The sequence below is a fragment of the Myotis myotis genome, unplaced genomic scaffold (genome assembly GCF_014108235.1).
Source record: "Myotis myotis isolate mMyoMyo1 unplaced genomic scaffold, mMyoMyo1.p scaffold_m19_p_3, whole genome shotgun sequence".
NCBI classification, from domain to species: domain Eukaryota; kingdom Metazoa; phylum Chordata; class Mammalia; order Chiroptera; family Vespertilionidae; genus Myotis; species Myotis myotis.
Window position 1 is genome coordinate 127,646,820 of NW_023416335.1, and position 121,896 is coordinate 127,768,715.

A 121,896-nucleotide genomic window follows, 5' to 3' on the forward strand; every position below is an offset into this window, starting at 1 on the left:
CCAGCTGCCTCCTGCACACTCCCCACTGGGGATGTGCCCGCAACCAAGGTACATGCCCTTGACCGGAATCGAACCCAGGACCCTTCTGTCTGCAGGCCGCCGCTCTATCCACTGAGCCAAACCTTTTAGGGCTAGTTTCAACAACTCTAGAAGACCATCTCAACTTTTCTTTATATACAATGAGGTTATTAACATTTTAACCCTTCCCTTTATTTTGCTATAATGTCATCTCCTGTCAGATAAACCTTTATTTGGTGCTGAAATGCTCAAGTCTACACTGTCTTAAACATTAACTATGCTTTCTGTGCATTGCCTATAAATTGATTTAAAAATGTGAAAATTTAAAAAAAAAAAACAGTTTGGAGTATAGTGAGTATATAAATATTGTTTATTCCTGAGTTGCAATAAGAAACAGATCCTCCTTCTCTGTATCCATTCCTAAGCAGATATTGAACCATAGCTGATTAACCAGTGAACACATGCCCACCTTCTTTCCACTATTGCCCACAGAGATGTTGAAATCCGCCGTCCACAGTTGACCTCCTCCTCCATTCTCTTTGCTGAAATAGATTTCATCCTTTTAAAAATTCTGCACAATCAAGTCCATGTGAGACAAATATGTTTAGATGACATCTTCTCTGTCCATTGCTAACCCATTAAAGATTTACTATTAGATAGCTGTTTGACATACTATACCTGGAGTATGTACATGAGTCCTAGGAAGCAAGTGTTAGAAGCAGGGAGGACAAGTGTGTGGTACAGTATCAAGAAGTGGGGAGTTGTCCTAACCGGTTTGGCTCAGTGGATAGAGTGTTGGCCTGCAGACTGAAGGGTCCCAGGTTCAATTCCGATCAAGGGCATGTACCTTGGTTGCGTGCACATCCCCAGTAGGGCGTGTGCAGGAGGCAGCTGATCGATGTTTCTCTCTCACCGATGTTTCTAACTCTCTATTCTTCTCCTTTCCTCTCTGTAAAAAGTCAATACAATATATTTAAAAATATTAAAAAAAAAAAGAAGTGGGGAGTTGTATTGGTAAATATATTGCTATGAGTTATGTCTTATATTTTGCTGCCCATGAATTCTTCTACGAGTTTTATGGTTTCCCATCTTATATTTAAGCCATTTTGAGTTTATTTTTTCTGTATGGTGTAAGTTTAATTTTTTTGCATGCATCTGTCCAATTTTCCCAACACAGCTTATTAAAGAGACTGTTTTGACTCCAATTGTATGCTCTTGCCTCCTTTGTCAAATATTAATTGTGCATAATGGCGTGGATCAATTTATGGGGTCTCGGTTCTGTTCCATTGGTCTATATATCTGTTCTTGTGCCAGTACCAGGCAGTTTTGAGAACAGTGGCTTTGTAGCATAACTTGATATCTGGTATTGTGATTCCTCCAACTTTGTTCCTCTTTCTCAGGATTTCTGAGGCTATTCAGGGTCTTTTTTTTATTTCTTATAAATTTTTGGAGGGTTTGCTCTATGTCTGTGAAATATGCCATTGGTATTTTCATAAATATATTTTTATAAATATATTTTTATTGATTTCAGAAAGAAGCAGAAAGGGGGAGATAATGATTAGAGAGAATTATTGACTGGCTATCTCCTGTACACCCTAATGAAGATCAGGCCCACAACTCAGGCATGGACCCTGTGCTAGAATCAAACCTGGGACCCTTCAGTACACAGGCCAACACTCTATCGACTGAGCCAAACCAGCTAGAGCAGTGGTTCTCAACCTTCCTAATACCATGACCCTTTAATACAGTTCCTCATGTTCTGGTGACCCCAATTTTATTGTTACAAATTGAACATAATTAAAGCATAGTGATTAATCACAAAAACAATATGTAATTATATATGTGTATTCCGTTGGTCTTAGGTGATCCCTGTGAAAGGGTCGTTCAACCCCCAAAGGGGTTGCAACCCACAGGTTGAGAACCGTTGAGCTAGAGTGTTGTTGGTATTTTAATGGGGATTGCATTGAATCTATAGATTGTTTTGGGTAGTGGGACAATGAAAACTAAGTATAAAATAAACAAATGGGACTACATCAAAATAAAAAGCTTCTGCACAGCAAAAGAATCCATCAACAAAACAACAAAAGAGCTCACTGCATGGAAGAACATATTTGCCAATATTACATCTGATAAGGGTTTAATCTGCAAATTTTATAGGGAACTCATAGAATTTAACAAAACAGGAGGTAAACAATCCAATCAAAAAAATGGGCAAAGGATCTAAATAGACACTTTTTGAAAGCGGCCATACCAAAGGCCAAGAGACATATGAAAAAATGCTCAAAGTCACTAATCATCCAAGAGATGCAAATGAAATGACAATGAGGTACCACCTCACACCTGTCAGAATGGCTATCATCAACAAATCAACAAACAACAAGTGCTGCCGAGGATGTGGAGAAAAAGGAACCCTTCTGCACTGCTGGTGGGAATGCAGACTGGTGCAGCCACTGTGGAAGACAGTATGGCGTTTCCTCAAAAAATTAAAAATGGAACTTCCATTTAATCTAGTAATCCTACTTCTAGGAGTATATCCCAAAAAATCAAAACACCATCAGAAAGGACATATGCACCCTTCTGTTCATAGCAGCACAATTCACCATAGCTAAGATTTGGAAACAGCCTAAGTACCATCAGCAAATGAGTGGATGAGAAAACTGTGGTACATCTACACAATGGAATACTACGCTGTGGTAAAAAAAGGAAGAATTCTTACCATTTGTAACAGCGTGGATAGACCTGGGGTGCATTGTGCTAAGCAAAATAAGGAGAAAGATAAATATCACATGATCGCACTCATATATAGAATCTAATGAACAACATAAACTGATGAACAAAAATAGATCCAGAGACATAGAAGCATCCAATAGACTGCCAAACCTCAGAGGGACAGCAGAGGAGGGCTGGAGGTGGGGGCTACGAGATCAACCAAAGGACTTCTATGCATGCATATAAGCATAGCCAATGGACACAGACAGTAGGAGGGTAAGGGCCTGTGCTGGGGAGAGGGAGAAAGCTGGGAGAGATCAATGAGGGGGAAAGGAGACACATATTATACTTTCAACAATAAGAAATAATTTTAAAAAATATTTAAATAAATAAATAAATATTCTTTGGGGAACAAAAGAGTAGGAGTTAAAGGTGTAGGTGCATGGAGTAAAGTTGAAAAGGAGCTACAGCAGAAGGGAAGGGAATTGCACATGGTCCCCTGGGTCACTTGACTGAGGTGACTAAATCTGAGTGACCTTTGACTGCATTTCAGCTTGCAAGTATAGAGATAGATACCGATCTCACTTTGGGTGTCCTGCAGTTAATATTATTATTTATGTGCTTAGTAAAATCACTTTGTTCCATTTGGTCTATGTAAACAACTTTACTCACTAATAGTAATACACTTTCACTTGGTGGGATTTCACTTCCCTCAATTACAAGTTTCTGTTCTTCAGCTAAATATTAAAATTACTGTGTAGTTTTCTCCTCTTTTTCCTTCAAATATATGGAACCCCAAACAACTTACATTTGATCATCACTCTTTCCAAATGTATTGTTAAATGTGCTTCTCTTTTTACAATATTATCATCTATACAGTTCTACTAGAAGCCCAGTGCACGAAATTCATGCACGGGGGTGGGGGTGTCCCTCAGCCTGGCCTGCACCCTCTCAAAATCTGGGACTCCTCTGGAGATGTCCGACTGCCAGTTTAGGTTTGATCCCACAAATCAGGCCTAAACTGGCAGTCAGACATCCCTCTCACAATCTGGGACTGCTGGCCCCTAACTACTTGCCTGCTTGCCTAATCTCCCCTAACCACTCTGCCTTCCTGCCTGATCACCCCTAACCCCCCTGCCTGCCTGCCTGCCTGATAGCCCATAACTGCCTCTGCCTTCCTGATCGCCCCTAAGCACTTTTTGCCTGTCTGATCACTCCTAACCACCTCTGCCTGCCTGATCGCCCCTAACCACTTGCTGGGGGGCGGCCGGCTGGGGTGAGGGGCCATGGTCATTCTGGTCTCTGGTCGTTCTGGTTGTTCCGCTGTTTCAGTCTCTGGGCTTTTATTATATAGGATGATTGGCAGGTGTAGTTTGTTTTTCAGGGTTGCCATAACAACACCACAAACTGGGTAGCTCAGACAACAAAAATTTATTTTCTCACAGTCGTGGAAGCTAGAAGTCTAAACCCAGGGTGTTGGCAGGTTTGGTTTCTCCTGAGGCCCTTCTCTTTGGCTTGCAGATGGCTGTCTTCTCTCTGTGTCTCGTGTGGCCCTTCCTCTGTGCACACAAAACCCTGGTTTCCCTCAGCGAGTTCAAGTTTCTTCTTCTTATACACACCAGTCAGTTAGATAAGGATTTATCCTTTTAAAAAACCCAATTTTAATTTAATCACCCCTTGGAAGATTCTGAGGTACTGGGGATTAGGGCTATACAATCCATAATAGTAGACATCTGAAAATTTAGTGTTTTCTTTTCTTAACTTTTAAAGTATTTTATTTAGTAACTAGTAAAGGTAAACAATAATAGATTATGTGAGTATTTCCCCCACATCTTACCATTGCTATTTAGTAATACACACAGACATAGATGCTAGATGCTTTTAGTGCTTAGAGGCAAATCTGATGGCAGTGCTGTAGCGCTAAGATTGATCCAATTGGTTCATAAAAAGTTGAAATGCAAGACAGCCCAGAAAAAGCAAAACACACCAATCACTACTAAATTCAACCCTTTGTTATTAGCCCTTCAAAATAACCCAACTTCAAATAAACATAGATGGTTTCTGACAGAAATAAAACTAGTGAAGCATTGTCTAAAACCAGTTCATTGCCTGGAAAATGAGAGTTTTCACTCTCAGAATCTAAGCAAATAAAATTTACAAAGATTGAATGCTCAATGTAAATTATCAGCAATACTAAATGGCCAAATAGTTCAAGAATTTCTCAGCTCTCTGACAGAATCATTTGGTCCTCAGTAATAATTCCAAATGTTTGTGGAAAGATCTCAACAGAATAACATGAGGATTGCCACATCAAAGCTTCTGCATTTATAAAAGAAACAGCTGTGACTAAGGAGCCTGGAGGCAATGAATTAATATTCCAAGTTATCTTTCTGAAATTGAGCTATGAATTTAAACATTTCACAAGGAAATCCCACACCCAATTGAAATTATCTTTACAGATGCCATATAATTGTATACCATTGCACTCTGCAATTAAATCCCACATAATTAGTTCAGGAACTTTATGTCAAAAGCATGTTATAATTCTACTAAACTTAAATTGCGTACAGTGGTAAATGAGAATAAATGTTCCAAAACGAACATTTAGCATGTACACACACACACACACACACACACACACACACACACACACATCACACACCAGAATCAAGCTAATGCAAAATCTGGAAATAATTATATCATCTCTTTATTGGCAAACCCAAAGGAAAAGTTCACAAGAAAACTAGTTTTACATTTAATTTCTCATGTTTCATGCACACACACACACAAATAAATGATGGCAAAAAAATATGGTTTCTATGTATCTTGTGTTGTAATCACAAGATTGCTTAGTCTACGAACATATTGTAAAAATGGCCAAATATTTTTCCTGTACCTATTTTACTAAATTGTAAGTATTCTGATTCCAGATAGTACATGTTACACAATATCATTTATTAAAAGCTGTGTGATTATAAGCACATAACACATTTTTGCAAAAAAGTAACTGCCTTAGAGCTCCTTTCTTTTTTGTTCTTTCATCCCCCGCCCCCTGCTTTTTTTTTTTTTTTTAACTAGGGGTGATGGTATAAATTTCTGGTAATGTAACATTTAATAGTATCATTGAAAAGCAACAAAGATCCAGACACTGCTAATATTCTTTTCTAAGTGAAAATTAGCCTTTACTTATGCTATATACTTGCTTTAGGGAAGTCTAAAGTCTATACAATAGAGCAGTAAAAATTTAAAACAACAACAACAAATAGCTAACATGCCAGCAGCAGCAAAGAAACTCATCAGTCTAATTTGAGTAGAAAATGATGAGTCACCTGGCCGGCATGACTCAGTGGTTGTGTATAGACCTATGAACCAGGAGGTCACGGTCCGATTTTGGTCAGGGTAGATGCCCCGGTTATGGGCTTGACCCCTAGTGTGGGGCTTGCAGGAGGCAGCTGATCGATGATTCTCTCTCATCATTGATGTTTCTATCTCTTTCTCCATCTCTCTTCATCTCTGAAATCAATAAAATATCTTTTAAAAAAGAAAAGGAGAGAATGTGTCAAAAAATGTTATGCTATGCCTATGATATATATATATATATATATATATATATATATATATATATATATATATATATATATATAATCAGAAACTAGAATTAGAAGTCCTACCAGAGTCCTAGGTCCTGGTAGAAAAAGTTTCTTGTAATCAAGGGCAACCTAGTCATCTAGGTTATGGCTGATATTAAGAAGAAAAATACATCCTATATGCCCAGTGACCATAATGGCATAATGACCAGAACAACCGCTCGACCAGTCGCTATGAGGTGCATTGACCACCTCTCAGTCCCTCCCCCCCAGACTGCAGGCTTTAATTGCAGGATGGCGAATGGGGAACCAGGGTGGCTGATGGCGGGGCAGGGCAGGACTGGGGACTGGTGAGTGGAGGGAATGGCTGAGCTCTTGGCCTCTCTCTCCGGCCCGCAGGCTCCAATCGCAGGATGGTGAACAGGGAACCACGGGGAACCAGGGTGGGTGGCGGCGGGGCATAAGATGGCCCTGATCACAGGCTAGGCCTAGGGACCCTAACCGCACAGGATTTCATGCACTGGGCCTCTAGTGTAATAATAAAAGAGGCTGCTATTTTTAAGCAGTAAAGGTAAATTGATAAATATATACAGTGGGGCCTTGACTTACGAGTGTCCCGACTAACGAGTTTTTTGAGATACAAGCCATCTCTCAGCCGATTTTTTGCTTTGAGTTTCGAGCTAAAATTTGGGTTATGAGCCAGCTTCAGATACCCCACTGCTAGTTGGCGCCGCTGTCACAGTGAACGCCACAACATCAGCTCAGCATCACTTGTCTCACTCGTTCACTTTTGATTTGACATACGAGTAATTTGAGTTATGAGCTCCATCAGGGAACGAATTAAACTCATAAGTCAAGGCCCCACTGTATTGATAATATTATGAGTACACAATAGCTGTACATATTAAGCAGTATATAATGGTAGAAATTTCAACTACACAAACAAATCAGAGATGTTGTCTCCCAGTCTGGAGAGCAGAGAAAAGAGATTACAAAACCCGCTAAGGCAAAGTTCAGACCCATTTCTATTTCTGGTTTCTTCCAGCCACAGGGAGCATGCTCTCACATCCTGGACTTGAGGGCAAGTAAATAACAGATTCTATTTGTCAATCACACCAATGACTTCTTGTATGAATTCAGCAATTACAGCAAGTCTATAATTTTTTCATTTTGTTAAATGAGATTAATAAAAGTTACTATAGCAGAAATGGTTGGCTGGATATGCCAAAAGCCATTGCCAAGTCCCCTTTTCTATTTACCACTTCTCTGGAGACTGGAAAGGATAAACACTTCCCAATTCTCCCTTTGTCCTCATTCACTTTATCCATAAATCAGATTCTGAGAGAAGGATTTGGCTGGAACCAGGAGAAAAAGGGAAATAATTTAGTGGGAAGGGAGGCAGGAAAGTCAATAAAGGATGTGTTCATGAGCAATTACCAAGGTGGGCAACCTGGGATCAAGCACTCAGGGCACTCCAAGACCATGGAGAAGACATCTTGAAATTATCAATGAGGGGTAAGAAAACTGGGGTTTTAAATAATTACTCCCCTTCTTACCAATTCAATTTTTATCACAGTGAAATGGGCAATTAAGCCTGATTGCATCATGAGTAACTGGAGATGCAGGGGTAGTTTTAAGAAGTCATGTGAAAAATATGTCCTTATATGAGTATTGCAAATTTGCTGGAGCACAGAATTTGATCAGAAGATCTGGGTTTTATCTCATCCTGGCTTTGCTGTTGGCTGATAACAAAATGAAATAGTCTCTCATCCTGGGCCTGAGAGTTTTGTCACTTGGGAAATGATGAACTTGATATTGATGAAACCGTTTTTCTAGCTCTATTTCTAAGAAATTTTGGTTAAGTACACTTTGTTATATTTACAAAAACTTTGACCTTTTTTTGTTAAGACCTAAAAATGTTCAATGATAATTTATGATTTTTCATTAAATAGAAAATAGAATGCCTTTCTTTTCTTTTTTAAAATATACTTATTGATTTTAGAGAGGAAGGGAGAGGGAGATAGAAACATCAATGATGAGAGAGAATCATTGATTGGTTGCCTCCTGCACACCCCCCTACTGGGGACTGAGCCCGCAATCCAGGCATGTGCCCTTGGCCGGAATCGAACTTGGCACCCTTCAGTCCACAGGCTGATACTCTATCCATTGAGCCAAACCAGCCAGGGCAATAGAATGCCTTTCTAATGTTGAAAGTCACCTATAAGGTGAGTAAATTCACATGGCTGAAACAAAACTTTTCCACGGGAGAAGTCAAATGATTTGTTAAGATAATTGGGCAGAGCTCACACAAATATTCATGCTAGTCCATGTAGTGTAAGCAATATTACCTCAAGGCTTGAAAACAAGTTAGTCAGTGTTCAATTTTGAATTTTAAAGAGAATGACACCATGTGTAAGTAATAAAGCTAGAATCCCAAACAAACCAAACCCTCAAAAAAATCCTTATGATTTAAATTGTTCTCCAAACTACCATATTATTAATGCCAGATGTTAATCATGAAAAACAAGATAAAGAACTTATACAGCAAGACATTTCCATTTTAAACAGTAGGACATTAACTTAGGAAAATAAGGAGTCAGTGTAAGTCTGGTTAGCCAATAAGCCTTCTGTAATATATTAAAACATTTTTCCATGAACCACAGTTTATATAGTCAAAATCTTTTCTATAGATGAAATGCATAATTTTTGGATAAAAGACTTAGCAACCATGTGATAAAAGCACAAAAAAGTTACATCTTAAGAGATTTCTGTGAGCTTTTTCTATTTTTGCATTTTATTTTTCTACATGGAGATTACTATCTCATCTATGATTTGTAGCTATATCTTCAAATCCTGCTTTTTTTCTTATAATCCAAGCACACATTTCATAGCTATTTCACATCTTTACCTGGTTTGTGGTTTACCAGCACAAACTTAGTATGCCCACACTTTCCATACAAGTTTTCCTCTTGTAACGTCCCTTTCATTCAATAACACATTCCTTTATTCAGTAATTTCTTCATTCATCATTTCTTCACTCAACAAACATCTAAATGCTTAACGGGAGGTAGATAAATTGGTAGGAGCTAAGGCAGATACAAAGAACAATATAGTGACTGCTCTTAAGGGGCTGGCAGGAGATTATCATAGAGTCCAATGCACGAAATTCGTGGAAATTCGTGCAAGGGTAGGCCTTCCTTCCCCCAGCTGCCGGCACTGGCTTCCCTCTGGCACCCGGGACCTGGGCTTCTCTCACAGCCCGGCTTCATCTGGAAGGTCATCTTTAAGGATGTCCGGAAGGGCATCTGATCTAATTCACATATTACACTTTTATTATTATAGATGGTAGTTAAAATAAAATGGAACAAGGCAATAATTGCTATCAATAAAGCCAGGAGACTTCTTTTTTAAAAAAATATATTTTATTGATTTTTTACAGAGAGGAAGGGAAAGGGATAGAGAGTTAGAAACATCAGTGAGAGAGAAACATCGATCAGCTGCCTTCTGGACACCTCCTACTTGCCCACAACCAAGGTACATGCCCTTGACTGGAATCGAACCTGGGACCTTTCAGTCCTCAGGCCGACGCTCTAGCCACTGAGCCAAACCGGTCAGGGCCAGAACACTTCTTTACTCTGCAAATTCCCAAGAAGTTGCCTCAGACAGAATCACTTGACATGAATCTTGAATGTTGAGTAAAGCTTTCCAGGCTACCAAGAAAGGTGGTGGTACAGCATAAGCCAAGTTAAAGCGGTGGGGGAAGTGAAAAGTGTAGCATGTCTAACCTCTACATTCATATTTTGAAGAGTTCAGTTCCATTTATCCACATCCTTTGAGCTTGAGGAGACATATTGCTGCAAGAGGTGTCTGAGATTTCACTGCTTTTGTTTTCATCTAGGATTGTTACGGTTTTACCACTATTCAACATAAATCGGTATTTCTAGTCATAGCAATCAGACAACAAGAAGAAATAAAAAGCATCTAAATTGTAAAAGAAGAAATAAAACTGTCATTATTCATAAATGACATAATACTGTACATGGAAAACCCTAAAGACTCTACTAACAATATTCTAGACTCTACTAACAATATTATTATTATTATTATTATTATTATTATTATTAATATAAAGTTCCTAGGAATAAATTTAACCAAGAAGGTAAAAGACCTGCACTTGGAAAATTATAAGACACTGAAGAAATAAACTGAGGAAGATACAAATAAGTGGAAGTATATACCATGTTCAGGGAGTGGAAGAATTATCATTAAAATGTCTCTACTACCCAAAGCAATCTATAGATTCAACACATTCCTATTAAGAGCTATATTTTATAGATCTAGAAAAAATATTCCAAACATTTATATGGAACCACAAAAGGCCCTGAATAGCCTCAGCAATCTTGGAAAAGAACAAACTTGGAGGTATCACAATACCTGATACCAAACTATACTACAAATACATTGTAATAAAAACATCCTGGCACTTGCATAAAAACAGGCATATTAATCAATGGAACCGAACAGAGAGCCCAAATATAAACCCACACATTTATGGCCAATTAATGTTTGACAAAGGAGGCAAGAACATACAATGAAGCAAAGATAGTCTCTTCAATGAACGTTGTTGGGAAAATTGGACAGGTACATGCAAAAAAAAAAAATGAAACTAGACCACCAACTTACATCATACACAAGAATAAACTCAAAATGGATGACTGTTTTTTTTTCTCTTGCCTGTGGGTCACAATTTCAGTTTATTCTCATTCTCTACTAATTTTTTTTTCATCTCATAGTAAATAGAGTGTATGATGCATTGTAGAGACTGGATTGTGTGATCATTTTCTGAACATTATTAGTTTTTATTCCAGTAGGCAATTACATTGGCTTGACTCAAACTCAAAATTCTGGCTCCCTGACCTGAAGCCACCTGTGAAACTGTCTTCTGTCTGTTGCTTTCTCATTGAAAATTCTGTTTCCCCTCCTCACGTGCTGTTCAGTGGTTAGCAAATGATTTGGGGCTCTCCCTCCTCTAATTTCTTCTTTAGGGGATCTCCTTCCTTACTCTCCTCAACCCAGGAAAATGCCAGCTTATCTACTAACTTGAGAGTCCCTCCGGTGAACACTTTATGTCTACTTTGTCACTCTCCGTGCGATCAGATATTTTGTCCTGTGGTTATAATTTTTACCGGTATGAGAGCTGGTCATATATAAGCTACTCTACAATTACAGGGATAAGAGTTTGTGAGGAAGTTTATTAATAATAGGTTACATTTTTAAATATATATTGGACATACAGTTTCTTTCTCTTTTTCCTTTTTTGATCATCTTTGGTAATTTATATTTTGTAAGAACTTGATTATTTCATATTCCTTTGTGAAAAATATTGGCAGAAATCCTGGTTTTTATGTATCATATTAATCAGTGATATATCACAGAGTCTGATGCCTGCTCTTACTGTGAGCTCTGAGTTGTGAATTATGTAATGTTACCTTATAATACTATAAATTTGATTTATATTTTTTCATTTGTTATCTGAAAGCCTGCGACTAATGGGTGTGTATTAAATACATGTCAATATAAATTAAATTGCTATGATTCAGAATTTTTACATTAAAATTTCAATTTATTTTAGCCAGCAAATGAAATCTTTCAGATGAAAGTGACAATTTCCTTATTTCAAATGTTTCATTAACCATAACCAATCTATAATAATGAAGGAAAACTATGAAAAGTTTGACTATTTCATTTAAAAGCTTAAAATAATTTGCCTTAATTTAGTCCTTTGTGGATGCAAATAAAGCAGATTTATTCTAGTTATTACCAAATAGTGTCTTTTTCTATAAAGGCTTAGTGGATATAAGGAAGTATGACTCGGGAATGAGACCAGGTCTGAGGAATAATAGAAACCATGGCACATCTAGTATCACAAAGGCTGGCTCTAGATTCTAAACAGCTCTAGGTGATTCAGGAGTGACCAGCCTATAACGCATTTTTACAAACCTCCAAACATCTGCTTTTTATTCCTTTCCCAAGCCAATCTGTTTCCTCAGAATGTTCTCCCTCATAATTTTAGTTCTCTTGTGATTTCTCCTGCTTTTCTCTGACTTATGCATGGCCTCTGCTTCTTTTAAGTTTCAGATGTCTTTGCCTATGCATACGTTTTCTCTATATTTAGCGGGATACTTTTAATTACAATTAATAAAAATCCAAAGGAAGTTATCATTAATATAAAACATAATATATTGGTGTATAAAACTTAAAAGTAAAAGTTCATCATTGAATTCAGCAGTGGTTGATTCAAGTGCTCATATAATGTTGCTCTCTCTTTCTGTCTATATATGTTTATATTTAGCTCAGATTAGATTGCTCCATGGGCCATATTGGCACTCTCAGTCCTAGAGTTACATGGTATCATCTTAGTGACCCAGTTGACAGAGAATGTATATTGCAATAGCTCTAACATAATACCCATAAGGATTGACTTTAATTTCATAGTGTATATTACATGTCCATTTCCAAACCAATCGTTCTGTCGTGGCCATGACAGTGGAGGCAGGAACAGCGTCAGCACCTTCTGAACCATGTCTAACAGTTTTCTGTTAATTAAGATTATTATATTCCTAGAAGAAATGTTGAAAGCATTATCGGCCGTAAAGAAAAAAAGAGGCTGGTGTCAGTTCCTAATTCAGATTTGTGACAATGATTATGTCACCATTCAGATCAGTATCCACTGGGCACTCTCATACTCTGGCATGGATAAACTTTTCTTGGGAGCAGTATTCAGGCATAGTCTAGTCATAGGCGCTTCTAAAGTTATAGGTATCTCACTGTACAAAACTAGGTGTACAGGGCAATCCTATGAAAAGAACTCAGAGTAGAATTATTTTTTCCCTTAGAAGTATCTGTGGGCTTAGTAGATATCATAATTGTCATATTTAGTTAAATAATTAATATTTCAGATGAAAGTCAGTTGGTTACATTTCTTTTATAAATTCCAAAATTTATCATGATTCTCTTTTAATTTCCATCTAATATGGCATAAATCTATGCCTTCACTATTACTACAATGACAAATATAAAATATTGGCATTTTTGTAAATACACTGTCATAGGCTGTGTTCAAGTAAGTTTGATGTTTAGGTGGATTAGACAGGCAAAAGAGAGTTGTAACCACAAATTGTCTCTTAAGAAGAAACTATTAGAAGCCTTGGATTGACTATGACTCATTCCATAAAATTAAACAATTCCAGAGGTTAAAGTATTTTTTTAATTTATTGATTTTTATAGAGAGAGGAAGGGAGAGAGAAACATTGATTTGTTGTTCCACTTATCTAGTAATTTTTTGGTGTATTCTTGTATGTGCCCTGACCAGAGATCAAACCTGCAACCTTTGCTCATCCAGGCAATGCTCCAACCAACTGAGCTACCTGGCCAGGGCTGGTTAAATTTTTATTGAAGCCAAAAATAATGTTTATGCAAAAATGGGCATTTAGACATAGAAAAAGGTAAAACAAATTTCATCCAGAACAGTGTCTATATTATTATTTTTACTAAATCCTAGTGTGTGCATAAATTCTGAATATCCTTATAATAATATTTTAGTGTTCAATGCAAAATGTGTCAAGAAAAAAATGCATAGAAAAACTAAATAAAGTGAAAAAACACCATATATAATTATCTAGTTTTAATATAAAATGGAATACCAACTGGGCACAACTATGCTTCATATATTTAGGTATTTTCAATAAAAGAAGTGAGGCACAGCCCAAACCAGTTTGGCTCAGTGGATAGAGCATTGGCCTGGGGACTGAAGGGTCCCAGGTTCGATTCCAGTCAAGGGCATGTACCTTGGTTGCAGGCACATCCCCAGTAGGGTGTGTGCAGAAGGCAGCTGAATCGATGTTTCTCTTTCATCGATGTTTCTAACTCTCTATCCCTCTCCCTTCCTCTCTGTAAAAAATCAATAAAATATATTTTTTAAAAAGTGAGGCATATACAATTTAAATACCAAGTTAATAAAAAGAAATATTTTGTTCTGAAAATAAAGCACAGAACAGGATGAATGTTTTTTCCTGTCTCTCGATCTAGGAAGAAATTTAACTTTAAAATATAAATTTTAAATTAAGTATTCAATAACACTAAAGATTTCTCAGTAAAAATAAATGGAAATTCTCTTTTCTCAGCTAAAAATTCCTCATGCATTCCTTATAATAAGAGATAATGGTTAGACTCATCTATTTTCTATAGTAAACACTTTTGTAAACACGATTTTCCATAAAGTTGATGAATAATTCACTCTACTTCTCAATCCAACTGCACATGTTTGAAATATCCCACAAACCTTACTTCCGTTGACAAATAGCAACAGAAGAATCAAACCATTATTACAAAGTTTCCCCACAGTGTTTTTAACTTTGCTGTATTCATTACAAGTCTTTTAAAGCAACAATAGTAGTGCCAAATTCATCATTTGGTTTCTTAGGTATAATACTTGTGAAGTACTCATCTAGGCTTCCACAGGTGATAAATAAGAAGTGATTCTAGGCTAGACCGCATTCTTCTGAGTCCACAGGTAGGCCAGTGGCCACTGCGGTATTGGAGTTCTCAAATGTAACATTTGTGGTTTTCAGCTAAACCATGATCTTCTACTTCATGTCATTTTATGAGACTCTCTGCTAATTTCACAATCTAAGGAATATGAGATCTTACAACGTGACTCATGAATGTCTATGCATATAAACATTTATATTTATATTCATGTTGATACTTGGAAATATAAGGTGTCTCAAAAATGTATACACAGATTTTGAATAATTATAAAGATAGTATTTATTAAAAGACACTTCATTTTAAAATTGAACTATCAGTTGTTAAAGTGTGTACACATTTTTTCGGCACACCTTGTATCTATACTAATAAAAGAATAATATGCTAATTAGACTGGGAGACCTTCCAGGATGCCTTCTGGGCATCCTTCCAGACAAAGCCATGGTGGTGGGGCCAAGGCAGAGGCAGTTAGGGGCGATCAGGTTGGCGGGGCGGGGGGGTAGTTGCGGGCAAGCAGGCTGGCAGGGGGGACAATTGGGGGTGATCAGGCTGGCAGGAAGGGGAGTTAGGGGTGATCAAGCTGGAAGTTGGGGGCAGTTGGGGGTGATCAGGCCAGCATGCAGAGTGGTTAGGGGTCATCAGGCAGGCAGGCAGGTGAAAGGTTAGGAGCCAGAGGGATGTCTGACTGCCAGTTTAGGCCTGATCCCACCAGCAGTCGAACAACCCCCGAGGGGTCCCAGATTGGAGAGGATGCAGGCTGGGCTGAGGGACATCCTTCCACCGCCCTCCCGCCCCCCGTGCACGAATTTCGTGCACCAGGCCACTAGTATGTATATAAACATATATACTCAAAATTTCAAATAAACAAATTTTACTTCAAAATTTTGTAAATGTAAAGAAAATTAATAAAAAAATAAACTGTTACATGCCAGTATACTTGTGTAGTGTTTAGAATCTATTCTGTGCTCTAGACTTTCTTAATCTACTCTTTCTTTTGGATTCAAAGTTAACAAATTTTGTGCACAGGGCCTCTAGTGATTTTATAAACAGTTTAAAAACAAGGGCAATAGATTTTATTTTAGTTAGGACTGAAAGATCAAAATAAACACTGCCAATGAGTAGGTTGGGGGACTGTTTTATACCCTGAACTCCAATATTCCAGATCTGTATGCTGTCCTGTTATTATAATTTGCAAAAATATTAACCACACAGTAATTCATGTTTTCAAGTTTTTGTAACTTCAGTGATGTGTTAGAGAACAGTGATTCTTGGTTTGAAGAATTTGTTGTATCCATTATTAAAATCTCAATGTATTTCCCTCCAGCCTTGTGTGTATATATATATGCACAAGTACATGTGTGTATGTACATACATGCATAAAGAATGGGATATAGATACACACAGAGCAAAGAATTGGCATTATATTCTGCTGTCTTCCATCAACCTCTCCAGAGTTGATGTTTATCATATTTCTTATTTTTATTACCTAGTACCTACGAGTAACTGGCATCTCAGAACTGAATAAAGACTTCTTGAATGAGGAAGGGTGTGCTCTTATGAGATACTAGAGGCCTGGTGCATGGGATTCATGCACTGCGGGAGGGAGGGGGGGCAGGGGACCTGTGGGGATGGGCCTGCTGTGGGAGCTTCATTCATCCTGGTCAGGACTAGTCAACCGGTCATTCTGGTCGTTCTGCCATTCGGTCCCTGGGCTTTTATTATATAGGATTAAATAGAATAAAAGTTAGGAAAATGAACAATAATCTCAACTGAGTGGCTAGAGTATTGCTTCACATAACCAAGTGTTCAGGATAAGATGAGTTTGGAAAACACGTTTTGGCTACATTCATGATGTTTTACTTAATTCTAAGTTCAAGAAAGTCTTTGTTTTGTTGCACATAACAACATTGTAAGGAGATTTTTAAATAGCAACTATATAAAATCATGGAGTGTAAACATTTTTTTAAAAAATTCAGACCTAGTGCATTAAGTAGAAATATAAATTCTGTAGTCCTTTAAATGGAAAAGTTTCCTGGTTGTCAAACAGATCTTCTGTCTTTTCTCTTGTACAGAGAAGCCTTTCTGATTTTCTGAGATATTTGCTTGATGTTTTAAATTATAATAAAAAGACTAAATAGAATTAAATCTCTAGGTTTGGTGTCCATAATACACAATATACCATATAGTTGTTTTCACAAATAGTTCATTAATTATTAACAAACTTACTAAAATTCCAGTTTAGCTCTCTTTCTTATGTATATTTGTTTTCCTTTTAATTATTTAATTATTTGTTAATGATTTTGGCAATTATATATTTTAAAAACTCAAGTCTAAAAAATGACTTCAACTGGAGACACTTACTTGACAAGGAGAGGAAAACTTAGCAGTAACTTACAAAAACTGTATTGAATGCTGTCTTGAGCAGCAAACTCCAGAAGAGAAGTGAGGCATAGAAAGAGTGAAAATTGGATGCTGCTTTGGGATCAGTATCAAACTTAGAGCAAAAAGCCTATTCACGTACACCAGCTGTGAAAGCCACGATGAAAAACACATCATCTTGTAAACAAGAACATGAATTAACTTATTCAATTCAGAACAAGTGATTTAACCAAGTTAGACAACGTAAAGTAACTGCAGCCAAAAGACGACTAGATATTAATTGTAACAGAGTCAACAAACATTAGAATTAGAAAACTTGAGAGCAAATCATTAAGACTGCTGGCATTTATATGCACATGTAGACTATAAAATTAAAAGCCAGAAAATATTCTGTGTTAATACCACAGGTGCACTGTGTGATAAAGTTTCTACTCTGATAAAACCCTCTTTTGATTTCAAATATCTTCCTTTAGCAAAATATTTGTTAAAGGAGACAGAATTTCTCCTGTGTGTGGTTTATCCCTGAAGATGAATGCAGGAACTCATTCATAATTAGAAATAGCAACTGTAGCACTGGTAGTACCCATAATAGGAGTTACCATTTTAAAATGGTCTTTTCCTAATCTAGTATGATATTGCATATTTAATCTGGGTTCTCACTAAAACAGAATTCCACAAAGGCATATGCCCCAAGTACATGCTTGGGATATAGGAGGTACATTAAAAAAAATGGTCAAATTGGCAAGTCAATAAATATGTTAACCTTTTGTATTGGTGTGAAATAAAAAGACTATATATTATTTTCTTAGAACAGTTTTAGATTTATAGAAAAATTGAGCAGATAGTACAGTTATTTCCATATTACCCTCTCCCCTCCTTGGACATATTTTATTTTTTAATATCTTGCATTAGTGTGGAATGTTTATTATAATTAATAACTAATATTAATATACTATTGTTCATTAAAGTCTGTACTTTAGATTTATTACTTTTGTTGTTCATTTTATGTGTTTTGACTAAGTGCATAATGACTTGTATCTATCACTATAGTGTCAGGTGGTTTCTTTGTCCTGAATATCCCTATGCTTAACCTATTTACCTTTACCAACCAATTTAAACACCAGGTAACTACTGATCTTTTTTACTGTCTCTATAGTTTTGTCTTTTCTCAAATGTCATATGGTTGGAATCAGATAATGTGTAGACTCTTAAGATTGTCTTCTTTCATTTAGCAACTGATATTCAATTTTTCTCCAAGTCTTTTTGTGGCTTGATAGCTCAGCTTTTTTAAAATATATGAATAATGATCCATTGTATTAATATACCTCTGTATGTTGATCAGTTCATCATTGAAGGATATCTTGATTGCTCCCAGGTTTTGGCAATTATGAATAAAACTGCTATAGAATATTCCCAACTCCTCCTTCTCCTTCCTTCTAGTATTGCTGTCATTCATTTTATTTGCCCATGTGCTATATTGTACTGTATTAGGTAATGTGAATACCTAATACATTGTTGCTGTCATTATTTTGAACAAATCATTGTCTATTAAATAAAGTAAGAGTAAGAGAAATAAAGATTATATTTTATCTTCATTTATACCTTCTCTTATGCTTTTTCTTTCTTCATGTAGATTCAGGTTTCAGACTATATATATATATATATATATATATATATATATATATATATATCCTTCTCTCCAAAAAATTCTTTTACCGTATCTGAAAGATAGATCTACTGGTGGCGAATTTTGCAAATTTCTCTAGTTTGTCTGAAAAAGTCTTTATTTCTCCTTCATCCTAACAGATACCTTCAATGGATACATAATTCTAATACAATATTTTAAATATCTCACTCTACCTTCTTGTTGCTTGTATGGTTTCTGACAAGAATTTCAATGTAATTCTTATTTTTGTTCCTCTAAAGCAGTGGTTCTCAACCTTCTGGCCTTTTAAATGCAGTTTCTCATGTTGTGACCCAACCATAAAATTATTTTCGTTGCTACTTCATAACTGTAATGTTGGTACTGTTATGAATCGTAATGTAAATATCTGATATGCAGGATGGTCTTAGGCGACCCCTGTGAAAGGGTCGTTCAACCGCCAAAGGGGTCGCGACCCATAGATTGAGAACCGCTGCTTTAAAGGGACGTTTCAACCATTATATAGGAATTATTTTAAGAATTTGTCTTTGTCTTTGCTTTTCTGCAGTTTTTATATGATATGTCTAAGAGATTTTTTTTGGTATCTAACTTGCTTGGTGTTCTCTAATTTTCCTGGATGTGTAAGTTGTTATCTGTCAGTGATTTTGGGGAAATTCTGTAATTATTACTTCAAACATTCTGTTTCTTTCCATCTTCTCCTTCAAGTGTTTCCATTACATATATAATGCAGCTCTTATAATTGCCCCACAATTCTTGAATATTCTGTTTCTTTAAACATTTTTTTACTCTGCATTTCACTTATGGAAGTTGCTATTGACATATCTTCTGGCTCATAGATTCATTTCATGGCTATGTCCGGCCTACTGATGAGTCCATCAAAAGCATTCTTCACTTCTATTACACTGTCTTCGATTTCAATAAAGTTATTTTGGTTCTTTCTTAGAATTTCTATATCTCTGCCTACATTGCTTATCTGTTCTAGTAAATTGTCTACCTTTTCCATTAGCGTACTTAACATAGGAATCATAATAGTTTTAAGTTCTCTATCTGATAATTCTAAAATGTGTCCTGAGTCATGTTCTGATGCTTGCTTTGTCTTTTCAGGCTGAGTTTATCTTGCCTTTTAGCATGCTTTCTAATTTTTTATTGAATTCTGGGCATCATGTATAGGGTAGAAGACACTAAGATGGTTGTTTTTTCTTTTTTTCTTTTTTTCTTTATTGATTAAGGTATTACATATGTGTCCTTATCCCCCCATTGCCCCCACAACCCCCACTCATGCCCTCACTCCCCCTGTTGTCTGTGTCCATTGGTTAGGCTTATATGCATGCATACAAGTCCTTTGGTTGATCTCTCCCCTATACCTCCACCCTCCCCTACCTTCCCTCTGAGGTTTGAAGGTAATTGTTTTTTTAGTGTGAGATTTTATGTTAATCTGCCTAGGAGTTGGGCTGGGTTTGATGTTTAACAAAGCTGTGCCAGAAAACCTTCAATTTTCTCTAGTTTCCTTGTTAAACTTTTTGTTTTGTGTTCTCTTTGGATTTCCCTAAAAACTCTTTCTTAAGTAGATTCTGTGTCTTTTAGCTCTCTCAGTTGTAATCTGTTGTTTGTGTATTGATGTCCTGTTGATGTGTTGCTAAAAGTGTTGGTGGAGGTAAACTATACTTCTATGATGAAATCTTAGATTTTTAGTAGACTGCAGTTTCTGGGATGTGATCTTCAGAAGCATTTATTAGTCTCACTCCCTTTTTTAAATCTCCCTTTTGTGAGACAAAAAAGCTAGAGGGGCCTGGAATTGTCTTTGTCTGACTGGCCTTTCTTTAGGTCAGTGAAGGCTCTGATACACCAGCTTCCCTTGGACAGCAGACTTTTGTTAATTTCCCTTTGGACATATTTTAAAATATTTATTAAAAATAGAAAATTGTCAAATTATGAAAATATGCAGAAAATAATAAAATTAACTAGAAAATATTTGTGCTGCAATTAAGAATAGCAATTCATCTGCAAGTAAATGTACCTTCCTCTCCAGGAAATACTGATAGAGCACTATAAAGGCCAAGTCATCACTTCTTGGTATTACCAATGTTCAAGGTCTAGAAAACATCTTATGAGCCTCCAGAGAGGAAAAGCAAGTGAGCTAAACAGTGGAAAATAATTGGGCCGGCTTCAGACTTTTCCACTGTAACTTCAGGGCCAGAAGACAATGAAGCAATGTCTCAATGTTCTTAAAAAAAAAAAAAAAAAAAAGGTAACCCAAGAATATCCTAACAAACTATTTGTCCTTAGAGTAAAAAGTTCATAGACATTTTCAAACATGCAAAGACTCAGGGAATATAACACACATGCAATTGCTGGGGGAGGATGGGTTTGAAAATGAATAGAGCCAAAAAATAGAGTTGTATCAAATTTGTACATTCAAACAATGAGGCAGATGTGGGACAAAATAATAGCTCATTAGTGTTAAATGCCATAGTGTGTATATATAAGGTCAAACATCAGTAACAATATTTTTGTGTAATCAGACAAAGAGAATGGCCTGAATCTAAATTTTTATGTTATAATTTCCATTCTGACACTTTTTTTTTGGTGTATAATCTCAGTATAATTATTAATATACTTCATAAGGTTGTTGTGAAGATTAAATGTGTGATGAAATCTAAGTTAAAGTGCAGGAGATATTAGAAACCCTTAAATATATTGCTAAATTAAACAGTGTACATTTAGATGAAAGAAAAATTTGCTAACCCTTACAAACTAAAAACATAACAAAATTGGAAAGTGGTAAGAAATGCAAATGTAAATAGTACATATAAATCAGAAATGTTTTAAATTGATTTGACTCAATGTCTTTCACAATTATTAATCTTTAATTGGATAATTTTTAAATAATATTTTTTGTGATGAAATATCTCTCACAAATTCCTTTACCTAAAGTTCAATTTTTCTGCTAGTAAATGTAAGTAGAGTTAAATATTTTTTATATTTTTTTGATTGATTTTTTACAGAGAGGGACAGAGACCCAGAAACATCGATGAGAAACATCGACCAGCTGCCTTCTGCACACCCCACACTGGGGATGTGCCCGCAACCAATGTACATGCCCCTGACTGGAATCAAACCCAAGACCCTTCAGTCCCCAGGCCAATGCTCTATCCACTGAGCCAAACCAGTCAGGGCTAGAGTTAAATATTTTAAATAAAATATATCACATTATCATATTTTATAATATTATTTAAATCGATCTCATCTCTTTTTTCATACATAGATATGCAATAATATTTGGGTCATAAGCATTTGGGGGATTATTTTTATTTTTCCTCAAAACAATTATAGTCTTTGAAATTTTATAAAGGTGAACAAGTATAATTTATATAAAAATAAAAAGTTTTCTAAAAGATGCAACATAGAAAGGTCATGTAAAAATCAATAATTCAGAGTCTAAATTATAATGATAAATAAGCATTAATCATGTCTATAATTATTATTTTAATTATAATTGACTAATCATGGATAATATGAAAATGATATAGAAAACATAGTGTATCATAAGCTATACTTGAAGCAGAAATTTAATAATTCTACCATAGTATGTTGTTTATCAATTATTTGTTGTTTTACATTAGATTCATTTGGAAGACAGCTAAGAATCAGAAACTTGGCAAAAGAAACTTTAGTTTAGCCAAACTAATTTTCAGAAAGCCATGCATTAACATCAAAGACTTCTACAATTAGTGATCATTCTCTATTCTTTTACTAGTGTCTCCTGGGAACCCCTCTCCACTACTTTTTCAGTCCATTCTGGGCATTAGGCCTAAGATCTAAGTCAGTGTATTAATTTATTCAACAAAGATTTATCAGATGCTTATTATGTGCTAAGGAATGAAAATGCATCCATAAACCAAACAGAGAAACCATATTTTCAAAGAGATAACATTTTAGTGAAGGAAATTAATGGACTAAAATTTTAGAAAGTGATGTCAGATAGTTACTAGTATAAGTATTATGAAGAAGCTGGTCCTCTTTTATGGAGTGGTCATGGAAAGAGTAAGTGAAGAGGTAACATTTGAGCAGAGCCTCAACTGAGGTCAGGATTCAGCCAAATAGACAATGAATTGTCCCAATTCCATTTTTCTTCTTTTGGTAATGAACGTGTGCTTTGATCAGAATGAACAACACAAAGGAAATATTCTCTTCGATTTCTAGAAGAAATAACTCCCCTCTAGATTTTAAAGTGAACAGATGTAAGATATGGAGCAAATGTAGCCACCTCGTCTTTGTAAAAGCCCATTGAGAATGGTGTCTCCTACAAGGAAGTTCTCTGGAAAGAGAGAAACATGTACTTTTTAGCTTCTTGGGCCAAATAACTCCCTTTTTTCTAAGTCAGTTTGATATTTGCTTTTTTGTACTTCTATCTGGCAGAAGTCCTGAATGGTATGAACTCTCAGATTCTCATCAAAGTCCATGCCATATATTTTGGTACAAGACACGAGAAAGACTTAGTAACAAATAAATGTAAAATTTTGTTGTAAGAGACCCACGTGCAATGGCTTGAAAACTGTCCCAGGAATGATTGGCAGTTAGCTAGAACAGAAAAAAATAATTAATTTAGCTGGCTGACCAAGTACCAGTTATTATAAATGTAAGCTATCCTATGTATCTTAGAATAGCCCAAGCAAATCATAATTTATTAAGTAATTATTACTTTGCTTGGCCTTATATAGTCAATCATTAATTTATTCATTCATTCAAAATATATTGCATGAACTGTGGGCCAAGGACTCTTTTAGGACACTAAAGATGCAACTTTGAATATGACCAGTAAAATTTATGCATCATGGATTTTATACTCATCCAGGAGAGACATATATAAGAAAATATAATAATAGATTATAGCAAATTCTATAAAAGAATATGGTGCGGCATTAGAGTGTAATAGGAAGAAAGAGGGTCTATGTTGCTAGGGAGGGATCAAGGGAAAGCCCCTTTGAGGTGGTATTTATGCAGATTTTAGATAGTTTAAAAAGTGAGCCAGCCATTCTAAAAAAGGGGGTGATAATATTAAGTATAACAGTTTGAAAAAACAATGCTTGGTGTGATTCAAAAGCAGAAAAGTCATGTGCATGACTGTAGCACAGTAACTGAAGGAGAGGTGATTGATCTAAGGTTGGAGAAGTAGGCAGGCTCTAGCTGATAGGGAACTTTCCAGGATATGGCTTGCATGTTTTAATTTTAAAGACAGATATGAAGTTTCTTGATGTTTTTAATGAAAACTTTTGAAGCTTTAGTATTCATAATTTAATGTCTGTAGTTTGAGAGTGAATAATAGAAGCATGAAAGAGGAAGCCAGGAGACCGAGTAGTATGCTTTTTTAGTATTTCAGGTGAAAGAGGATGGTGGAATGAGATATAGTTAAAGAACTCACTTCTACTGATAGATGGGATGGAGAAACAACATTAGGGAAATGGAAGAAATTTTCCATAATTTTAAGATATTGGGCTAGAGAAATGTGATACCACTTGATATAAAACAAGTGGTGAACAAAGTGTAGGATGGGGTCAAAGGGCATTATTTCAGGCATATTGTGATTTTCCAACTACATGCCCAGTGAGGATGTCAGTTTCTAAGTAGTTAATATCATTTAAGAGTCAGCAGTGCAGCGCGAACTCAGCCAGCTGGAGAGGTGAAGCTGGAAGACGGCTTCAGCTTTGACTTTGGCTTTGCCTCTCATGAGCTGAAGTCACCTACCTTCCCTGGACCTTAGTTTCCTCTTCCAAAAGTGAGGATCATAAGCAACGCCAGGCCCATAATGAGCATTCAAACTGTTAGTTATTAAAATTATTCTTGATTTTACTCTAAGTTTAGCATGGAAATAGTTGAGGTCACTGAATAAGAAAGGATACAGAAAGAAAATATTAGAATTAAAACCTGAGTCACTCCAGAATTTAGAGGCTGGGTAGAGGAAGAGAAGACCAACAAAAAAACATAGAGAAGACATAGCCAATGAGGCAGGGAAAAGATCACATTGAACCAAAGATAGCCTGCCAGTATAACAATTAAGACAAAGGCAGAAAATTACCTATTCATAGCCCAAATTGCAGTGGAATGACGAGCAAATGAGAACAGAAGAGGAAACAGTCAATGTACACCACTAATTTCGGAATTTTTTTCTGAAAAGGGGTATGTAGAAATAAGATAGTAAGATGATGAAAATGTGTGGTCCAAGAGCTATTATTTTTTAAAGATGAGGCATAATATCAAAAGTCAAAATTGGAGGATTTGTAGGCCTTCAGATACATTTTTGTGCTCTCACAGATTCTATGAAACCATCATCTTATTGACTTTCAGTTTATTTATGTTATATAGAATACTTGTGTGACCTTTTTCCAGAGCATATGTGTTTGCACATAGAGTTGACCTAATAGAGAGATACTGAGAGGGAGGACATTATTAAAGAACCACAGACCTTGAGAAGAGGAAAGGGAATGCGACTCTTGGCATCATTTGGGGAACTTAAACTTCTTGCATGGTCACAGAAGTGAAACAAAGAAGATGCATATAAGTGCAGGTGGATTTGATAGTGGAAAGTTAATTGAATGTTTCTCTGATGACTTCTACCATCACTCTAAAGACTTTCAGTGAGGAGAAGAAGAATATAGGAGGTTTAAAGACTGAAATGTTATAAAGTAGTCATCTTAGAGTGTTGAGAAGGGAATTGAACAAAGAACTATAGTAGATCTCTGGCTAGGGTTAAAACTGTTCTTTAAGAATTTAAAGTGACACCAGTCATCATTGTGTGTGGTTTCACTAGTAATACAAAGACTGCTCAGATGCAGAAGAGGAGTGAGTTGAAAGTTAAGTTCAACAAAAGTTGAGGTTTTTCTAGCCATGATAGAAGGAAACACAGAGCAGAAAATGCTTGAAAGGATGGTAATCATCTATCAAATTAAAAGTTAAGGAGGGATTTGAAGATAGGAGATTTAATGAATAATGAAAAATTGATGGAGTCTATACAATGAAGGTCTCATGAGATAAAAAGAAAAATTATAAGAATACCCAACTAGTAGGGTTGTTATTCTTGCTAATTACAAGCTAAAAGGTAAGACAATAATAGTGTGGGGTAGAAAGGTGGAAACTTTACATAAAAAAATTAAAGCAACTACCAGGTCAGCATGACAGATGGATCATGTGAATGGAGGCTGGCCTCATTGGAAATGATGACTGGGGTATAAGTAGAGGGTATGAGTGAGTCAAGAGTGAAAGTTTCCAACAACAAGAGTCAAGCAGTTGATGATAGGGAAGAGTTTGTAGATAATTAAGCCAAATGTGAGGAGTTTCAGAATGAATGAAGTTTTTGAAATAGTAAAGAGAAGAAATTATCCGGAAGAGACTATGTAGAGCAAAAGAAAAAGAAGTCCCTCCATCTATGAGTTATGTGAAGGAAGAAGAAAACGCAGCTACTACGTTAAAAGACTCAGTAGAATACCTTTGTCAGGAGACAGCCAGATTCTTGTAAAGGCAAACTTTCTGAAAGAAACTAAGGACAAAGGAGAGTTTACAGCTTGCAGAGGGAGATTAAAAGATTCTGGAGGAAGAAACTTGATAAAATAAGAAGGTACAGACCATATGGTGTATCATGGGTTCATGATGTATATGGGCAACATGGGAATTCTTCATGGGAACTGAGCTCATCATTTCAGGCAATAGTTTTAGTTCTTATAATGAGTTGGTTGGGCTCTCTATACCCTCCTGCAGCTCTTACAGGTGTGGGCTTTTGGGTCTGCAGACAAGGACAGACGGCAGTGAACTATCAGAGTGACTACTCTTTTCTGCTTACCACTGCTACAGAACAGAGAGAAGGCAATCATTAAGATAAGACTATTCTGTTTAAAATTAATTCTGTTTAGGCAAACAGGATGGCATTTAATTAATTTTGTAAAGAGTGATAGCCAAAAGGATTTATAAAAGGGTGGAATAAAGCCACAGGCCTAATTTACTAGATAATGCAACTAGTCTTAATAACTGATCCCCTGAGGGTATCCGATAACCAAGTTCACTATTTAAAAAATTATCATGAAACTAGAAGATATTTACCAGGGATAAGAAAGGCTGGAACTTGTAATTAATCCTTCCTTACTGTTCAATAGAGATTAGGTCCTCATGAGATTGTTACAAATTTGAGCTCCTACATTTCAAAATAGATTTTGAAATTTTGGAGAGGGTCCAAATAAAATAGAAAGAAATGAAGTTTAAAATTGCCCATTGTTATAAAGGAAGATGAAAGGCTTATTTACCTGAAAGAAAATTCAGGAATGATAATTTCTGCTTTCAATCCTATATTAAGATAAATAATTTGGTTATTAAGTTGTCACAACACAACTGCATTAGTAGAGAGTGTTCTGAAGCCTAAAGAAGATGTCACTTACATACCAACAATTCAAAGAACAGTGTGAAAGAGTTATTCCTGGATATAGTCTTACAGGTTCAGCCAGAACCCCCAGAAAGAAAGTGACTAGGTAGATCCACCTCGCTGACAATATGCAGAGCACTTGATTAAATAATGCAGGAAGAGAAAGAGATAGTGGGTATTTTCACAGATCTATATTCATCGATTTTTATTCTGAAGCATCTGAAAGAGCCTGAAAACTAGTGACAGGTAAACAGCTTTAGAATCTAAGAAACTGAGAGATACCACTGTCCCTTTACCTTCGCCAATAGCCCTCAGAGGGGCTCAGGAACATCTGGGAACTTGGCCTGATTTGGCTTTCTCTTTGTGTCACATGTAATTTAACATTCGAGCGTCAGTTTAAATGTTGTTGAGAGAATCAACAACATGTAAAACCACCTATTGCATAGTGGGTTCATTGCTGCTAAACACATCCGGCCAAGGAACTCAGATCCAGGCCCCTTTTCACAAATGTTCCTGAAAGTGGCCGCTGTATACCATGGTCAGAGGCCAGGAAGAGGTCCCCGCCTCCATGTGGCCTCCTCTTACACGCGGAGTCTTGGTAGACTTCATACTTCACCTACCACCACAGCTTCTCTTACAGATTACATTGGTCCAGAGAAAAGAATGCACACTGAGAACAGATCATTTGGCAGCAGGTGTGGGTGGTGGGGATAATGACTGGGAGTGTCCTGCATTGATGGGCAAAGAAGTTCGGGGGAAGAAGAGATGGGAGGGAAGCACAAAGGAGAGTGAGAGTTCTCTAGCAGTTTGTCCAGGACCAAACCTGCTTTCAAAATTTAATACAATATTCACTTCTGGTCCTAGAGGGGATTCCTGATACACAGGTGAGAACCAGACACCTAGATTTATGGAAAGCATACCCGAATAAAAAACTCAAGTTCCATTCTTCTCTAGAACGTTTGCAGTGTGAATGGAAGTGAAGAATAGAAATTTAATACATATATATTTTATCTTCACACCTGTAATTAAACTTAGTTTCACAAACCGTGTCAGGTTCCAAGAACCTAAAATAAATCTCATATTCTGAAAGAAAGTTTTTAATGTAATTTGATTAGCTTGGCTATGATAGATAAAAGGAAAGAAAAGGAGACTTTTCCCCAAAAAAACTCTCAGATCATATTTATGATTATTTCTGAATATTTTAAAAAATATATCCATGCAAAAGCTTCGTTGTTTCATTGCTCTCAAAGCATTCCAAGCAATCAAAATAATGTGGAACTATATTTTTATGTACCCAACTTTAAACAACTGTTACTGAATTTCAGTTAACATTAATAAAAACTGAAGAAAGCAATTTAAGACATGCAAGGTTTAGGAAAAGTATTTCTTATTGGAATATTTCTGAAATATGCATGTATAGTATCACTGCATACATTAACTATTTAATTGGTGAATTTTTTATAGATGAGATATGTCAAAACCAACTTTTTCCATTTAAGATGTTTAATGTGACATATTGGCAATTACAACTCCTTTAAGATAATTTCAAGAAGTTTACATACTGTGTAATTTGGATTCTACTGCTTCATTTGAGTGACTATAAAGGAGTTTGGGGTTTTTAAAGACTGAGAAGCATTTCTTAAGGTTAGCTTTTTCAAACAGAATATTGAGTGTTACAAATTCCACCTCCCACAGACCAGAATTCAAAACCATTGGTCAGGGGCAAATACCACTGGCTCTGTGTCCTCAGTCACTTCGTGCCATTTCGCCAACCAGGAGCCAAGGTAAGTGTTTACACTTGCTTTCTTCTTGGGTTAGAGAACCTTTTTCCTACTATCACAACCTTTAAAAAAATAATTCAACTTGCTTTAAAATCTCTTGGTGAACTTTGACTCAATGGATTGGGTGTAGGTTTTCTATATTTATATTTATAATATTCTTGGAAAAATCCAAAATTCTGAATTAGCTTAGGAATTAATAACATACAGCAAAATAGTTGATCTTGATAGTCATGACAGATGACAATAAAATTATAGCAGTTTCCAATACATTTCTTAAATGAAGTGCCCTGACATACCACATTCTTTGCCAGTATAGACAGGCACTATTGATCGTTATTGATTGAACTATTAAGCAAAAGAAGAAAATGATGAGATTTCAGATGTTTAAAAAACATAATAATTATACTAGAATTGTGCATTTATAATGTCTGAGTGATATATTTTAAAGTTTTATATAAGCATGCATTTTCAAAATATGAAATGGAGTGAAGTAGACAACAATTACAAAGTTTCAACAGAGACTATATTAAATACTGATAAAATTACTTGAAATAAGAAACATATTTTTAACTAAGCACAGATACATGTTCTTCATATTTCTAAGATTCACACTATTGCCTATTTGCTGGTAGCTTTAGGAGATATGCCAAATGCAGGTAAACTCTAATATATAGACATTTATAATCAAATGTAGAGTATAAAGTGAGAAAAGGGACCAGGAAGTGCATATTTCTTTGAACAATGCAAGTTGCCAGAAATGTACAAGGAAAAAAATTTTTTTTAGGTTGGAGTGGCCACTGTTAATGTTTCTCATCTGAATATAAGAGAATGGATCCTGGAAGATTTGCAAATCACTGTTTTATTAAGTAGGACTTTGTTAGTAATTGCATAAAACAGTTCCAAATCTGCAATCCTGCAAAGATCTCTTCAAAGGCAGGTAAAACAGAGGCTTAGTTTAGCCAGTTTGAATAAAAAAATTATTTGAAGAAAGCATAGAAGGGGATAAAAAGGAGCTCCTTGTACTGCTTCTGATTCTCAGAGGAATTTCATATCCTTCTGCCTAAACCTGCTTCATAAAGACTTTCTTTCAAATAACTGAAGGTCAGTGTGTCTGCCAGTGCATTCAGGTTTAAAAGTAATGTTTACCATGAATTCCCTTTTATACATGTGCATAGGTACAAACACCATAGATACTGTTTTAAAGTAAACCCAAGAAGTGTATCCAAAACACAAAGCCTTTAAAATTAGACATGTTTGATAAAAAAAAAAAGTTTTACAAATACTGTGCTTTCCCAATAAATAATCATTAGGTAACATTTTTGATAAGCCCAACTTAAATGGTTAAAATTAAAATGAGAATTGTTTAAATAAACTAAAATATATTTAAAGGAGTAGATATAGAACTAAATAATTAACATTATAAGATTTTGATTAAATTAACAAACATATTGTTATCATGAAATAAGAATTGTGCTTGTTAAAGAATTACAAAACAAAAGATTTCTTTAGTCCTGTATGCATACAAATCCTCCTTTAAGGGATCTTGCCAAATAGTGCCTTTTAGACATATATTCCTATTGATTCTGAGCTAATCCTTAGATACCTTTGATATTAAGAATTGAAATAAAACACTAAGGAGTAAAGAAAAATAACTCTCTGTTATGCTCCATTTAGTTAAGAATAAGTTTTGGAAAATATTGCATGGAATATTAATGCATGTACATATTAAATTATCTATATTTTAATAACACCCATAGCAAAAAGAAGTAAAAAGAAAAAAAGATCCTTATTATTTTGTCTGAAAAGACCCTAGGCTTGAATATACAAGAAACACTTATAAGTCCTACTTGTAGAACTAGCCAACTCTGTCTTGGTTTTCTCATGTGTAAAACAGTGTGACAGGTATATTGATCATCATCATCCTCGTCATCATCATTCCTACGTTCCAGAGTTGATGAAACAATCGTAATGCTTAGGTAATATAAAGACTTTTGGAAATAAGTATATTACAATCTTTTTGCATCCTGTTTGTACCATGTTTCTTTATAAAATAAAATCAATTTCACTGTATTTACAGTATCTACTGTAAAAATATGGATAAGTTTGCATCTTAATTTGAATATCTGGTATCAACAGCCATCAGAAAGCATACAAATTGTTGTGTTATGTTTATGAACTACCCATGTAAACAAAGCTACCAGCTTGAGTTCCTCAATGTTGACATTGATTTATCTATCATTCCTGTTTAATGCAAACTATTCATAAGTTATTATCAATTAAATATTTATGAATGTTAATATTTTATAATTAGGAGAGTTTGAAAAATGAAAGAATTAGCAAGACTTGTTCTGGGACTTTTCATCTTTGATGCTGCTGTGACTGCTCCAACTTTAGAGCCCATCAACTATGACTCAGAAACTTATGACGCCACCTTGGAAGACCTGGATGATTTATACAACTACGAAAACATACCTATTGGCCAAGCTGAGGTACTTCTAGAAGCACTGTATGAGGAATTATTGGGGATTGTTTTCTTCAAATAGATTTTTGTTTATTTATATATTGAGATGTTCTGTCTTAATAATTTCATATGAACTTTTTCTCCAGAACATGTTCAATGTTAGAGATTAACATTGAAATACTCTTTTGTTTTATTACAGTTCACTTTATTTCCTCTATATCTTCTCACAAAATTGGGCCAAAAAAAAAAAAAAAAAGAGTTATCAAGATAGAACAGAAAAAAAAAGTAAGGAAAAAAGCCATAGGCAGTTAGGAAATGTAAAAATAATACATATGCAATGATAAAGAACTTTGGGGTGTTTGCTATAAAGGAAAGAAAATGTTAGATTATAATAAATTGGGAAGTAAAAAGAATATAAAAGACAATAGTTTGGGACAAGACAGTATTCCAAGAGCAAATGTGCTTTCCTAAATGACTGATTATCTCTCAGCAGTAATGTAGGCATTGGCAAGGTTACAGCCCACATTTTACAAATCTGATATGATATTTTCTTAATTAAATGTTAGGCTTTTTACATAACTAAAGAATACAGATTAATTTTTCTGAGTCAGAAAACAAACAGACCTTTAAATGCTGGAGTGTAATTAATGTACTACACTGACAAAAACTAATTACATATAAATAAACCCAAAGGGAAATTACATCATCATTACAGAGTCATAACATATTTTGGGCAGTTGTTCAAGTGTAAATCTTTCTTACAGTAATGATTTAGAATAACTAAGAAAAATTAAATATTTAGATAAAAGCATATATTTATATTGTATGGAACTTAGATACATTTTTATTAAGATACTAGAGGCCTGGTGCATGAAATTCATGCATGTGGGAGGGGAGTGTCCATCAGTCCGGCCTACACCCTCTCCAATCTGAGATCCCTCTAGCGATCCAGGACCACTGGCTCCTAACTGCTTGCCTGCCTGCCTGATCACTCCTAACTGCCACTTGCCTGCCTCATGCCCCTAACTACTCCCCTGCTGGCCTGATCACCCCTAACTGCCTCTGCCTTGGCCCCCACCACTGTGGCTTTGTCCAGAAGGATGTCAGGAAGATGCCTGATCTAATTAGCATATTACCCTTTTATTAGTATAAACATTCTCATTATTATTTATGTTGACTTATGAAATACAAGAATCAGAATTTCACCATACAATAGCAATACAATAGTTTTCATGTCTTATCCCCTTACCCTATTTTTCTCTCCCTATCATTTTCTCTTTGGTCTTCTTCTTTTCTTTCTTTCTTTTTATTTTTTTGTACCACCCCTATCCTCTCTCTCTCACTTCTCCACTTTTCAGAAAAGTTTTAGGGTTAACAGTAGATCACTTTTCTTTTGCACATTGGACATGACTCTATTTTCTAAGTCTTTATTTTTTAAATTATGTTTTTATTGATTTCAAAGAGGAAGGGAGAGGGAGAGAGAGAGAAAAAAAATCAATGATGAGAAATAATCATCTATTGGCTGAGTCCTGCATGTCCCCTCCCAGGGATTGAGCTGCTACCTGGGCATATGCTCTGACCTGAAATCAACCTGTGATATCCTGGTCCATGAGTTGAAACTCAGTCACTGAGCCACAACTCCTGGGCTCTAAGTATTAATATTCACTGTCTCATTCCATTTTCTGTATGGCTTTGTTATGTTAAATAATTTTTTGTTGAGAATTTATGGTCATTAATAACCAATCTCACTGTCTGTGAACCCTCTATATCTCTAATTTAATGCATCAGTATAGAGTATAAGAAATTTTTCTAGTTCTTAATTATTCTACTTTGCTCATTTTTCCCATCTTGTATAAATAATAAAAATATACATATATCAGTGCACATCTGCAGCTGTCTAACCAATTAAATATTTCAATGTAAACTTATTTGTCATTTTTCCAAAAAAGTGTTTTTTATAAGACCAAAGAGCTTTGGTGAGTACCATAAGTGAATCCTCTATTCTAAGTAGAGCTGAAACCAAGTTACTTTAAACCAAGGCTGCTTTGGGCAAAATGTGGCATCAATGAGCTTTATCTGCAGACTTCTTTTAAGTCATTATTTGCTGTCAGGATGCACTTTGCAGCTCAGGTGGCCCTACATATCCTCTGAGATTCTGAAATTGTTCCTGCTACCAAATAAAATAAGCTAATAAATATATATATTAAATATGATTTAGTATACAACCTTTCCTCAGTAATCTTTTATTCTGAAATAACAACCTTCCTTCAAATACCAAAAATGTGACATCATATCCTTATACACCCCAGTCCTTACCTCTTGCAAGCATCCCTGATTTTCACACAGGCCTTGCTAAACTCAGAATTCTAGCAACTGAGGGCTCCAGAGAGCCATTAAGAATCCCTGTGGTTCATGATCTCACTCATTTGTGGATTATAGAGAACAACATAGACTGATGAAAAAGGACAGACCCAAAGACTGAGAAGCAGTGATCAGGCTATCAATCCCCAGAAGGAAAGTAGGGGAGGGCAGGGGTAAGGGGAAGAGATCAACCGAAGGACTTGTATACATGTATATAAGCCAAACCAATGGACATGGACAACGGGGGAATGGGAGCATGAGTTTGTGTGTGTGGGGGGGAGGTTGGGGGTTAATGGGGGGGATGAGGACACATTTGTAATACCTTAACTAATAATAATAATAAAAAAAAGAATCCCTGTGGTTGATCAAAATATATAATTATCCTTGATTTAACAATTATTTATGGTAAAGTCACATTAGAAAACCAATTTGTAGATAGATGATATATATAGATATACATATACATATACATGTGCTATGATAATATAACACATTTAAAGATATAAACTATACATCATTTTTTTAAATACAAGGTTTGTCCAATAACAAAAATCAATCAACCCATTCATCCACCGCTGTGGTAAAAAGCCCAAAAAATATGATAAATAAGATAACATGAGGAACAAAATTCCAAAGAACTTTAGCTTATATATTAACAAATTATTAATATACATTGCTTTACGAACAAACAAAGAACTGGTATATAATTCCTCATCAGGAGATATGAAATAAAGTCAATAGACCCAATTGTGTGAATGGATTCTAAACTATGGGTACTCATGACATTAACTTCTTGAATGTAGCCTTTGAAGTTCATACTCTGGTGACTCCTGGTACGATTATTTATCTCATCTTTAAAATTAAGGGCAGTTGTTCCCCATGTTCTTGATCCTATGTAACACTTTTTGAATAAACACTGGTAATATGCCCAAATGTGATACAGTTGATGGAAAAATTGATGGAAAATAAAGCACCTGGGAAATGGTGGGATCAGATTCTTCATACTTTGTCCTCAATGCCAAGACTATGGTTCTGCCTATTTTAGCCTAACATTAATTTTACCTGCAGAAAGGACAACTTATAATCTAAAACTGTAAATTTATGATACAACTGACCAAATGCTTCCAATGCCAGTTCCTTTCTTATAAATTCTGAGACTTGGCACCTTAGGCCAATAAAATAGACCTTTTGGTCCAGGCTTTAAATGATTAATCCTTAAGGCTTTTGACATATGTGATAAGCAGAATTCTACAATGGCCCTTAAATGGCCCTTCCCCCGGTGTATCCACACCCTCTATAATTTTTAACATCATGAATTTATTTTTATATCACTCTTGTAATTAGGTTATGATTATAATCTCCTTTAAAAAGGTGATTATCTCGTTCAGCCAGATCTAAACTCATGAGTCCTTTACGTCAGTGTCTTAAAGTTAAGGACAAAATTTGAAGCATGAGAGAAATTCAGTACAAGGGAAACTATTGCAGGCTTTAAAGATAAATGGGTCCTCATAGCAAGGAATGCAAAAGTCTCTAGATGCGGAGGGAAGCTGACAGCCAGCAAGCTTAGAGGGACCTCAGTCCTATAGATGCACGAAACCCTGAGCTCCACATGAAGTCACAGACCTGGCCACCACCTTAATTTTGACCTTCTGAAACCCTGAAGAGAGAATCCAGTCAGGCCAGCTCTGGATTTCTGACCCAGATAATTAAAAAATGGGTATAGTTTTAAGCTGCTCAGTTTGTAGAATTTATTATGCAGCAATAAAAAACTAATACAGATGTAATAATTAATTTATTCTGAAATCCAAATTTGAATTTACTGCTTTAAGGCTTGAGTTTGTGAGTCCAGTGGTTTATCTGGTCAATAAGCCAAACCATTCCTTCCTCCTCAGTTTTAGAATCTCAATAGAGCTTTATTGATTTTTATTAGTGGTAGTATATTCATTACCTCCTTAGAGGTTGGAAAAGGGTAATGAAAGTTTTCTGTTTTTGAAAATTATATGTAGTAATAGTATTTCAGACTGATGGCATGTGATTTCTGATTATCTAGAATATCTAGGACCCTCTGGATTCTATGTTAGGAACAGATTTTAAGCCCAGCAATTCTATCAAAATGCTCTACATTACCCAGTTAAGTACATTTATTAGTATAATATAAAACTGTTGCAATTTTTACTGAGATTTTGTCTTACATTAATGGTATAAATAAGATGAAGTTATAAGCCATAAGACCAAATATAGATTATTTTTTGCTTTCTGATAAATAATAATTAATCCTGATTGAGCTCTTATAATGTGTCAGATACTGTTCTAGGCATTTCACATGCATTATCTCCTTACCTTCTCACAACAAAACTATGAAGCACTATTATTATTTCCAAGAAAATATTTCTATTTCTTTATCTAAAGAAATAGAGACAAAGAGCAAGAAAGTAACTTGAATAAGATTGTATAGCTCTACAATCATAGTGATGTTATCTTCTCATATAAGAAAATAATCTTCAGGAGATTAATAGAGGATTGTATTACCTCCCTCCATTTTCTATCATTTTCCAAATTGTTATTTTGACTTGATATTGGTTTTAGTTTAATTGAATGTCAAGTGCTCTAACACTCCTAAAAGAGAAAGAAAAGCAGTCTTTTATGGATGAATACTGTGTACTAGATGTAACCTTTACTTCTAATAATTATTTAACTCACTATTATCTAATTACTATAAGAAACAATGGCTTACAACTCATTACTTCAAAGAATAATTGTGAGTAGCTATTCTCCAACATATATCTAAGTTATGGGCAATAATATAAATGTATATTATTTTATTATACTTACATATATAATAGCATATATATATAGCATAGGGCAAAAACAGGTTTACACTTGTTCATATGGAAAATAATACAACAATCCTATATAATAAAAGGCTAATATGCAAATTGACCAAATGGCAGAATGACCGGTCACTATGATGCCCACTAACCACCACGGGGCAGATGCTCAATGCAAGAGCTGCCTCCTGATGGTCAGTGTGCTCCCACAGGGGTAGCGCCGCTCAGCCAGAAGCTGGGCTTACAGCTTGTGAGCTCATTGAAGGTCAGTGTGCTCCCTGGGGGTAGCAGACCTAAGCCATCAGTCAGACATCCCCCAAGGGCTCCCGGACTGTGACAGGGTGCAGGCCAGGTTGAGGAACTCCCCCCTGAGTGCACAAATTTCGTTGCACCAGGCCTCTAGTTAATAAATAATGACACAAGAATAAATTCTGTTTCATGTACTCACAACTGTAAACCCACTTTTGCCCCACCCTGTATATATTACATATTTGGTGGTCTAGGATCCAAGGATAATTTTGTTATTAGCCTTAAGGAGTTCATCAGAAAACTATATAGTTTAAGATTTAGTGTTCTTTGAGTGGTTTAAATTGATATTGTGTTTTTGACCAAGGTAGGTAATTTGGCGAAATATTTCCATTTTCACGTATATTTTGGGGGTTATTTATTGTCCATGCCTCTTAAGTATAGAAAAAACATTATTCCTATTCATTAATAATTTATTTTACCCAGGAAAGTTCTCAGTGACTCTGCTGAAGGAATTGAACTTCCATTCCTGTAGTAAAATTTCCTTGGCTTCATTCAGACAATTGAACTATGCTCACCTATACTGCTCATCTATTCTATATTATTTTAGACTTCTACAATTACTTTTACTTAATTGTGTTCCTGAATCTTCAAGAAACATCAAGAATGTTATACTGCACCCCTAGCCAGTTTGGCTCAGTGGATAAAATTTCACCCTGCAGATGGAAGGGTCCCAGATTTGATTCTGGTCAAAGGCATGTACAGTGGGGCCTTGACTTACGAGTTTAATTTGTTCCATGATGGAACTTGTAACTCAAATTACTCCTATGTCAAATCATTAAAGTGAACGAGTGAGACACTTGATGCTGGTCTGATGTTGTGGCGTTCACTGTGACGTTCGCTGCACCAACTAGCAGTGGGGTATCTGAAGCTGGCTTGTAACACGAATTTTAGCTCGCAACTCAAAGCAAAAAGTCGGCTGAGAGACGGCTCGTATCTCGAAAAACTCGTTAGTCGGGACACTTGTAAGTCAAGGCCCCCCTGTACCTCAGTTACATGTTCCAAGCCCTGGTTGGGGGCATGTGGGAGGTAACCAATCAGTGTGTGTCTCTCACATGGGTGTTTCTCTCTGTCTTTCCCTCTCCCTTTTACTTTCTCTAAAAATCAATGGAAAAAATATTATTAGGTAGGATTTTAAAAAAGAGAAAGAGAGAGAATGTTATACTGCAGAGTGCATGGAGCACACCTGGTAGCATTTGCTGTAAGAGCGTGGAGGGCATGTCAATGACACCGCACAGTGCTCTTCATGAGGCTGTGGAGGACAAATTTCTCTCAGGCCTCAGTGTAAGAGGGGCTGCAACATTAAAGAATTTTTTGTTTTCTTTTCTGTGCTCTACATCTTGTAACTTAGTGTGATTGTCATTTTTCTCAGAGTCCTGGAGCTTAATTTTGGCCTAATTCTTCCCTGATTTCATATTACTTCCCCCCAACTTTCTTCTCCTGTGATCCTTATCTCCACATATACATTTCTGAAGTAGGTATGAAATGAGATAGGGTATGCATTCATAAATAAACACACATAGCTAATAAAACACAGTAATAGTTGACCAATATTAAATTTCTTGAGTGAGAAATGCATTCTTTTCTAAAACTCACAATTGATTTTAAAATTAAGGCCAATTTTTCTCTCTTAAGAGAGAGCAAGTAGATAGTTTAAAATCATCCTTATAAAGAAACCTTCTGTTGAAATAAATAAATTCAGCTTTAAAATATCATTTATCGATTAAGAGGTTATAGGCTTAATCAAAAAAATTAAAAGCAAATTTAGTAGTGTTGTAGGAATGAGAGAGAGCTCAGTGAAGGCAGCTGCATCAATTAACAACTGTGCATTGATTTATTTCATCTTGTCATCAAGATAATATAGTGCCATGCAAAATAATTTCATGATATATGTTGATGCCCCTGTAACACCAGAAATTACTTAAGTAGACTCAAATTAATTTTGGACCACTTATAGAAATCAATGTCTAGTTTAGATAATCTATACTAATAAAAGGGTAATATACTAATTAGACCAGACATCTTCCAGTCAATCTTCCAGACATCCTTCCGGACAAAGCCATGGTGGCAGGGCTGAGGCAGAGGCAGTTAGGGGCTATCAGGCCAGCAGGGGAGAGCAGTTAGGGGCATCAGGCAGGCAGGCATAGTGGTTAGGGGTGATCAGGAAGGCAGGCAGGTGAGCAGTTAGGAGCCAGTGGTCCTGGATTGCAAGAGGGATGTCCAACTGCTGGTTTAGGCCCAATCCCACAGGCATCAGGCCTAAACCGGCAGTTGGACACCCCCCGAGGGTTCCCGGATTGGAGAGGGTGCAGGCTGGGCTGAGGGACACCACCCTCCCCCATGAATTTTGTGCACTGAGCCTCTAGTGACATATAAAAAGGATCAAGGTAGTTGTGATACAAACCCGAGGACACCCACCCACCCAAAGAGCCAAGGAATAGTTCCTGTGACATCTGTTTCCTTCATTTAGTCCCTTTTGGAAATTCACCAGCAAGCTTGGGGACTGCACTTCAACAAAATTGTAAGTATTGTTAGGTTTTTAGATTTTCGTGTAAGACTCTAGCTATAATGTGGATAGCTGTGATTGGTGAGTTAGCTATCTGTGGCTACCAGTTACACCAAGACTCTAACAGCATTTTTACTTTCTGTACAATAAAGAAGTTTTGTAAATAAAATCTTAACATTTTGAAAAATAATAAAAATAAAAAGGATCTCCTTTTGAATAATTTACACAATATGTTTCAAAGCTTTAAACATGTGGTTTGCATATAATGCATCTCTTACTGGAAGAAGTAACTTGTTAAAGTTTTGCCCTAACCAGTTTGGCTCAGTGGATAGAGCTTTGGCCTGAGGACTGAAGGGTCCCAGGTTCGATTCTGGTCAAGGGCATGTACCTTGTTTGCAGGCACAACCCCAGTAGGGGGTGTGCAGGAGGCAGCTGATCAATGTTTCTCTTTCATCGATGTTTCTATCTCTCTATCCATCTCTCTTCCTCTCTGTAAAAAATTAATAAAAAATATATATTTTAAGGTTTTAATCAACCTGAATTAAATATGGTTTTTAGGATATGGTGAAAAAGAGCTAATTTTTCTCCTCATCCTTCTTCATGAAGAGGCTCTGGAGGAAGGGAGGGAAGAATTTTACTGATGAGCTTTCAATATGTTGTCTGATTGATTTTCCATATGCTTCTGTTAAAACCAGTGATAAACCATTTGATTTTTAGTTTAAGCTATTTGGAAAGCTTTAAAACAAAAAAGAGAACCTTAAAAAAAGTGAAGCACAAAAAAATATACGATTATGTAAGATCAGAAAAAAAGAAAAGAACACAGAATTTGCCAGTGACATGGTTGTGTTTGAAGTTGTATAACACAGTATTTATGAGGCTACAAACCTAAAGTAAATCTCATAACTATCCCTTAAAATAAGACATAATTATTATTATTACTGTTATTATTTTTATGAGCAACTGAGGATCAGAATTTTGCCCAAGGTTATTCAGCTAGTAAGTTTCAGAGCAAAATTTAAACCAGATTCTTTTAATGCCAGACCAGAGAGACTTTGGCACTGAACACCTTCATTATTTTTCTGTTTCTTCTCTTTAATCTTTAATTTTGTTAGCTGTGTCTCATATTGTGGTTTCTTTTCTTTGAAATTAAGTAATTTGATTATTAAGAATCAGAAAAACAAGAATTTTCTAGTGATTACAATGAACATAATATCTAAGCAACTCTCTTAGCTGTCAAAGTATTTAAGGGAGAGAGAGGTAAGAGGATCCTTCTGAACTGAAAGCTGCTTTGTCAGAAATATGGGGACTGAGCAATCTTTGCCAAACTCACTTCTTCCTCATCCATTTTCCAGATAAAATAAAAAATAAGATACAGCTTTCATCCACTGTTCACGGTCACATTCTTTTAGATAATTAATATGGACCACTTAAATCAATTTGAGCACTGTTCTTACGTTTAAAGCCAAATTCCATTGGACTTAACATATCTGCATGCTAGTGTGTGAAATCCAGAAGGACATTGTCCAGTAACCCAGGATGAACAGCTTGGAGCCCTTTGATATGTTTGGAAAACAATTGTTGACATAATGATGACAACAAGAATAGCTTCATGATTTGTTATCAACTGGTGGGACAATTTGGGAGAAAGATAACTTTTAAATTCTGTTTTGTTTAACAAAAATCTTAGTCTATGCTTGAGTAAAAATCCAGATAACATACTGGATTTAAAATGCTTTCAAGAGAGGAAGGGGGGTGGGGGAAGAGAGAGAGAGAGAGGGAGAGAGAGAGGCTTATAATTTAAATATTATCTGCTAAAGAACTGGACTTACTGGTTAGAAATTTACTGGCACAGTGGGGAACCTAAACTAAATAAATAAATAGGTAAGAACAATTTCTTTCCAGTCTGGTTTTGCCTGAGCATTTAAACCATGAATGCACATACAATTGCAAAGGTGGTGAAAGAAACCACTGGCTTTGGGTTTGCTCATGTATGCACCCATTCTATACTTGGGAGGCAGTTTTCCACAGTGTGTGACATGGGTTCTGGAGTCAGACTCCCTTTGTGTGAGGCCTAGGTCCGTCACAGCAACTGTGTGGCTTCAGGCAGTCATACAATCCTCCTGAGCCTCAGCTTCCTATCTATAAGATATCTAGTGAACATTAAATAAGAAACTTGTTCACTGTTTAACTTATAGCCTGGCACATAGCAGATATTTAATAAATGTTAGCTTTACCATAAGATCACTTGTTCAATCAACAGCCACTGAAGCTTATCCACTGGTACTCAGGAAAGTCTTCATGGAAGGGATAGGATTTGAGCTGAAATGAAGGCTAACTCCATTGGGCAACATTCACTTCAGATCCAATCACCAATCTTTTGCTGAGAGTCAGGAATGGGGGCAGGTAAATAAGACCAAGTTCCTCCTTGTCCCTCAGCACCTCCCAGTCTAGTCATCTTATAAATGCACAATTTCCATACAATAGGGGAAGTAAAAGTAAACAAGATCTTTAGTTACCTATTGGGACATAAGGTTTCTATGAGTTTCATTACAAAATACATATACATATGCTGAGGAAGTATGTCCTCAAATTTGTCATCAGTCACAGTCCTGACAGCAAATCTGAGATAATTTACTATGTCCATTTACTCATGAGTTTATCCACCACCTTTTTTGAACAATATTTAAGGCTACTTATAGAAATAAATGCTACAATGTGTACAAAAATAGATATATAAACATATAAAATAAATATAAATCTGAATAAATATAGATAATATATCTACAAACAATAATATTACATTGTATAAAATATATAATATAGAGTATATTGCATTATATTCTCCACAATATTAGATCTTATATTATTTATTATTAATTATTTCTTATACTAGATTATGGCATAAAAATATAAATTAAGAAAACGAGGCAAGTTAAAAATGAGAGTTGGGAACATACTGTAATATGAAACCAAGAGTCAGTAACATATCAATATGTGTACTATTAAAGTTTTTCTAAGAAATAAGTATTAGGTTTTAAGGGACCAGATACATGCTTAACTTCAGAATCAATTGAGAGACAGAAATGGAGCTCATGCAAATGAGTTCAAGTATCCCTTATATTACTGATAAAATCTAGACTGAATTGTATGACTTACGTCTGAAGCAACTATGAGATTCCTAATACAAAACTCCAGAAATAGACTAGGTCATTGGTCATAGAAAAGGTCACTCAATCACAGGCCCCAGAACAGTGCCTGCTTCAGTAGATGTTAGTGCATGCCTGGAGGAACAAAACGGAAAGCATGCTCTCAACAGGCAGGCAATTACCCGCAATGGGGAGGATGAACTAATTGCCTAGGCCTACTTCTTCCACTCGCCAATTACCCAGTCATTCTTCCTTCCCAGGAAGGGTGAGTAAAGGAGCCAACAGAGGATGCACCCACATCCCAGGAGGGTCTCCTTTCAAGCCATCAGGCTTAACCATGACATTCAATACAGCTCTCACCTTCAAGAGAGAAAATCAGCCTGTTTGTTGGACAGCCCTGCTCATACCTTTCTGAGACCTATCCCATGCCAACTATCAAGCTTACGTGTCCTCTGGCAGTTTGTAGGTTTTGATTCCTGAAGTCTCTGCTATGGACCTGACAGCATAAATGAGTTTACCTCAAAGACCTCTCAGTTCCTGAGATTAACCTTTCACTCTCAGTTCTTTGCTCTACCTCAAATTATATCAAGCCACATTATTTAGTAACAAAGCTTATGAGAAGTTCTGCAATGAAATTAAATGCTAAGTAACTATACTCCAATAATATAGTTCCATAAACATAATGATGACACAAATTTATATATAACTCCTTTACTTCCATGAAGTTTTTGAGGAAAGATAAGACTACAGATTAACATCACTTGCAAATTAAAGTCAAAACTTGTTCAAATCTAAAGAGATTGCAGTATGAATTCAGAATTGCTTGCCTTGTGATTTAAAAGTCCAAAGAATATGCAGTCCAAACACCACTTCCCCATTTGCTTTTGCTTCATCTCAGCTAGACAGAACCTTAGTGCCTGGATCAAGCTGGATTTTTTTTCAATAACTGCAGTCGGAGTGGACTTTTCCAGATACAAATGTACTTCCTTCAGGGGCACATACATTATTAGTTCATTGCAAAGTCTCCTATGACCTTGATATTTAAAGAGAATGAAGCATTCATTGCACACATATTATTTTCCAAATACTGACCCTAACCCCCATCAAATTTGAAGAACAAGTTAATTTGAATCTCTATAATAGTTATTCTTGGCAAAAGTAGAGCCCCCAAATCAGTACATAGTGCCGCCAGAGACCCAGGAAGAGACTTGGTGGAAACTGAGGCTAAAGCCTCATCCAGATGTTGGTCAGCTTATGTCCATTGTTTCTAGTCTGTAAACTGAGCTCAAACACAATTTGGAGAACTTTCCCATTAGGAGTTCAATTATGGCACTGTTTTACCATCATTAGAGGAGTTGTTCTCAAAGTGCGATACCTGAACTGGCAGCATCCACATCACCTGGGAGATGGTCAGGAATGCAAATTCTCAGATCCCACTCCAGACGAAATGAATCAGAAACTCTAGAGGAGGGCCCAGCATTCGGGGGATTTCACAAACCCTCTGCTCATTCTGATGCACTTAGGGTACAAGCAACATTGAATTAAGAAACCCCATGGCTTTCATCTCAGGGTAGCACTGGAGATACTCCGGTTTTCTAGCACCATTTTTAAACACACAGTGGCAGCAGGCCCAGTCACCACGTCTACTTGAAGCTTCCTCCTTTTTTTCTTTTCTTTTTTTCTGCATCCCCAAAACCTTTAAGTTCTAATTTTTCTGCAGCCCTGGGTTTCTGGCACCTGATGCAACATTGACTTTGACCAGGTGACAGGCTCTCTTAGGAGCAAGAATTTTCAGTGTTTGGGGGAGAGGGGGTCTTCAGCCTGGAAGCTCTGTGCCCCTCTGGCTTCTACCTTTGCTTCCTGCTATGGAATTCACAAAATTCACCTCCCAGGGGGTTTCTACGCTACCCCGTGGTATTTTTCAGCTGAAGAATCAACCTCAGCAGATTCCTGAACTGACACTAATGTTGATGTTTCTGAAGCCGGTGGCCCTTGGGATCTCAATGAAAAACAATCCTTCTACCATCTTCCCACCAAGACGTACCATTTCACAGCTCCAGGACTTAATGAGCATTTGTCTCTGACATCCTAGTCTGCAGAATAAGTTTCCCCTCTAGTGTGGTGGTTCTCAACCTTGGCCATGTATTTGAATCACTGCTAGAGTTTTTAAAAATCCTAATGCCTGGGCCACACCCAGACTATTGAACTCAGAATCTCTGGGGCTGGGTCCCAGTTTTACTGTTTGACTTCGCTCAGCTATTCTTTCAGTGTGAGTCATTTACTATTTTTGTTTAACCAGTTTAATATGCTTTTCTTTTAAAATATGTTTATTGTTGGTAGTGTAACAGATGTCCCCCATTTGTCCAGTCCCTACCCCTACTCCCAAGACTTCCCTACACCATGTCTGTGTTCTTGGGCTTTTCAATGTGGTCCATTTACTTCTCTAGTACTGTGTGCTGAATGAGTGCCTTCTCTTCTCTTTCTGGTCTGGACTTTTGTTTTTCTAACATAGTCCTCTAGATTTTGTCTTGTAGCATGTTTTATAGAGTCAGATTTAAAAAAATCCATAAATTATAAATTTTCCAAAAGTAACATTGTTCAAGGAAATTTTAGAAAATATTCATTTTTCTGAGTTATATAATCTCCTATTATACTAATTTCCAACCCAGGATTGGACTTGACCTTTCATTGTCCTGCCCAGCCCTTCTATAATATGCCTAATTTTCCCTGGATCTTTCCTAATTCCCCAGATTTCTTATTCTGACACTTCTAAGGCAAGTTATAGAGTTTGCTAGAAATGGAGAGGCTTACACTGTGTTTGTTAAGGTCCACACACACAAGCATTAAAATCATTAAAAAATTATTGCTTGGTAATGTCGCCAACCATTGGATGGTACAATATAAGGTACAGATAGGAGGTCCTAAGCAGTGGTCGGAAACTCATTAGTCAACAGAGCCAAATATCAACAGTACAACGATTGAAATTTCTTTTGAGAGACCAATTTTTTAATCTTAAACTATATAGGTAGGTACATTGTTATTAACTTAATTAGGGTACTCCTAAGGCTTAGGAAGAGCCACACTCAAGGGGCCAAAGAGCCGCATATGGCTCGCCAGCCGCTGCTTGCCGACCACGGTCCTAAAGGTTAATCACAGTGACGTTATGCTAACCTCACATTCAATGTGGTCTTTAAAGAGGTAAATGGTATATAAGCAAATGTACATTTTTCACATACAACACACATATGAGAATAACAAAGAAACTATATCTAAAAGATGTTGCAGCTAAGTCAAATATTTTTGTGTGTTCTCTTTTTTTGGAGTTATCAAAACTCTGATTAAAGACATACATATAAAAAAATAAAATAAAATCCAGGACAATTAGATAAAAATCCTCTACTATAACTATATGGAATCTAAAACATATATAGAATGGAGATTCAAGGGGATAAATTCCTTTTGGTATTGAAAGAAAAAAGGAAGATCATAGAGTCTAATAATCCTTCTCCTATTGGCAGAATGATTCCTATCATGCTAATGACTACAATAATAAATGATAGGCAACAAATTTGGATATTTTTTAAAGAATAGTTTATTGATTTTTAGCGAGAGAAGAAGGGAGAGGGAGAGAGAGAGAAACATCAATGTGAAAGTGCAACATCTATGGGCTGCCTCCTGCATCTCCCCTACTGGGGATCCAGCTCACAACCTTGCCATGTGCCTTCACCAGGAATTGAACCAGCAACCCTTTGGTGCACGGGACAATGCCTAATCAATAGAGCCACACTGGCCAGGGCAAATTTAGAGATTTTGATCCTTAGAAATCAGCCCTTCCTTTGCCTTATGCTAATATAGAGCTGATTTACCTAGAGTAATTTGCCCTGGCTCTATATCATCAACAATCTTTTGTTTGTAAATTTATTGTTGACATGAATACAGATGCCCCCCAATCCCCCTATCTTCTTTACCCACCTCACCCAGCCACCTCCCCTGCCCCCCAGCTATCACCACACTGTTGTCTGTGTCTATGGGTTAGGCATATATATTCTTTGGCTAATCTCTTCACCTTCTTTCACCCCGTCTGCCCACCCCCCTCCCCTCTGACATCTGTCAGCCTGTTCCATGTCTCTTGTTCCATTTGTGCATCAGTATTTTATGTTCATTAGATTCCATGTATAAATATGATCACATGGTAATTGTCTTTCTCTGTCTGGCATAATACCCTCCAGGCCTATCCATGCTGTTACAAAGGGCAAGAGTTCCTTCTTTTAGATTCCCAAGAGAGTGCAGAGACTATAGAGAATATGTCGGTGGCCATGAGAGGGTCCAGGTAGGCACTGTGGCTTAATACACTTTTTTCAATTTGTTTAAAATAATCTGCATCTGAGAGATCAAGTCAGGCTTCTAAAGTTGTAAAATTTTGCAAGGCTTTACCGCTGATACTGAGCAATAGAAAAAAATTTAATGCAATAATTATCTCTTTCAAAGGCAATTGGCTATAAGTTGGTCCTTCCTGGGATAACCTCTATAAATGCACATTTTTCTATGATAATATATACATCATCATCATCAGTGAATAGCAGTTTTTATGCAGAGAATTTCTGCATATTAAAAGGCATTGTTTATTACATTTTGTGACTCAATAAAGGCTGTGTTAGAAGGAACAATTTAGTTTGTGTTAGGATAAAAAAGATTAAAACTTTAAAAAAAGTAATACTTAATTACTCCATCGTAAAATAAAGAGCTAGAGGTTGGAAGGATCAAATTTTTTGTTATTCAGTCCAACTGCTTTGTTTCCATTACTGTGATTGACTCCCTCTCCCAATCCCATTCTCATGAGATTACTGATTTCAGCCTCCACTAAATTGTCCTTCTGGCATCCTTAGCTGGGGAACAAGGGCAGTAAGGGTAAAGGGAACATGAACTGACTTAGCTTTTAGATAATGTTGCTACAGCCTTTGCCAACGTTTCTCACCAATATTATTTGGGAAAATTCAGTTAGAACTAGATGGTACATTTGTGAAAATTGGATAGTGGAAACCTATTAAGTTTCTGGAGCCTAAGGGGATGATGATGAATGGAGTCCTGAATAAACTGGGATAAAACTGACGTGGAAAATCTTTCTGAGAACTAAGACTCTTTCTGGCAACAAAAAATAGAGAAAATAAATATGTGAAGAACAATGAAAAAGTGCTGAGGTTGCAGAAGAAACACAGACTAGAGAGGGAATGACTACATGAAACCTGCAGATTATCAGTTATTGTTACTTCTGCATTGAATTTTTTACCTAAACATTGCATTAAATACAATGAAGCATTACCATCTAAAGTTAAGAATTTATGAAGAATAACCATACATTAGGATATGTGTTTAAAAAAACTAAAGAAAAACCATTTATATATTTTTTATAAATCTATATATAATATTCTAGCAAGTCAATATCAAATGTTATGAACTTATACTATTTTGATTTAAGCAGAAAACCACAAATTGTGGTATTTGGTCTAAGATGTACTAGAGGCCCAATGCACAAAATTTGTGCAGGGGAGAGGGGGTCCCTCAGCCCGGCCTGCACCCTCTCGCAATCTGGGACCCCTTGGTCCTAACCACCCGCCTGCTCACTCCTTACCACTTGGCTCAACACTCCTTAGTGCTGTCGTGGAGGTGGGAGAGGCTCCTGCCACCGCCGTTGTGCTCGCCAGCCATGGACCTGGCTTCTGGCTGAGCCACGCTCCAGGTGTGGGAGCGCACTGGTCACCAGGGGGCAGCTCCTGTGTTGAGCGTCTGCCACTGGTGGTCAGTGTGCATCATAGAGACTGGTTGTTCTGGTCATTCTGCCATAACAGTGGCTGGGCTTTTATTATAAAGATAGATATATTAATTTTGACTTAATTTAATAAAATACTGGTATTTAAAAGTAAAGAAGTTTAAATATGGTGAATTTACTCAAATTTGGTGGTACAGTATTTCAGGAAGTACTATACTGAGAAACCAAGATAAAAGAACAATTGTTTGTAAAGGAGAAATCAGAAAGAATATGAGAGACCAAAAAAAAATCTATTTTTTGCTAATGTTAATGGCATGTGCTAGGTAAATACCTCCACTAAATAGTAAAAATTATTCTCTCAGTATAATTAGAAAATGGATAAGAAAACAAAATTTGAGAAGATCTATATTAGGGCAAATTACATGAGCAGCTGTAACAAACAACTCCAAAATCCCAATGGCTTAACACAATAAAAATTGACATCTTGCTGACAGGACTGTCCAGTGAGGGTCAATAGATTTACTATCCTCCCAGTGGTTATGCAGGAATTCAAACTTCTTTCATGCTACAACTTCACCATCTTCACTTTAGGACTGTAGGTTCACAGCGGTATCTTCTGTTGACAGACTGAGGGAAGGGAAAGTATACTTGCTCCTTTCTGGTTAGGACCATATGTGGCACATTACTTCCTCTCCTGTTCCATTGGCCAGAACTAACCACATGATCCAATCTAGACTCAAAGTGGAAAATGTGTTTTAGCTGAATCCCCAGGAGGAAAATGAAACAGTTTGGTGAATGCATGGAATTGTCTCACCCATCATGCTTTCACCAGGCTGAAGTTTCGTTCTGACATAATACTTATTTCTCACAAAAGTGAGAGAAAATGACAATAAATGCTGCTTAAATTATACAACCCACCTCCATTAATGTTATGTGATATTTTCATACTCGTCAATTTAAGGTAAGATTGGTTGACTGCCAGCTGCTCCCACAGGGCTACATGGCCCTGGTACAGTCTTCAGACTTCGGGTTCAGCAATTGAAGGTTCAGCCTACAGGTTCATCCATGATCAGCTATTATCAGATCAGACTGTAGGTTGATAAATGATATCTGGCAAAAACCCTATGAGGCTTAAAATATGAAAACATAGCCCATTAATGAGTTCATAATGTGAATCATCATTTCCCATTAATGATAATGCTCACTTTCCTTATCCAGAGCTTCTTTCTCAAAATAAAAAGCTAAATTATTCAGAAGAATTTTATTTGGCTGAGTAAAGAATCAAAATTAAGAAAGCGAAGCAGTCCTGTGGCTGGACTGATTAGATTCAAACTGTCATCTTCACTGCTTAGAAGCTGTGTGATCTCAGTCCTTCCACCTCTCATCTTCCACTTACAAATATACCAAATGTGCACAGTTATTGCACCTCTACACAGAGTTGTTCTGAGAGTGACATTAGAATCAAGGGAAAGAGCATACAGTTTTTCATATACAGTGAGTATTAAATCCATGACAATTATTATGTTCAGCTAACTCATAACAGCAAGTGAAATCTCTTTTCTCCATGTCAGATATGACCTCTTTAGTGAATATATTGTTTACGTTCAACAAATTTAATATATCTCTCTCACAATGTTAGCCACAACAACAAACTCTTTCCCTAAACTGAATTTTCATAGGCTGCCATCTTCTTCAATTTCCTTTTTTCTTTCTTTAGCTGCATTATCATCACTAAGAGTCAGGAGTTAAGAAGCTTGCCCAAGGGCTAGGGAGTAATGGTCTCTTCTCATTGTACATTTTAAAGATCAGTTTTGCATCATGAGAACAACCTAAAATTACTTTAATTTGGGGGTGGGGTGAGAGCCTTACTATGACTCTGTCCTTGACCCTGTTTCATATGCTAAAATCTGCATTTTTCCTGTTTTAATAAAAGCAATTATATCTTTATTTTTCAATGAATATCAATAAGTCAACTAGGTGTATATATGCTTTCACTTTCTTTTTCCTTAATGATTTGTCATGCTATCCTTATTCCCAAATTATATACAAGCAAAGAAAAGATTAATAAAAATTGTCCCACCTCTGCCTACATTGGCATGTTAAGTCAAAATTTTAGGAAGTGTAGCTGAGGTAAAGAGCATAGGAAAAATGATAAGGGGAACCTTAGTATCAGGACTAGCTGATCTCTTATAGTTAACAAGTATTCAGCAGGGTCATTACATTCTATAAATCTAGGGAGAACCAAACACAAAATGCCAAAGGAATTGTGCCTCTCAGAATTGTGCAATGGATTAGCTCTGACTCTAGGTACATAATTTCACCTTTCCCTCAAATGTAGACCACACCCAACCAATATCCTTGGATCAGCAAAAGATTCCAAAGCCGTTTCACCTAATGAAGTCAAAGCACATCTCCTTTAGTTTCCATTCACTACATGTTTGTACCTACAGTGAAGGCCCATTGGCAGACATGAAGATGTCTGAGCCATAACTAATCTCTTTTCATACCTGCTCTCTCATGCAAAGTTAAAATATTTTGTTACTCTGATATCCAAAGCACCCTTTAAAGCAGCGGTTCTCAACCTGTGAGTCGCGACCATCGGAAAACACATACAGCATATCAGTTATTTACATTACGATTCATGACAATAGAAAAATTACAGTTATGAAGTAGCAACAAAAATAATTTTATGGTTGGGGGTCACCACAACATGAGGAACTGTATTAAAGGGTTGAGGCATTAGGAAGGTTGAGAACCACTGCTTTAAAGTAACAAAAATTGTCACTGTTTACCTTTACTGATTCAGCCTACTAATCGCTAGACACATTGGGATAGGAGCTGGGAATGTAATTGTAAAATATAATATTTTATATATATATACTAGAGGCTTGGCGCATGAAATTCATGTGTGGGTAGGGTCCCTAGGCTTGGCTGGCAATCAGGGCCGATCTGTGGGGCGACTGGAGGAGCAATTGGGGGGGGGGGCAGCTGGCACCCACCTTGGCTGGACTGGCACCGCCTGCTTGCCGGCGCCATCCCCCATCACTGCTGCTGGTTGCCTCCCTCTGTGGGGCAATCAGCGGGGTGATGGGGCGGGTGGGCACTGGCATCCACTTTTGCTGGCCTGGGGCCTGTGGGCTGGGGGCAGCTCCTGCTTTGAGCATCTGCCCCCTGGTGGTCAGTATGCGTCATAGCGACCGGTCATTCCTGTTTGGTTGATTTGCATATTAGGCTTTTATTATATAGGATAATATATATATATATATATATATATATATATATATATATATATATATATATATTTACCCTGTATTCCCATATACAACATCAAAATCTATATCATTTATCTTTTGTTATGTAACAAAAGAAGAAAAATATGAAAAATAAAATGCCAATAAATATATATCAACAATTGAATCTAAAAGTCTAAATAAATGAACAAAGAATCAAATGAACAACATAAACTGATGAATAAAATAGAACCAGAGGCATGGAAACATGGAACAGAGTGACAAATCTTACAGGGAACAGGGAGGGGGTTGGAAAGAGATTAACCAAAGAATGTATATGCATACAGGCATGACCTATGGACATATATGGGAACCAAGTAGAAGGGGACAATGGGGGGAAGGGGGCTATCTGTAATACTCTCAACAATAAAGATTTATAATATTTTAAAAAGGGGGTTTTAAGCATGGGTTGACACTAATTTTGTCTTTTTCAGAGTTTATTCTCACTTCAGTGTGAATGTATACTGAAGGAAATCCCAACTTCCTGTAAGGGGATTGTTGCTGTATTCTCGGCAAGAGAGCATAGTAACATAGATTATGGTTGTGGTAATAGACAGAGAGAAAGAATGATATTGATTGAATGACAGGTAAAGTGTACAGTTGATCATAACTTAAGTGTAACACTCGGCATAGACTTACTTGATTAAATAATTATAAAGAGAGGCAATCCTTCCATCATTTACAAATTCAGTTTTTCCTTCACTGATCTTTTCCTTCATACATGAAGGTAGGAATTGAATCTGAGTAACTTGCATCCTCTCATAGCATTCTTTCCATCACACATATATTACATTTTTATTAAGTTTGCATTGGAAACTTAACTGCAGATTCAGTGCTAAAATAAAAAATATCAAAATACCCCCAAAATAAAATACATTAAGTTTTATTAATTCCAACACAAGGCCTAATGGTAGCATATGGTTTGTGATCATCTTAAACAGAAGTGATCAACATGATCAACAAAAAGTGTGTCCTGAAGGCTTTCCTTGGCAAACGAGGCAATCAGGAGGAAATGTGGCTGCTATTTCTGAACACTATTTTTTCATATTTTTACTCTGAAATGAAGGCAAATAAATTTAGTAAACTTAATGGTAACATTGTAGTTATATAAATCATTTAGGTGTGCTTTTTGATAATGAACAAATGGATTTGGTTAAAATTATTTTTAACCAAATGTTATTATCACTTAAAATGGTGCTAAGTACTTTTACAAGATGATTCTTCCATGGAAAACTCTGCTGATTGTGGGAGAATGAAAGTTTTAACTTTGCTGCAGTATTATTAACACCAATATAAATATTACTATAAAAATCCTTATTTCTCAGGGAGCAGAAACTTTGAGACACTTCAGGGTCATTTTAGTCCTCTTTACCCTAAGAAATATTGAGGTGCTGGCTTGCTTACATAGAGGCAAGGCTGTGCATGGTCCAGAGACAGAGGCAGGCCTAGGATGCTTCCTGGCACTATTATCTTTTCAGGCCAACATGGACCTCATTCGAGAGGCTATACCTCACTCGACCCATGTCACTCTCTGTGGACGAAGCATTTGTCATCTCTAGTATAGGTAGACTCTTTCGTGGACATGAAATGTACTCCTAAGTATAGTCTATCAGAACATAAATTATCTACAGATCTAAGAGATACAAGTACAGTAATGACTAAGCTCAAGGTCATATGTAGGAGTGACCCTTTATATTGTGTTTTTAAACTTTAGGGAAATATAATGAAAAAAATTAAAAAGTCAATTCAGTAGGAAGCAAATCAGGGTAAAATAGGAGGTATAAAAAGGAATGGAGGAAATCTAAGAAAAAAATGGATACTTATATCAGAGGTTCAGTTATAAATGTTTGCATTCGTGTGTTACCGATTGTAGCTTGAGAAAAAAAAAAGGCAGGGATGTATTCTGGCCATGTGTGTTTATTCCCAAATTTAAGGTTCTGCAGCATCAGCATAAAAGTCTGCTGCAGGGAGAGCTTTTTGTATTAATGCTGCATTTCTTTGCCTCACAACTGCATGTCACCTTATGAAAATTGGTGAGCGAGGAAACAAAGACAGAAGGGCTGAATCACTTCTCTGCAGCAGTGACAATAATGCTCTCCAGGCACAGTGCTTTGCGGTTACAGTTCTGCTATTTTGCTGAACCAAAAAGGCATTCCTTTTCTTTGCTCTTAAAAAGTTGTTCAACATTCCCACTTTAATAGCAAGTAAGCATGAACAGAACAGTCTCTGATAAACACAAAAGCTGTTTTGCCTCATGATAGTGGATGACAAGTGAGATCTTTACAGCTTCACATCAAATCAGTGGAAAAACAATTATCCATTAAAAATACGTGCAAACGTTTTTCCTATAAAGCCAAGGATTCAAGGCAACGAGTCTGGAATGTGTTTCTCCCCTTAGGCTGCCTCCATTCCATGAAACATCTGTCTCAATTTCCGTTCTTCCCGGAGCCTCCTTTGGTCTCTCTGCATACCCCTTCCTTCCGCGTCTGCCTCATTCTGACCCTGCAGATGGAGCCCGTATGTCTCTCTGCTTAAAGAAATGTACCCAGCCTTCTCAGTGGAGATTTATGGCCATTATATCCTCATGGATGGCTTCCTAATGCACCAAGTGCAGTGGAATTTGCTTTTGGTTTGATTTCATGCTCTAAATACATTAAAGTAAGCATTAATGCCGTCATTGATTCTTCTCACCAAGATCTCTAGGATTAAGCGTAGAGCTATGGATCAGATATATTCTGGACAAGCAAACTTTTTATATTGTATTCAATAAGTACTTGGTTGTATATTACGCCTTGAGGTATAACGATATATGACATAACTGAGAGGGTACCATCTCGTAAGCTTGGAGAGGCGGAGAAAGAGTGGAGCCACTGTAGCACAGTTTAGGACGGGCTGAAAGGAAGACTGCAGAAGCCCAGAGGGAGACATGCTTCAGAAATGTGCACTGACAAAAGAAAGTTTAGGTGATTGTTTTTTAAAAACTAATTTTCTTTTGTGAAGCAATATATTCAAATTTATCAAAAATAACATTGAATAAGTGTATCTTTAAAATGTTATTGTTGCCCTGGCCTGTGTATCTGGTTTCTGAGTGGTTGGAGCATGGACCCGCAAACTGAGGGGTCACGGGTTTGATTCCCAAACAAGGGAACGTACTGGGTTGCTGCTTCAGTACCCAGCCCTGGCCGAGGTAATTTCCTACCTTCCTCTCTCTCTCTCTCTCTCTCTCTCTCTCTCTCTCTCTCTCTCTCTCTAAAAAAATAAATAAATAAAATAAAACAATGGAAATAATATCCTCGGGTGAGGATTAACCAAAATAAGAATAAAAATAAAAGAAACTGTTAATTGTTATCTAAAATATTCATAAAGTATCTGCCCTAATTATGTCCGTATTTTACACAGGGAAGTATTATCTTGCATATCATTTTGACATTAAATATATTAGAAAGTAATTTCTGTGGTTTTTTTGTTTTTGTTTGTTAATGAAAGCAAATAAAGAAGGCTGGAAAGGATCAAGAGGCCATGTCAGCCTGCTAAAGAAAAAATCCGGGTTCTCCTGGGGATGCCATGGGGAAACTAGGCCCCTGTGGGTGAAGTTGGCATGTTGCCAAACAATTGTTTTGAACAAAATTCCTCCCCAAGGTCACAAGGTCATCAGGAAGGTAGACATTTATTAATACAAATGACATTGAGACAAGGAAAGGGAGTTGAGAGTAAGGGGTTATTCTAAATGCAAACAGTGGTCTTAGACGCAATAACATTACTTATAATATGCATGTAAGAAGAGAAAAGCAAGTTTAAACTAAACTACAATCCCTGAAAAATCATTTGAGTGTTTTTTTTATTATTTTTTTCAGTATAGCTTATTGATTTTTTACAGGGAGGAAGGGAGAGGGATAGAGAGTAGAAACATCAATGAGAGAGAAACATCAATCAGCTGCTTCCGGCACACTCCCCTCTGGGTATGTGCCCACAACTAAGGTACATGCCCTTGACCAGAATCAAACCTGGGACCCTTGAGTCTGCAGGCCAATGCTCTATCCAATGAGCCAAACCGGTTGCAGTGGTTCTCAACCTTCTGGCCCTTTAAATACAGTTCCTCATGTTGTGACCCAACCATAAAATTATTTTCATTGCTACTCCATAACTGTAATGTTGCTACTATTATGAATCATAATGTAAATATCTGATATGCAGGATGGTCTTAGGCGACCCCTGTGAAAGGGTTGTTCGACCGCCAAAGGGGTCATGACCCACAGGTTGAGAACCGCTGGGTTAGGGATATTTGAGTGTTTTTTAAATGCCTTCTGTTGCCAAAACTCTCAAAAAGGTCAATTTTGACATTCCCAAATATCATTGACAATGCTTGTTATTCAAAGTAATATTGAAAATATATAAGAAATGGCATATCATCATCAAATCATATAGTCTACACATATTGTATTTTAGTAGGAATAATACTTTTCAGTAAAATACAATTGGAAGAAATGTAAGTTGTTGTAAAGAAACAGAATATTTGAATCCAGGGACCAAGGATTAAAAGAACTGAAATATACATGACAATTTTTTCTTGGTTATTATCCTCAAGGGGAACAGAATTAGGGTGGCAGGGTGAAGGGGACTGTGCACACTTCTGGGTGAATCTGAATTTTGCACAATGATGCATTCTTGCAATGCTGTATTTAGTAAACAATATATTTAGGTTTTTTTAAACTTATAGAATTAAGAAATATATAAAAATGTTTAAAAGTGCAAGAACCATCCCCCCAAAAAGACATTGGGAACTATTACTAAGAAATAAGAAGCAAAACTAATTAAAAACAATGGCAGTAACGGGAACCACATGTGCTCTCCCAGGCAAGCAGGCCAGTCACAGTATTGAACTTCAGCACATGAGTGCCCTCTTGTGGCAAACATGAATATCTGAAATTTCTTTTACTGCCTCAGGGTAATTGAGATAGTGATCAAATTCTGTTCTTTTTCAGATTGAAATAGCAACAATGATGCCTTCAGGGAACAGAGAGCTCCTCACCCCGCCACCACAGCCAGAGGAGGCTGAAGAGGAAGAGGAGGAGGAGTCCACCCCCAGGCTGATTGACGGTTTTTCCCCACAGGAACCTGAATTCACCAGGGTTCTGGGTCCACACACTAGTGAAGGTCAGGTCCATTTGGTCATCCCTATAAATTGCCAAGCTCCAAGTCCACAGGGGACCCACATCACCCAAGGAGAAAGTTCTGCAATAGGCTAGGTTTGAAACAGGAGATTCACATGTATTTTGTATTCAAAGATAAAGTAGTTTGAATAATTTAGCTCAGGCATGATGAAAATTTTCAAATAACCAATGAAAATATTTGTCTAACATCATTACTCAAAACCTTTGTGGCAGATGGAATGCATTTTCAGAGCAAAGGATACCCTCTTAACAAGATCAGAATCTATGTCTGAGAGGTCAGGCCACGGCAGTTCAAGGTGATAAGGTTTTTTATGATAAATGAAATGATGATAGTAATAGCAATAATATTTACATTGGTTGAGCACAAAATATCTGTGGACCATAATGCTCAACACTTCACCTTATCTCATTTGTGTATTACAAACTCCCTGTGAAGGTGTCAGCATTAATCTTTTCATTATTACTGGGGCAACTAGCTTTAAAAGGATAGGAACTTGCCAGAGATCGCATAGCCATTAGTTTCACATGCTGGGTGAAACTAGTCTGTTCTGATTTTTATCTGTATAGTTCTTCTCCTAGGAAGTAGCAGAGAGAGGAAAGTGGTCCATTACCCTGAATTCCATCTTGTTTGGTTTAAAGGTGATCTAAACCAGAGCATTTTGTTAACAAAAAGGAATGCCTGGTGCTACATGTGATTCTATAATTTGTCTATTGTTGTTAGAATTTATCAGTGTCATTCTTGGGGTTATCAAGTGGACTCACTCTAAAATAGTTACACACACACACACACACACACACGATAGAGAATGAGAGAGAGAGAGAGAGAGAGAGAGAGAGAGAGAGAGAGAGAGAGAGAGAGAGAGAATGGCATAAGGGGAGGGGTATAGAAAAGTGAGTAGAATTTCCACTACAACGGTTTAGTTACTATTGAGTATCTTTGTACTCTAAGCTCTAAAGATACAAAACTTACCTTATAATGACTACTTTTTCACAGATACTTCTGTCTAGAACAGGGAGACAGACATGGAAACAAATTTAGAAGCTAGAAGGTGTTACTGGAGATGTGAGAAAAGTCTGTAAAGAATATACTAAGCAAGCAAAGAGAGAAGAGAGCATTCAAATCAGCTTTGCAACTGTCTGGATATACTATAATCTTGAGCAAGGCATTCAATGTTTGGTGGTTTTTTGGCTCAAATTTCTCATCTAGAAAGTGGGATAATAAATACTAAATCTTACTCATAGAGTTTTGTAAGGATTAAATGAATGAATGAATTTAGTACCTGGCCCATAGTAAACATAGTAAATGTTAATTCTCATTATTTTATTTTTGATAAAAGAGATTATCTTTTGTTCACTTTCAACACATTTTTCAGGGTACAATAAAGTATCATTAACTACAGGCAGATATCTGGAACTTACTCACTTTGCATAACCGAAACTTTATACGTATTGAACAACAAATATCCATCCCCCATCTCCCCGCCCCTGTAACCACCAATCTACCCGCTGATTCTCTGAGTTTTTAACTAAAAGTTGTCTTTGTGACATGCTGCCTAGATGACAGCCACTAAAGTGCTCTATGTGCATTGACGCTTTGAAGAGTCACAACAATGTCATGAAGTAGGTATTGATATTTCTGCTTTATAAGTAGGAAAACTAACATTCCAACATGCTATTAAAGTCCGATGTATGGAGGAGGTGCATACTGGTGCTGGGATGCAGACAGAGATCACCAAACTCTAAGTCTTTAAGAAATGCCTCATATTCTTTCCACATAGTTAGCCCTCTACAAACAGAACCAGGGAACACACACACAATTACAAGCAAATGTGGGTACCCAGCAGAAAGCCCTCAGAGCAGGGAATTTAAATAGCCCTAGAATATTACTCACTTTTAAGTAATTTCAGATTTTTCAAACGTTGATGGATCTGGCATCATTAGCTATAGTTAGGTATTTTAGCTGAGCCAGGAACAGCACAAAAGCACAATGCCCAATTTTTTAGTCAAAATTATGGCTCCATAGTGTCAGCTTTGAGATAATATTAAAAACAATCTATGACTTTTCAAAAAAATGTTGTCTCTAAAGTAATTGCAGTGTAATTTCAAGAGAAAAAGCATCACCAAAAATTCTAAATTTAAAATTAAATTCACATATTATAAATTCATCAAAGTTAAATAGTTTGGAAACATGCATAACATTAAATATAAAAATATCATATTTTAATTATTAATACAAATTTCTAAAAATAATATTCTGAAACCATATAAAGTGGCCTTGAGTTATAAATGGAAAAAGTAGAATTAAATTATTAACTGGTGTGAATATATAATTACTCTGAAAATTTATTGCTAGATTAGCATGACCATGAATATATAGAAGAATAAAATTCCTTTAAAAAATATAATAATTGAAAAATATTAATTTATATTGATTGGAGAAATCAGTATTAAATATTTTGCAGCTCCCTCTTGAATATTTTCTCTAGATTTCCATTCATAACATAGTTTTATTTCTAAAGTTCTTATTATAAATTACTAGAGGCCCGGTGCACAAAAATTCATGCACTCGGCAAGGTCACTCAGCCCAGGCTGCAGCCTCTCACAGTCCGGGACCCCTCGGAGGAGGTCCAACTGAGGCTTAGGCCCATGGGGAGTGGGCCTTGGCCATCAGTCAAACACCCTCAGCGCTGCCGAGGAGGCAGGAGAGGCTCCCACCACTGCTGTGCAGCTGTCAGCCTGGCTTGTGGCTGAGCAGAGCTCCCCTTGTAGGAGCGCACTGACCATAGCAGGCAGCTCCTGCGGTGAGCATCTTCCCCTTGGTGGTCAGTGAGCATCATAGCAACCAGTCATTCCTGGTTGCCCTTAGGGTCAGTTTGCATATTACCCTTTAATTATATAGGAGAGGCCCAGTGCATGAAAATTCATGCACTGGAGGGGGATCCCTCAGCCTGGCCTGCCCCCTCTCATAGTCTGAGAGTCCTCAGGAACAGGAGGCAACCCAGCGATCAGGGGAAGGCGATGCCCCATCACACCTCTGCTGCTGCCACTGCCAGCATCGTAAGCCTCGGCCAGCCCTGGTTACCTGAGCCTCGGGCCGGCCCTGGGTGGCTGAGGGACTGAGGGGACTGGGCGCCACCATCTTGTGGCTGTGGGTGCCACCATCTTTGAGGGCGGGGCAGTAAAATAGCATATTCCCTCCTTATTAGCTGTGGGTGCTGCCATCTTTGAGATGCCATGAGGGTCAATTAGCATATTCCCTCTATTAGATAGGAGGATTTTTTTCTATTTAATGATAGCAATACTACCCTAGTAAGTGCCTTACTAGTTCTTTTCTGTGAGGGGAGTTGCAATGCTTAGAATGTTTTATACAAATTGTAATAATTAAGCTAAATAGGAAAAAACATAATTAATATTTACCAAAACATTGATAACACCACTCAAATCACACACACGTAAAACGCAGGAAGGTCTTAAAAAGTTTACAGGTTGAAAATTATCAGGGGGAATGCATATAACAGCTCACTGTTGAGTATGGCATCAATAAAGTATGTAGGTTCTTTGAGTAAATGTTGTCCCAACTCTTCTGCAATCCAGTGCTCCCTAGAAATTCAGAATCAGAGGTAGCCAGAGGAAGACAAGTCAACAGTTGAGATAGTCACATAACTCATGGTATAATTCCCTTCATCTTATTGACTGTGTTGAGATTAAACAGCCAAAGTGTTTTTCTTTAGCCTCTGCTGATATTCTAAAATTTATAAAGAATATGAGAAACTTATCATTGCTTGAACAAAAATTCAAAAAGGGCTGAGCAGGAAGTATATTTGTACGAAAAGTATAGGGGATGATTAATTAAATATCTTAGTTGCATTACTAGCTCTTTTTTGTTTTTTGTTTGTTTGTTTGTTTGTTTTTTAAATATTTTATTGATTTCTTACAGAGAGGAAGGGAGAGGGACAGAGAGTTAGAAACATCGATGAGAGAGAAACATCGATCAGCTGCCTCCTGCACATCCCCTACTGGGGATGTGCCTGCAACCCAGGTACATGCCCTTGACCGGAATCGAACCTGGGACCCTTCAGTCCACAGGCCGACGCTCTATGCACTGAGCCAAATCTGTTAGGTCACATTACTAGTACTTGATCTTTGAACTAAGGCAACAAGGTGTCTCTGTGAGTGAGGGGTTTCCAAATAGGGGACTCTCAGTGCTAAAAACAGGAAAGTTTCGGCTAAATCAGATGAATTGATCACTAAGCAATCTCAAGGAAGTTCTTCCATCACATTCTTCTTCTGTAATTATCATGGCTGATTTCACTTTCTTCATTCATCTCACCTCTCACAACCCTTCCTTTCCTCCTCCCTTTACTACTCAAACTCTTTAGGAAGCTTAGTTTTCTACTTCACAAAGAAAATGCAATCTTCCACTCAGCAGCCCTTTGGTCTTTCTGTTTTCAGACATATAATTACCTACAACTACATCTCTCCTATTGCCACAGAGGAACCGTGTCCTCCGGCATGTGGCTTTGCATTCTTCCACTGGGCCTGTTGCCCTCTCAGGAACCTTATTTAACCTCTGCTCCTTTGGATTCTTGCAAACCTTCTAGCTTAGTCAATATCCCTCATTATACACAACACAAATAATCTTTTTTTAAAAGTAATCAACTTTTTTTCTTCCTTTTTCACAAATATCTCAATAACATTGTCTACTAGTATATTTGCTGTAACTGTTTCCTCACATTCAACTTTCTCCTTAGTTGACTGTAATCTGGCTCCCAGCCTCATCCACAGCCCTTGCTGAAGTCTCCTATAAACATCACAACTAACCCAAGAGACATTTCAACCCAAGAGATATTTTAATTTGCCTGGCATCTCAGCAGCCGTGATTGTTTTCCATTTCCTTTTCTTTCTGAGTGTGTGTGTGTGTGTGTGTGTGTGTGTGTGTGATAGATGGAGAAAAATAGATTAGTAAATTGATATATAATCTGGCCTAACAAATATCTTTTGGCTCTGTTGCCTTTTCTATCATGATTACCCTAGGAACCATCATCTTTTATCTAGACAACAACTCATCTCCACTCTGCCCACTGGCCCTCTTTCAGACTTCCACCACACCTTCAAGCAGAGTGATATATTAGCATGCAAATCTCACAGTGATTAGGATAAGGAACAAAATCTGTAACACAGCCTATCAGTTCTACACATTCGAATACTCTCTATGATATAGCAACATGGACCATCTTTCAGTTCCTCCAAACTGAAGGACCGGGGCACATGCTGCTTCCTTGGTCTGCGTATGCTTCCCTCACACAAACATAATTGACTCCTTCTCTTCTTGCAGATTTTAACTCAATTATCACCTTATCAGAGAACCACGATTCTCAAACTGGGTCAAATTTTTCTATTTTATGCTAATGTGATATTTCATAATATTTACCACAGTCATCATTTCATTTATTTGTGTGATTATCATTCTTCTTACATATCAGATCATAAAACAGAACTCTTTCTCTTTATGCTCACCACTGTTTCACTAGCTGGCATAGTGCCATTTACATAGAAAAGATAAAAAAATACATATGAGTGAATTAATAGTAGTGATTATTACCCTATATTTTTCTTGAAGCAGATTTTGTTTCAGTGGGGTGTTTAATTACTGAACCAATGACTTAACACAAATATTGTATGTGATGTTTTAAATTTATAAAAATGACAATATTAATGTTCACATTTGAATATAGCATTTCTAAATATAAAAGCAACAACTGTGCAGTGTCAATGCAATAATTTCATATTTTATAACATTACAAAAATATACTAATTATTGGGTCAGATTTAATTAGTATATTTGACTAGTATTCCATTTACAGAAAACTATATAAGAAAAGATGAAATCTATCAGAATTGTCTGCATGAGACTCTAATTTTGTTTAACAAACATTACTAGTCACATTGTTAGAAATTGCTTGTTACTTAATTTTAATTATATGCATCTCTCTTTTAGATTTTCCAACCTGCCTTCTGTGTACCTGTATAAGTACCACTGTATACTGTGATGACCATGAACTTGATGCTATTCCTCCACTGCCCAAGAACACTGCTTATTTCTATTCCCGCTTTAACAGAATTAAAAAGATCAACAGAAATGACTTTGCAAGCCTAAGTATGGATGATAGCACTAATGGCCTTCTTTTCTTTACAGAATTTCTTAAAATTTTTGCACTGTAAAATAGTGGTTCTAATATTTAATAGCTGAATATTAAATACTAGAGGCCCACTGCACAGATTTGTGCACCAGTGGGGTCCCTCGGCTGAGTCTGCAAAGATCGGGCAAAAAACAGCAGTTCAACATTCCCCGAGGGGTCCTGGAGTGTGAGAGGGCACTCTGCAAAGTTGCTGTTGCTTGGCAGCTCCTGTGTTGAGTGTCTGCCCCCTGGTGGACAGTGCATGTCATAGCTACCAGTCAATCAGCCGGTCACTTAGGCTTTTATATATATACTAGAGGCCCGGTGCACAAAAATTTGTGTACTCGGGAGGGTGGGGGGAGGGGGGTCCCTCAGCCCGGCCTGTGCCCTCTTGCAGTCTGGGACCCCTCAGGGGATAACCACCACCTTCTGGCTTAGGCCTGCTCCCCGGGTGATTGGGCCTAAGATGGCAATCAGACATCCCTCTGGCAGCCCAGCAGCTCTCAGGGGATGTCCACTTGCCAGTGGGGAGCAGGCCTAAGCTGCAGTCAGACATCCTTAGCGCTGCTGAGGAGGCAGGATAGGCTCCCACCACCACTGCTGTACTGGAAGCTATCAGCCTGGCTTGTAGCTGAGCAGAGCTCCTCCCATGTGAGAGCACACTGATCACCAGAGGGCAGCTCCTGCATTAAGCGTCTGCCCCCTGGTGGTCAGTGTGTGTCATAGTGACCAGTTATTCCCAGTCCTGCTTTTAGGGTCAGTTTGCATATTATCCTTTTACTATATAGGATAGAGGAATGGTGCACAGGTGGGGGCCGGCTGGTTTGCCCTGAAGGGTGTCCCAGATCAGGGTGGGGGTCCCGCTTGGGTGCCTGGCCAGCCTGGGTGAGGGGATGATGGCTGTTTGCAGCTGGTCACACCCCCTTCAGGGTGGGGGTACCCACTGGGGTGCCTGGCCAGTCTGGGTGAGGGGCTGAGGGCCGTTTTCAGGCTGGCGGGTGACTGAAGCTCCCAAGCTCTCCTATTTTTTTTTTTTATTCTGGGATTTATTTACCTTCTATGGGTGTCACTGGAGCTGAGAGCTGGCTCCAGCTCTGAGGCCGTGGCTGGCTGAAAGCAGGTATCTGGGTTTGTTTAGCTTCTATAATTGAAACTCTGTTGCCATCACTGGCGCACTAAGCTCTGAGCCCGCTGGAGGCTGAAAGCAGGTTTCTGGGTTTATTTAGCTTCTATAATTGTAACATTGTTGCATCTGGAGCTCAGAGCTGGGCTGCGGCAGGCGGGGAACCTTGGCTTCCTCCTTCACTGGAGCAAGCAAGCCTCCTGTTCGCTTCAGCTGCCTGGCTGCTGGCCGCCATCTTGGTTGGCAGTTAATTTGCATATCTCGCTGATTAGCCAATTGGAAGGGTAGCGAAGTTATTGTTAATTACCATGTTTCTCTATTATTAGATAGGATAGACTAGAGGTCCCGTGTACAAAATTCATGCATGGGTTGGGGGAGAGGTGGTCCCTCAGCCTGGCATGCACCCTCTCCAATCTGGGACCCTGCAGGGATCAGACCTAAACTGGCAGTCGGACATCCCTCTTGCAATCTGGAACTGCTGGCTCCTAACTGCTTGCCTGCCTGCCTTCCTGCCTGATCACCCCTAACTTCCTCTGCCTGCCTTCCTGACCTCGCCCCTAACTGTTTGCTCCTCTTCAGGCCTGATCACCCCTAACTGCTTGTTCCCCTGCCAACCTGAATACCCCAACAACCTCTGCCTTGGCCCCTGCCACTATGGCTTTTTCCGGAAGGATGTCGGATGTCTGGAAGACTTCCCATAAATCTTGTCTAATTAGCATATTATCCTTTTATTAGTATAGATGTCTCATAAATCAATTATTTTTTTCTCATGTAGCCATGTGAAGATTTGTTTTAGTTATAAGAAAAAATGCTGAATAATTAAAGGTCATCAAGAAACTATATAGCTATTGATATTCTCAACAAACTATTAGTAACTAAATAAAAATTGTAAGTAACTATTTTATAGCCTAAAACTTATTATCATTTTATGGCAATAAGAGTAAGATGTCATGATCATTTATTTATGAGGATTTTTTTTGTTTGAAGGGATTTCAATTAAAGCTCAATTATTTTATTATCAAAGAATCTAAGTCTAAATTTTGACATTATAATGGTTGCCAACATAGAAGAATTTTTGTACTTGTCTTCATAAAGTGTTTTAATTACTAAATATTTATTTGTAATACCTGTGTATTTTATACTAATATATCTTTGACCACTAGAAAAATATAACACTCTGTCATCCCTGTGGAAAATGTTTTAAGTAGTAAAATCCAGATATAGTTTATTTAGGCTATTGGGGAAAGACTAATTATTTTAAATTTAATGTGCCAGTTTCTTTGCTAAAGTTATAATTTCTTATAATTGCATAAACATGAACCGTATTCGGAGAGAACAAATTTTCTAAAGTATTTATAAATAATTCTTTAATTAACTTGTATTGCTACTTAAATTCATGCTTATGCTTTTTTGTATATAGGAAATTTATATTCATATTTTTATGTGAACAGAACATTTCAAGAATATTAACAACTTCCTCACTTTTTCTTCTAGATGATTTAAGGAAGATTGATTTGACATCAAATTTAATATCTGAAATTGATGAAGATGCATTCAAAAAGCTGCCTGAACTCAGAGAGCTTATCCTACGTGACAACAAAATAAGGCAACTTCCAGATTTGCCAACCAGTCTGACCTTCATTGATGTTAGCAACAATAGACTGGGAAGGAAAGGAATAAAGCAAGAAGCATTTAAAGTGAGTTTTAAGTTTGGATATAAAAGACTTTCATCTTCCCATTCCATTTGTGGTCAATGACTAGCCTTTTTATTTCTATAAAGGAATTCACTTGGATGAGACTTATAACTGCAAAAGTAAACTTTACAACACTACTTATCATGCTTGTGGGAAATACTGTGCTCTGGTACATTTTGAGGTTGGTCAAGCACCAAGAACAGAAAGCATAAGTGGAATAAGAAGTGGGTGGCTCTCTGGAAATAGTGTTAAGCAGATAATTTGTTTTTACCAAAAACTCCACTGATGGGGAGCATTTAATGTGGTTAAAAGGTTAACTACTTTTACAGGATGTGGTTAGTGCCTTGGGGATAAAAGGCTTCCATATTACTTTAAAGAAGACTGGATTCAGTTAATCTTATGAATTTTGTTTTCTAAGAAAAGGATACAAGCTCGGGGCTAGAGTAACTTGCTTGGAATAACAGTGTAGAGTCTGAGAACAGTAATCCACTGGCTATCTTACTCATTTTTACCCCGTTCAAGCTGCTCCTCTAAATATATGCTGAACACAATAAACAAAAATTACTGTTTGAAGGGACATCACATTACTTCCTTGGTAGCTAAAAGGTGTCGTGTGGACCCATTAGCACTGGGCAACAGCAAAAGTCCTATCTCTCTATTAGCCATTCTGTTGGGCAAGAGAGTTAGGGCACCTCAGTAGAGCCTGGCAAGGGTAGAAATCCGGTCTCTCCACTCATCTTTTGTTGGCCTGGGTGGTGGTGAGTCATAATTTGCCCTGTGGTATTTGGCTGGAGTGGACCTGTTATTGTCTACACTTTTTTTGTCTTGCTAGGTTGTCTTTTCCCTGAAACTCAGGCTAGGAAGAGAAGTCTTTTGTTGGGGAGAAATTCTCATTTCTCCATCCCTATTACATGAAAGAAATTATTGCTATGCCTCACCAAAATCTTCAAAGTTCTATTGCAGAATAAAAAATGAGAAGTCAGTGACTTACTTACACTGAGAAAGTGAAAGTGGACAAAGCAAGTTTCTTCCTAGAGATTGAGAAACATGTTTCATTTTCATCAAGAGATATCTACTTGTCCTCATTTCTTCCAAAATTCATTTGAATTGTCTAGTATGTAACTTAGAACACTAATCTTCCATAACTTTAGTAAATAAGACCTGGTCAGGCATGCGGTATTTTATAAATAATTGCATGGACAGGGAATGGAAAATATAACTGTGGCACCAGTAATTTCTATTAATTCCCTACATTTGGAATGTTTCCAGGATATGTATGATCTCCATCACCTCTACCTCACAGATAACAACTTGGATCACATCCCTCTGCCACTCCCAGAAAACCTACGGGCCCTTCATCTCCAGGTAGGCTTCTACCAGTACGGTAGGCCCAACAGCTCCATGGAAAACAAAAGCAGAAGGAGGAAGCTGGGACCCAGGAAGCTCTTTATAATGCATGTTGACTCACTGTGACAATTTTTCTTTTTTTTTCCCCCTTTTTCTTTTTTTTTTCTTCTTTTTCTCAGTCATTCTCTCTCTGTGTTTGACTATAAGGTATTATTATATTAACCTATTTATTTCTAATAATGTTAGTTTTTATTTTCATTCTTTGCCAAATAATAATGCATTTTTTGAGGCACAAATATTCTTTTGAAAAAAAGAATGGAAGTTTTTTTGTTTTGTTTTTTGTTTGTGTGTTTTTTTCTGCTGAAGAAGTGTGTAAGGATTAGAAAAGGAAGAGAAACAGAAAGAGAACAGTCTAATTTGATTTCTAGTTTTCAGGGAGAAAATGTCAATTTTAGCCTTTTGATTTTGTTTATTTATTTTTAATATATTTTTATTTACTTCAGAGGAAGGGAGAGGGATAGAGAAATAGGGACATCAGTGATGAAAGAGAATCATTGGTCAGCTGCCTCCTGTACACCCCACATTGGGGATTGAGCCTGCAATTGGGCATATGCCCTGACCAGGAATCGAACTGTGATCTCCTGTTTCATAGGTCAATACTCAACTACTGAGCCACACTGGTTGGGCTAGTCTTTCTATTTTAGCTTTAGGTCTTACTAGTATGTGCTGAATTAAATTCAATCCTAGGGTATTCTATCTGCTGAGCAATGAGAGACTTCCATCTTTCTGGATTAAGAAAATGCAGTTTTTCTTAAACCAACGTATTTGAAAACCTGCTTTATTTAAAATGCCACTAAACTGAGTGAAAACACATTTTCAAAAATGTTATTATCTAATATTTTCTAAATATATTTTATTTAAATATACCAGAAGTATGCTCAATTAAAATAAACATTTTTTGTTGCTAAAGCAAAAAGATAAATTATTCTTATTTTAGATATAACTTTTGGTGTTCAGCTATAATCAACTATCTGTAATAACTTCATGTTTTGTGGAATAAATCTGTATATAATGCATCCATTGTGTGTTCATAGAACAGTATCATGGTGTAAAATTACAATCTTTTGAGACGATGATTTTGCTATGTGAAAGCAGGTCTCTGATTTCTATGTTTTCCTCTGTGGATTCTGTAAATATTTACGCCTGTGTTGTTCCTTTTATTCTACAGATATATATATTTCCCTTACTTTTTTGATGTCTTTTTATGTATGCCTGTCTCTGAGACCTGGACACTTGTCTCTGCTGAGAGTTGTTCTGGTGGTGTTTGCTTCCTTACTCCCTGTCCAGTCCCCGTCCTGTTTTTGGATGGCTCTGTCTTGGTATCTCTTTTTCTGAGTGATTTTTAATATGTATAACCGTACGGAGGATTTTCAAGGACATCCTCAAGGAAATGTTATAATGTGTTTTCTAATTATGAGTTAAATGAATTACTATTGTCTGTGATGATATTCACTCTAAAACATGACCAGCTCTCTAATGTTATAGTTAAACACAATGTGCTTATATATACAATATGAGATTTCTTTCAAAATAACTGCCTGCCCTGCGTGTGTAGCTCAGTTGGTTGGAGTGTTGTCCCGATGTACCAAAGCTGTAGGTTCAATCCCTGGTCAAGGCACATACAAGAAACAACCAATGAGTGGAACAACAAGTTGATGTTTTTCTCTTTCTCTCCCTGCCCCCCATTCTTCTCTTCTCGCTCAAAATCAATACTTTTTTTTTTAATTAAAAAAAAATGAAATAAAAGTAATTGCCTTTGGAGTTTCCAGTCAAGATGACTGAGTAGATAAATGCGATACTCTCATCCTCCCATAACTACATCAAAATTACAACTAAAATACAGAACCACCAGCATTCAGAACCACCTGAAATCTAGCTGAACAGAAGTCTTATAATGAAGCCACAATGAAGCCACATCAAGACTGCTACGAGGGGCAGAGATTCAGAATGAGCTGGTATCACACCCACATGTGATGGATAAAAATTGGGAGGGCTATCTCGGTTGTGGAGGTTTTCCCTGGAGGAGCAAGGGGTCCCAGCCCCACACCCGGCTCAATAATGTTCCAGTGCTAGGAAGTCTGTGAATCTCCTGGATATGAAAATCAAAGGGGGTTATGAGACAGAGGGCTGCTGGAGTCCCAAGCATTCTTTTTAAAGGGCCTGTGCACCAACTGGCTCACTGACTTACTCACTCACTCTGAGCTCCAGCACTGGGATAACAGCTCCAAAAGGTGCCAGTGACACAGGAAGAGCAACTGTATTGTCTGATTCAGGGTGAGAGCTGGAAGGGCAGCTTTCTCCCAGACAGAAGTTGTTTCTTTGCTGAGTCCTCCCCCTACAGAGGCAGCAGGCAGGTGCATATCTGAGTCTCCATGAACCTTGCTAACACTGTTTGTTCCACCTCGGTGATTCACCAATATCCCGCCCCATCCAACTTACAGGCCCACCCAGGCTGTTTCCAGTGGCTTTCCCCTACAAATAGCCTGTCTTGGCTCATGTTGCGGACTTCCTTACAACCTTTCAAAGAGCATCTGGCCTAGTGTTTCCCATACTTTTTGCTAAGTGGTTCCAGGCCTGGCACTAGTGGCAACCAGCTTTAATTCGAAACTTTGCCTTTCCAGGGCACCTCCCAGTAGCAGCCATCAGCTGACTGCTTTGTAGGTCATTGGTGGCCTCAGGCAGGGCACAGGAGGCACCTCCCAGGAGACCTCAGAGCCAGCACACCTGGTGGACAGCTTCAGACCAAGCTGAAGCACAACTCAACTACCTCCACAACAACACACTCAGGGGCAGGCACCAGAGTCTCCCTGAGTGTGTCCTGCTCCATGGAGTTGTCTCTTGCACAACAAATCCTCCACTGTTTCTGGCCAGGCCTTACAGCCAATTGACCTTGGGGTAAATCCCTCCCATTGTATGCCAGCAGCAACCAAATCAACTACAAAAGGAGGACTCATACAGTCCCCACAGAGGGCACAGCTGGAGCTCCCAGATTGCATGACTGGGGACACTGTACCATTGGGCCCTACAGAACACCTACTACATAAGGCCACTTTAAAAGACTGGAAAGCATAGCAGCTCTACCTACCATATAAAAACAAATACAGGGAGGCAGCATATATGCTCCAAATAATAAAAAAAAAGAACAAAACTCCAGAAAAAGAACTAAACATAATGGAGACAAACAATCTACCAGATGCAGAGTTCAAAACACTGATTTTAAAAATGCTCACTGATCACAGTGTATACTTCAACAAAGAGATAGGAAACATAAAAATGGAGATAGAATCCATTAAAAAGAACCAGTCAGAAATAAAAACTATAATAACTAAAATGAAAAATACATTAGAGGGAATCAATAGTAGATTAGATCAAGCAGAAGATCAAATCAGTGAATCGTAAAGTAAGGCAGCAGAAAACACCCAATTATAACAGAAAAAAGAAAAAAGAATCCAGAAAAATGAAGATAGATTATGGGGACTCTCAGTCAACTTCAAGCATACCAGCATTTGCATCATATGGTACTGTAAGAAGAAGATCAAGGAATTGAAAACCTATTTGAAGAAATAATAACAAAAAAAAACTTCCCTACCCTGGCAAAGGAAATAGACATACAAGCCTGAGAAGAGTGTCCCAAAGAGATTAACCCTAAGAGGCCCATTCCAAGACATATAAATTGCCAAAAGTAAAAGACAAAGAGAGAATCTCAAAAGCAGCTAGAGAAAGCAGTTAGTTACCTACAAGAGAGCTCCCATAAAACTGTCAGCTGATCTCTCAACAGAAACTTTGCAGGCCAGAAGGGATTGGCATGAAATATTCAAAGTGATAAAAAGCAAGGACTTACAACTAAGATTATTCAACCCAGAAAAGCTTTCATTTAGAATTGAAGGTCAGATAAAGAACTTCACAGATGAGATAAAGCTAAAGGAGTTTATCACCATCAAACCAGTATTACATGAAATGTTGAAGGGTCTTCCAGAAGGAGAAGGAGGAGGAAGAGGAGGAGAAGGAGAAGGAGAAGGAGAAGGAGAAGGAGAAGGAGAAGGAGAAGGAGAAGGAGAAGGAGAAGGAGAAGGAGAAGGAGAAGGAGAAGGAGAAGGAGAAGAGAGAAGAATATAAATAACAAAATGGCATTAAAAACATACCTATGAACAATTATTTTGAATGCAAATTGATTAAATGCTCCAATAAAAAGACATAGTGTGGCTGAATGAATAACAAAACAAGACCCTAAGGCAGCCGTGGGCAAACTACGCCCGCAGACCGGATCCAGCCCGTTTGAAATGAATAAAATTAAAAAAAAAAAAAAGACCGTACCCTTTCATGTAATGATGTTTACTTTGTATTTATATTAGTTCACACAAACACTCCATCTATGCTTTTGTTCCGGCCCTCCGGTCCAGTTTAAGAATCCATTGTGACCCTCGAGTCAAAAAGTTTGCCCACCCCTGCCCTAAGGTATGCTATCTACATGAAGCTTTCTTCATATTGAAAGACATACACACACTGAAAGTAAAGGGATAGAAAAACAAATCCACAAAAGCTGGAGTAGCACTATTTATACTAAATCAAATAGACTTGAAAACAAAGGCTATAACAAAAGACAAAGAAGGACCTAGCAATTCTACTTTTGAGTATTTAAACACACACACACACAACACTAAATCGAAAAGACATACACATTCATATGTTCATTGTAGCATTATTTATAATAGTCAAGACACAGAGGCAATCTTAGTGTCCGTGATGTAAGAGAAAACCATTTTTAAGTTGCCTCCCATACGCACCTGGATTAGGGATAAAACCCAAAACCTAGGCATGTGCCCTAGGTTTCAAACCCACAATCTTTTTGTGGACTGGACAATGCTCCAACCGACCGAGCCACCCAAGTTCTGGGCCTGTTTTCTTCCCGATGTTTGCTTACTCTCCCCTTCACTTCACTTCAGCCATGTTGATTTTTCTCATTCTTGAACATTTTATAATTACTCAGAATTTGAAATTGGTGTTCTCTCTGGATAGGTTATTGTTACCTTGGCCTTTCAATGTCCATGTTTTCTTGTCATTCTATTCTGAGCTCCATTGTTATCCCTTAAGATAACTTTTCAGTTACCATCCTTTATTCATAAGTCTAATATTTTTAGAAATAACTTTTTTCTGTACACATTTTTTTACTTTCTTCTCTTATAGTCCCATTATGGAAGTATAGTCTCTATAAGAGCAACTACATGTCTTTTTAATTGATTTACCCCCATTGCCTAGAAAGTGTTTAATGTATAATAATCACATAATGTGGATTTTGGATGACAGAAGAAACAAAAAAATAAACACTAGGTAAAGCAAAATGCACTTTAATCAGTACTAAGAATATGTTATATCTTGTTATATAATTTATTTTCATCTCTTTTAGAATAACAACATTCTGGAGATGCATGAAGATACATTCTGTGATGTTAAAAATTTGACTTATATTCGTAAGGCACTAGAAGATATCCGATTGGATGGAAACCCTATCAATCTCAGCAAAACTCCTCAAGCTTACATATGCCTACCTCGTTTGCCTATTGGGAGTCTTGTCTAAGTTAATGATTAGCATTATGATACCTATTATAACAAAACAATTCTTACTGCTCTCTTCACAAACAAAACTCAGCATGACAATATTTTTACATTGTGTTCTGAAAGGTATCATCATATAAAATACAGCTCAAAGTATTAATATATGATGACAGTTAGGTAATCTTAAAAAACACAATAAATCAGGAATAAACCAAAAGGTGTACAGAAAGTGCAAAACTAAATGATAGAAAATATTTCATAGATATAAATCGCATGTAATTTGCAAGTTTTAGGTAACAATAGTCTCTGTAATTTCAAATTAAGCACATAAGAAATAAAAATTAAAAATGAACACTGTAGCCTGGCTGGCATGGCTCAGTGGTTAAGCATTGACCAATGAATCAGGAGGTCACGGTTTGATTCCTGGTTGGGGCACATGCCTGGGTTGCTGGCTCAAACCCAGGAGTGCAGACATGCAGGAGGCTGCTGATCCATGATTCTCTCTCATCATTGATGTTTCTAATTCTCTCTCCCTCTTCCTTCCTCTCTGAAATCAATAATAATTTTTAAAATATGAACACTTTAGGTTTATTACCAAGATTTAGATGTTTCTAAATAAACTTTTCCATTTCTTTTTTTTTCAATAGTGCATGTTTCTATTTCTAAATTTATTGAAGAAAATAATAAAAGTATTTAAAAATTATAGTGGTCTTGTTTAAAAATATTCATTATAATTACAATATGCAAATAACCATAATAATACACAGAGCTTCAGTTTTTGAATAATAATATTTATCATCTTTCAGACCTGTCAACTCATTTTAGGCCTTTGCTAAATTAACTACTTACTTAGTGTATTTCTGTGACTGTGGAAAAAATGAAATATAAAAATTGAAAATATAGATGATGATATAATAATCATGTTAGGGAGTTAGGAATGCCTTCTGAGAAAAGTTGATCTTTCTGAAATGTATGACCATAATGTGGGCATATGTTTAAAAACAGAAAGAAAACAAAGAATATACAATGAAAGGTGAGTTTACTTCCAGTTGCAAACCCCAAGTTCCATTTCCTAGAAATAGCTAGTCAATGGTTTCTCACATACCTTTATAGGTTTTCCATGAGAAACAAAAAAATAATTTTTCCTTTTCTACACAAATATACATATTCATGTACTACATGTATGTACATATCACCATTATGTATGTATCTATCCATGTAAATATGAATTTTAAGTATGAAAGATAATCATTATTCTGACCTTGCTTGTTTTACTTAAAAATATTTCTTTCCTTACCAGCCACTCGGTCGATATGCATTTTAGCCTTGTATTATATAGGACTAGAGCCCTGGTGCACAAAATACATGCACTCGGGGGGTCCCTCAGCCCAACCTGCACCCCCTCGCAGTCCAGGAGCCCTCGGGGAATGCCTGACTGCTGTGAAAGCAGGAGAGGCTCCTGCTACCGCCACTGCGCTCGCCAGCCCTGAGCCCGGCTTCTGGTTGAGTGGCGCTCCCCCTGTGGAAGTACACTGACCACCAGGGGGCAGCTCCTGCATTGAACATCTGCCCCCAGGTGGTCAGCGCACATCATAGTAACCAGTCATTCTGCTGTTCTGTTGATTTGCATATTAGCCTTTTATTATATAGGATTAAGAGCTACAAAGGAAAAGTAAAATAAAAGGAGCTATAAGAAAGTATACCTCAGCCAGTAGTATAAAAAGTCATTTTTAGGCCTAGAGTTTAACTTTGAAGCGTACTAAATGTTGTTTTAAAGTTCGTCCACAAATATATACACATTGTTAATAGCAACCAACAATTGGACTCCAACTGTATACTAGGTATCTATTAATATGCTCTGCACGTATTTATTCACAACATCCCAGGAGTTGGGGATACAAATGACTATTTCAAGTCACAGGTCAGAGAGAGCTTAAGTAAGTTGCCCTGGGTTAAGGGCTAATGACAAAATCCTATTTTATTCCACTCCTCTTCTCTGCCTCAAATACCACAGACAACTTTTCCCTGTTTTATAACATAAGAAAATGGTGTACTGACCGGACAAATAAGCTATTATGGACTGAATGTTTGTGTCTCCCCAAAGTTCCTATCTTGAAACCCTACCCCCCAATGTGATGGTAATTGGAGATGAAGCCTTTGGGAGTTCAATTAGGGTTAGATTAGGAGATAAGGATGGGTTTTCATGATGAGATTAGTGGACTCAGAAGAAGAGAGAGAAAAATCAGTTGTTTGTGTGTATGTATGTGCATACACACATGTGTACACCAAAGAAAGGTCATATGAGGTCATGATGAGAAGTCAGCATCTGCCAGCCAGGAAGAGAGCTCCTACCAGGAATTAAATCAGCTATGACCTTGATCTCTGAGAAACAAAATAGAATTCTGAGAAATAAAATGCTATTGTTTAAGCCACCAGGCTATGATATTTTGTTTTGGCAGCTCAAATAACATATATATATATATATATATATATATATATATATATATATATATATAGTATTTTTGCATATCACAGGGCCTTCCAAATGGAAATGTCTCTGCCGTAAAGATAGTCCTCCAGATACCGGGCCTTTGGGAGATCAGAAGGATGAAATGAGAAAATGAGATGCTTAGGACCATGGGGGTAAAGGGAGAATCCCAGCAGGCAGGATGACTTACTCATTAGGCACAGTTAGTACAATGCTTGGGGCCCATGATAATTTTAGGGGCCTATGCAAATTTCTTCTCTTTTTTAGATAAAAAGGACACATGACAATAATAATGTACATGCAATAGAGAATGTAGGTTGGAATATATTAATCTTTATAGCAACAAGACATAGACTATAATTTTGATTGATTGATGAATGATGGAGGAAAGGGTATATGAAAGTCAGAATGCCCTGCCCACAGGAACATTATTGATTTTCTCAGATTCCCTCAGCAAATAACAAAAATACCTCTTTGTTCTCACAGCTTTCCAAGCACCCCATTATTAGAAAATCATGGGGGTCAGAAAGTTATAGCAAAAAAAAAATTAAGAAATTATGAAAATACTGGGAGCATTATTATGGAAATGTAGAGGTCCAATGGACATTCTCATAGGCATTATGACTGCCTACTAGCTAGTCTACTTTGCAGGTGTAACTCACCATGAATTCTATAAGGACAAAGTGGCTATTATAACCCTGCAAATGTGGTGAAAAAAATTTAGCATTCCTTCTAAATGTGCCTTATTTAATGGACCATTTCAAATGCCTCACATTCTTAACTGAAATCTGTAATTCTAAAACTGACCCCTGATTAAACGCAGTTTTTTTTTTAAATTAACATAACTTTTTTTTTCTTTATTTATTTGTTACAAACATTTATTTTCTCTAAATATGACAGTTTATTTTCCAAGGGGGAGGACACTTCATTCTTACCACAAAATGTTGTGTGCTTTAAAACTGTTTATAAGCAAACATTTACATGTTAAAATCCCTAAGTAATTATTACTATGAACATATTTTTCAAGTGGCATGACTACAATATATTGTGTGAATCCTCTGAAAATCCTGAATTTGTTGTAGGAGTAATTATGTTTTCAAAGAATAATAGTAAGTAAAATCTATAATAGTACTATTATGAGTGTAAAATTCACATCCTGCGGGATAAAAAATGACAGCAGAGTAAGTGGATGCTGCATGGACATGCTCCTAGGGCCAAAATGGGATTACAACTAAAATACAGAAAATCTTTCTGAATAATCAATGGAAGACTCACTGGAGAGAATCCTGATAACTGAGGACAGAAAGTGGAGACTGCATAAAGACTGGTAGGAAGAGCAGAGGCATAAAAGGGCTGGCTGGGCTCCCACAGGCAGCAGCTGAAGTTACAGAGGGATATCTCAGCTGTGGGGGGTTTCCTCTGGGAACTCTGGGGTCTATCCCCAAGCTAAACCTCCAGCAGAGAGCCAGAATTAAGAAGGGTACCCACATGACATCTGGCTGTGAAAAGCAGGGGTGGGGGTGGGGGGTTGCTCCTGCCAGGGATAGATGGCTGCAAATACAGGCACCCTCTTAAAGGGCCAATGCACAAAATTCCCTGAGGAGCCACTCACCTTGTGCTCCAGCAGAGGAAGGGCGGAGTGGACAGGAGTTGTGTGAGCAGAAACTAGGATTGGGGGCTCAAGGGTTAGAACTCAGAAGGCAGACACTCCAGTTTTCTGTGCTGAGTCATCTCCTCATGCTGCAGAGGTCATCTTTCTCACACAGACATTTGCTATACAGGCAGCTTTGCCTGGGGGTGGGCTGGGGAAGACAGCTAACCCACCCTATTGGAAAACACCTTGCTCCAGGGTGTGGAGTTTCTGAGGCCCAATAAGACACTGAGAATAACAATTAGCCTCTAGGCAGAAGCTATTACCCGACCCTATTGAAAAAAACTCTCCCACACCTGTGAATGATTGCCTAAAAGAAATTCAAGATGGAATCCTATCAGTCTGTAAGCAGAGGCAGTCTCTGGAAGTTTTGAGTCTTTGCCAGATCTAATTAGACAGAAATAGTATATGACACTGTGCTGTACTAGAGATCGAGAGGTGTAGCATATCTACCTAATACATTCTCACAAACCCAAACAGGCAGCCTAAATGAGGAGACAAAGAACCCCCAAATGAAAGAACAAGAGAATTCTCCAGAAGAAGAGACAAATGAAATGGAGATAAGAAATTTATTTCATATAGAGTTCAAAGTAATGATGGTAAACATGCTCAACAGCATGATAAATGATATAGTAACTATGAAAACAGAAATAAAGAATGACATAGCACAAATAAAGAACACTTGGAAGAAATACACAGCAGATTAGGGGAAGCTGATAATTGAATTGGTGAATTAGAAGACAAGGTTGAGAAAAATCACTCAATCAGAGAACCAAAAAGAAAAAATAAACAATTAAAAAACAGGAGGACAGATTAAAAGATCTGTGGAACAATGTGAAACATAACAATATTAGAATAGCAGGTGTGCCAGAAGAGGCAGAAAGGGAGAAAGGAATAGAGAACGTGTTTGAAGAAATAATGGCAGAAAACTTCTCTAACCTGGTAAACGGAAAAGTCATACAAGTCCAGGAGGTACAGAGAACCCCAAGCAAGAAGCACCCAAACAGGACCACACCCAGAGACATCATGATTAAGATGCCAAAAAGTAAAGACAAAGAGAGACTCTTAAAGGCAGCAAGAGAAAAGCCAACTGTTACCTACAAAGGAGCTCCCATAAGACTGACACATGATTACTCATCAGAAACTCTACAGGCCAGAAGGAAATGGCATGAAGTATTCAAGATAATGAAAAGCAAGGATCTGAAACCAGGATTATTATATCTAACAAGGATATCATTTAAAATAGGTGGTGAAATAAAAAGCTTCCCATAAAGAGTACATCACCACCAAGCCAGCATTCCTGAAGTGCTAAAGGGACTGCTATAATGAGAAGAAATAGAGAGAGAAACCTAGACATACAGAATTAAAATGCCAATAAATAAGTACCTATCAGTAATAACCTTAAATATAAATGGATTAAATGTTCTGATCAAAAGACATATGGTAGCTGAATGGAAACAAAAACATCACCCAACTATATGTTTTCTACAAGAGACCCACCTTAGAACAAAAGACACACACAGGATGAGAGTGGAGGGATTGAAAAAAATTTTTTTTGATGCAAATGAAAAAGAAAATAAAAACACTAGAGTAGCAATACTCATATCTGACAAAATAGATTTCAAAATGAAAGCCGTCACAAGAGAAAACAAAGGTCACTATATAATACTAAAGAGATCGATCCAACAAGAGCAAATAATGCTGGTAAATATATATGCACCCAGTATAGGAGTACTTAAATATTAAAAAAACAAAACAAAAAAACTTCTAGAGGACTTTAAGGGAGAAATCTACAAAAATACAGTCATAGTAGTGGACTTTAATACCCTACTGACTTCACTGGATAGCTTTTCCAGACAACAACAACAACAAAACACACACACACACACAAACAAAAAACAAAAAATAAATGACATTTGTAGAACATTTCACCACAAAACTGAAGAATATACGATCTTCTCAAGTGCACATGGATCATTCACAAAGACCACATGTTAGGACACAAAACAAGTCTCTACAAGTTGCAGAAGATTGGAATTATATCAAGCATCTTCTCAGATTACAGTGAAATAAAATTAGAAATCAACTACAGTAAAAACACCCAAAAACATTCAAACAAATGGAGGTTAAATAGCATGTTATTAAACAATGAATGGGTTACCATCAAGATCAAGAAAAATATTAAAAAAACTCTCTGGAAACAAATGAAAATGAGCACACAACACCTCAAATCTATGGGACACAGCAAAAGCAGTCCTGAGAGGGGAAGTTCATTGCACTACAGGCCTACCTCAAAAACAAGAAAAATCAACAATAAACTATTTAACCCTACAACTTAAGAACTAGAAAGAGAATAACAAGAAAATCCCAGAGTAAGTAGAAGGAAGGAAATAATAAAGTTTAGAGCAGAAATAAATGATATAGAGACTGAAAAAATGATACAAAATATCAATGAAACCAAGAACTGGTTCTTTGAAAGGATAAACAAGACTGATTAACCATTAGCAAGACTCATCAAGAAACAAAAAGAGAGGACCTAAATAAATAAAATCAGTAATGAAAGAGAAGAAGTAACCACCAACACCACAGAAATACAAAGAATTGTAAAAAAATGCTATAAACAACTATATGCCAACAAGCTGGATAATGTGGAGGAAATAGATAAATTACTAGAAAAATATAATCTCCCAAAACTGAATCAGGAAGAATCATAAAACCTGAATAGGCCAATAACAATTGATGAAATAGAAGCAGCAATCAAAAAACTCCCAGCAAACAAAAGCCTGGGTCCAGAAGGCTTCACAGGGGCGTTTTACCAAACATTCAAAGAAGAAGTAACTCATCAAACTACTCCAAATTATCCAAGAGAAAGGAACATTTCCAAACTCTTTTTATGAGGCCAGCATTACCCTACTTCCAAAAACCTGATAAAGACACTATAAAAAAAGAGAATTACAGGCCAATATCCCTGATGAACATAGATGCTAAGATCCTCAACAAAATATTAGCAAATTAGATCCATCAATATATTTAAAAGATCATACACTAGGACCAAGTGGGATTTATTCCAGGGAGGCAAAGCTGGTACAATATTCACAAATGAATAAACATGATACATCACATACACAAATACACAAATTCAAAGACAAAAATCACATAATTGTATCAATAGATGCAGAAAAAACATTTGACATAATCCATCACCCATTTTTGATAAAAAACTCTCAGCAAAGTGGGAATAGAGGGAACATATCTCAACATGACAAAGGTCATATATGACAAACCTATAGTGAATATCATACTCAATGGGCAAAAACTAAAACCATTTCCCTTAAAAACAGGAACAAGACAAGTATGTCTGCTTTCACCACTCTGATTCCACATAGTACTGGAAGTCCTAGCCACAGCAATTAGACAAGAAGAAATAAAAGGCATCCAAATTGGAAAGGAGGAAGTAAACTCTCATTATGTGCAGATGACATGATATTGTACATAGAAAATCCTAAAGACTTCACCAAAAATCTACTATATTTAATAAATGACTTTGGCAATGTAGCAGGATACAAAATCAACACCCAAAAATTGATTGCTTTTTTATACACCAATAATGAATCCTCAGGAAAAGAAACTGAACAAAAAATCTCATTTACCATTGCAACAAAAAATTAAGATACTTAGGAATAAACTTAACCAAGGAGGCAAAAATCTATACTCAGAAAACTACAGGACATTGAAAAAAGAGATAGAGGAAATATAACAAGTAGAAGAATATACTGTGTTCATGGATCGATAGAATCAACATCATTAAAATGTCCATATTATCTAAGGCAATTTACAGATTAAATGCAATCTGTATTAAAATACCAATGGCATATTTCACAGATGTAGAACAAATACATCAAAAATTTATATGGAATCAAAAAAGTCCTCAAATAGGTGCAGCAATCTTGAGCAAAAATAACAAAGTTAGATGAATCACAACACCAGATTTTAAGTTATACTACAAAGCCAATGTAATCAAAACAGCCTGTTACTGGCACAAGAACAGGCATATAGACCAATGGAACAGAATAGAGACCCCAGATATGAACCCAAGTCATTACACTCAATATTTGACAAAGGAGGCAAGAACATACAATGGAGTCAATATAGTCTCTTTAATAAATGGTGTTGGGCAAACTGGACAGATACATGAAAAAAAATGAAACTAGACCTCCAATATACACAAGAATAAACTCAAAATGGATAAAAGACTTAAATGTAAGTCGTGAAACCATAAAAATCCTAGAAGAAACCATAGGCAGCAAAATCTCAGACATCTCTCTTAGCAATATGTTTATAGATACATCTCCTAAGGCAAAGGAAACTAAGGAGAAAATAAACAAATGAGACTACATCAAAATAAGAAGCTTCTGCACAGCAAAAGAAACCATCAACAAAATGAAAAGGGAGCCCATGTATGGGAGAACATATTTGGCAATGATACATCTGATAAAGGGTTAATATCCAAAATATATAAGGAATCATACAACTTAACAAAAGGAAGACAAACAACCCAATTAAAAAATGGGCAACGGACCTAACTAGACACTTTTCCAAAGAGGACATACAGATGGCCAAGAGACATATGGGGAAAAAATGTTCAAAGTCACTGATTATCAGAGAGATGCAAATTAAAACGACAATGAGGTATCACCTCACACCTGTCAGAATGGCTACCATCAACAATTAACAAGTCACAAGTGCTGGTGAGGATGTGGAGAAAAGGGAACCCTAGTACACTGCTGGTGGGAATGCAGACTGGTGCAGTCATTATGGAAAACAGTATGGAGGTTCCTCAAAAAATTAAATATGGAACTGGCATTTGACCCAGTGATCCTACTTCTAGGAATACATCCTAAGTAACCTGAAACACCAATCAGAAAGAATGTATGCACCTCCATGTTCATAGCAGCATAATTTATAATAGCTAATATTTGGAAGCAGCCTAAGTACTCATCAGTAGATGAGCGGATTAAAAAAAAAACAACAAATGGTGGTACATTTATACCATGGAATACTATGCAGCAGTAAAAAAAAAAAAAAAAGAAGGATTTCTTACCCTTTGAGACAGCATGGAAGGATCTGGAGAGTATAATGCTAAGTGAAATAAGTCAGTCAGAGAAAGACAAGTGTCACATGATCTCACTCATATGTGGAATCTGAGTAACAAAATAAACTGATGAACAGAGTGGATCCAGAGACATGGAAGCATAGAACAGTGTGGAATCTCAGAGGGAAGTGGGGAGAGGGTGGGTGGGTGGGAGGTAATCAATCAAAGACCTTGTATGCATATATGCATAACCCATGGACACAGATTATAGGGTGTTAAAGGCCTGGGGTAGGAGGCAGGGGTGGGATGGAGGGAGTCAATGGGGGAATAAAGGGGACATATGTAATACTTTCAACAATAAAGGATTATTAAAAATAGATAAATAAAATTCACATACTTATTTTTCTTTAAATTTGTAGAAACACTGTCTTTTTAGTTATCTCATTACAAAGTTAACTTTCATAATTTGCTAAAATAATATGAGGACTTATATTCATCAATAAAAAATATCAAAATTGTATTTCTAAATGCATAACACACTTCACTAATTTGGGAACTAACCCCACAACTTCCCAAATTATCAAAAAAAAAAAAAAAAAAAAAAGAATGAGAAATTTTGAATACCTTTATCTCATGTTTGAAAAGCCTGAAAGGTTAATACCTTGTGCCTAGCCTCTATGACCACTAGATGGCGACAACCTTTTTAGTTTCATTTACTATAGGTCAGTGATTTTCATGGGTGTGCTGCAAAAGGCACACTGGCATGTCACAAGAATTTTTAAAACATGCAATACATGACTATTTAGTCAGGGGAACTAACCTCTTTTCCCTTAAATTGTCAAAAAAATAAAAATGGCAACAGCCAACACAATAGCCGTCTTGTGTGAATGAATCAAAATTATACCTATTTTGTCCTGGCCGGTGTGGTTCAGTTGATTGAGCATCATCCCATGCACAGAGAGGTCACCGGTTCCACTCCCAGTCAGGCACATGCCCATTGCTGGCAGGATCCCCATCAGGGGGCGTGTAGGAGGTGACCTATCAATGGTTTATGGATATTTCTCTTTCTCCCTCTCCTTTCTACTCTCTTAAATCAATAAAAAACATTTTAAGAAAGAAAGTATACTCTTTTTTTGTTTGTTTTGTTTTAGGACACAAAGTTTTCTTTAATTATTTTTTTGGGCCCTGACCAGTTTGGCTCAGTGGATAGAGCGTCGGCCTGCAGACTGAAGGGTCCCAGGTTCGATTCCGGTCAAGGGCATGTACCTTGGTTGCGGGCACATCCCCAGTAGCGGGTGTGCAGGAGGCAGCTGATCGATGTTTCTCTCTCATCGATGTTTCTAACTCTCTATTCCTCTCCTTGCCTCTCTATAAAAAATCAATAAAAATATATTAAAAAAATATTTTTTGGGGGAAGGGACTCCACACTTCTACTGAATTGAGAGAAACATTTTTATCAGCACAGAGGGATTTTTTTTGTGGTTTTTTTTCTTATCGTGCCATGAATTCACAGGGAATGGGCTCCAGCAGCTCCTTTCCATGGGTTCTCACAGTGGCTTCTCTGGGTGGAGGCGGCTGACGCTTCAGTTAAACCCCGTTACCGTTCTCTTTGGCTTCCTTTTTCTGATCATTTCCCTTCACACGTTTCAGGAAGCTGTCTCGGCTCTTAGAGCTTAATATGCTCAAGATGCACATTAACTCTCTTGGCAAGAATCTTGCTCTTAACTTGCTTGCTCACAACAATGCCCACCGCATGCTGGGTGGCACTGTAGACTCCTCCAGTTATGCCCTGTGACCTGTGTGGGGCCTTCCTTTTTGAACAGTGCCCGTTCCCTTGATGTCCACAATATCACCTTCTTGTAGATCTGCGTGCATGTGGCCAAAGGAACAGTTCCGTGTTTTCTAAAAAAGCCTAGAGACATATAGCGGGGCCTCTCCTCTTTCCCTGGGTGTTAGCCATTTTGGCGAATTACTGGAAGATGGCGGTTCTGGCCGAAAGGAGTATACCTTTTTTGTCAGATTGGCAAAACATATATTTTTTGTTGTTCCGCATAATTTTAGTAATTAGTTTGTCTGTTATGAGATTAAAAAGGTTGAAAATCACTGCTATAGGTAATTAACTTGGTGGGAAGTATTTGAGAGTGCATAAAATGAATTCCACTTATATTATTTTTCTTTTTGTATCCTATAGCAGTGCACTGCTTACAAAGATGAATCTAAAAATGTTTGTTGTACTACATTTCTCTGACCAACATATTAGGTATATCCAACTTCTCTTTAAATATTTTTTTATTGACAAGTTTAATTAGTTGAGGTTTGCTTTCCAAAAGCCAATTGAAAAATATTAAAATCCAATATATCCAATTCCTCTGAACCAAAATTAATATTGGCAACCTTGGATAGATTAAATATGGTATGCTTAATAAAATGTAAAAAAACAAAGTTTCTAACTTCTCATAGCATGTTTTGTATAGGGACTCCTGCTGACTGAATTTTGAATGAGTTACTGCTGCCATCAAGTGTTAGAATTCACTCAAGTCACACCAAGGCACAAGATGGCATGGCATTTTCAACTTAAAATACAATGCTCTCCATAACATAAAGCACAGCAAAACCATGCCATCATATGACACTTACCAGAATTTCAAATGCAATAATGTAATTAAAGTCTGCCAAATGAAGTTGTAACTAGTTACTATGAAGGCCATATTTTGCTAAATTTACTTGATATATATGTCAAAGAGATTCCAAATTGACTTCAAATTACTTCCAGCCTCTCAGTGCTCATCCCTTTGTTTAATCCTTGCTTCTAACCAATAGGATATGGCAAAGTTGATGGATGTCACAAATGTCAAGCCTATGGCTATGATACACGTTTGTGTGTGTGTATGTGTGTATTTATTATGCTAGAAAGCTCTAGGGAGTTCCGCTTTGCTAGCTTGATGGAGTAAGTAGCTGTGTTGAGGAAGCTGGTGGCCAGGGTCAGTGGGTAGACTCTAGAAGCTATAATTGTTCCCTAAGACCAATAGGTGGTCTCTAAACCTGAAGGCATCCTCCAACCAACAGACAGCTAAAAGGTGGGGCCCTCAGTTATTCAGCCACAAGGAAATAAATTATGCCAATAATAAAATACTGCTGAAAGCAGATTTTCCCAAATTGAGCCCTAGGATGAGAACCCAAAGTGCCAGATGCCTTGATCACAGCCTAGTGAGACCCTAAGCAAAGGACACAAGTAGGCTGTTCCTGGACCTAGGATATTTGGAAAGTCTGAGAAAACAAATGTATGTTGTTTTTAGTAACTCAGATTATGAGAATTTTTTTATGAAACAATAGAAAACTAATCCTATATAATAAAGAGGTGATATGCAAATTAACCCTCACACCCTCACAAGATGGCTGCCAACCACCAGGCTGGCAGGGGGGTTAGTGAGGGACAACCAAACAACTGAACAAGCAGGCTGCAAGGGGTGACCAGGCCGGAGGGGAGGGGACTTGAGGGGTGACCAGGCTAGCAGGGGGGGGGGGCAGTTGGGGACAACCAGGCCAGCAGGGGGTGCAGTTGGGGGTGACCAGGCCAGCAGGGGGCGGGCAGTAAGAGGCAACCAGCCCAGTGGGTGGGGCAGTTATGGGTGACCAGGCTGGCTGGGGGGGGGGGGCAGTTGGGGGAGAACAGGCCATCAAGGGGGACAGTAAGGGGTGACTAGACCAACAAGGGGAGGGCAGTTAGGAGCAACCAGGCCAGCAGGGGGGGCAGTGAAGGATGATCAGGTTGGCTGGGGGGGCAGTTAGGGGCAACCAGGTAAGCAGGCAGGCGAGTGGTTAGGAGCCAGTGGTCCAGGATTGTGAGAGGGATGTCTGATTGCTGCTGTAGGCCCAATCCCAAGGGGTCCCAGATTGGAGAGGGTGCAGGCTGGGCTGAGGGGAGTATCTCCCCCATGCACGAATTTTGTGCACCAGGCCTCTAGTACCATATATAAAAACATGGCAAATGTGTTGTAATTTAATATTGAATCAGGCCATTTCATTTTGCAGTGTTTAAAGAATAGGGTTCAATTAAAATATGTCTTTAAAATTCCTTAATTGTATTTCTGAAGGGTGTGTTTTGCACATTCTGATGTTAATTTTCTTGGATAATTAACCAGTACATGAACAATTTGTATTATAACGCCGATATGTTCAAAAACTAAAAATCATAAATTGTAATTTGCTGCTTCTCTTACAAGAGAAGAGTGGGGTGAGGCAATAATGTACTAATGTTTTTGATAGAAGAATGAAAAAAGTATATATCTATCACCATGAAAAAGTATGTAAAGCCAGCATTATTTGTATAAAGTTCACAGAAACTGATCAAAAAGTGGCAAGCAGCCCTAACCGGGTTGATTCAGTGCATAGAGCATCAGCTTGTGGACTGAAGGGTCCCCAGTTCGATTCCGGTCAAAGGCATGTACCTTGGTTGTGGGCACATCCCCAGTTGGGGGTGTGCAGGAGGCAGCTGATCAATGTTTCTCTCTCATTGATGTTTCTAATTCTCTATCCTTCTCTCTTCCTCTCTGTAAAAAAATCAATAATATATATATATATATATATTTAAATGGCAAACAAATTAACCTGTCAGTTAATCATCTGTTTTAAAACAAAAAAGAAACTGATGGGAATTCCACTCTGGCAACATGGTAAATTTCTAAAACTCTCGATTAAAACCCAATCTATAAAATGCTAATATGCAAATAGACTGACCGGCGGAACCGAACAACCAATCGCTATGATGTATGCTGACCACTAGGGGGCGTGCACAAAACATGGTGGGCATTGGCAACATGTGACAGAGCGCTGAACATGGTGGATGTCGGCTGCAGAGGACGAAGGCAGGGCACCGGTTGCTGTCATCTGGGCGAGCCTCTGGTGGTTACTGAAAATTCTTTGCTCCCCCGCTCCCTGGTCTTGCTGGGCACTTGCTCCTGCTTCTGGTGCCAGCCCCACTCACACCCACTGCTGGCGCCAGAGCTGCCACTCTCACCTGCTGATGGGGACGCCCTGCTCATACCTGCTGCTGGCGCTGGCCCCAATCGCTCTGCACAGTCAGCAGGTGCGAGTGGGGCTGGCGCTGTCAGGGTGTGGGAGTGGCGGCAGGGGGAGTGGGGCTTCCAGCAGACAGGGAACTGGGGCCATGGTGGGAGGAGCCAGGTGGAGGTGTGGAGATGGGACGAGACCTGCCCCTGTGCCCATTGCAGGCTCGCAGCCTACAATTCCTTTCAAGGTGCACAAATTTGTGCACTGGGCCCCTAGTATTGTAGATGACACATGTCCTTAGAAAAATAAATCTTGAATATCACCAGTTTGCTTTGTGTTAAGCAGCGCAGGCAGAGAGTAACTATCAAATGCTTGATTCTACATCCAGAAAGGGACACTGGAAGCTAAAAGTGTCATCACTCTGCTTTTGAGTCAAGCAGGCTTCCAAGGCAATGGTTAGAGTCCTGATCCAGGAACTCCGCCCCCCCCCACCACCACCACCACCACCACTACCCAATACTGTTCTCCATTTTCAACCAGGAATGCATAAATGACCTTTGCAAACTTCAGGCTTCCCACATTTTGCTTCTTGTAATTTAATGAAAGCACACATAGACTCAGGTTCCTAGTGGGAAGTGTTCCATTTTGCACAATTTCACTCACCACAGGAAAGTAATAAAGGGGATATACTCTGGGACAGTTTTCTCAAGCCCGGTAGCACTTGTTTGATATTTCCATAAAGTGGGTCAAGAGGACACAAGGGTGGAGATGCCTATTTTTGCATCACACCACAGGGTTAGTTATCTTTACATTTACTATATCAACTTCTTTAAAAGTCCTGAAGTATTCAAACATGATAATGATGCTATTTCATAGTTAGTGAGTGCTACTGAGCACCTGCACTAAGTGATTGATTTCATGCAGTTTCTTATTTAGTCCTTACATAAGCCTGTGGAAGAGGTACTAAACTACACTCATGGCATGGAAAAGGAACTGGGAGCTCACAGAGGTTAATAATTCGTGAGTTGAAGTAGAAAAACTTCTATTTTTTTCAAACAGCTCTTCTTTTTTTTTTTTGGAGCAGTTTTAGGTTCAAGCAAAATTGAGCACAGGGTACAGAGATTTCCTATATGCTCCCTCTCCCCACTCATTCATACCTCCCGCATTATAAACATTCCTACTGGAGTGGTACATTTGTTACAATGGATGACCTACACTGACACATCATCGTCGCCCAAACCCCACAGTTAACATTGGAGTTCACTCTTGACGTTGTACATTCTATGGAGTTGAAAAAATTCAGGATGACATGTATTCACAAAATTGTATCATTCAGAGTAAGTTTATGTCTATTTAAACCAAAGTCCAAGGAGTGAGAGGGGAGAGAGAGAGAGAGAGATTGGTTCCTCCAGGTGCATGCCCCTTGACTGGGAATCGAACCCATGGCCCTCCTGCACAGGCCAACACTCTAGCCACACAGGCCAGGGCCAAGCCCTTATTCTTTACCCAATTCTTTAACCATAATACCGTAAAGGCTCCCAATATTATGTGCTCTCTGGCTAATAACGGGACAAAAGGAAATACATACTATTTGTATTTTCAAGAACCCCTGGATTACATGACCGGACATTTGCGTCCTATATTACCATTAGCAAAGTGCTTTCTCATACTGGTCTCATTTGCTCATCGTAAGAATCCTATTTAAGGAGGGTGTGCAGTACAGCGTGCCGATGTTAAGAATTTAGGCTCTGGGGTCAAAGGAGCATACGCTTAAATATTAGCCCTAAAGTTCATTAGCCCCACGACCTTGGGCAAATCAACCTCTCAGTTCCCCAAACTGCCAGGCGTGGCGACAACGCCCACCTCACAGGCAGGGTCTCCTGCGTGAGCCCCAGCGCACAATCAGCAACGCAACAAAGGTTGCCGTCCAGGCTCACGGACCATGAGCCACCGCGCCCAGTGGCTGGAAGAGTAGACACTGACCATAAGGCCAGGAGCGGGGCCCCGTTTTCTGACACGGAGAACTTTCTCCCTATCCCCCTTTCTCCTCGAAGGAGTTGGATATAGGTTTATTAGTTTCTGAATACACAGTTCTCCCACCCCAGGGTCAGCCGCAGGGCCAGCATCTACATGCCCACGCCCGGGGGTGGTTGGTACGAAGGGTTCAAGTAAACTGCCTCAAGCGTGTCCTAAGTGGGGCAACAGAAACCCGGCCACCAGCGTCCCCCCTTAGAATTGCGTCACAAGCCCCCTGCGAACGTTCACGGGGGCACCTGGTTCTGGTCCGAACCCAGCCTCCGCGCTCAGGAACGACCTCGACTCCAATTGGCTGTCGCCCAGGGCAACCAAGGACGCGGTGGCACGCGGGGCCTCCCGCCGGTATTTAAAGGCTGTCGTTGCCCGCGCCACCTCAGTCCGGCCAGGACGCCGGCGGAGACGCACCTGGGTTGAGAGGCGCCATCGAGGTAACGGGAACCCCCTGCCGAGGCGGGCGTGTGGGGGGCGCCTGTCCCTCAGTGTTGCGCCTCAACACTTTCCTCCCCGCCCTCTTTACACAGCGCCAGTCCCACCCAACCCGCCTGGGCGAGACCACCCGGGTGAGAAGGGCGAGAGATTCCCAGAGAAGAGCGAGTGAGCGAGTGGAGAAGAGGGTCTCTCTGGAGGGTAAGGCCGGATCCCAGCCAGGCACGTGGTGCTGTGCGGAGGGACACTGGGTGCCGAGGCTTCAGCACCTCGGATCTGGCCAAATTTGAGGACAGCGTTTAGGACGCTTCCACTTAGACCTCTCGGAGCTCCCTGAACCATGACCCAGACCCTCCATAAAAGGGAAGCCCCTCTTAACCTGGGCGGCGGCTGGGCAGCCTCTGCTCCGTTTCGCTCTTGGTCCTCCTGCCACCGAAGGCGCAGGGGCGCCCCGATTTACAAGCGGCGGCAGCACTATGGCCCCAAGGCTGAGTATGAGCCCCAGAGGAAGCAGCCGAAGCCACGGTACGGCCCGGGCCCTTGGTTCCAACCACCCCAGAGTCCTTACTGGGGCATGTACTCTAACTGGGGGTGCTGGGGAGGGCCCTGGTGCCCACCTCCAATGGGATACCGGAAGCCCCCCAGCCCTGGGCTAGTGGCCCGAATGTATGGCCTGCACCCCGTCTGCCTTTGCTGCTGCTTCTGCTGGCGTGGGCCCTGGAACCCCGGCTGGGCGAGGGCCCCTGTCCGCAAGAAGCGCTGGGGCCGCAGGGGCCGTGGCCTGCGCCGCCAGCCTAGCCGCCCGGTCCCAAGGAGCCCATCGGTGGAGGTGAGCCCCCTGCTGCAGCCGGTCGACCTGTACGGGTGGCGGGCACCTGGCCTGCAGGCGCCGCGCAACACCACTCAGTTCATCATGAACCAGATCTACGAGGACATGAGGCAGCAAGAGAAGCTGGAGCGTCAGCAGGCCCAGGCAGGCGGAAACGATGCGCCTCCCAGTGGTGATGAGGAAGACGCAGAGATGCAGGACGCTTTGTATGGCTTTGGGCAGAATCCCTCTCTGGCCTTTAGTCCTGCCCCGGAGGAAGAGGAAAACCATTCTCCGGCCCCACAGCTGGTAGAGGAAGAGCAAGAGGAGAAAGTTGATGAGGAGTGTGATGAGGAGGAGTGTGATGAGGAAGAGTGTGATGAGGAGTGTGATGGGAAGGACGAAGAGAGTGAGGAAGAGGAGAGTGAGGAGGAGGAGGAGGATGAAGAGGCAGAGGCCCAGGATGAGGAGGAGGTGGAAGAGGCTGAAGATGTGGAGGAGGTGGTGGAGGAGGAGGAAGCGGAGAAAACAGAAGAAAAGGAGGAGGGGCTCGAGGAGGAGGAGCAGAGAGGGGAAGAGAATCACTTGCCTCTGGAAATGCCCTTGTCATTCCTGATGGCCGAGGAAGAGAGCGCGAACTTTATAGACTGTTCGCATTTAAGCCCAGAACAGGTCATTCCCAAAGTGTCACAGGAAGCTCTCCTCATGCTACAGGACACTGACTATTAGAAAGGGACTTGAGGAATGGGATGGATTAGCAACATATTAAAAACGAATTAAAAAGTGAGTTCCATTAATAAAAATATGCATGTAAACCCTTTCTTTGGCCATTATAAAAATTTTAAAAATTGGTGTGTTTGTGTGTGACTATGGGTGGGGGAAGGGGAGCTTTCAAACATAATTTAATTCAAAACGATTAAAGGCCAAATATTTTATTTACTACAGTTTGAATGTTTTCATTTGCTGTTTTCCTTTTCTAGACATCCAAGTTTTCTTCTTAATTCTGGTACTACTGAAAACGTGTTGTTGTTGTTTTTTTAACATAACAGTTATATGATTATCTACTTAATGAGCTTGAAATCAATACCTATTTTAACTGTTACATCCATAAGGAGCATGTGCCATTTCTACTGAATACCCATCAGTGCTCTTAACCTGATAACTTATTTTATTAAAACTATTTATTTAAACATTTCTTGTAGATGTTTCCACCTTCAGAGTTGATTTTTGAGGGCTGTATTTTGGTAGCCCCATTTTCGGTCTCCATGGCATTGCTCATTTACAGTTCTTGTTCCACAGTGCCATGGATCTTCCTCAGAAGAACATGAAGTTGCTTCTGTGGAACTGGTTCTCTGCCATGGCCTCAGCAATCCATACCATGCATGGAGAAGATGCCCCATGGTCAGAAGTCAACTTGCACATCTAGTTAAAACCCAAGGTAACTGCAAGCAATGGAACATAGTTTAGATTTTGAAGCCTTCCTAGATATATTCCTTGTCATAAGTTCACAGGGACCATAAAAATAATGTTTGCAGAATTGATTATTTTAAAGATAATTGACATTTTAGGGTAGAATACCATTTCTTTACTTATAAAAGAATAAAACAAAGATGTGTAAGTGCAAGCTTGCATGAGCTAATTTCTAATGTCACTACAGAAAATACATTATTCAAAAACAATAGCTTTTATTTAGACTTTTTTTTTTTTTTAGGACTAATACATTTCTTCCTGAGCACTTAATTGTCAACTTAAAGTTTCCATCCATAGCATATTGCCAGAATAGATGGACTCCATAGATGAAGAATTTAAGCCTGCCATTTCAAAAATTATATCTTTTGACAAACTGTACTCCTAAGTATAGTTTTAACCAACAGTTAGTATTTATTTGGTGAAGACTGTATGGTGATTGATATCTTACCTGGATATTGAGTTTTCCTCAGCTAGCCCAGTGTATTGCAGTTATCAGGGTGATAAGCTTAAGCTGTTGAAAAATAATAGAAATAAAAATAAAGTATTAAATGAAATTATATTGCTTCTCACTTCTTATTATTTAAATATCAGAAATCTATTCAGCAGTATACTTCAATAGCCAACAGGATGAACAGAAGAAGAAAAACTAATTCAAGCATTGTAAGAATTTTTTAAAAATATATTTTATTGATTTTTTACAGAGAGGAAGGGAGAGGGATAGAGAGTTAGATACATCGATGAGAGAGAAACATCGATCAGCTGCCTCCTGCACACTCCCTACTGGGGATGTGCCCGCAACCAAGGTACATGTCCTTGACCGGAGTCGAACCTGGGACCCTTGAGTCCGCAGGCTGATGGTCTATCCACTGAGCCAAACCGGTTAGGGCGCATTGTAAGAATTTTTAAATGACACCAAACACTCCAAAATATAGCAGTGAATAACCAAACATTTATTTATACTCTAAGAAATAATTCCCTGAATGATGCAATGTCTGAGTTCCCTATAAAAGTAGTTCAAAATTGGCTACCTATATGCATCTATAATGTATATATAAAGAGGGAAATCAAGAATTCTGCTTCTGGTCAATCCCAATACTGGTCAATAAACCTTTACAAGGCATAGCTCCAAAACACTTCATCCATGATAAATATTCCCAAGGTCTTAAGTATGTTCTCATTAAAGAAACCCTTTCATTTAGGATTGAATTTTTTACAATCACATCTGGACAATTCTCAGTTTATTTTGCAAAATATTCTACTCTTAAATTAAAGATTCAACATATCGTCTCTACACACACAAAGCATTATCCACTAGTCATTGTAAAACATGTAAACCTGAGCAATGACTCAGAACTTGACCCTAGTTTATGTACTGTTAACCAAGAAATATTTACTGAACTACTAGGGGTTAAGCACTGTGAAGAGGGTAAGGGTACAATGATGAATAAGCAAACCCCCTACTCTCATGTTGCTTATAGTGCAGTAGAAAATAAAAACATTGGTAAATAAAGAGTTGGAAAAATTACTTGCTGCAACTATTCTGAAGGAAATGTACCACTATGAAAGGATATGTCATAAGAAAACCCAAGAGTGAAGCTGGGGGTGTTTACTGTGGCCAGAGGAAGCTCTGAGTCTAAAGGCCGAGAGCTAGAAGGAGCTTGAGTCTTGGAGGAAGTGAGGACAGGGGGCCAGGGTGTTCTGAAGGAGTGGCCAATGAAAAGCAAGAGAGGTAAGCAAAAGCCATATTACCTGTTCATTTCTGTACTATCAATACCTTCTGAATAGACACCAACACAAATTAAAGGACAAAACATCTGATTTATTCACAGTTTTTATTAGACAGGTGATATGATGCTCGCTACTAATCCTGGACACTGATAGGAAATAATTAAATCATATCGGGGTGGGGGCTTTGGTCATCCAGTTCACCTATGACCCTTTTCAGAAACCTCCCTTACACGATCATGTAATGAGGGCGCCCTAGGGATTACCGCTCAGCATGACCGGAGCACCATAGTTGCAAACTCCCTCAGAGAACCTCTGCACAGCTGTTCAGTACAACTTGATGATTCAATAGTAACAGTGTTAATATGGCTTAGAATACACCTAGTCATTCGTGTTAGAGGTAAGTGTACACTTGAAGAAAACACATTAAAAAAATAAGCTCATTGTTAAAGTAATATCAAGTTTGTTGAGTGAACACAATGGTAATGAAGTGCCACTTAGTCATTTCTTTCAAGAATGGAGGTATTTTCTTTGTCATTTGTCAGAAAAATAACACAAATGATCAATTTATTTATAAGGTCTGGGCTTGAAGAATCTTTGAAATCTATTCTTAGATGTTTTTACAGGTAGAGATTCTTATATTTTCCTTTTCTATGACTGCCAACAGCATTTGTTGATTTATCTTCATTACTTAGTCTTCACAGTACTAGTAAATTGAAGAGATTTTTTCCTGTGAAAACTTAGCATTTTAAGGATGGCAAATATACTTAACATTTAGAGATAAACTCTGAATTCTGAATATATATGCATATAAAGACAGTAATCCCACCATAGTTTCATTAAAATATGGTGGAATAACCTGTCAGCTACACCAAACCTATAGCACCTTCAAAGAAAATGATACTCATATCACCCCATATGAGTAAGGGAGAAGGATAAGAAAAAAGGATTCTTGCCCTGGCCAGTGTGGCTCAGTAGGTTGGGCACCATTCCTTGCACAAAAAGGTTGCTGATTTGAATCTTGGGTAGGACCCATGCCCAGCTTGCAGGCTCAACCCCAGATAACATGCCTGTATGATGCAGCACATTGATGTTTCTCAATCTCTCCGCCTGCCTTCCTTTCTCTCTAAATATCAATAATATAGAAATTATTTTTTTAAGAAAATGGCTTATTTATCTTTTAGCAGCATAATAAAATATGTGCAGCTATGTTGTTTATATTTAGGCAGGTTCAAATTAATACAGTCACAATTGAAAATTACTCTTAATGCTTCTGAATCACTTTGGCCTTGCTATCTGTGGATTTAGAGCAAAATCAGAAAGTGGCTCTAAATTGTTTTAGTACTAGCCTTGCTCTGCACCGATTTACTTTTAGCCCCTCAGTGGAACATAGCCTCACATCAAGGCCAGCTGATGAAAGAGAAGAGTTTGGGCATCTGTGTGTTGGCACTGCTGCCTCAGAGACCTATAGCGGTAGCTTCATGTGTCTGTTTCCTCCATCCCTCTCAGGCCTATTGTGAAGACCAAATAACCAAATAGTTAAGAAGAATTGCATTACAGACTTAACTCACTATTAATCGTTATACACTAAACTACATTTTATAATCAAAATTATCAACTGAATATATCAACATGAGATCAGCCGAGATTCATTAACAAGGCTCAGGAAATCTCATTTCATTGCAATTTTTTTGTACTGAGATAACCAATTATTTAGCTTTTACCACTGAACTAAGAATGAATCTACTCGTTCTTGAAATTTAGTTTTAGCTTCTGTATATAAATAGTGTACAAATGCAATGGTCTGGTGCCTTGATATTGGCACCAGCAAGATTAGCACCACCTGAGAGTGTGTTAGAAATGCAGATGCCTGAGCTCCAACGAAGATCTACTGAGTTAGAATCTACCTTGTAGCAAGGCCTCTAAGCGGAATAGATGCACATTAAAGACCCAGATGCTCTGTGGTTCAAGCATTGCAGAGCCCTCTTAAGAATTTCATGTCTAAGATTGTGGTTTGTAGGTTCAAAAGTTCCATTATTTATTACTTTAATGTCCTCAGGAATGTTACTGACATTGACCTTCTCATTTTCGTTATCTGTAGTATCTACCTCTTGGGATTAAATGAGAATATGAAGAGTAAATGAGCCAATACTTAGCCAGTACTCAGAACAGTGATATTCAATATTTACCAGTTGTATTAAGAGTCTTATGCACAGATGAGACCATTTACATATAATGTAATATCTAAAAGTCACTTGTTAATGATTAGAATAACCAAAAATGTAAAATCTCACAAGATAAAAAAACGATTAATTAACTTTGCCTTGTTTCTCCTTGGATAACTACAATCAGAAAATCTACTTTGAGTGGCACATACCATTGTACAGCCTATGAGAACCAATTAAATCTCTGAGCTTGATTCATCCTCAAAATACACTTCCTGGCCTTTATGTCCTCCTCCCACAGCTAGTAAACGATGTTTCCTTTATTCCTGACATAATATCTTAATGTCTCGTGCTAAGAATTACCCATTCTTCAGGATCATTCTTCCCCATATAAGCAATGGATATTAGAATGCATTTTTTCAAACTCAAAATACATGGATCATAATGCTAAAACTTGACAAAGTCTTATGCTGTACCTAAAGATATTGAAAATTCCAATAAATATTAAATATCTGCTATAGACACTTGTTATTCAGAACATAGACATAAGATTCCAAAAAATATTTGAGCAATGCAAGATTTTTAGCATTATCACATTTAAACATAACCACACTGTGAACTAATGCTTTACTTTCCTTCTACAGATGAAGAAACTGAAATTCAAAGAAGTAAATTGGGAACTCTAGTACTCTATTTTGAGTTCAATGTTATGGGTACACATGTTATTGGAACATATCTCTTTGTTGCCTTATTTAAAACACTCTGTTCAGGAACAAAATTTTTTTCATAAGCTTTTCCTGAGTCCCACGGAGGGTTGGAAAGAGGATATCGATAGTATCTGCAATGTGGGGTTGATAATAGGGACACCTAAGCAAACGGTACTGGTATTTCTGCCTCCATTATAATATCTAGTAGTAGTTTTGGAATGGATATAAATCATATGATGACAATCTGACAACTTGTTGTTTAATATTTTTTGTATATGTGGGCCAATATATATGTATTAGGTGGGGAGAAAATTGAAGTACAATAAATTAGTCTATGATGTAGTTGTGTTGCTTCTTATCTATAATTAAAGTGAAATAAAAAGTTTATAAATATATAAGAATTTTTAGGTAATTTTATAAATGTGTAAAATAATTGGATATCATTCAGAATGATACCTCATTATTGAAGGTTCTGTCTTATGCTATACCTAAAAGTAATACATTGGCATCTTCTGACTCTTTCATATGGCATTTGAACTTTTTATAGTAATTTACATTTCTGTTATAAAATATTGAGTAGTCTCTCCTATGAATACATTTAGATTTTTAGCATTCCACTTTTAGTTCTCATTGGGTAAGACTTTTAATGGGTATTAATTAATTACCGGCTCTCACAAAAGCCACTATTAGACATTTCATATGACATTTACCAATAAATAACACTACCAAAAGCAAAATTATAATGCTCTATATAATTGTACCTATAGATTGTAGCATTCGCATGAGCTGAGAGGTTATATGTAAAATGACAAGTTGAGGTCAAGAACAAGTGACTATATTTTTTTCCTCCAGTGGATTTTCCAAAGTCAATGTTCATCTTTATTTTTTTCTTAAAAGAGGAATATTTAATGTTTGTTTTTTTTTCTTAAAAGAGTTTTGTGAATTCCATACTATTCCCTGCAATAAACCCATAATCTCAAGTTATATACTGGCACAAATATTTAAATACAAACAAAGTTAATAAACTATTAACTACTTCTCTCATTTACTTTATATTTTGCCTTCTTATGCAGAACCATATGCTGTACTATTAATAATGTGTAGGTGCCACCTAGTGGCAAAGGTAATACATTTAAATGTGAACTACTGATCCTGGTGTTCCTGTTGTATTTACAGATGCATTTTTGGGGATATATATATATATATATATATATATATATATATATATACTGTAAAGGTGTTGGTACAACCACCATATTAAGATATTTATATTATTTATTTGAATGTTTTGCCATATATCTTGGCTTTTAATATATTTTTGACCTATGAGACTAAGCCATAAATATAAACTTTCAAAGTTTGTTTAAAAAAAAAAGGGGGGGGGGGGACAGACACTCAAGTGTCCTTGGATTTCTATGAATTATTATTTTATATAATTATAAAAATTTAAACCTGTTAATTATAGTTTATCTAAAGGCGTTCCTATAATAAATCTATTTTGAATTTTGACATTAAGACCACTAACATCAGCAATCTGCACAGACAATATTTGTAAAGGACATTTGTATGTCCTTTAATAGAGATAGCAGAGAAGATGACACAAACTTTATCTTTAATGCTTAAATTTTAAATCCAAATTGCTAAATGAAATAATGCTAAATACTTTAATCCTGAGAAACAAAAATGAGAATATGTGTTCATTGGCCATTACCTAGTTTTAAATTCAGGACTTGTGATAGTCACTTCCTTTCTGGCACTTGAGTATCACTTAATTTATTAATGATAACAGCCACCAATTACAGCACAACTTGTTAGGGAAAGAGACAAACCTGCTTATTTGTTTGTCTGGCATCCCGAGGATAATATCTTCATTACTGCCCCATTTCCAGCTCTTTCCAGCTGCTTAACCACTTGTATTGGGTACATAAATCAGTGGTAAGGATTGACTCTGCCTTAGCCTGAGAGGCAGTTTCCACATTCACAACTTCGTTAGTCATGCATTCATCAATTGCCCAGAGCACCTTTGGAAAGGTAGGTACTCCTGCTTTGTAATTCCTTCACACTCACTTTATTGACAATCCCATTAATCTTTTGAAATTATAGTTAGTTGTCTGTGGTTCTCTTCTACCTAAGAATCCTATAGGGCAAGGAACTAATTTTCTATTTTCCATGCCCCTAAAAAGACCTTAATAAACATTTTTAATATTGTGAAAAAAATGAATGAAACTATGAAATGAATAAAATAAATCTATGAAGTGAACTATGATTATTAGGTAGTTCTAATAAGGAAGCATCGTGAATTATTTCATGATGTGTGACCTAAAACTAGTTTCAGTAGAAAAGCCCAGACAAGAGTCAGCAAGGAGGGAACCCAACCACAACTCTTGCACTCTGAACTTTGTTACATAAGAGTCAAGTCCTTGCTGATGGATGGACCCTCATAGGAACTGGACAAAAAATTATTTACTGTAACAGGAAAGCTCTTGGCTTCCACTTGCTTGAGCATGAGTATGAACCGACTTAATAGTGCTCACAGCAATGATTCTCCTCCTAAAGTGCCCCTGAACATAAGTACACTTTAAGTTTATTATAATTCTACAATTTAAAGTACCTGATTAAAAAATTTATGACAACCAACATTTGTTTATTCCATGTTTAAACGAGCATTTGCTGAGACCTGTGTCAGGGCCTATGCTAAGCACATATGCTTAGTTTACCAGTGAGAAAGCTGATGCCAGCAGCCCTTGAACATCTTACCCACAGTTGCACAGCTAATGGGTGAAAGAGGTTGGAAGCCACACAGTCTGTTTCCTTCTATCATTGACTCTACTCTGTGAAATGGAGGGGAGAATAATGACAGTTCGAATTCAGTTCAGATTATTCAAGGACATAACTCTGAGTCAATATCCAAGTCAAACTCTTGCAGCCATACTGCGTATGATAACACTGCCCTGGAAAAACGCTGACTCTCAGTAATTGGTGTCCAAAGGTTAGTGATAAATTATTTATGAGATGAGAAGTTTTAAAGGGAGCAAAGAAGCAGAATGAAAAATTGTGCTAGAATATTCACATCATTAGAGCAGTTTCTTGGCCCCTAGCCCCATTCTTCTAAAAGTGTAAAGCTTATTCTGATTGCAGAATTCTTAATTATCTAAATGAGGAATCAGCTGCCACTAATGGGAGGTGGGTGGAAATGGAAAATTACTCACTACGGGCAGGAGAAGAGCCCGAGGCTGCCACATGGCTGTCAGTTAGAAAAATATTGCATACTGTATAAAACAACAAAGGAGGTGGCCAATATCAGGAGGTCATGGGTATAATGAGGAGTCCAAGTGTAAAGCTGAGAAAAGTTTACTATAAGGAAAATACCCGGAATTATAGTAAGAATCTAAATTGGAAATAAGAACATGTAATGTATTACAACTCCTATGTCACTAAGATTACTATCAGACCCAGCCATAAACGGGGACAAAAACGGGGAGTTTGAATTCTGGTGTACCTCAAAGCCCTACTTTCTTCACAATACTTTCTACTTGTCAATGGCATGGTCGTGTTCTCTCTAACTTGAGCCTCTCCAATGTTAAATCTCACCATTCTTTTAGTTTAAGGCAATATTTTTTCCTTATAAATCAACTATTAAATTCTACATATATTAGAAGAAATTTGGCAATTAATAATGCCCAACGAATATTTTAGCATGTATTTGTTTATGCAGTTTAGCAAAATTGTTGACTTAGAAAAAAAGGACCCATAAGGAATAGAACAGGAAGAGATTTGATGGGAATTCAATGTGGTGACTCATTGTTGATAGAGGTTAGAGGGAGGAAGGTGATTGGTACAGATTACATAGACAAAACAGATCCATAAAGATTTTGCTAAAAGCCTTAAGTCAAGTGTGTTTTAAAATGCATATTTTTAAAGAATTTAGGGTGTTCAATATTATTATCCATTTTTGTATTAAACCTATAGGACACTGAAGTTTAGACTCATAACAGCTACTTTACAAACAGAAAATATTCAGTTCTGGTTGAATTTAATATAACTTAGTGGTGTTACATGTGGGCTGCCAAGTAATTCAAATAATTTTACTAGATAGTAATCAAATGTCAAGTTAGTTACCCAAGTAGATAAATTCATAATTAATCTTAATATATATGAGAGTCTTTTCTATCCTATTACCAAATATATTAATGATTCCTAAAATTATATACGTGTGTAAATATACATATATATTTTAATATGACAAAATAGTTCTCTTTGGTGTACCACACTATCTATTAATTACCAGTGGAGATGTTTAGTCTAATAATCATTTAAAAAGCAATGATAATAATTTATATTCACCTTTGACTTACAATTATTAATTACTAGCAGCCCGGTGCGCAGATTCGTGCACATTGAAAGGAAATTAATTAGAAGAAATATTTTAATACCACTATTTTCCCTTTTTCTATAATAGAAGTGTCAACCAAATTCATGATTGACAATAACAGATCAAAACACACATGTGCGATTGGTGCCAGCAAGAGCTTTATAAGTATAATGCATGCGCGAGTCAACTTAGCCTTTCATAGATATAGAACAAACTTGCTTAATTAAACCTGCTTTCTGATTTAGCTAAACGTTTTCCAGCTTAGTGAAGCACCCCAACTTCTCTTTCAGGTAATTGTCAGCAACACAGCAGTAAATATCAACATGAAGCAGATTATTATTGTACATGATGCAGGGAGAATAAAGGGTAAAATATTTAACTGCAGCAGTGTTTGACTATATTCTGTGCAGGGAGAAAACCTGAAGTCATTTTCAAGTTCTACCATTTCTTACTTCTTTTCAGTAGGGTCAAGTTTCTAAACTTCCTAAGTCTCTGTTTTCTGGCTAATGAAAAGGAAATAGGATTCCACTGAGTCTCCCATCTACCTACTCCAGGATTTCTGTGAGGATCAAATTAGATGAGGCATGGGAAAATGCTTCACAAACATTTGGTTAAAGTGTAAAATGTTTGCACCTGGCTACAAAGCAAGTTGTGTTCCTGGGCTGAAGAAACTGCAAGGAGGCTAGTCGCTAGGGAGAGGAAGCTGGGTGTTGCTATGTGATGTCATTACCCAGCACACTCAGAGACTCTTTCTGGGCTGGGCTGGGCTTGGCTGGGCTGTGGGCCGCATTTTGCACCATGGGGTCTCAGAAGCGTCGGCTGCGATTTGGTGGGGTGTTGCTCAGGGGTGGTGGAGGGGCCTGTGTCCCACTTGGGGGAAGCTGAGTGTTGCTTTGTCAGTCCCAGGTCTGTGGTGCTGTTTCTCTGTAAATAGCCAGTGTGTGTCAGGGCAACTCCTGCATTGAGCATCTGGCCCCTGGTGGCCCATGTGCCTCATAGTGACCAGTCGACCAGTCGGACACTTAGTATATTAGCCTTTTATATATATACTAGAGGCCCAGTGCATGATATTTGTGCACTGGGGGTGTGGGGGTTCCTCAGCCCTACCTGCACCCTCTCCAATCTGAGAGTTTCCATCTTTACATCATATGAGCAAATTGTCTGAGACCCCCAACCCAGTTTGGTTTGTTGCTCACAGAATAATAGAGGTATTTTTTTTTTCTTTGCTTCATTGGTGGAGATTTCCTGGAATTTTTAGGCTATCTTCCCTTTAATTTTTCCTAGACACTCTGATTTCAGTTATGTCTCTCACCTTTGCTTTCCTTCCATCCCCCGCCGCAACAGTAACTTGCTCCAGGCTCACTTTGATCTAGTGTCTAGGAGAGCCATCTGCCACCAGAACTATGACTCCCAGCATTCCTGGTGCTCCCCACACTCTGGGCTTCTGCTTCCGGTCCTAGGGCTGCCATCAGACCAACTATTCCCAGAATTCATGGTGCTCCCTGTGCTGCTGGGAGAGACCGAGGGGTCACATCCCCCCAAGCCACTAGCTTGCCCTCTCTGTTTTCCACCTGGCACCTGTGTATGCAAATTAACCCATGATCTTTGTCAGGTTGATTTGCATACTCACTCTTGATTGGCTGGTGAGCATAGCAGGGGGATGGTCAATTTACATGTTTCTCTTTTATTATATAGGATGGAGAAAGATACTTTCTACGCTAAATTAACTTCTTAATTTTTTTTTGTTTTTCTCTTTCTGTGAGAGAGTAGTACATTCCATAAAATACACTTAAAGCAGAGAGCAGATAGATTCATGAGGCCCTTCATTAATTCACTCACTCACTCATGGTGTTTTATGTTCCTACTAAATACCAGGTATTATTTTAACACATTGTTTGCGGGTAGTTTTTATCGTGAGCTAACAGGTGGGGCAGGCCTTTTTTGCGCAAATGGCAATGTTCAGTAAAATTACGAAAACTTTAGTTTACGTATTTATACGTTACCCGCATTCTACCACTAGTCTATAAAAAACGTATTAATACGTGTCCCGCCCTCTACTACACTGGTAGAACGTATAAATACGTTTCCCGCATACAATGTGTTAAGTACTATAGCTACATCTAAGAATTATATTCAAAATATTAAACCATGGGTACTTTGGGCACCAGTTAATCAGAACAAACACTGACCAAATAGCACCCTGGAAATGACTGCATATAAAACACAGTCTACACTCCCATGGGGTTTACCATTTACTGGGGGAGATTGATGTGTTAATAGGCAGTCACCAAACAACATGAAAACTCTTCTAAAATGGTAAACACAGGACAATAAAACTTGTTCAAATAACCCATTAAGTTGTTTTCTTCCTGTTTATGGTCTACTCCATAATTCTTTCTTTTTAAATTAAATCTTTATTGTTCAGCTTATTACAGTTGTTCCTCTTTTTTCCCCCCATAGCTCCCCTTCACCTGGTTCCCACCCCACCCTCTGCCCTTACCACCCCCTCCCCCCCACTGTCCTCATCCATAGGTGTACGATTTTTATCTAGTCTCTTTCCACATTCCCCACACCCCTTTCCCCTCCCCAAGAATAGTCCATTCCCTTTCGATGCCCCTGATTCTATTATAATCACCAGTTCATTCTGTTCATCAGATTATTTATTCACTTGATTTTTAGATTCACTTGTTGATAGATGTGTATTTGTTATTCATAATTTGTATCTGTACCTATTTCTTCTTCTTCCTCTTCTTAAAGGATACCTTTCAGCATTTCATTTAATACTGATTTGGTGGTGATGAACTCCTTCAGCTTTTCCTTATCTGTGAAGCTCTTTATCTGACCTTCAATTCTGAATGATAGCTTTGCTGGATAAAGTAATCTTGGTTGTAGGTTCTTGCTATTCATCACTTTGACTATTTCTTGCCACTCCCTTCTGGCCTGCAAAGTTTCTGTTGAGAAATCAGCTGACAGTGGTATGGGTACTGCCTTGTAGGTAATTGACTGCCTTTCTCTTGCTGCTTTTAAGATTCTCTCTTTGTCTTTTGCTCTTGGCATTTTAATTATGATGTGTCTTGGTGTGGTCCTCTTTGGATTCCTTTTGTTTGGGGTTCTCTGAGCATCTTGCACTTGTAAGTCTATTTCTTTCACCAGGTAGGGGAAGTTTTCTGTCATTATTTCTTCAAATAGGTTTTCAATATCTTGCTCTCTCTCTTCTTCTGGCACCCCTATAATTCAGATGTTGGTATGCTTGAAGTTGTCCCAGAGGCTCCTTACACTATCTTCATATTTTTGGATTCTTTTTTCTTTCCAGTTGGGTGTTTTTTGCTTCTTCGTATTTCAAATCTTTGACTTGGTTCTTGAGATCCTCTAGTCTGCTGTTGGAAGTCTGTATAATATTCTTTATTTCAGTCAGTGTATGCTTAATTTCTAGTTGGTCCTTTTTCATGACCTCAAGGGTCTCACTAGACTCAAGGATCTCATTAAATTTATCGGCGGTCTCACTAGATTTCTTGAGTGTCTCACTAAGTTTATTGGCGGTTTCTAGAAAATTCTTGAAAAACCTTAAAAGTGTGGTTTTGAACTCTATATCCAGTAGTTTGCTTTCCTCCATTTCTGTCACTTGTGACCTGTTTCTTTGTCTCTGCATTTTTATGCTTTCCTGTGTTGATAGAGTGGCTTTCTGTGCTAGGTGTCCATTAGAGCCCGGTGGCTCAGCCTCCCCAATTACCTGAGGTGGACACTCTTGGTGCACCCCCTTGTGGGCTTTGTGTACAGTCTTGTTGTAGTTAAGCCTTGATTGTTGTAGGTATCACTGGGAGGAATTAACCTCCAGGCCATTTGGCTGTGAGAATCTTCTGAGTCTGAAGTGGGAGAACTTCTGTGCAGGAGACACCCTTCTGGGGCAAGACTTGCTTCAGTGGGGCTTTGGTGCTCACTGAGTCTGCCCCCTGAGTGTGTCCCTTATGGATCTGAGGAGTTGTAATCTGGATGGTCCCACTCTGATCACTGGGTATACTGGCTCTTGGATCTATAAGGAGGTGTTAATTTAGCCTCTTCCTGAGGCTACCCAGCAGGAGCCCAGCTATGAAGCAGTGCAAGCTACTGTGGGGCCTTGGGCCGTCTTTTGGATGTTCTGGGTTTCTCTGACACAGTTGCAGTTTGTTAGGTAATTTTCCAATTGCAAAGGGTCAGGCCTTTCGTATGCAAAAGCCTCTGCTTGGGTGGTGCAGGGTCTCAGGGAATCAACAGTGTGGAGCAAGCAGCTATCGCTGCTCCTTAGTCCTGTCCTAAGGGGCCTTGCTTCTCAGTGTCCCAGTAATCACTGCAAGCACCTCTGAGAGAAAGCCGCCCTCGAGTTCCGGCCGATGCCAGACAGTCCAGTTTCTCCCCGTATGAGTCTGGGTCCCCAGAGACTCGTCTGGAACTGGAGTTCAGAGCAGTCGGGAGCTTGAGACTCCCTCCCAATTGAAAAAGACAATCGTGTCCTCAGTTGCCAGACCTTTCCTTGTGCACCTCCGTACCTCTGCACTTTACTTCCGCACCTCCTCTGAGTCTCAGTGTGCTTTTCTCTTTCCTTCTAGTTGTAGAATCTCCACTCAGCCAGCCTTCCTGTGGTTCTGGATGATGTCCATTTTGTCTTTTAGTTGTGTTTTTGAAGTGGTTGTGCGAGGCAGCAATTTCTGGTGTTTACCTATGCCGCCATCTTGGTTTCTCCCAAGCAGAAATCTTGATAGCGGACCCTGTGCCCCTGTCTGTGTGTGTTTGTGTGTGTTTGTGTGTGTGTGTGCATCCGCAGTCACACTCGGACACTCCTTGATTTGCATGGTCCCTCGGCATCCATGAGCACTCTTCAGCCCCTGCCTTCTCCAAGACAACGCCCCCTGCTTGACTTCCCCCCCTCGGATCTACCTAGAACCCGGGAAGTCCTGTCACCTGGCTCTGCCTTCCCCAGAGGAGGCTGCAGGAGGGACGCTTGCACTGGCGCTCCTCAACCAGCAGAGGGCGCGACGGCCTGCTGAAGCTTTTCCAGGTCTTGGAGAGGACTTGGGAGATTCCGCAGGTGTCCTAGGAGCCCCGCAGGGCACCTTCTCCACGTCTTGCAGGGCGGCATCTCTGTTTTCTGGGTCGAGGTGGGGACCACACATATTTACACAGGCTTGGGTGGGTCCAGGACAACCCTCTTTGGCAATGGCGGATCCGGGGTTGTGGGCTTTGGTGGAAAACCTGGAGGACGCTCAGGCGTTTAGTCACACATTTCGCAGCCTCTCCTGGGTGGCAAGAGCAGTGACAGCCCATCAGGGAGGGATAAGAAATATTTGGGGGGCTCTCGTGAGCCACACAAGCCTCCCCGGGTGTGCGGGGCTGCTGATCCTGGGAGGGCACCCGGATGTTTTCGTGCATTCGCGGCCACCAATCCACCCCGGTTCACACCAGCACAGCTGGACATGCGCCTTGGAGACGGACATGGAGCCATTCCAGAGATTAGTCCCAGGAGTGGAGACCCTGCTCCACTGGACAGAACTGCGGCCTGGGAGTGCTGGCAGGTCTGGGAAGCGCGCGCCAGGGGCTGATGGGCTCCAAGACACGGCACGCCTTGGCAACAGAACTGAAATCAATGCGCACAACAACTTTCCTTCCCCCTCCCGCCCCCCACACCCCCCTCCCTCCCCCAAGGATACATCACCAGATGCACAGCCATAAAAATCATGATGTGCAGCCTGGCTGTTGGGGCTCAGTGAATAGAGAGGCGGGCCTCGGACTGAAGCGTCACCGCTTGGATTCTGTTTCAGGACAACTACCTGGGTTGCAGTCTCCATCCGTGACCTTCCTTGGTCAGGGTGGGTGCGGTAGGTGACCTATATTTGTGTCTCTTTCACATAGAAGTTTCTCTGTCGGTCTCTCCTCCTCCATTTCACCCTCCCTAAAGATCTAAGGGTAAGTATCCTTGGGTGAGGATTTACAAAGAAAAAAAGAAAATACCTACGTGGGTTCACGAGTATCCAACTCTGCCATAATTGCAGAGTCCTTGTCCGGGCACACACCCTCCCCACCCCCGCCCAGTGCCCAGCCCAAGGCTCTCCAGCAGGCCCCTGTGCCTCCCCTGCTGCTGAGATCACTGGCATGCGGGCACGGACCTGTGCCACCTTCTTCTTCTTCCTCCTGTTCTCCTTGAGTCTCCCTCTGGGACCAGGGCTTTGGCCAGTGCCCTTGGCCCCCCAGGGGAGGACGTCCCCGGCTGGATGGTTGAGCAGGTGGTCAGTCCTGCCCCCTCTGCTCCAGTACTGGTGAATGACGACGGCTTCGGCGGGCAGGGCACACTCGACCTCCCTGAGGTTGAACTAAGGCTTCGGTCGAGATTGTTCCTGGAGCAAGCGCCACTGCTCTAAGCTCGTGTGCTTGACGGGCGCCTCGTGTGCGGGCTCCTCGGACACGCGACCCGTGAAGCTGGGGGCACTCTCGGAGCCCCATGGGGTCAACGCCGCGACCTTGTGCTCCGTCCTGGGGCAGCGGGCTTCCCCGCTGTCTCCTTCCAGTTCACTGGTCTGGACGTAAAAGAGCACATAGGCGCGTTGGCTCTGTCCTTCAGATGTGCCCTATGACGTCTGTTTTTCAAAACCATTGAATCCAAAGAGGTCAGTTGTACTGTAGGTGTGATCAGAATCCCACTGAGCATCAAATGGGATACACAGTCCTGAGCCACCAGGCAAAAAGCCATAGGGAATCTTGAGAACCGCTGTCTTAGACAGACCTTTATACCCTGTGACTATGACAGTTTATCCCTTCTTTTACACAAATATTCTCCCCCACAATATGGAAGCTGTTATATGTGTGCTATGTAGCTTTGAAAGTAATTGAGGTGATAGTGCCTGCAATACTAATTCATTTTTAGTGAGGTCTGTCTCTCCTTTATTGACTAAAACGCATTTTAAGAGTCTTAGTCACAGACTCATTTAAAACCCAACTTCTCAATTACATACACATGTATATGCACATACATTTTTTAAGTTATTGAATCATATTTATGGTATTGGTCTGTTTAGTGACATTGGACATGGTTACCATATTATGTCTTTCAATCCATGAATATGGGATATTTCCATTTACAGGACTCATAGTTCTTTCCTTTTTTAAAAAAATAGCATTTTATAGGTTATACACACAGAATTATATAACTTTTATTAGATTTATTTTTAGGAATTTCAGTTTCTGATCATATAACATGCATTGTAAATTTCCTTTCCAATTTTTTTTTGTTTGTTTAGAAGAAATTCACTGATCTCATTTCTTCCTAACTTCACTAACTATAGATTTCAGGAAAATTTCTAATTATGCAATCATGCTGAGCTAATAATATAAATTATGATAGCTTTCTTTCCTCTTTCTTCTTTCACGTGTCTAATTGCATTGAATAGGAATCCATCATAGTGTTGAATATAAGTGGTAAAAGCAGAAATTCTGTTGTTTTTTTAACAAATTTTTATTGATTTCATAGAAGATGGGGAAGGGAGATAGAAACATCGATGATGAGAGGCAATCATTGGTTTTGTGCCACTTGCACTCTGCCCATTAGGGATGGAGCCCACAACCCAGGCTCGTGTCCTGACAGGGAATGAACCTATGACCTCTTATCTCCAGGGCCCATGCCAAATGACTGAGCACCACCGGAAGGCTTAGTCCAATGATTTCGAACTTGCACATGGGAGAGGAGTAGCTATTTCCTGCTTATTGTCCCGATCATTGTTAGCCATAGCAGGGATTCAAGCCTCTTTAATCCTCTTTAGTCATTGTTTTCCTGGGGCCTTTTTCTGGGGAAAGATGAGGGGGAAGGATCCTCAGTTCAGTCACCTGCTCTTCATTCTCTTCTTCAGTTGTACACAGCAGAACCCTCTTCCTTATTTGAGCTCTTAGGAATTTTTTAATTCTCTGTGCTTGCATTTATCATTTCCACTAACCTATAATCTGAAGAGTCTAGGGATTTTGCTTTACCTTTGAAGACTGGGTTTGGGGTAAGGGAATTGCGAAGTTACTATGACACATAGCAAAACTTAGAATATTTATTTATTTTGATAAATATGTTTTCTTATTGATTTCAGAGAGAGGAAGGGCAGACAGAGAGAGACTAACATCAAATTTGACAGACAATGATTGATTGGCTGCCTCCTACAAGCCCCCTAAGGGAATCTAGCCTGAAACTCTGGCATAAGCCCTGACCAAAATTCAAACCAAGTCCATCTGGTTCATGGGTGGAGACTCAACAATTCAACCACACCAGCCAGGCTAGTTGCTCTATTTATTATTTGAAGGAAGAACCAGAGTACAGGGCCTGGGTTATAGAATGTTAAAATGCTGTGTGACAGAATGAGAAATCTAGGAAATATTAGTGTAAGTGAGTGTTGGACAAGTTTCTGTAAGGGACAACACTAGGTAACAGCACTACAGGAGGGCACACTGCCCACAGAATTAATTGATTTTTGCCGGAAAATGAAACTTCTTCTGCTATAAGCTTATGTGGGTGACTTGCAACAAGTTGATTAATGTTTGAGATAATATTCTGAGAATTAATTAACTTTGGGATCTTGCAGGTCAATGACCCTTCCTTTGGTTTACCATCCTGTACATTGAATTAGAGGGCAGTAGCTTTGCCTCTTTCTAGACTAGGTGGTCTTTGATGGCTTTCACATTTGCTTTTCCATAAATTTTAAAAATAGAGTTACTTAGGTTTTCACTTCTTAAACTTCTCGCAAGGTTAATTATTTTCATAGATTTTTAAAAGTAGGATTTAAATTCCCAAACATTTGATAATGTGGAAAATAATTCATATGGTGGTGGCATCAATAACTTGTTAACTTGTGATGGGTTTCAACGAAATACAGGTAGTAGCATGGCACTTCTGTTGAAAATAATTTTCTACAGCATCTATGAAATAGTGACTACAGTTAGTATTGTATTGCATATTGAAAAGTTTCCTGTTTCTACCAGAAAATACACTGACATCCTGTTAGGGTGTCGGCCCCCAGGTGTTTTCTATGTGTTGTAACCCTAATGCCCTATCAGACTGCCATCTGTATAATCCACTTTAAGGTGGTTATTTCCTTTTGTAGATTTTAGCCAATCTCAGCAAGTGGGTGTGGCCTAAGGGGAGTCCTATAAAAGGCCACGCTGTGCAGAGCACACATCACTTCTCCAGAGCAGACTGACTGAAGTTGGAGCTGCCAGTTGAGTGAGGAGACTTCCTACTGACCCTGATATCCGCAGAATTTTCCGAGGTGAGAGCACTCATAGCAGACTCTGGTGAATATAGAATTTAGAATGTATATGTTTTTATTTTTTTTGAGTAAATGTCTCTATTCCTTTAACACCTTCAGGTCCAGAGTACCATCTAGGCCCGGAGGTACCCCGGAGCGGCGGTGGCGGCGTCCCTGAGTCGGACCGGACCGGACCGGACTGTGAGTGCTGCTCCGGGCATAAGTTGCCCCTTCCCGTCTAGCCGTTTCCCGGCCTGGCCCTGCTTCGCGCGTGTCGCTAACGGGGCTGCGGGACAGCCAGGCGCCGGGCCAGGGTGAGGCCTGTGCGGGGACCTGAGGAGCCGCCTGCTAGATGGGGTTGTGATGCTCCGCTTTAAATGATTTTATAAAACAGCGTGCTGCCCGTGGTGCTGTCGCGGGCGCTGAAAACAAGCGGAAGAAGATGGCGCTCACCAGCTTTTTACCTGCACCTACTCAGCTCTCTCAGGACCAGCTTGAGGCTGAAGAAAAGGCAAGGTCCCAGAGATCACAGCAGACCTCACTGGTCTCCTCCCGAAGAGAACCTCCCCCATATGGGTACCGGCAAGGCTGGATACCTCGGTTATTAGAGGATTTTGGAGATGGAGGTGCTTTTCCAGAGGTCCATGTGGCCCAGTATCCACTGGATATGGGACGAAAGAAAAAAATGTCAAATGCACTGGCCAGTCAGGTGGATGCTGAAGGAAAAATTACATATGATGCAATTGCTCGGCAAGGACAGTCAAAAGACTTCCTTCTTCGCCGACTCCGTCCACACCTTTGGGAACCCCTGGACCCCAACAATGGGCGCCCAGCGGGTGCCACGGCCACCATCATGTCAGACACGGACAGCGATGAAGATTCGACTGGGGGCTGCCCATTTTCTTTAACTGGATTCCTTTTCGGCAACATCAATGGAGCCTTGCAGCTGGAGGGGGAAAGCGTCTTGGACGATGAGTGTAAGAAGCACTTGGCAGGCTTGGGGGCTTTGGGTCTGGGCAGCCTGATCACTGAACTCACGGCAAATGAAGAATTGACTGGGAATGACAGTGCTCTGGTAAATGATGAAGGATGGATCAGGAGCACAGGAGATGCTGTGGACTATTCAGACATCAATGAGGTAGCAGAAGATGAAAGTCAGAGATACCAGCACACAATGGGGAGCTTGCAGCCCCTTTGCCACTCAGAATATGATGATGATGACTATGATGCTGATTGTGAAGACATTGATTGCAAGTTGATGCCTCCTCCACCTCCACCCCCAGGACCATTAAAGAAGGATAAGGACCAGGATGCTATTACTGGTATGTCTGAAGATGGAAGAGGCATCATCATGCCCTCCATCATTGCCCCTTCCTCTTTGGCCTCAGAAAAAGTGGACGTCAGTAGTTCCTCTGACTCAGAATCTGAGATGGGACCTCAGGAAGCAACACAGGCAGAATCTGAGGATGGAAAGCTGACCCTACCGTTGGCTGGGATTATGCAGCATGATGCTACCAAGCTGTTGCCGAGTGTCACAGAACTTTTCCCAGAATTTCGGCCTGGAAAGGTGTTACGCTTCCTACGTCTTTTTGGACCAGGAAAGAATGTCCCATCTGTTTGGCGGAGTGCTCGGAGAAAGAGGAAAAGGAAGCACCGTGAGCTGATACAGGAAGAGCAGATTCAGGAGGTGGAGTGCTCAGTAGAATCGGAAGTCAACCAGAAGTCTTTATGGACCTATGACTATGCTCCGCCACCTCCTCCAGAACAGTGTCTCTCTGATGATGAAATCACAATGATGGCTCCTGTGGAGTCCAAGTTTTCCCAGTCTACTGGAGATATAGATAAAGTGACAGGTACCAAAGCAAGAGTAGCTGAGTGGCGTTATGGGCCAGCCCAACTGTGGTATGATATGCTGGGTGTCCCTGAAGATGGCAGTGGGTTTGACTATGGCTTCAAACTGAGAAAGATGGAACATGAGCCTGTGATAAAAGGTAGAATGATGGAGGACTTTAGGAAATTTGAGGAAAGCAGTGGCACTGATCTTCTGGCTGATGAAAACTTCCTGATGGCGACACAACTGTATTGGGAGGATGATATCATCTGGGATGGGGAGGATGTCAAACACAAAGGGACAAAACCTCAGTGTACAAGCCTGGAAGGTTGGCTTCCTTCCAGCACGATTAGAAATGCCATGGCTTACAATGTTCAGCAAGGTTGTGCAGCCACCCTGGATGATGACAAGCCTTGGTACTCCATTTTTCCCATTGACAATGAGGAGCTGGTGTATGGACGTTGGGAGGACAACATTATTTGGGATGCTCAGGCCATGCCCCGGCTGTTGGAGCCTCCTGTTTTGACACTTGATCCCAATGATGAGAATCTCATTTTGGAAATGCCTGATGAGGCGGAAGAGGCCACATCTAACTCCCCCTCCAAGGAGAGTAAAAAGGAATCATCTCTGAAGAAAAGTCGAATTCTCTTAGGGAAAACAGGAGTCACCAAGGAGGAACCACAGCAGAACATGTCTCAGCCAGAAATGAAAGATCCATGGAATCTCTCCAATGATGAATTTTACTACCCCAAGCAACAGCATCTTCAAGGCACTTTGGGAGGAAATAGTATCCAGCACTCAATTCCTGCTGTGGAATTACGGCAGCCCTTCTTTCCCACCCATATGGGGCCCGTCAAACTCCGGCACTTCCATCGCCCAGCTCTGAAGAAGTACTCCTTTGGGGCATTGTCTCAGCCAGGTCCCCACTCAGTCCAACCCTTGCTAAAGCACATAAGAAAGAAGGCTAAGATGAGAGAACAAGAGAGGCAAGCTTCAGGTGGTGGAGAGATGTTTTTTATGCGCACATCTCAGGACCTCACAGGCAAAGATGGAGATCTTATTCTAGCAGAATACAGTGAGGAAAATGGACCGTTAATGATGCAGGTTGGCATGGCAACCAAGATAAAAAACTATTATAAGCGGAAACCTGGAAAAGATCCTGGGGCCCCAGATTGTAAATATGGAGAAACTGTTTACTGCCATACCTCTCCTTTCCTGGGCTCTCTCCATCCTGGCCAGTTGCTGCAGGCGTTTGAGAACAATCTCTTTCGTGCCCCAATTTATCTTCATAAGATGCCAGAAACTGATTTCCTTATCATTCGGACAAGACAAGGTTACTACATTCGGGAATTGGTGGATATCTTTGTGGTTGGCCAGCAGTGCCCCTTGTTTGAAGTTCCTGGGCCCAACTCCAAAAGGGCCAATACACATATTCGAGATTTTCTCCAGGTTTTTATTTACCGCCTCTTCTGGAAGAGTGCAGATCGGCCACGGCGGATCCGAATGGAAGATATAAAAACAGCCTTTCCCTGTCATTCAGAAAGCAGCATCTGGAAGAGGCTAAAGCTCTGTGCTGACTTCAAACGCACAGGGATGGATTCAAATTGGTGGGTGCTGAAGTCTGATTTTCGTTTACCAACTGAAGAGGAGATCAGAGCTATGGTGTCTCCAGAGCAGTGCTGTGCTTATTACAGTATGAGAGCTGCAGAGCAGCGACTCAAGGATGCTGGCTATGGTGAGAAGTCCTTTTTTGCTCCAGAAAAAGAAAACGAGGAAGATTTCCAGATGAAGACTGATGATGAGGTTCGCACTGCTCCTTGGAACACCACAAGGGCCTTCATTGCTGCCATGAAGGGCAAGTGTCTCTTGGAGGTGACTGGGGTGGCAGATCCCACAGGGTGTGGTGAAGGATTTTCCTATGTGAAGATTCCAAACAAACCAATGCAACAGAAGGATGATAAAGAGCCTCAGCCAGTGAAGAAAACAGTGACAGGAACAGATGCAGACCTCCGTCGCCTCTCTTTGAAAAATGCCAAGCAACTTCTATGTAAATTTGGCGTGCCTGAGGAAGAGATGAAAAAGTTGTCCCGCTGGGAAGTGATTGATGTGGTGCGCACAATGTCAACAGAACAGGCCCACTCTGGGGAAGGGTCAATGAGTAAATTTGCCCGTGGATCAAGGTTCTCTGTGGCTGAGCATCAAGAACGTTACAAAGAGGAATGTCAACGCATCTTTGACCTACAAAACAAGGTTTTGTCATCAACTGAAGTCTTATCAACTGATACAGATAGCAGCTCAGCTGAAGACAGTGACTTTGAAGAAATGGGGAAGGCTATAGAGAACATGTTGCAGAATAAGAAAACCAGCTCTCAGCTGTCACGAGAACGGGAGGAGCAGGAGCGGAAGGAACTACAGAGGATGCTACTGGCAGCAGGTTCAGCAGCAGCAGGAAACAGTCACAGAGATGATGATACAACTTCTGTGACTAGCCTGAACTCTTCTGCCACTGGCCGTTGTCTCAAGATTTATCGCACATTTCGAGATGAAGAGGGGAAAGAATATGTTCGCTGTGAGACGGTCCGAAAGCCAGCTGTCATAGATGCCTATGTGCGCATACGGACTACAAAAGATGAGGAGTTCATTCGAAAATTCGCCCTTTTTGATGAACAGCATCGAGAAGAGATGCGAAAAGAACGGCGGAGGATTCAAGAGCAGCTGAGGCGGCTTAAGCGGAACCGGGAGAAGGAGAAGCTTAAGGGTCCTCCTGAGAAAAAGCCAAAAAAGTTGAAGGAGCGTCCTGACCTAAAACTGAAATGTGGGGCTTGTGGAGCCATTGGGCACATGAGGACAAACAAATGCTGCCCCCTCTATTATCAAACAAGTGCTCCACCTTCCAATCCTGTTGCCATGACAGAGGAACAGGAAGAGGAGTTGGAAAAGACAGTCATTCATGATGATAGTGAAGAACTTATCAAGGTTGAAGGGACCAAGATTGTTTTGGGGAAACAGCTAATTGAGAGTGCAGATGAGGTTCGCAGAAAGTCTCTGGTTCTCAAGTTCCCTAAACAGCAACTCCCCCCTAAGAAGAAACGGCGAGTTGGAACCACTCCCACTGTGACTATTTGAATAGACCTCATAAGACCATCCACCGGCACTGCCGGACAGACCCCATGGTGACACTGTCATCTATCTTGGAGTCTATCATGAATGACCTGAGAGATCTTCTAAATACTTACCCTTTCCACTCTCCAATCAATGGGAAGGTTGTAAAGGACTACTACAAAATTATGACTTGACCAATGGACTTACAGACACTTCGTGAAAATGTGCGTAAATGCCTCTACCCATCTCGGGAAGAGTTCAGAGAGCATTTGGAGCTCATTGTGAAAAATAGTACAACCTACAATGGGCCAAAGCACTCATTGACCCAGGTCTCTCAATACATGCTGGAGCTCTGTGATGAAAAACTCAAAGAGAAAGAAGACAAATTGGCTCATTTAGAGAAAGCTATCAATCCCTTGTTGGATGATGATGACCCAGTGACATTTTCTTTTATTCTGGATAATATTGTCACCCAGAAAATGATGGCAGTTCCAGATTCTTGGCCATTTCATCACCCTGTTAATAAGAATTTTGTTCCAGATTATTATGAAGTGATTGTCAGTCCAATGGATTTAAAGACTATACGGAAGAATATCTCCAAGCACAAGTATCAGAGTCGAAAGAGCTTCCCAGATGATGACAACCTTATCCTTGCTAACAGTGTTAAGTCAATGGGCCTGAAAGTCAGTATACTAAGACTGCTCAGGAGATTGTGAACGTCTGTTGCCAGAAATTGACTGAGTATAACGAACATTTGACTCAACTTGAGAAGGATATTTGTACAGCTAAAGAAGCAGCTTTGGAAGAAGCAGAATTAGACGGTTTGGACCCAATGACCCCAGGGCCTTATGCACCTCAGCCACCTGATTTATATGATACCAATAAATCCCTCAGTATGTCTCGGGATGCCTCTGTATTTCAAGATGAGAGCAATATGTCTGTCCTGGATATTCCCACTACCACTCCAGAAAAGCAGGTGACACAGGAAGGTGAAGATGCAGATGGTGATCTTGCAGATGAAGAGGAAGGAACCGTGTAACAGCCTCAAGCCAGTGTCCTGTATGAGGATTTGCTTATGTCTGAAGGAGAAGATGATGAGGAAGATGCTGGCAGTGACAAAGAAGGAGATAATCCTTTCTGTGCTATCCAACTGAGTGAAAGTGGAAGTGACTCTGATGTGGGATCCGGTGGGATAATACCCAAACAGCCCCGCATGCTTCAGGAGAACACAAGGATGGGCATGGAAAATGAAGAAAGCATGATGTCCTATGAGGGAGACGGTGGGGAGGCTTCTCATGGTTTGGAGGATAGCAACATCAGTTATGGGAGCTATGAGGAGCCCGACCCCAAGTCGAACACCCAAGAGACAAGCTTCAGCAGCATCTGTGGGTATGAGGTATCAGAGGAGGAAGAAGATGAGGAGGAGGAGCAGCACTCTGGGCCAAGCATGCTATGCAGGGTCCACCTGTCAGAGGACGAGGAGGACAGTGAGGATTTCCACTCAATTGCTGGGGACAGTGACTTGGACTCTGATGAATGAGGCTTCCTTTGGGCCTCCTTGGTCAGCCTTCCCTGTTCTCCAGTCTAGGTGATTTAATTTGTTTATATTTGTACAGTGTCTGACCCTGAAATCACCAGGTTAATTAACACCTTAGCCTTTAAAAAGTAGTAAGTAAATAATATTGAACTAATCACCTCTCCTGATCTTCCTGGGGCAATGTCACCCTTTGGATTAAAATCAAGCAACTCCCTTCCCCCTTCCACTGATAAAAATAGAGCAATCTCCTCCTCCTTCAGTGCTTGCCTTTAACTTCATTTATTGCTCTTTGTATCATTTTTCTCTGGGGAAGGAGGAGAAATTGTGAAAGGACTAATAGCTTTATGTTCTCTTAGTATATTAGAAATTTTCCAAGCATGGTATCATTTCAGTTTTCTAGCAGGCTGGACCACAAACATGACCCTTGGTCCTTTCCAGTCAGTAGAGAGGAGGGAGCCCCCCCATTCAAAACAGGCTCCCTAAATTAGAAAGGAAAGCTAAATCAGGTCTCACTAAATTTATCGGCGGTTTCACTAGACTTATTGAAAGTCTCACTAAATTTATCGGAGGTTTCACTAGACTTATTGAAGGTCTCACTAAATTTATCAGCAGTTTCTAGAAAATTCCTGAAAAGCCTTAAAAGTGTGGTTTTGAACTCTATATCCAGTAGTTTGCTTTCCTCCATTTCTGTCATTTGTGCCCTGTTTCTTTGTCTCTGCATTTTTATGCTTTCCTGTGTTGATAGAGTGGCTTTCTGTGCTAGGTGTCCATTAGAGCCCAGTGGCTCAGCCTCCCCAATTACCTGAGGTGGACACTCTTGGTGCACCCCCTTGTGGGCTTTGTGCACAGTCTTGTTGTAGTTAAGCCTTGATTGTTGTAGGTATCACTGGGAGGAATTGGCCTTCAGGCCAATTGGCTGTGAGACTCAGCTGTGAATACTGTGCTGGAGACACCCTTCTGGGGCAAGACTTGCTTCAGTGGGGCTTCGGTGCTCACTGAGTCTGCCCCCTGAGTGTGTCCCTTATGGATCTGAGGAGTTGTAATCTGGATGGTCCCACTCTGATCACTGGGTACACTGGCTCTTGGATCTATAAGGAGGTGTTAATTTAGCCTCTTCCTGAGGCTACCCAGCAGGAGCCCAGCTATGAAGCAATGCAAGCTACTGTGGGGCCTTGGGCCGTCTTTTGGATGTTCTGGGTTTCTCTGACACAGTTGCAGTTTGTTAGGTAATTTTCCAATTGCAAAGCGCCATAGGGAATTCATATGCAAAAGCCTCTGCCTCAGCCTGGGTGGGGCAGGGTCTCAGGGAATCAACAGGGCAGAGCAAACAGCTAGAGCTGATCCTCAGTCCTGCCCTTAGGGACCCCGAGTCTCAGTGTCCCCGTAATTGCTGCAAGCACCTCTGAGGGAAAGCCACCCTCAAGTTCTGAGTTCTACCCACTGCCAGACAGTCCAGTTTCTCCCCGTATGAGTCCTGGGTCCCCAGAGACTTCCCGGAACTGGAGTTCAGAGCAGTCGGGAGCTTGTGTCTCCCTCCGGATTCAAAAAGACAGCTGCGTCCTCAGGTGCCAGCCCCTTTCCGCATGCTCGAGCCTCGGTACCTCTGCACTTTACTTCCGCACCTCCTCTGAGTCTCAGTGTGCTTTTCTCTTTCCTTCTAGTTGTAGAATTTCCACTCAGCCAGCCTTCCTGTGGTTCTGGATGATGTCCGTTTTGTCTTTTCATTGTATTTTTGAAGTTGTTGGAGGCAGCAATTTCCGGTGTTTACCTATGCCCCCATCTTCGTTTCTCTCCTAAATTTTTTTTTTATCTTCAAATCATGTGATTTAATTTTACATAAATTTTTGGAACTTATTAAGACTAAGCTTTTGAAGTTAGTAACTTTTTAATGAACAATATAATTTTTTCCAGCTGCTCAATCATTCATTTAAATCTACCTTAAAGATTTGTTGTTTTCTTTCAAGTTCCTATATTTTTAACATAGTATGTAAAAGTTACTACATGAATTATATTTCATGTTAAATATGTTTTCAGAAAATGAAGTGATTCTTTAAGGCATTTATCAAATATATTAGAAATTAAAGCAAAGAAAAATAGCCATTTTTACCTGAATAAACCAAATAAATTATCTTTGACTCTTGCTCCGATGTGAAGACATGGCCAGAAATTCTCAGAGATAAATCAGTGAGTTTTAGCAGAAATATTTTTCTACTTATTTCTAAGAATTAAGTGGAAATCCCTTTACATGTTAAGCTCTTAAATATTTTCAGGGTACTAATTAAAGTAACTGATTATATTTGAATTAAATAATTTGCTAAAAATGTAATTTTTATTCCCATAATAAAATATCAGGATTTGTATTTTGTAAAAATATTTCTAGACATGGAGGAAAAAAAGAAGTCAAGCCTTAATGCCTATATACATTTCTAATGATACGTAGAAATGAAAATATGCACAAACACACATTCTAGGCCACTAGTTAGTGTGTGCTTCCTAGGTGGCCCACCTCATTTGCTGAAATATGCGAGCATTTTACATGTTTTTCTTCTTAAATATATCCTTAGGTATTATGCAACATGTGTGGTGCATTGCAGATGTTGCTTTTACTTGCAATTTCCCCTAGGTGGAGATGTTGTCAAAGAAGAGATGCCAGCACCCCCACCTAAGAGAGTTGAGCTAGTATGGGCACTGAATATTTATATCCTACTCTAGCTACTATTTTCTTAGGGGCAAGGGACATGAAAACAATACGATTTTAAATTCTGTCTCCAAAATATCACAGAATTGAAGAGATGGATAACTACTTTAAAAATGTAACTACATGTTTGAGAAAAAGCGCTTCAAAAACATTGGTTTATAATAATATGGGGTTTTGATTAATTATAGAGAGACTAAAGTATTCTACTCAAATTTCAGCTTCTGGATTGTCAATACCTCTTTTTCTAAAACCCTGACATTGTAATTTAATGAAATTTTTTTTCACACTGTGCACAGATGCTCTTTTGTGGGTATTCACTAGTAAATGTAGGGTGAAGCCCACTTACATTTTAGATGCTTCCATAACACATGTTAAAAGAGAAACAGGAATTGACATAAAAAAGAGTTAGACTACTTAGTTGTAGGTAAGTGATATGGAGTGAAAAACATTCTAACATTCACAAAGATATGACCTTCTCTTTCTCTGCCACATTCTGCTTATTCTAACATCTATCTTCTAAGACACTCACCCATTCACACCTGATATGTGCATGTATATACTTAGCTTTCTTCTGCTTTGGAATTGTTTCCTTTGTGTTTACATTTTTCATTATTTCATCCTAAGTTTTAACCTTCAAGAGAGGTGGGGCTGGCAGTTATAAAGCAGGCCTCCCGTGTTTTTCTCCTAAATGCCATCACAGTGTAATTTGAAGCATCCTCTAATTCTTCAAAGAAAACAGATATCGAATGAAAGGACCAATTAATATTTAGTTAGCTATTTGGAGGCAATTTCATGTTTATTGTATACTTTGACACTTTGACAACTCCGGTCAGTCAGAAAGCAGGAATTACCATCATCCCCATTTACAGGTAAATCTCAAAGAAATTTAGGTCTTTAATTATGGTAAATTGGTAGCTGAAAAGTCAGGACTCAAAAGCCTTTTCTTTTTCCTTTGTAAGCTCGATAGGTTTTGGCTGCGTCCAACTCTGAGACCCAAATTCTATCCCCACGGACTCACCCTTGGCCTCTACTGGCCCACACATACCACGAATGTACCTCTGTTTTCAACAAGAAGAGCTGTTTCCAAATTAAAGTGAAGTTTCTCTGACTAAATAGCTCCTGGGAAAGGATTTATTGAACCAGCTTATAAAAACCTCTCGCTTTCTGTTGGTACGCTGAGCAGAGGCCATCCGCAATAAAGTTAAGCTTTGGAGTCCAGTGCACTCACACTAAAACTCTTGCCGGAATCCGTTTGGATCTTTGACAGTAATTTCACGTCTCTCACAGCCTTATCCTTGGCCACTGCCCCAAATGCAAAGTCCATTGGCCCCTGTTATCTCAGATGATCGATCCATCCTCCCCTAAAGTCTCACTGGTGTCCCTTCTCTCTAATCACTTTGCACACCTTACCTCTCCTCCTACAATCCTTTCCCTGTTACGTTTGGAAACCTCCAGTCAAGGCCAGCTGCACAATTGGTAGGGCCCAGCACAGCAAAATGTAAATGCGGGTCCTCTTGTGCAAAATGCAGGTGTGTGTGTGTGTGTGTGTGTGTGTGTGTGTACGCATGCACGCGCGTGTGCTATTTTCTTTCTTTTCTGGTCTTTTTTTAAACCAGCCACAGCGGTTTTTAAAGAATTATTTAATGTCATGCTCCCTCAGGGAAAAGGCAAGTACATTCCCTCACAGGAGCCCAGTCTGCCCTGCAAATTCCAGTGTGGGATTTGCATTCCTGACTCTTCACTGCCCCCTGTCCCCCAAGCCTTTGCCTATTGCCCTGCTGGGGGCAGCAACAGTTGCTGGCAGTGGGGTGGGGGTGTGAGGCAGAGGTGGCCAATGTCTTGTCCAGGGAAACAGTGGGAAGGCAGGACAATAGGGGAAGCAAAAAACAAGGTTCTCAGTCCCATGTATTCTCCATCACCCCAATAAGATTTCACTTACAAAACACAAATTCAAAGATAAAATTAGTAAGAATGTCAAGGTGATGTGCACAGAACATAAAGCCCCAAGTCCTCATTTGAGAGTGAGTCCCTCTTTGAGAGCAGGAGGAACGCTAGGGAATTCGGGCCTGCCCCACCGCGGGAAACAGCTTTCCCAGCCTTCTCAACCTTTTCGCAGACAGAGAATCTGGTGCTCCTCCAAGGAACTTTGCTTTCTTTGAAGCTGCCTGAGCCTGCACTGCTTATTCTCTCATGTTCCTGGGAACTGGGTGGGGCTGGGAAGCGTAACTCCAGCTTCACAATATGGCCCACTTATATACCATTATTCTTTTAAACTTATGTAAATTAACTGTACATTTTCACCATGACCTTGGCCCCTCTACACTTATTTTTTTTTCATCTGCCAGCCTGCTATACATTGTCTACCTTTCCCTGATCATTTTATTGCCTCTACAGTACAAACTTCCTCTCCATCCCCCAGTCCTGCCATCCTCCCAGCTATGTTGGAAACTCAGAAGACAAACTGCTATGTCACAGGCATTTGACTTCAACCCCATTAACCTTCAATTTTACATTGGTTACTTAATTTTGTCACCGTACCCTTGTTCTTCTCATAACTAGGAACCACTAGAACAATGAAATCTTAAATTTTAACTCCCTGTTCTTTGGCAACTTTATTCTCCTACTTCTGTTCTCTAGCCTCTTATT

The 121,896-nt window shown here is 38.9% G+C and overlaps 3 protein-coding genes across 3 annotated transcripts; all 3 read left to right on the plus strand.

Moving 5' to 3' along the window:
* Nucleotides 1–31,415: 31,415 nt before the first annotated feature.
* Nucleotides 31,416–72,905, plus strand: EPYC (epiphycan). The gene is made up of 6 exons (XM_036296717.1): nucleotides 31,416–31,580; nucleotides 56,739–56,910; nucleotides 62,926–63,084; nucleotides 65,724–65,926; nucleotides 67,193–67,288; nucleotides 72,735–72,905. Exons 1-6 carry the CDS (start codon nucleotides 31,416–31,418, stop codon nucleotides 72,903–72,905), a joined length of 966 nt encoding a protein of 321 aa, XP_036152610.1.
* A 17,022-nt stretch (nucleotides 72,906–89,927) lies between these two features.
* CCER1 (coiled-coil glutamate rich protein 1) lies at nucleotides 89,928–110,324 on the plus strand. The gene is made up of 3 exons (XM_036298962.1): nucleotides 89,928–90,819; nucleotides 91,681–91,833; nucleotides 110,203–110,324. Exons 1-3 carry the CDS (start codon nucleotides 89,928–89,930, stop codon nucleotides 110,322–110,324), a joined length of 1,167 nt encoding a protein of 388 aa, XP_036154855.1.
* Nucleotides 110,325–110,920: 596 nt separating this feature from the next.
* On the plus strand, nucleotides 110,921–116,555 carry LOC118652008 (transcription initiation factor TFIID subunit 1-like). Its single transcript, XM_036301790.1, is given in 3 exon segments — nucleotides 110,921–115,019; nucleotides 115,022–115,681; nucleotides 115,684–116,555. Coding segments are annotated over 3 exon segments (5,616 nt in total). The 5' UTR covers nucleotides 110,921–110,935.
* Nucleotides 116,556–121,896: the final 5,341 nt, after the last annotated feature.

Excerpts from the sequence above, each read along its gene's own strand:
- EPYC (XM_036296717.1), top strand. The coding sequence starts at position 31,416 with ATGAAAGAATTAGCAAGACTTGTTCTGGGACTTTTCATCTTTGATGCT. Across the intron at positions 56,911-62,925 it reads GGGTCCACACACTAGTGAAG|ATTTTCCAACCTGCCTTCTG; the intron begins GTCAGGTCCATT and ends TCTCTCTTTTAG. Across the intron at positions 65,927-67,192 it reads TAAAGCAAGAAGCATTTAAA|GATATGTATGATCTCCATCA; the intron begins GTGAGTTTTAAG and ends GAATGTTTCCAG.
- CCER1 (XM_036298962.1), top strand. The coding sequence starts at position 89,928 with ATGACCCAGACCCTCCATAAAAGGGAAGCCCCTCTTAACCTGGGCGGC. Across the intron at positions 90,820-91,680 it reads AGAGAGTGAGGAAGAGGAGA|TTCTTGTTCCACAGTGCCAT; the intron begins GTGAGGAGGAGG and ends GCTCATTTACAG. Across the intron at positions 91,834-110,202 it reads ACATCTAGTTAAAACCCAAG|GTCCAGAGTACCATCTAGGC; the intron begins GTAACTGCAAGC and ends TAACACCTTCAG.